At 44.8% G+C, this 122,775-nt stretch overlaps 1 protein-coding gene across 1 annotated transcript; it reads left to right on the top strand.

The window, feature by feature from the left end:
- Positions 1–1,965: 1,965 nt before the first annotated feature.
- Positions 1,966–58,891, top strand: MREG (melanoregulin). The gene is given in 6 exon segments (XM_066345771.1): positions 1,966–2,335; positions 17,273–17,432; positions 54,567–54,657; positions 55,963–56,126; positions 57,009–57,111; positions 57,114–58,891. Coding segments are annotated over 6 exon segments (729 nt in total). The 5' UTR covers positions 1,966–2,240; the 3' UTR covers positions 57,230–58,891.
- Positions 58,892–122,775: the final 63,884 nt, after the last annotated feature.

Below are 122,775 nucleotides of genomic sequence, written 5' to 3'. Positions count from 1 at the left end.
AAACCTGCTTCTCCCATACTCTTTCCCAAAAACTTAGAGTCCCTTCTTTCTTTTTTTTTTTTTACACCCTACTTCCAACTGTTCATTTAAAAAAAGAAAATTTTTAAGAGGGGAAAATTGGTTTTGTATTAGAGAGAGAAGGGAGAGAGAGAGACAGAAACATTAACCTGTTCCTGTATGTGCCCTGACTGGGGGTTGAACCCACAACCTTTGTGTATTGGGATGATGCTCTAGTCCAGGAGTAGTCAACCTTTTTATACCTACCGCCCACTTTTGTATCTGTTAGTAGTAAAATTTTCTAACCGCCCACCGGTTCCATAGTAATGGTGATTTATAAAGTAGGGAAGTAACTTTACTTTATAAAAATTATGAAGCAGAGTTACAGCAAGTTAAAGCATATAATAATAATTACTTACCAAGTACTTTATGTCGGATTTTTGCTAAGTTTGGCAGAATAAATCTTTATAAAGCAACTTACTATAATTAAATCTATCTTTTTATTTATATTTTGGTTGCTCTGCTACCACCCACCGTGAAAGCTGGAATGCCCACTAGTGGGCGGTAGGGACCAGGTTGACTACCACTGCTCTAGTCTAACTAATCAAGCTATTTAGCCAGAGCCCTGTTTCTGACCATTTAGCAAAACTTGTTAGCTCTACCTTCAAATTCCATCCAGAGTCCGACCATTTGTTCTTACCCTTACCATCTCTACCACTACCTCCCTGGTCCAAACCATTGTCATTTATCACCTGATTCATTACAATGACTTCCATTTGCATCTCCCTAAAACAGCCATGGGCACCCCGATTCTTCTCAAGACAGCAGCCAATGGATCCTATGCTATCTAGGTCGGCGGGATCACTGTCTCCGCGCAAACCCTCCAAAGTGTTACTCAGCTCACATGGAGCAAAATCCAGAGTCCTTACAAAGTCCCACAAGGTCCCACATTCCACAGTCCCTATTACTCTTCCTTCCGGAATCATGCTGTTTCTCAGGCGTCCTATGGTTTATTCTCTCCCCTCTGGGGTTTTGCACATGGTCTTCGGTCTCCCTGAAATGCACTTCACCCTGATATTGGGGTTATTTTTCTCATCTCCTTCAAGTCTTTGCTTAAGTGTGGCGGGAACAGGAGGCCTTTCCTGGCTACGTCATTTAAAATTGCAGGCGCCACCTCTCCCCTCAGTACACACACACACACACACACACACACACACACACGTTTCCCTGGCACTTTTAATCCCTTTCCTGACATATCTTGCTCTATAGCATGCATTGCGTTCTAACACACTTAAGTATGTGCTTGTTTTAACTCAAGAAAGTGGAAGCAAACGTTTTTTCTGTTCACGGCTGTCAACCCCAGAGCCTCGAACGTGCCTGGCGGATAACAGATGCGCAATAATTATTTGCTTGAGTAAAAAAGGAGGGGGGTTTGTGTATGCACACTTACCAGTTTATACAAGCATGAATAAATATGTATTTTATATATACATGAATACATACATAAATACATATATAAATGGCTTTGGAACATCGCAAAAAAACTGATAGCAGTTGTCTTCCTTGAGGGGGTTATTCAAAAACTGGGAAGCTTGAAAACAATTTTTTAAAAATACCAAGTTAAATATAGTACTAAAGAAAAAAGACACCTCGATAATGCGCCAATTCGTACTCTTCTGCTAACTTTTACTCTATGTGGGGCTGACATGTTAAAAATGCTCTCCACTCTGCTTTCAAGGCTTGGGGTTGGGAAGCAGGACCTTGCATTTCCTCAGGGAGCGACGTCAATGAAACGTGTGACCAGGTTCAGGCCAGCCTCGCGCTCTGACCCGAGGGCTCTCCCCCTCCCGAGCGGGTCAGCGCGGCCGTCCTCGGATCCTACGGTCCGGCTGGAGTCCCGGCTTCCCCCTTAGAGGGCAGCAGCGGCGCGTCTCGGGGACGCATGCGCCCCAATGAGCGCCCGGGGAATTACAAGAGAAAAAAAAGCCCCAGCAAAACACGCGCCCCAAACAAAACCCAAGTGGAAGAAAGCGCACGGCCCTACACACCCTGGGCCGTGGAGGCGCCTCCGGCCTCGCCCGCGTCCCGGGCTGCGGCGTGATGCGCACTGACCGGCCCGCGACGCCGGGGCCACAACTGTCCCCGCACCTGGATGCCGACCCCGTGGCCGCGCCCCTGCCGCGCCCGCTCGCCCCCGCGGCTTTCTCGGAGTCTCCCGGCGCCCGCGGGGCAGCTCGCTCTCCATGGGGCTGAGGGACTGGCTGAGGACCGTGTGCTGCTGCTGCCCGTGCAAGTGCCTAGGGGAGCTGGCCGTGCCCGAGAAGGAGCCCCTGGTCAGGTGGGTGCGCGCCCTGGCCGCGATCTGGGGGTCACCTGGCCGGAGCCCCGCGTCGCGGAGGGGGCATGCGTGCGTGCTTGTCTGGGTTGGGGCGGTGGGCTCGCTCTAAGGTCACACTGGGGCACGACCCAAGTACCTTGATCCCTCCCCTTTCTGTTCCTTGGATAAGATTTTCGCCCTAAAGCACAAATCCTCAGAGGCACCTGACACTCAGGTGGTGCCTGTGGAAAGTGCCAAGAATTCGGGTGCAGTTGCCGGGCAGGGAAGCGTGGAAAGAAGTTCTCATAGGGGTCCGATGAAATATTTTATACAGCTGCCCCTGACTTTGTATTTGATGGGTCTATTTCAGTGCAGTGGGCAACTGCGAGTTTCTGTTTCACCCAGGAAGAAAGCTGAATATTTTGTCATTCAATTTTATTATCAAAAGAAGACAATTTCAGTGACACAAGGAAATATTATTTTATATTTAAAAATGTGTATTTTCTCATAGGATGTTGTTGATTCAGTATAGGCTAAGTGTGAGAAAATGTAATGCACATTAGCAATGTGCTAAATGGCTTTGGGAAGGGAGCTTACAGCACAGTTTCCTTCAGAGCTGCAATGTTAAGCAATCATGTTTTCACTCTGCTGAAATGAAGGTTCCAGGAGGCCATGTCTTGGGGTAGATGTGAGAGAAACAATGTTTAAAGTGAAATTAGGAAAAAGTATACAGGGTGGAATTCCGGGATTAGGTAAACAGATATTGAAGCTGGTGTTTTTTAGGATAAAGGGTTCACAGTTGTTTTTTTTTAAAGCACGATTTATCTTTTCTTACTCCATCAAGTCCAAACACTCCTTGACTTTCGATACTTTACATAACCCTTTCTTGCTTGTCCACTCTTCTTTTCCAGTACGTCGAACATTGTACACTCCCTGATTTAATCGGGCAGGCATCCTTGAGGCTCGAGGAACAATCCAACTTTTTTGTTCTCTCCGAACTTGCCTCAAGAAGTGACCTTTATCCTTCCTGCCCCTTCGTAAATGCCAGTCCTCAAGGCCCCCTCAAGCAGTCTTCTTTGATTCCTTTGCCCTTATTAATCTCTCTCCTCTCTCTCTCCTGTGAGTTAGGATTTAGAATTCACCATCTGCCCCTCGCGGTTTAGTGAGCACCCATGTATAATGTGTAAACATGTATGTCCCCTGGCGGTTTAGTGAGCACCCATGTATGTAAACATAAATGTTATGTTGTTTCATATATGTAAACAGTAATACATAATATTTTTGTTTGCGCTTGTGATGGGGCATTCACTTAGATTATTAGATTATTGTGGACAGGGAGAAACCCAGGAATCTACCCCATTCTTAAATGTAGTGGGTGAAACCTAGAAGTGCATGCTTGCGTTGCATGCTCAACTTGTGAATGTTCACAGTAACATGAAATGCAGCCCTCAGCTTGGTCTCACTCTCGGAGCCTTGGGCCTTTCTACTTTTTGTCCGGGCTTGCTATTTGATTCAATAGTTTTGGTTGTTTTAAGATCTCTGCTCTCTCCTGCCTTAACTTACATGGAAGTCAGTGAATTTTGCAAGTGATTTAAAAAAGACAAAGTCAGTTGGGGTAGAATAGCATAGTGCTCATGAATCATATTACCTGAGGTTAAATCTGATTAGGTGACCTGACACGAATTATGAACTTTATTTGTGCCTTGATTTCCTCATCTGTAAAATGGGGATGATATTAGCATGTATCATCAAAGGGCTGTAGTGAAAAATGAAATGAGCTCATCCATGTAAAGAGCTTATAGAGTGTTTGACACCTAGTGAACACTCAGAAAATTTTAGGTATTCATTATTTTTGTTATTCTGATCATGAGGATATGAATGGACTGGTCTTTTTGTGGTTTCGTGTCATTCTGGCATCATTTCAGTGTAACAATATTCGGGGAAAGTAGCTTATTGATGTACTTGTGGAGCAGTGGTACTTGTATTTCTGGATACCTTCATATTCTTTACTACCCAAGTCATCAGAAGGTCTAGTTTCAAATATTTTATGTTTACTTTATTTTTTAAGTGTGAAATTCGGTGCTGTTAGTATTAACAAAGCTTGCCTGTCGTTACTACTATCTCATGCAGAACATTTGGGTCACTTCAGAAAGAAACCGTCCCCCTGAGCGGTCACCTGCTGACCTCCTCTGCCTGCCCCTCTGCTCCCCAGACAGCCACTGCCCTTTCTGTCTGCATAGATTGGCCTGTTCTGGACATTTTACATAAATGGAATTATTCAAAATGTGGACTTTTTTGCATCTAGCTTCTTTCACTGCGCATGTTTTGAGATTTTGCCATGTTGTGGTGTGTGTCACTCCCTTTTTATATTTGAATAATATTTTATTGTCTGGATATATTGCATTTTATTTATCCATTCAGCAATTATTGGGGGCATTTGGATGGTTTCTACTTTTTGGTCCTTATAAATAATGCTGCTTTGAATGTTTGTGTCCATGTTTTTTTTGTGGACAGATGTTTTTGATCTTTTGATTGTATACCTAGAAGTGAAATTGCTGGGTCATAGAGTAATTCCACATTTAAGTTTTTGAGGCACTGCCAGAATGTTTTTCAAAGCAGCTGGTTTGAAATATTTTTTTAATTGAATTTGTTGGGGTGTCATTAGTTAATAAAATTATGCAGGTTCAGGTGGGCAGTGAGCACAGCACAGAACATCAATGCTCTATTTTTTCTCAGCTCCTGGAATTTTCACTAGGGAAAGAAGAAAACCTTAGTTTGCTCTTGATGATGATTTCATGTCCACAGAGAGGAGCCGTTCTGAGAAGGAACTGATCGGGCCTATGAGTGTGGGCACCAGAATTGAATTTCCCTGACCATAAAGAAGTGGTTCCGTGCGAGTTGTACTGCGTCCAGCATGCAGAAGAGGGTGGGAGACCGATGTAGGGACATGCGCCTTCCCTGCCCTCTCTCTCCTGAGCCTTCATTGTACTGAGTGCTTCTGTATACTGGGCACTGTCATGAGTGCATTATATCTATTAATTAAATCCTTGCCGTAACCCTACGAGGTATAATCGATTCTTGTTATTCAGAGTAGTTATGTTCTATTAGTTACCGCAAATTCTGAATTAAGGAATATTGAACTGTTGCTCCAAGGGGAAAATCCAGGGTTATGTTCCTGGCAGCCAATTCGTCAACTGAACAATACACACCTTGTTTTAAGTGTGTTTCTGCTTAAAGACACTTAATATATATTGTTGGTTCATTGACGTTGAACTTGCTGCCAGCAGTACTATAACTCAGGCCTGATGAAGTTTATCTAACCACGTATGGTACCACTTCAGCACTATGTTCGGCCTGATTTTAAACATCAAACTCACCAACAAACAGCACAGAAACGCAAAATAATGTGGCACTAACTAGACCACCCGAAGGACGCTTGTTTCCCCGCATGAAGGCTGAAACAAGGAAGCAGAGCGGAGCCTTGTGAACCTCCAGGGAACGCGGGAAAAACAGCGGGAGCGCTGCTTTGGGGATTCCAGAGACATTTCAGTGAGTGGGCTAGTCTGCAAAGATAGAATCTGGGAGTAACGAGGCCAGACAGTAATTATGTCTCTGTCTCCTCTTGAGACAGAGGGCGGAACTGGGATTCGAACCCTGTTCTAGTTCAGAGCCATAGAAAGAGCAGCAGCAGCCTCTGTCCGAGTATGAAGGGAGGCGTTGACTCGCTGCTTATGGGGCTTTGCTAGACATTGGGTTTGAAGTCCGAGACTTGTTCTGGATCGTGACCGCTGGGGGTTCAGAAACACGGGCCCCACTTTTCTGGATTATGCTGGTAAAACCAGGTGCCAGGGGGAAAGAAGGGCGATGGATTTAAGGCACTTAAAGGAGAACCAGCACCACCAACTGCAGAATAGACAATAATCTCTTACATGTGTGGAGTTTTCTATTTCACGGTGTCTGAGCGGATCAGATTGTCTTCTGCCCTTGGAAGGGCTTTGAAAAAAAAGTTGGCTAATGTGTTAGTGTTGGTGCAATAGCTCAGGCCAGAGCCCAGATGGCCTGACTCTTTTCCCTGTAATATACTGCTGGGTTCCCCGAGCTGACATGAGTCACCACGGCCGCCTGCAGAAGCTGCAGTTTACCAAGCCTGCAGCCCTGGGCCGGGCGGGGATTCACAGGAAGGGGCTGCGGAGGCAGGCACAGACGACTCCTGCTGCAGGAAGGAGCTCCTGGCTCTTCGAGGAATCCATTCCACTGTATTTTTACCTTCTTGAAGGACAGAGGAGAGAGAGGAGAGGGTTATGGGTGCTGTTCCCAGAACAGGGCCTCAGGTCCAATGAGTTCGAGATAAGTGCTTTATTTAGCAAGACATCAGCCACTCAGAATTCATAAAAGGATGACTTTCAAAGGTTTCTTCCTAGGCAACCTACTGTATCCTTTTTCCCCTTCTGCAACTTGCATTAGTCAGTCTTAGTAACCTTGGAAGTTCCTGAGAACGTGAAATTTTGCTCTCTCGCACATCACGTGACTCCGGTTTCTGGCAACCTTTTATTCTCTGGATATCTTGAGGTGATCTTACCACTACACTTTTGTTTAAAAAGTAAATTCTGCAAAAATGTTGGGTAAAACAGTTTATTCCAGGGGTAGTCAACCTTTTTATACCTACCGCCCACTTTTGTATCTCTGTTAGTAGTAAAGTTTTCTAACCGCCCACCAGTTCCACAGTAATGGTGATTTATAAAGTAGGGAAGTAACTTTACTTTATAAAATTTATAAAGCAGAGTTACAGCGAGTTAAAGCATATAATAATAATTACTTACCAAATACTTTATGTTGGATTTTTGCTAAGTTTGGCAGAATAAATCTTTATAAAACAACTTACTATAGTTAAATCTACCTTTTTATTTATACTTTGGTTGCTCTGCTACCGCCCACCATGAAAGCTGGAACGCTCACTAGTGGGCAGTAGGGACCAGGTTGACTACTACCGGTTTATTCTGTTAGCAAGCTGAAGTCCTTTTTAATATGGTAAAGAAATATTTGTTTTGTGCCAATTCCATACTTTGCACTCTATTCTTTTGTGGGTTTTTTTTTTTTTTTTGTATTTTTCTGAAGCTGGAAACGGGGAGGCAGTCAGACAGACTCCCGCATGTGCCCGACTGGGATCCACCCGGCATGCCCACCAGGGGGCGATGCTCTGCCCATCCGGGGCATCGCTCTGTAGCGACCAGAGCCGCTCTAGCGCCTGGGGCAGAGGCCAAGGAGCCATCCCCAGCGCCCGGGCCATCTTTTGCTCCAATGGAGCCTTGGCTGCGGGAGGGGAAGAGAGAGACAGAGAGGAAGGAGAGGGGGAGGGGTGGAGAAGCAGATGGGCGCCTCTCCTGTGTGCCCTGGCCGGGAATCTAACCCGGGACTCCCGCACGCCAGGCCGACGCTCTACCACTGAGCCAACCAGCCAGGGCCTTGTGTTTTGTTTTTTTTTAAGAAAGTGGTTGGTGAGACAGTGTGTAGCTAATGAGCCCCTGTACTGCCCGACCTTTGATAAGAGTTTACTGAATTGCTTCTCACTTTTATTCCCCTTAGTTTAAAAAAATTTGTGTTGGTACATGTGATATTAGAGACTAAAAACATACGAAAGTATGTGCAGTGTAAAGAACAACTATAATGTGAGTAGTCCCGGACCGCCACCCAGGGCAAGACGTAGCCGTTACCAGCATCACGTTCCCACCTCCGACTGGATCTAGACCAGTGTGGAAGTCCTTCTCTTGCTTTTCTTTATAGCTTCACCACCCATGCGTGCACCTTAAATAGGTACTTCAGTTTTGCCTGCTTTTAAAACTGACGTAAGTGGGATCAAACTGCGTGTGTTCTTTGTGGGATCCATCCAAGTTGCCGTGGGGAGCTGAGTGTGTGGCTCTCGTTGCTTCACAGTATATTTCGTTTTGTTTACTCTTCTACTGTTGGTGGACATCTGGATGGTTTTCAGTTTGTGGCTATTCCGCATGGTTTAGATTTTAAAGTCAGCACATAAGGGGAAGGTGTTCATTTTTCAGCCATCTTGGCCTCCTGGGTCCTCAGATATACGCAGCATATACCTGTCTCAGGGCCTTTGCACTTCCTGCCCTCCCTGCCTGGAATGTTCTTTTTCTACTTACCTGTATGGGTAACTCCCTCATTTTATTTATTCAGGTCTCTGTTCGAAGTCATTTTGTGAGAAAGTTCTTCCCCCGACCACACTCTTTAAAACAGCCCCACCCCTTTTCTCGGTCCCTTATTCACCACGTGTTCCTTCAGAGCCCTGATTACCACCTGACATAAACTATGTGCTGGTTGTCTGCTTCCTCCTACAAGACTGAGAGCCAGCCCCGCCTTCATAAATTTGAACAGCTCAAATGTTGAGAGTTTGTCTATGAGTCTGGAGACAGGGATTCCAGCCTCATTTCTACCCTTCAGAGCCATGTGACCTGGGGAAGCAGCAGTTTGTTCATTCAGCAGATACTTATGCAGCATCTACGCAAGCGCCAGGGCCTGCTCCAGGCACTCGAGATACATCACTGAGCAAAAACGGATACAGATCCTGTCCGCGTGGGGCTTTTATTCTAATGAGGAGATCCGCCCCCCAAGAATGTGCATAATAAGTAAATCAGAAGATACACAAATGTGTAGGCAAAGACAGAACAGAGGCAGGGGATCATGCTTGTAATTATATTTTATTTATTTATTTTAAATATATTGATTAGGGTAGGCATCATCGAAGAGGTGATGTTTCAACAGAGATGTGACAGCGGGGGAGGGAGTGAGGCGTGTGGATGTCCGCGGGAAAATGTTACAGGTAGAGGGACCAGTCAGTGTGAGGGCCTGAGATGGCCGTCTGTTATTTGTTAAATTTTTTATTTATTCATTTTAGAGAGGAAAGGGAGAGACAGAGAAGGGGGGGAGGAGCTAGAAGCATCAACTCCCATATGTGCCTTGACCAGGCAAGCCCAGGGTTTTGAACCGGTGACCTCAGCATTTCCAGGTCGACGCTTTATCCACTGCGCCACCACAGGTCAGGCCTGAGATGGCCGTCTGGCTGTGGTGCGGGGAGCAGCAGAGAGGCCAGAACGGCTGAGGTGTCCTGTGGGGCCTTAGAGACCCAGTAGGACCTTGGTTTATGCTCTTAAATCAGATGGGAGCCCCTGGAGGGTTTATTTAGTTTAGAGGGAGGGGTGATGTAATCTGATTTGCATACTAAAAGAATCACTTGGGCTATTGTGTTGAGAATAGAATGGGCGGAGGCAATGGTGGAAGGAGGTAGATCAGTGCGAAAAACTATGGCAGGAGTTCTTATGCAGGACGCAGACGCCCTGGCTCCGGTGCTAGTGGTAGAGGTGGGGATTTAAAATGTATCGTCAGGGCCTGACCTGTGGTGGCGCAGTGGAGAAAGCGTTGACCTGGAACTCTGGTGGTGGCGCAGTGGATAAAGCGTTGACCTGGAACTCTGAGGTCGCCAGTTCAAAACCCTGGGCTTGCCTGGTCAAGGCACGTATGGGAGTTGAAGCTTCCTGCTCCCCCCCCCTTCAATAAAATAATAATAATAAAATGTATCATCAGTGGGGTTTGATGTAGGGGATGAGAGAGCCAGGGATGACTTGAAGGGTTTTTGTACGAGCAGTCTGAAGGATGGGGTCCCATCCTCTGAGTGGGAGAGGGGAGACTGGCGGTGGGAGGTTTGGTGGGAAGATCAGGTGCTTGGCTTTGACTGTGGTTGAACTTGAGCTGTCAGACATTCACGTGGATGTGGGGAGGAGGCAGGCAGATACAGGACTCTGGGATTGGACCGAGAGATCTGCGGTGGAGATACAGGCACTGATTCAGGAGTCTTCCTCATGAAGGTGGTAGTTAAAGCCATGAGACCGGATGAAATGACAGGAGTGCGTAGAGGCAGAGAAAGGACCTCGCACCGAGTCTGACGTTTCTGAGCCCCAGCGGAAGAAATAAAAACGAACGCTTCCTCTGCCTGCTTCATGGGTTCTTGTCAGGACCATCCCAGCCTTTTAAAGCACTTAAAGCGATGCATGAAACAGGATCGCACAGGGCTCCGTTTCAGCGTGGGGTGGAGGCACGCAGGGCATGGGCACTTCGAAGGGCGGGGCCAGAGGTTCCGGGGCCTTCCTTCCTGGCCGGACGGAGGTCAGACCTCTGAGCTGCAGGAGGTCAGGAGCCAGGCGGCTGGATGCTCAGAAAGCTCCACGAATCCATGGGACAGGAGTTGAATTTGGGGTTAAATCATGTTTAAACAGTGTACTGACTAGGTAACTGCAGGGATCCAAGGTGCCTGTTTTGGAAGCAAGGAAGGAAGAAAGAAAGGGAGGGAGGGAGGAAGAATGGGAGGAAGGAAAGAAGGAAAGAAAGGAGTGAGGGAGGAAAAGGAGGAGAGAGCAAGGATCTTAGGTTCACCTGCTCCTCCACCAGCAGGTTTCCATAGGGAGGAAGGGAAACATCTGGAAGCCAGGGGCCCAGAAGGCAGGTCAGTTCCCAGTGGGGACTCAGACCAAGAGGCCTTAGGTGGTGGTGGTAGGGGGCACCCAGCAGCCTTGAGGTAGGTCGGTTTCTCGGTTTCTCGCTGTGGTCTTTGTTAACTGGAAGTTTTCTCTCTGCACTGTTTAGAGGGCTTCAGTCTTGCACCCGTGGCCGCTGACCCACGGCCTCAGCCTCCTGTCTCCCTCTTAGCTCTAGGGCATATTGAAAGCCAAGACTCCTCAGCGATGTAATGGTCTTGTGCCCCCAGGTGGGATTAGGATTGGGCGTGCAATCTGAGACTTGTCTCATCCTACCCTTTGGAGAGTAAAAGCAGCTTCTGCTTCTAATGTAACATCAGGGCCACCTCTTAAATGCCTGAGGTTAATAAAATATTTATCGTCAGCAGATGGTGGCCAGGGGCAAAACAGCTGCTCTCACTTTCTTCAGCACCTTTTGGTGATCATTATGCAGGGGAGGGCGAGAAAGAAAGCTCCTGATTCTTGTCCCCTTCCTTCCCTCCTTTTCTCCTGCCCTGGCTTCTACGCCCAGACCTCAGGACCTTTGCACTGAATCTCTTTATACAGGTTCTGGCATCTTCCACAGACTCCAGAGGTTCCCAAGCTGCTTCTCCAGTGGATTGCTTATTTTAGGCTTCTCTTTGTTCCTCTCTCACCGCGCGAGGGGTTTAAAGTTTTAAAGCAGAGGGACGCTGCCTTGACTGGGTGGTGGTGCAGGGGGGAGGATCAGGGACGTGGGTGCCAGTGTGCACAACCCAGGAGCCCGTGAGCCTGGCCCGCTTTGCCAGGCCCTGCTGAATGGGCTCATGCCTCATTCACTTTCATCTTGACCGGGGCTTTGATCAAATGATTGCTTTAATGATTTATTTAGCGATAGGAGCGACCTTTTCTATGCCCCAAAGACACCTGCCTTGTACCTCTAAGGAGTAAGAACGTGGAGGGAATGAGGTGGAGGTGAAGGGAGACTGCAGAGGGGAGCAGGCTGGGCCCCGGCAGCCAGCAGTGGGGAGAGTTCTTGCTCACCCAGAGACAGAGGCCGTGGTTCTCCTTCCTACTTAGACTTGTCTCCTGGGTGTCAGGGACTCGGCAGAGTCTCAGGCTCATGGGACGCCGGGGAGCGCGGCTCCTAATTAGGACAGAGCTAGATGTCTGCAGACGTGAGCACCTCTAAACAGACCCGTGGTGACCTTCTACGAGCTTTATTCGAGTTTGCAGATTAAAGAAGTGGCTGGTGTTTTCCCACCGGCTGGAGTCATGCCTGTTTGTGTGTGTGTGTGTGTGTGTGTGTGTGTGTGTGTGTGTGTGTGTTAGAGACACGGGTGGGGAGAGAGAGAGAGAGAGATTGGGTGGGGAAACTGGTCAGGGAGACAGTTCTCATAGTCTTCCAACACAAAGAAATTGTGGGTTAGTAAACAAAAAGTAGCTAGATTATGCGTGGTCAAATGTTACTGGCTAATTGTGACACCTCCTGCTTTAGGACAAACCTTTAAAAAGGGGTAGCAGCATGTTAAACCTGGGATTCTGTTTAGCTGATCGGGGTCCCGGCTCAGTTTGCTCTGTTCTAAGCAGCCTTTGCCCGATGCTCTGGGCGATGTGGGGTGTAAAGGAAATAATGGACACAGCCCTGCCCTCAAAGAGCGTATCAGCGTGTTGAAAAGACAAGCCTTTCTACAAATAAAGTGAATTTAGGGAAAAATAAGAACTGCTTTCAGGAAAGAACTAGGATTTCACGGCCTGAGGGGTACATGGCGTTAGCAGCCGTGGTCACAGCCCCTGGTGAGAGCTGGTCACCGGGGTCTGGATGCCTGGAGGAGAAGCCCCAGACGACTTTGCCAGTTCGGGCAGGGTGGCGCTTCACGGCGTGGCTGTCATGTGGGTGCCTCCCCGTCACAGCATTGGGCTATCGAGTCTTATGACGTGGCTGCTCGGAGTTGCCCCCTCAGGGACTCATGCTGGGAGGACGTCAGCCGGCTGCCTGGCCCGGGAGAAGTCAGCAGCTCCACCGGCTCCTCCCAGTCTGCAGAGTGGTCAGTGCCACCCACCTTGTGACACCAGAGGGTTGTGTAACGGGAGGGGGGGGAAGCAGAAGCCCTGCTGTAAAGCCCCCCCCCCGCCCCAATCTGTACAGCGCCCTGGGAGGCTGTCATCGCTGCGAAATCTGGTTAAACCAAAAGAAACTGGAGTCGGTGCCTTTCGTTCTATGGACACCTCTCCAGTGCCTATTCCTCATTTTCCCTGCGGTCTCTTTCCATGGCTCTCACCTGCTCTCTCCAGCTCCCTCCCACCCTGGCTCCTTAGGGCTCACTAATCCCCTGAGGGTTTTCCTCACCCCTCCCCTCCCATCCCATGGCTTCCATGGCCATGGAAATGCATGTGCATTTCCCCCCAGTCCAGAGCTCCAGCCCTGCCCTTGCTCTTCACCCCGGATCGTGACCTCTCTCTGAATGTCCGGCAGGCATCGCAGGTCAGCCGAGGCTTCCTCCCCTGCACCTCTGCTGCCACCGCCAGTCACCGGGCGCCACTTCCCCTTCTTGGATGCTGCTGGAATCCACCCTCCATGCCCACCACTGTCTCCCGAGCCCACACCGTGTTCTCTCTCACCCCAACCAGCATTTCAAAAATGGTTAGCACGGCATAAGTATTCATTTAGCAATAGAACATCATCTTAACTGTGTCCCAGAGAAATTTTTGTTATCCCTAACCAGTGAGATTTTAAATGGAGTAGCTCTTCAGGTTGTGGTGGTTTGTGGGCTTCTCCCTCTGCTTGGGGGGGGAGGCTGCTCGTCTTCTGCTCCTCTTCTTCCCCAGGGGTCCCCAGGCCCAGACGCCAAGACCTCAAGAAGCATGACATGAAAACCACACGTAGCCTTTTGTGACAGTCTCCTAAGCCATCCCCTTGTTCCTTCTTCTCTAAACCGCAGACCTGACAAGGCTCAAAATCCCCTGGCTAACTTGTCACGGTTTCTAGACTCAGACCTGACCTCCAGCAGTACCCTCAGTCCGACCCACGTCACCGATTCTCCTTCACGTCCCTGACTTTCCCTCAGTCCGACCCCACCTCACCAATTCTCCTTCACGTCCCTGACTTTCCCTCCGACAGCTCTGCAGGAACTCTGGGAATCCCCCAACCCTGCGGGAACAAAGCCTCCGTACGCTGTGCTGCGACTGTGCTGTTCCCTCTCCCAGGAATGCCTTTCCCCTTGCTTCTCTTCCCGGTGAAAAGCTCTGCATTCCTCGGGTCTGGGTTCGGTGGCGTCACCTCCATGACACCTTTCTTGCACTTCCGTCTCGTATCAACACACGTTGAGGTGTCAGAAGTCAGCAGAGGTTTTCAAGCTAAGAATTAACCATTTAAAAAATATATTTATTTTTATTGATTCTTTTTTTTTTTTAGATAGACAGAGGAAGGGAGAGAGAGAGAAAGAAAGAGGGAAGCATTTGTTTGTTGTTCCGCTTAGCTGTCCATTCATCGGCTGCTTCCCATATTTGCCCGGACTAGAGATCGAACCCGCAACCTTGGTGTTTTGGAATGACGCTCTGACTGAACTAACTGGCCATTTCTGAACACAAAATGTGTCACTGCTCTGTTCCTACAACAGTCTGTTTCATGCTCTTGAAAAAAATTTCACTTATCTCATTGCATTATAGTCACACTAAGGGTAGGGACAATGTCCTATTTATTTTCAAGTCCCCAAAGCGCCCAGCCCTGCACCCAGTCTACAACAAGCACCTGTGTTCATGTGTGTTAGATAAACAAACAACTGAATGAACGAATGAATAAAGTTGACATGCTCCTTAAAGCCTGAGTGGACAAGACACTAAGGCTTCAGTCGCCTCATCTGTCATTGGCTCATCATTCTTTTTTTTTTTTTTTTTTTGACAGAGACAGAGAGAGAGTCAGAGAGAGGGACAGATAGGGACAGACAAACTGGAAGGTAGAGAGTTGAAAAGCATCAGTTCTTCATTGTAGCACCTTCGTTGTTCATCGATTGCTTTCTCATATGTGCCTTGACGACGGTGGGGGGGGGGGCACAGCAGAGCAAGTGACCTCTTGCTCAAGCCAGTGACCTTGGGCTCAAGACAGCGCCCATGGGGTCATATCTATGATCCCACGCTCAAGCCAGCAACCCCGCGCTCAAGCTGGTGTGGCTTATCATTCTTAAGAGCTAGGCCGTGGGAAGGTTCCTGCTGTTAAACCCCAGCTTGGAGACTTTGCTTCCTGTTGCAAGGTTTCCTTAGCGCCGTGGACTGAGTGTCTCAGGTTTGTTTAGATACTCACACTCAGCTTTAGCGCACCTGTCAGTTATGCATATCCCTCCTTCCCAGATGCTGTCTGCTTGTCTAGCTGTCTTCCGCTTGTCCTCGTTCGCCATTCCCTCATGTCACACTGCAGTGTGTTTGCACCCCTTGGTCGTGGGGCAGTCTTCCTGTCTTAGGATGGCATCACTCACCATCCAGGTGAAAAGCCAGAGCGCTTCTACCTGCTGCACAGATTTGAAAAGTGTACTTGTCTGCAGCCCCACTCCATTATTCTAATCCCGATGCCTGTCGTGTCTCGCCAGAGATACCCCAGTTGCATCTTAATGAATCTTCAGATCCACTCTTGACCCTTCTCAAGCATTTGCCACACTTTAGCCAGAAAGATCTTTAAAATTGTAAATACGGTTCATGTCATGTCACAGTCCTTCTCAAAACCCTTCCATAGCTTACCTTGCTGTCGGGAATAAAGACCACACTTCTAAGGAATGTTAGAAAATGTGGTTCAAGAAACCACGTGGCTCTGGCCTCTGCTTCCTCTTTTATTCTCTGGCTAGTGTCCCCTGTCTTCTAACGCAGACACACATTCTGCTTCCTCTTACCCCAGGGCCTTTGCACGTGTTGTTTCCATTGCCTGGAACTCTGTTCTTATCTTTCAAAGTAAAGTCAGACATCCCTTTTTCACAGTACTCACCTGAGCCTACTCCCATTAGTTCTCAAGGCTTCCTTAGCTCCCCCCTTTATAGAACTTATCACAGTTTTTAATTATATAGTCATGTGATCATTCATTATTATGTTTTCTTACCATAACTCCAGTGAGGTCTAAGGACAAGGACCATGTCTATGTTGCTCACAATTTTATTGAGCCCTATCATTAACATGGAGTCGATGCTTCATACATATCATTAGATAAAAGGAACAGCTTCAGCATGACCCTACCTGTCTGGTCCCACAGATGTTCGCTGGTGCTATGTGCAAACATGTCTCAGGTGTGACGTGCTGCCACCCATCTCCGGAAGCCCAAGCCTGGATATTGCCTTATAAAGGCTAAATCATAAAACCAGCGTGCGGAGTTGCGCTGCTGAAATTCTTACTCAGCACCCTGCATTGTTTGTTGAAACTATTTGGCTATACATATTTATTACTTAATTTTCTTGTTGTAAGGAAATTGATAGCTATTGGATACTATTGTACTTTAAATTAATTGTGGCCTGACCTCTGGTGGCACAGTGGATAAAGCATCGACCTGGAAATGCTGAGGTCGCCGGTTCAAAACCCTGGGCTTGCCTGGTCAAGGCACATATGGGAGTTGATGCTTCCAGCTCCTCCCCCCTGCCTCTCTCTCCTCTCTCTCTCTCTCTATGTCTCTCTCTGTTCCTCTCTCTCCCCTCTGTAAAATGAATAAATAAATAAATAAATAAATAAATAATTGTGCTTCCTTGAATTCAGAGCCCATAATATAAATTCATCTGTTCATGTTAATTGTTTTCTTCTTTTAATCAGGCGAGTTCTAGGCCCCACTGACCTTCCTTTTCTTGTTTTCGCTGCTAGGGTACTCAGTGCCAAAGTTCATGTTTAATATAGTAACATTACCTCTGCCCAGGCATCTGATTATATCCCTTCTCTGCTGTTCTTAAAGTAACTTTTTTAAATTGTTCCTTTGCGTTATGCTTAATATTAGAGAATATTTAGGCCTTTTTGTTAGAAGTACATATTTATATATTACTTTATACAGTATATAATATACCGTATTTCCCCATGTACAAGACGATTCCATGTGTAAGATGCCCCTTAACTTTGGAGCCTGAAATTTGAAAAAAGTGAAATACATAAAGTTATTGAACTCAAGTTTTATTCATCATAAAATTCATACAACTCCTCATCACTGTTAAAACTCCCATCCATTAGCTTGTCCTCATTTGTGTCTGATGACATATCACTGTCTTCAACAATGAGTGCAAAAACAAGCACAAAAAAGTGGGAAATGCAAGTAAAAAAAAATCTACAACTACTGTATAAGATGCACCCAGTTTTTAGACCCCAAATTTTTCGAAAAAAGATGCGTCTTATATATGGGGAAATATGGCATACTACTTATTTTATTAATATTTCATTGCATGCATATGATGTTTATGTTATAGACATTACAAAACGCCCTTACACTGTTTCTTTTATACCGTAGTGGTCACAATTCATATTCTTCATTCGGAGCGACTCTGGCGAGGGAAGATGAAAAGAATCTGTGGAGCGTGCCCCACGATGTGTCCCACACCGAGGCGGACGATGACAGGGTCCTGTACAATTTGATAGTCGTGCGTAACCAGCAGGACAAAGATTCAGAGGTAAGTGCCTCTTGAGATCTTGCCGTGTGCCGGGGACAATGTCCCGTGAAGACGGCAACGACCGAGAAAGCCAGCCTGGAATCAAAGAGTGACGAAATGTTTAATGTGGAGGTATTTTAACAGCATGTCCTTGCTAATTATTGATGGTCTTGGTAACCTTGCTCGATGAACAGATAAGACTGATTTCTAATCGTTACCTTCGTGATACAAATGACCCTCGTCCAGAAACAACAAGGCAGGAAGATTGTGAAGATAGCCTGTCATCTTAAGTGGCTTTAACAGTCCACCCCTCTTGCAGGTGTTTCACAGCCCCAGTTAGAGGAATCAGACTGAAGGCTTCGCATTGTCACCAGTTCTGAATATTAGCAGGTGTGAAGTAGTTTCTATTTCCTTTTCTATTTCACAGCTCCTTACATTGATCAAACGGCAGCACATCTGCCATATTTGAGATGATTCTTGTGATAAGGCTTGAAACCACTCGTAATGGACTCTTAATCCAAAGTTACTGATATGGGGACAGGGGGCTTTTAAAAAGGAGGGACCCGAAGAGAAAACAACAGAGGGGATCACTGTTTTAGTTCTCTTTCATTTCCAAAGTGGTGTCATATATGATATATATATAAATACAATGTAATATAATACTAAGGGTATTATCTTCCAAGTAATGCCACCTAGGTTTTCTAACTTCTGTGTACATCAGTTAGCCTTAAGTAGATAACTATATGCAACATAGATACCTACATTAAATATAGACGGCATGTTTCTTTGTGTCTTATAGTAATTGAGAAAAATAGGGATAGTTAAATCCTAGGATCTGGTTCTTAAGGAAAGCACCCGAATGTGTGTGTGTGTGTGTGTGTGTGTGTGTGTGTGTGTGTGTGTGTGTGTAGGTGAAGGGGCAGGTTATAGAGAGTTGTCTGTCCCTTATTAGTTTTCTTTATTTTTGCTAACTGGTATTTTTCTTTTCCCAAACCATGCTTTTAGCAGGAGGTGAAAACTTTTAGAAGTGCTGTATGCACCCTGGTTCTTTTACTCTGGTGTGACTTGGATGTCCTTGGGGGGATAGAGGTGGGTATGGAGGTGGGATCAGGGGTGGGGGAAGGGCCAACAGTTGCCTCTGGTTCTACAGGCCTGAGGAGAGGCCCACAGTGGCTGCTGATGAGTGTCCCTCCTTGGGAATAGAGCACTGATGGGGACAGCTTCTGCTAGACGGCCATCACAGGGTGTAACTCAGGGGCACAACCTCCCACCCGTGGCCTGCTCTGCACTATTCCTGGCGTGCCCTGTCCCCAGCCCGACCCCCTCCTTGACTGCTAACACCTACCGCATGTCCTGAGTCTGCTCCAGCCAAGGACAGCTGCCCTGGCTGCCCTTCCTGAGCACAGGAAGTGTGGCCTTGCTTTTCCTTTCATTAATGGGAAGAGCCAGCCCTTTACTATGTTGGGCTGACCAGGTAGGGTTTCTGCTGGTGAGACTAGAACTGATTCTTTTCTTTTCTTTTCTTCCTCCTCTTCTCCCATTCTGCCCAAAGCAGCACCAGCAGTAGGGTCATAATATATAGTATACCTCTTTCGCCCCCATGCCCCAGGGCCTGTGCACATGGGAAAGGGGCTGGAAGGGGGCTTGAGCCCAGCCTGGCAGCTCTCTCTGGAGGAGCCCAGCCTGGCAGCTCTCTCTGGAGGAGCCCAGCCTGGCAGCTCTCTCCGGAGGAGCTCCTGCTTCTCCGCCCTGTTTGCCTCCCTTCCGAGAGAGTGGAGGAGGCAGCGCGAGCTACAGAGCTCTGAACAGACACAGCTCCACCGCAGCCCCTGGGGCCTCTGTGCTTTTCTCAAGCCCCGTGTGAAGGCTTTGCTTTTCCTTGCTGAGGACATGAAGTCAAGCTTACCTCTAGGGAACTCTGTAACCAAGACACAAAGAAATAATATGAAGATGTGATGATAATTATACATAAAATGATCTGAAATATCTCTGTTCATGATGCTACCTTTTATAAAGTGTAATATATATATATACACACATATAAAGTATATATATATACATGTATAGGTATTTTATAGGCAATTATATGTATACATAATATAATTTGTATAATAAACATTCATGGTTTCAAGTTTTACTTACATTTTCTTTTCCAAATTTGTAGTGCATATAAAAGCATATATTATCAGTTTTGTTCATTTTGCCCACAGATGGGATTGTACATTACAGACTGTTCTGAACCGTGCCTTTTTTTCCCTCTTAATAATACATTTTGAACATTTTTTCATTTCAGTATGTTTATATTTACCTCATTGCTTTTCAGGGCCTCCGATAATCTCTCGGGTGGATTTACCGTCATTTAATCAACCAGTCCTTATTGATGGTTGGGTTGAATCATGTTTTATGTTTTTAGAAGCAATGCCACAGTGGATATCCGTGCATACTTGCATGACCTTTCATAGTTTTTTTCTGGACCAAAGAGTATGTGCATTTAAATTGGAATTGTCCCAGTGCTGCCTTCTAGGAGGAACCCATGGAAAGCACCTCAGAGGGCAGAACTGAGTAACACCGGGAGCTCATGACGTGTTTAAGGGGAGGCTGCTAAGCTCCAGGTAGCTGTTTGCCATGTTGAGAATGCGGATCCAGAACTTTCAGAACTTTTACTTTTAGAAGAAGCTGAAAATCCAGATTTACATATAAAATGTCCAGATTTTTTTTTTTTTTTTTTTTTTTTCATTTTTTTGAAGCTGGAAATGGGGAGAGACAGTCAGACAGACTCCCGCATGCGCCCGACCGGGATCCACCCGGCACGCCCACCATGGGGCGACGCTCTGCCCACCAGGGGGCGATGCTCTGCCCATCCTGGGCGTCGCCATATTGCGACCAGAGCCACTCTAGCGCCTGAGGCAGAGGCCACAGAGCCATCCCCAGCGCCCGGGCCATCTTTGCTCCAATGGAGCCTTGGCTGCGGGAGGGGAAGAGAGAGACAGAGAGGAAAGTGCGGCGGAGGGGTGGAGAAGCAAATGGGCGCTTCTCCTGTGTGCCCTGGCCGGGAATCGAACCCGGGTCCCCCGCACGCCAGGCCGACGCTCTACCGCTGAGCCAACCGGCCAGGGCCTAAAATGTCCAGATTTTAAAGTGATAACTAATATTAAAAAAATATGTCAGGGCCCTGGCCAGTTGGCTCAGCGGTAGAGCGTCGGCCTGGCGTGCGGGGGACCCGGGTTCGATTCCCGGCCAGGGCACACAGGAGAAGCGCCCATTTGCTTCTCCACCCCCCCCTCCTTCCTCTCTGTCTCTCTCTTCCCCTCCCGCAGCCAAGGCTCCATTGGAGCAAAGATGGCCCGGGCGCTGGGAATGGCTCCTTGGCCTCTGCCCCAGGCGCTACAGTGGCTCTGGTCATGGCAGAGCAACGCCCGGGAGGGGCAGAGCATCGCCCCCTGGTGGGCAGAGCATCGCCTCCTGGTGGGCGTGCCGGGTGGATCCCGGTCGGGCGCATGCGGGAGTCTGTCTGTCTCTCCCTGTTTCCAGCTTCAGAAAAATACAAAAAAAAAAAAAAAAAATGTCAGTTAGTGTGACCGGTAGTGGTACAGTGGATAGAGAGTTGACCTGCGATGCTGAGGTCCCCGGTTCAAACCCTCGAGGTCGCTGGCTTGAGCACGGGATCATCGGCATGATCCCCATGGTCGCTGGCTTAAGTCCAGGGTCGCCGGCCCGAGCAAGGGGTCCCTGGCTCGCTTGAGGCTCCCCCACCCTCTGTGTCACGGCATGTATGAGAAGCAATCAATGAACAACTAAAGTGATGCAACTGTGAGAAGGTGATGCAACCGCGAGTTGATGCTTCTCATCTCTTTCCCTTCTTGTCTGTCTGTCTGTCTCTCTCGCTATATAAATGAAGTGTCAGTTAAACAAAATATGTTTATGGTCTACTGATCTATAAGGAACATTTACAACAAGGACTACCAGTATTTGTTATTATTGTTATTATATTCAGGGTGATTGAGAAGTGAACTCACCAGTAATTTAGAAGGTGGAAGTGGGAAGCTGGGGGTGGTTGGGGCGTGTTTTAAACTCGAACAAATTCTGTATCTATTAATATTGCTGACTTTCTTTTTCAGACAGGATGAAATCGATACAAATTTTAATAAAACAGAGGGTTTTAGCTTTGAAAGGAAAACAGGTTCTACCTGGGAACAAGGAGCCTGAGGTATTTTACACAGTTTAGAAGCTCAAGCAAGGCATTGAGAAAACTGAACATTGTTTTTTGCCTTGAGTAGCAGTAGCACGAAAGGCCCGAGGTACATCCATATTTAGTGTTCCTTGAAAAAATGAAAAACAATTTCAAAACAGTATGTGTACTACTTACCTTCCCCTATTGAATCTGAAGCCGGCAGCGGAACGGCTACACATCGTTAAGGCTAAATTTGCTGTGTTTTCCTAAATTGAAAAAAAAAATCAGAAAAGAAGACACAATAGGAGAGCGAATAACGAAGCCAAGGCGTGAACTTGAAAGTTACTTGCAGTGTCAGAGGATGTAAAGAGGAACGTTATTTAGTTCTAATAGAATCCACTTTTCATTTACACAAGCCTTCGGAAGCTAATGGAAAACTGACTTTGAGCAGAAGAGATGACGCGTTTGCCGACCTCCAAGCAGTGGAAAATTACTGCTCTTGTCTTTGAATGATGTCATAAAATACTTTAATTTGACTAAGCAATAGTAAACAACCTCAAAATCATGGCATCGAATCGTTATTCTTATGTTCATTCTCATTAAACTAGTTGTGCTTCACCTAACACACTCTGTTCTAGGGAAGCTTAATAATGGTTAGTGAAATACCATGCACCTTATTTGTTTGTATAAATAATTTAACCATATGGAAAGATCTTTCCCTCCAAGATATTAATAATATTGAAAACAGTGCCAGCCACTGTTCAACTACTTTACACATATTAACTATGTCCTCTTCACAACTCGGTGAGGTAGGTAGATACCATTATTTCTATTTGAAGCAACTTGTCCAACACTACGCAGCTGAAAGTGTGGAGTTAGCATCTAAATCTAGGCTTTGCGAATCCAGAAACATAATACAGAATGAGCATCATGAATAAAATTGTTATGAGAGGAATAGATATTGTTTGAGATTTATTGTTAATTTCACAATCATGAGCAAAGTCTGTCCAAAGCCCATTTCTGTGACTTGTTGATGCCAATGATAGGAAATACATTCTCATCTTAGGACAATGAGGCTGTGTTTGCTTACCTTTCTCTGGAAGTGTTCCCGAGGATCATGGAACACTCTTCCCAAGTTATGCTTTTCCACTCTGATTGTAGCCTGTTATAACCCCCAGCCCCCTGCCCCCAACTTCTGTTTTATTAGCTCTGAGATGGTTCATCTTTCTCCCTTCCATCCCTTCTTCCCTTTGTTTAGTGTTTGGCCTCCGACCGATGTTAACTGGTTTCTCTTCCGGTGATACAGTAGTGGTTCCTGTAGGACTTTATGCACGGCGTCAACATTTTTACTCTGCTAGAAAAGACGTTGACAGTTTTGATTAAGAAAGTAAATGCCAAGAATTGAATTGTTTTCATAGGTTCTGTTAACATTTGATTCAAAATAGGCAATCTTCATTTGGCATAATCAGTGATAGAAATTCTATGTTTATTTTTAAAATTATTAAATCATTACATGCCCAGAAACGTATATAGCGCCCATGATGCGTGCCTGCAGGGGTCCACGTGAACACCAAAATGCTTGGGTGCCCGGAGTGAACCTGGGGAAACTAGATTCTGCTGAACCCTGGGGAACAGCCAAGTGTTGTTATTTTTTCAAACTACTGGGGCAAAAACATAGAAGGTGCCTGGTTTACGATGTACAGCTTGCTTTTCCTGCGAGTCAGGACTCCCTGCTGGTGGACTGTTGCCAAACATTGTAAACAGTTCCTATAAAGTGTTTAAAGTAGCAACAGGCCCTCCCAGGGGTTGTTGGCGGTGTCTGGGTTATACACTTAGCCTGTCGCATCCCTAGTACTGAAAGAAGGAACAAGACAGAGTTGCTTGAACTGTTTGGTGAGAGGCTGTGAGGAAGTGGGAGAGGGTGGGATTGATCACGTCCCAGCCACATAAGCAAAGCACGTGGAGATGCGACAATCCACTTGGATTCTGTATTACTGTTGGTCTCCGCGCGCTGCACAAAACCTGCTCTGCTAGGGCCATCCAATTTCCCTACAATTGTGTGGACATTCGCCACTGTAGGGGATAGGAAGACAGGTTTGACACCAAGCATGGAGGAGCAAAGTGACAGTGGAAAAATGAAGCAATTCTCTAGGTACTTCTGGGTCCCTCCAAAGGCCTTTCCCTCTGGGGCCCAGATAATGTGCATTGTTGGATGCAACCATTCTTTATTTTACTTTGACAGAGATAGTTTGGTTTAGAGGGAGAGAAAATAAAAATACTTATTAGGGTCAGAGAATCAAATGATCTTACCTTTGTTTCCTAAGTGACAATATTTATTGAATATTATGCTATGTGATAGGCAGTGTCCTGCATGCTCTCTGGACAGATACTGAATCCTCCCAGTAAGCCTATGAAGGAGGCATTTGGACACATAAGGGTAGAGGCTTTCCGTTGTCTGTATAAGGTGTTGGAGGAAATGAATGGGAGGACTGGGGTTGGAACTGGGGCTGTCTGACTCGGAAGCCTATATGACTGGAAACACTGTCCCGGTCTCTCTAGTGAGCTTAGAAAAAGCCTCAGTGGAATTCTTTTTGGTCAAAGAGAAAGTTACCAAATAGATGTTGACTTTCTGCCTTGGATGGACACTGGTCTGTGCATTGGTTGACCATTAATCAACCTGTGCAAACTGAATCACAGAGTGGCTTTGATGTTTGTTTAGTGTCAACCTGTGTTGGGCACTGCATGTAATGTGCTTCACATGCTGTTGCTTCAGGAATTTTTAATACCTCAGGCACCACTCTGAGTACGGAAGGCCATTGTACCACATCAGAAGACACTCTGTTTGTCTGTGATGTTTCTTCCTACTCTTTGCCCACCCCACCCTTTAAGTGTTTGTGTGTGTGTCTAGGTTTATTTACGTACACTGCTCACAAAAATTAGGGGATCAGAGAATATGCAGACACTCCAGTACTTTCAGCCTTTTGTATAGTACGTTTTCACCAAAGAAATAAAAGTTGGTTTTGCATCTCATTTGCATAATCAACTTTCTTTGACTTGTCATTTGCTTTTTTGATGTTCTTGTATAACAAAAAAAAAACACCCCAAAACAAATGCTTCTTTTTTAAATCGCTTCATATTCATTTTAAATATCCCCTAATTTTTGTGAGCACTATATTTATATATATTTATGCATCTTTGGATATTGATATGAAAATAATCAATGTTTCTTACTAAGTAGGTAGCATGTGAGAGATCTGTGTAGGAAAAATTGATATAGTAAATATTGGAAAAGTTGATGTAAAAAGCTATTCAGTAGGATGAGAGGGGGTGAAAAACATGGGCTTTGGGATTGGACAGATTTGGGGACAAAGTCAGACCTCTGCCATGTCCTAGCTAAATGGCACCGAATAGTTACATAACCTCTGGAAGATCATCCTATTTATTTTTCAGTTTGGGACACAGTCACAAGGTCTTATCTAAGGAAAGGGAGGGCTAATATAAAGTACGCCAGGCCACTGATATGAACTGGGACGGCCCTGCACAAGCTGGGATATACAGTCACCTTTTTTCTTTTCAATTGTGGTAAAATACATATAACATAAAATTTACCATTGGCCTCCTTTTTAAGGGTCAGTTCGGTGGCGTTAAGTACATTCACACTGTTGGCAGGCCGGGACCACTGTTCATCTTTGGGACTTTTTCATTTTTCCAAACTAAACGCCTTACCCATTAGAAAACGACTTCCCACCACCTCCTACCTCCAGCCCCCGGCACCGCCGTTTCTCCTCTCTCTGACTCTAACGACTGTAGGTACTTCATATTAGTCCATCATACAACTTGATCTTTTTGTGACTGGCTCACTTCACTTAGCATGATGTCCTCAGGTTCATTGATGTTGTGACGTGCCTCAGAATCACCTCCTGTTTAAATCTGAGTAATATGCCATTGCATATATAAACAACATATTTTTATCCATTGATGGATTGGGTTGCTTCCCACTTTTAGCTAGCGTGAGCAATGTTGCAATGAACGTGGATATACAAATATTTGAGTCCCTGCTTTCAACTCTTTGGGGTGAGATTGCTGGATCATAGGGTAATTCTGTGGTTAATATTTGAGGGACCACCGTACTGTTTTCCACAGCGGCTGCACCGTTTTACATTCCCATCAGCAATGGGCAGGGTTATAATTTCTCCACATTCTCCCTTTCTTAACCTCCAAATTGATCAATAAAACAGCTGATAGCTTCAAATGGACCGGTTTCCGTATCTCCGTCGAGACAGTTGAAGCGGTGGCCCGGTCACCACCACTGCGTATCAGTGTCAGGGCCGTAGCCCGGGAAGAGCTGCTGTCTGGCCCGGCGGAACCCGCTCCGAGCTGCTTGGCTGTGGGAGGGAAGTGGAGAGAACAGGAAACCAGGGGGACTTCTACCCTGTTCTTCTGGCTGTTCATATATGAAAGTGTAATGGCCAGGCTCCTTTCTTTTCCTGTTCTCTCTCTCTCTCTCTCTCTTTCTTTTTATTATTTATTTAATTTTATTATTTTATATTTTTTTAGTGAGAGAGACAGAAAGGGAGAGAGATAAGAAGCATCAACTCATAGTTGTGGCACTTTAGTTGTTCACTGATTGTTTCTAATGTGTGCCTTAACCAGGGGGCTCTGGCTGAGCCAGTGACCCCCTGGCTCAAGCCAGCAACCTTGGACTCAAACCAGCAACCATGAGGATTATGTCTGTGATCCCAGGCTCAAGCCAGCGACCCCATGCTCAAGCTGGTGAGCCTGCGCTCAAACCGGATGAGCCCAGGCTCAAGCCAGCGACCTCAGGGTTTTAAACCTGGGACCTCCGCATCCCAGGTGGATGCTCTATCTACTGCGCCACCACCGGGCAGGCTCTTTTCCTGTGCTTTAGACTCTGTCCTCATTGGCCTCCTTCCTCTGGGCCCCAGAAAGGTGGGTGAAAGCCAGTAGACAGTGTACCCGGAGAGCACTGATGGGTCAGTGAAGCAGGAGGATGGACAACCAATTCACCTGAGGAGAATGCAGTGAGTGTCTGGGGGAGAAGGGCAGGAAGCTGGCCAGCTTTCTCTGTAGCCAGCACGTCGCTGTCACAGCAGCAGATTGCTGCATCTCTGAGTTTTTGTGATTGTGATGGTGGAAATTTCCAGAAGGAAGGCCACGTATTTATGGACAAGCATGTGACAGAAATCATATCTTTCGGTTAAGTTTTTTTTTTTTTTCTTTACAGCTTGAATAAACCAATTGGGGGTGAGAAGAAACTGGAACCATAAAACTGCTTCAGACTTTTTAAAAATTACAGTTGTCTACTTATAAATTTGAAACAGCAGGGATTAATATCAAGTGAAGCCTCTAGAACAAACGAGATCATCAGAGATGCATGCCTATCATATAGTCACGTTGCCTCCCTTATGCATCACCTGGCTTCTCACAGTAGTCTTGTGATGTAGATGAGTTATGTATGAAAGAGAAAGACATACACACAGAGGTGAGGTGACTTGTTTTCATAATGTTCAAACAGAAATGGGCTTCTGAGCGTTCAATGCCCTTGGCTGTGGAGGGGAGATGGAAAGTGTCAGGTTCTGAGGTTTTAAGACAGATAGCCAAATGGATGGTTCTTATTTTCTTTTCTTTGTTCTTTATTTTAAATGTGAATAGGAACAACCAGGTAGTAAAATAAGCTTATAGGCATAGAACTCCATAGAAAAGATATAAGATACTGTCCAACTCTTTTCTCTCTGTGAAAACTCCAGTGTCTAATTATTTTTCCAAAGGTGTCTAGGCTATTCAAACATATTTGTCAGATGCATTCTTATATACTTGATTTTTTATATAACAAAAGCTCAAATTCTGCTTGATGTATGTATTAATTGGTTTGTTCTATTAGTTATTGATGTCTTATGTTATATCAAGCAGGTTTGGTTTGGAATTAAAGTGTTGTCAGTTCTTCAAACACCCAGAAGGTTAATATTTTTTTTAATCTTGATGTTAATTTAGTGTCAACGATATAGGAGATTCTTTTCTGTCCTTTTTAGATGCCCCACCTCTCAACTCAGTATGAGAACTAAGTGGTTGCTGTTGCCCTTAATTAGAATTTCTGCTTTTGTCATAGTAAGGAGCCACTTCTAGTTTCATAGCTATTCTTAGGTGGATGGATATGTCCCTGAGGTGGGCTACTTGGTCGGTCATGCAAAACTCACAGACTTGCAATACCATAGGCGATGTCACTACTGCTCAAAATCTCATGACCAGCCATGCAGGTCCCTGAAGTTGATTTTCTCAGGGAACCTAGAGCTGTTTGAACATAGGGGGGTATATTAGAGTTCTCAGAGAAACAGAATGAACAAGATATATCTGTCTACCTACCTACCTACCTACCTACCTACCTACTTGCCTACCTACCATCTTTGGAGAGAGAATTATTTTCAGGAATTGGCTCACATAGTTGTGGGGTTTGGTGAATATAAAATCTGATGGTGGAGTCTGGTGGGCTGGAGCGTCAGGGACAAGTTTCAGTTCAGGTCCGAAGGTCGTCACCTAACAGAATCCTTTCCTGCTCAGAGGAGCTCAGTCTTTGCTCCACTGTAGCCTTCCAGTGTTTGGTGGAGGTTCAGCCACATCATGGAGGGTTATCTGCTTTACTTGGATTGTACCAATTTAAATATTGACGTCATTCACAAAAAATATTTAGAATAATGTTTGACTAAATATCTGGCCACTGTGACCCAGCCAAGTGGACACATAAAATTAACCATCATAGGGGATTTTACTAACATCAACCAAATTCACAAGAGACTGTCATATAAACCCAAATGCATGAAACCATCTGGTGGGCCACAGACTTGATAGGTCAGTGCCGTCTCTAATAAACAATAAATTCCACAAGGGAAGCCAGTGACTATATTTAGTAGATGGTGGCTTGGTGAAAAGGAACCAGACAACAAGAACAATGACAACCGACATTTGTTTATAAAGCACTTACTGTCTACCCGGTGGTCCTCTAAGTACGTTTCATATATGTATACTATACTAACTACCATTGTCCTCCAGATGTGATAACTTGGTGCCTCCATCTCCAATATGAAGTTATTCTGGTCATTTGATTATGACGTCCTGACCCTGGACGGTGGTCAATAGGGATTTCTGAACATCACTCCCAGGTGAACAGCACTCTCAGGCACAGACACAAGCAGATATTTGGGAGGGCAGGCAGCAGAATGTGGAATCCAAGGAAATCCAGAATAATCTAGCAGTGAATGAATCTGGGGCTGAGATCCAGGGTGGTATTTCAAACACAGACTCTACTTTATAAAGGCCAGGCGGCTACCCAATCAGAGCCAGCAGATTAGGAGTGGGAGGAAGGGATCTCTAGACATTGCAGTCTGAGTGAAACCCACAGATTTTTTCCAAATAGAGCTTCGTGCACTGCCAAGACTCAGCAAGTCCTACGATTTCATTTTCTCCCAATGACTATGGGAGGGAGGCCTCCCGACACTATTTTCACAGTCAAATAACGGTGTCCTCTCTGTGCCCACAGAGAGCTGCACTTCTCCAACCAAAGGCTCATTTATTGTCCTGAGTTTTTGTTTAAGATATAGAGCTGGACTGAAGACACAGAAACTGATGAAGCTTTTTGAGTTTTGAGGAATCTCTGCCCAAAGCGACAGTGCCAGCATTCAATAAAGAGCTTCGTTTTCCTCTTGGCTGAGACCCAGTGAGCCCATGGGAAGTGGTTGCCCCAGAATGGCATCCCTTGTGATCAAAATAGCTCCTCTGCTTCCTCATCAGTCATTTCGGCTCCATTCACCAGTTTGAAATGCTTTTTAAGGTGGCGTAGTCTAAACATGGAATCTAAATGAGATCAATTCACCCAGAAGTTTCACTGTTGGCACTTCATGGAGAGTCTTACACGGACAAAGATATATGTTATGTGTGGTATTACTTTGAGAAGTTAAAAGTCTGGAAATAATTCGGTGGAAGTACTGGTTAAGTATATCGTAAATAGCTGTACTAATGGATGCTATACAGCTTATAATATAATGCGGTAGGATTTATAGGTACCAACTTGGAATGATAGTCATGATCTCTTACTGAGTGGATACATATAGTATTATTGCATTTGTGTAAAAGATAGCCTGTTTGTATCAAAGCATAATAACCTTTCTAGAAGGTTACTTATGAATTTGTTAGCCGTGGTGACTGCTGGGGAGTTAGCGGTGGAGGGAGGGAACTTTTACTCTTCTGGTCTCCTGTTTAAAACCAAGTTTAGTTCAGGTGCGAGTGTCATTACTTCATACACGGTCGACCTCTCACCCTTCTATTTCACTGCACGCTCTGGTGCTGTTTCCCTGCATCTTTCCAAATCGTCAGGCTTTGCTTTGCTGTGGGTGTGCTGGAGAAAGGGGAAGGGAGGGCCGGGCGGGGCAGGGGTGGGAGGAGAGTGAAAGTTAGTTTAGGAGGAGCTGGGACAGGCTTCGGAGGAATCCTGCCAAGGCAGACCGAGGCCCGGCTCGAAGAGCAGGCAGTGGGCGTGTATCTTTTCAAGGCTGGCAGAGGCTCCTGATAAATCAGGCTCCTTCTCTGGAGCTGGCGTCCCCTCCCACGGCCTCGAATCCCTATGGCAACAAGCAGAGCTGCATTTGTGGGCTCCTCGCCACGCCCTCCCTCTCGACCACCCCGCCCCACCCCTTCCTTTGATCGGTTTTGCTCCTCTCAGTTTAACCGAAGATGGCTCTTAATTGCACCGGAGCCTTGAGGCACGAGAGCCCTAGATGCAGGCGCCCTGGGACTTCCTGAGGCGGGGTTCAGCGGGGCCATCTCGGAAGGCTGACGAGGCGTGGACTGTAAGAGCAACTTGGCTTGTTCTCTGGTTTGGACGGAACACATGGGGAAGATGGTAGCACCCACCCAGTTCTGATGAGGGCCCAGAGCTGCTGCTTCTCAGACTGAAAATCCCCAAACTATTCCGGGAGGACACTGTAGTTCTCTTGATATGAAACCTTACGCCTCCGATTGGTGCCGGCCCCCAGCTGTCTGTGGTCACATCATTGTTATGCATGATCCTTCTATTTACAGTGCAAGGGTGAGCTGTGCCCTTTGACGGTTTTGCAATCTCAGCGGCAGGCCAAGTGGCTCATGAATACAGGCTGGGTCCGCCCTCTAGAAATACTTGTCAGGTGGAACTACAAGTCGTGTGAGGTCGACTCACACCCGGCCCTTTTATCCCATCGCTGTTGTCATAGTTATTAAAGCACTTGACTTGGAGTGAATTTCAGTGGATCTGAGTCAAAATCAAACTCATTCCTTCTTCTGTAAAAAAAAAATGTGTTTTACAGTAGAGGGCCACAAGCTTGCGGGAAATGTGAGTTTGGGCTATAGGTGGCCAGTCCTGGCTGTGGAATCCTGTTTTTCAACCAAGAACCAGAAGATCCAGGTGCTTTTGCCCATTAACTGGGCCCAGGTGTTGGGCAAGTCATGAGGGCGCAGCATAGCAGAGTGAGCCTTTCGGAGCCAACCAAAATACTATTTTGTTCCGTTGTATGACTGACTGAGCTTACATTTTATTTTCACTTTTTTGTTTTGTTTTGTTTTGGCCATTTGTGGTGAGTTTACCAGAAAGTCTAGAAACCAGGTACCAGTGGTGACAATAAGAATCCACTGCGGTTGAGCTTTTGAGTTTGTTGTGAAAAACAGGCCATGCTTTGGGGATGGGACCTCTTGGCCATTTGCACCATCTCTTTCCCAGCCACCACGTACCATCTGGGGGACTCCGAGGAAAGCTGGAACCTCATGGAAATGGCAACGCTGTAAGAAGAGTGAGACCTCAGACCAAGGACTCGCTGGTCGGGGTGTCTGCTTTCTCAGCTCCACCTTGACGATATGCAAAAACACCTTTAAAGATGCCCTCTGTCTTCTACCACAGATACTGTCGTATGTCCAAAGTCAGTGAGGTGTCTTGTCTGTGTTTTGGCTCTAGGACATACTCTGAAGCCGTTATCCCTTTGTCTGTCCAGACAGAAGTCTGGAGGGAGTGGGTGACGGGTCTGGACGAGGTAGCCTGCTTGGTGTAGGGCTGAGCCACCCAAGGGGGTATTTGTGACCAGCAAGGTGGGCAGCCTTCACAGACGGAACCCTTCTCCTGGCCTTTCTGGGCGCCCCCTCTTAGCTTGTGGGAGCCCCTCCAGGGTTCTTCTCCTGTGACCCTCTGCCTGTACCCCCTTCGGCTGGCTCCTCACCAGGCCTGGCTCCCTTCCCTAAGCATCGCATCCCTAACTTTTTCCCTCCCTCTTTTCACCCACCCGGTAGATGTCAATTTACTCTGAGTAGGCTCAGCTCAACTGGAAGTTAAAAAAGAAGCAGGTATTAGGGCAAAACCAGAGGAATTCATTGGCTAATTTGAAAGAGGACCCAATGAACCCAAATTCATTGTGCTGGGTGAAATATGAGGAAGAGGAGAGGTTTTCTGAGCAGAGAGGCCAACTCAGCGCTTTCTGGCTGGGCCTCCAGAGACGTCCCTGTCTGTTGTCACTGCGGTTTCGGTCTTGCCTGAAGTGAGGTCGGAGCAGGCTCAGCACCTGGGAAACGCTGCTGGAAGCTCGAGATCCAGTCTTCCTGGGATGGGGCAGAGTCCCACACGAGGACCCTGAAGGTGGAGGCCAAAGCACTGGGTAAGCCAGGCTGTTGCTTGCCCCCAGGGATTTTGTGGGGCCCCAGAGCAGAATTGTTTAAAGGGGTGAACCCGGCTTGAGCTGGCAGTCTGCGCGGAGCACATCTCTGAGTGGCCCAGGAATGTGGGGGTGCCCAGTGTCTTTCCCATCAGACGGGGGTTCAGTGGGGTCAGGCAGTGGCTTTTGAGAAGTGACCTGCCTTCTGGCTGGTGGAGCCTCTGCGGATGGGGAAACAATGACTGTCCTTCCTACCACTCGCCGCACCTGTTCCCCTGCCCTACTTTTGAAAGGTCTTCTCTTCCTCTCCTGTTTCTCCCACTTTCCGTCCCCTTGGACTCTTCTTCCAGCCGCAGAAAGCCGAGAGCAGGGCGGTGTGATGCGCCCGGGGAGGGGATCCAGCCGCCCTCCGCTGCTCTCGTCCCTCCCTCCCTCCCTCCTTCCCTCCCTCCCTCCCTCCCTCCCTCCCTCCCTCCCTCCCTCCGCTGCTCTCGTCCCTCCCTCCCTCCCTCCCTCCCTCCCTCCCTCCACCGGCTCAGGATACTCCACCTGTCCGTGCTTGTCTCTGTGTGCACGGCGCTGCTGACACGGGTTGGGAGCTGGCCACGAAGGGCACTGGCTGAGGCTCACACGTACCACTGGCTTCTGGCTGCTGAGTGTTCAGAAACAGAGCATGCCTCCGTCTTCACCTTACCATCCTGATCCATGACCGAGCATGTACCTGTTGCCTGCATTAAAGTGGTCATTGAGAGCCTGGCCTGCAGTGGCGCAGTGGATAAAGCGTAGACCTGGAACTCTGAGGTTGCCGGTTGGAAGCCCTGGGCTTGCCTGGTCAAGGCACATATGCGAGTTGATGCTTTCTGCTCCCCCCCTTCTCTCTCTCTCTCTCTCTCTCTCTCTCTCCTTTCTATGAGGACACCAGTCATATTCGATGGGGGCCCACCCTAATAACCTCATTTTAACCTCATTACCCTAGTAAAGAGCTTATTTCCCTTAGGAAAATCACATTCTGCAGTCCTGGGAGTTAGGACTTCAGTATATGAATTTTGGAAGATACAATTCAATTAATAACGGTAGACATGGAATTGATAAGATTAGAAATAGTTGTCACGCTTGGTGATCAGATGTGGACCTGTGGACACAGCAGTAAACAAAGGCCTGCCCTCAAGGAGGTCACGTTCTACTGCGGGGAGACCAACAGCAAGTCACTCTCAGGTGGGTTCTGATTAGCACTTGGAAGGAAAGTAAGACAGTCTGAGGGAACAGAAGGTGGCTGTGGGCTGGAAGCAGAGATCTGAACGAGGTGAGGGAGCGAACCTTGTGAAGGACCTTCCAGGCAGAGGGAACAGCGGCTGCGAAGGCTCTGAGGCAGGAATGCATGTGGTATACGCCATGCAACAATGAGGAGGCCGGCGTGGCTGCAGCCGAGGGAGTGGGGGAGGGCTGTGTGTGTGCCCCTGGGAAGACCAGCAAGGGCTAGAGGCTGTGGTGAGGATTCTAGAATATATTTTGTCCTAAGGAGGACAGGGTGCGCTTTCAAACTAAACAAGTGGAAAATGCCTGTTTGTCGCTTTACAAGATTTGTTCTTTCCCTCTGGCCCCTGTCACTCCCAATTTGGGGAGCTCATATTCCTTGGGAGTCCCGAGCAGGCCTGGCCCTCTCTCCGCACTGAGAGATCATTCACCATGGGTCTCTTGGTTTCTGGGCATGTCATGGGCAGGGCACTGGCTGCCCTTTATTCTGGGGAGTCTTTTTCGAGGATATTTGCAGAGCGAACACCCTCAGAAGGTGTAGCCCTCTCTCCCGAGTGAGCGAGGGCAGGCAAGCCGACTGCCCACGTAAAGATCCAGGTTCCCGCCTGACCGGGCGGTGGCGCAGTGAATAGAGCATCAGACTGGGATGCAGAAGACCCAGGTTCGAGATCCCGAGGTCGCCAGCTTGAGAGAGGGCTCATCTGGTTTGAGCAAGGCTCACCAGCTTGGACCCAAGGGTTTACTTGGTCTGCTGAAGGCCCACGGTCAAGGCACGTATGAGAAAGCAATCAATGAACAACTAAGGTGTTGCAACGTGCAACAAAAAACTAATGATTGATGCATCTCACCTCTCCGTTCCTCTGTCCCTGTCTATCCCTCTCTCTGACTCTCTGTAAAAAAAAAGACTCAGGTTCCCTGAGTGCAGGGTTCCTCTCCTGGAACGCAGCCTCCTGCACACGCAGGTGTCATGTGGTCCTCTTCCTATTACTGTGTTGGAATCGGGGCTTAGAGAGCTCACGTAAAACCTGCCGATCTGCTATTGCTGGATCCTTTGTCTCGGACCCAGGAGTCTCGTGGCTTTTGCCAGCAGCCGTGAAATTGTGGCCGGAACACTTGTTAGCTTGTAAAAGAGCCAAATCTCAGATGCTTCACAGTTCCTGACACACCCTTAAAATAGCTTCTGCGTTGGCATTGTGACTGAGCTCTTGACCAACCATGGTCAGTGCTTTGGCATTTGTCTGTGGTTTTGAAACTTCTCTTTGTTATCTTTGGAACTCCCCCTCCCCCCCAAGAAACCATTCAGGAAACAAAAGAGTGCTGGTTGGGGTAAAACTCTGAATTTCCCCGTCTCAGGCAGCTCTACAGGCGTCTTTGGAAGAACCACCCAATGCAATCTAAAAAATCACTGTATTGAGCTTCTCAAAGGCCCCTTTAAAACTCAAATTTGATATCTGAGAGCAATAATACATCAGTTCTTATCAGAGACTGATTGGTTCTATCTTAGCGAAAATTACCCATCATTAATAGACCAGCACAAATTAGTTTTCAAAGGGGTAGGATCCAGGGCTGAGGAGTTTGATGGGGGAGGGGGAGGGGAGGCTGGAGAGAGGGGCATCGCAGTGCTGGCCCTGGGCGCGTGGGCAGGGCTCAAAGGAAGAAGAGGAGAGTACTGGAAACGAGGCACCGAGAGGATAGTAGATGATAAGTTAAATCACATTTGACCATCTTGGTTTCCTCAATCCTGACAATTTTTCCAGGTGCCCCACAATCTCTGAGTGGCACCAGGAAGAGGGAGAGAGGCACCCTGACTCTCACAGATATTTTATGTTGGTTCCATGTGGGTCATCACTTGCAAAAATGAGTCTCTGACTCTGAAGGCTCGTCTCCTTCCCTCTGTTACCAGGTGCTCTGGCAGCGAGTGTTGAAAAGTAAAGCAGATGTTTATTTCATGGAGCACTAGGAGGAGTGTGGAACAGTAGATAGGATTCCTGGGGGTTGGGCCCAACTCGACTACTGTCTCCTGATGCTGCTGATACTTTGCTGTGTGACCCTGGGCAGGCTGCTCAGGCCCTCTCGGCAGACGTTTTCTCGTCTGTCAGAGGGAGGTATGGAGGACATATCTCAGAAGTCTCTATGCTGAAGGGCCTGTGGACAATGGAGAAGTCATGCAGCTTTTAACCCATGAAACACGACATTGTTGAAACATGACATTGTTGAACACCTGCATCTTAAGGACTTAACTAGACCTCATTCATGCTCTTTGTTTGTTTGTTTGTTTGTTTGTTTTTCACAGAGACAGAGAGAGAAGGATAGATAGGGACAAACAGGAACAGAGAGAGATGAGAAGCATCAATCATCAGTTTTTTGTTGCAACACCTTAGTTGTTCATTGATTGCTTTCTCATACGTGCCTTGACTGTGGGCCTTCAGCAGACCGAGTAACCCCTTGCTCGAGCCAGCGACCTTGGGCTCAAGCTGGTGAGTTTTTTTGTTTTTGCTCAAACCAGATGAGCTCGCGCTCAAGCTGGCGACCTTGGGGTCTCGAACCTGGGTCCTCCACATCCCAGCCCGACGCTCTACCCACTGCGCCACCGCCTGGCCAGGCCATTCATGCTCTTTGAATGAAATGTGTGCACTGTGCTTGGAGTAAGGGTTGGGATATTTCTGAAAGTAGATTGGATCCTCCATGCCACCGTCTCTCCACGTTCCAGGCAAACTATGACCCGCAAGTCAAATCCAGTTTTACCGGAACATGGACATGCTCATTTGTTTACATATCATCTCTGGTTGCTTCAGTGCTACAGTGACAAAGACTTTCTGCCTTGTAAACCCTAAAATGTTTGCTCTTTGACTGAAGCCATCATCTGAGCTTTGCCTTTGGTGTGGAGCTTAGCAGACCGGGCTTAATTGATAGTGTAGATATAATTTTTTATACAACCGGGACAGGTCACCAGCCCCTTGGAGGGGGGCTTCCTGTGCCCACCGTTGAGGATTCTTTGGAAGAAGAGATCCTCCTTAGAAACCGAGAGACTCTTCTAGCCTTTTCAGTTATGGCTGCAAAATAATGATTTTTCTTTCTGAAAATGACAATATAACAATCTGTTATGTGAGATTAGCTAAAACTAAACAAAAGACACTGTAATTCCCAAACATGTTAAATGTACCACATACCAGTGCTACACTACTGTTTTCCTTTTACATTCTGGGTTTTCAGTGCACAGACATTGTGTAAGGGGCTTTATTTGAGTTAGTGAAAGCTTGCCGCGGCGGTAAGGAGCCAGGCAGAGGACCAATGAGGCAAAGGTCTTGACAGCTGGAAATGGCAGCCGAATTCAGGATTTACCAGGCAGCTGGCTTCCTTGTTGGCTCTGCACAGGGTCATCCATGTGTCCCTAATAGTCAGGAAAGACTGGAGTCATTATGCACAAATGTGTCACCTGGTGATTGTCCAGGCAATTACAGGACTGCTTCCTTTTAAGTGACTATTTTTCCTTGAGGCTGTGGCATTGCAACATGCTTGAAGCTTTGTTAGAGTCACTCCTAAATATTTGCATTGGGGAGGCAGTATCTTGAGGCTCAGTTGAAGATTGTGAGGGATTAAAATGGACAGGCCTTGGCTGGTTGGCTCAGTGGTAAAGTGTCTGTCGGCCTGGCATGTGGAAGTCTCGGGTTTGATTTCCAGACAGGGCACACAAGAGAATCGCCCATCTGCTTCTCCACCCTTTCCCCTTCCCTTTCTCTCTATCTCTCTCTTCCCCTCCCTTAGCCAAGGCTCCATTGGAGCAAAGTTGGCCCGGGCACTGAGGATGGCTCCATGGCCTCTGCCTCAGGTGCTAGAATGGTTCCAGTTGCAACAGAGCAATGTCCCAGCTGAGCAGAGCATTGCCCCCTGGTGGGCATGCCGGGTGGATCCTGGTCAGATGTATGTGGGAGTCTGTCTCTCTGCCTCCCCACTTCTCACTTCATAGAAAAAAAAAAAGGACAGTGAATGAAATACTGGATTTGTAAGGAAACAAGTTTTACATGGCTTGAACTTAATATCGCCCAGCTGCTAAAGGAACCCTATTGTCCTGGACAAGTGACATAGACAAGCATCTTGTACCTCTCGTGGAAGGTTTAGTATAAATTTGGGTTGTGTTCAAAGGATGTAATATGCTGGAGATGTGCTTGGTGTGGTTAGGGAAGTGGTTCAGTTTGCAGCTCTGTGTCTTTATTTTACTTTATATATATATATATATATATTACTTTATATATATATTACTTTATAGATATATTTATTATATATATTTTACTTATATATATATTTTAGAGAGAGAGAAAGAGAGGTCAGAAGTGGGAAGCATCAACTAGTAGTAGTTGCTTTCTGTATGTGCATTGACCAGCCATGCCCAGAGTTTCGAACCAGTGACCTTGGAGTTTCAGGTTGACACTTTATCCACTGTGCCGTCACAGGTCAGGCCGTAGCTCTGTGTCTTTAAAAGGATATATATAATGCAGAGGGGTAGACAATGAAAATATAGAAAAATTATAAAGCTGGAGTCAAGTAGTGGGGGAGAGAAGTAGGGTGTGCAAAACATGTCAGGGCGGATTCACATGGATCATAGATCTGATCCAGTCTCAAGCTTTACTGAGACCTTCAAAGGCACAGGCAACAGGGAGGCTCTGATGAAGCGGACAGAGGTCTGGGACATTGAGAATGTGTCCCTAAGGCCCCCATCCCCTCTCAAGGACAGGCACCTGGAAAGAAAGCATTTAGATTATGAGGAGCTCCACTGTGTACCTCCTTTTTATTTTTAATGTAGTGACGTTCTCCTGGGAGCCATACCCTGAAGATGTTGGGTGCCTGCGTCTAGGTAATCCTTTGACCAGAGACATCCTGCTAAGGGCATTCTGTAGATAAAGTTTCCTTCTTCTAGCAAATAGCCATCCTCAAGTTACCACACGTTCAGTTGATAAGGAAATTAGATAGGGTCGTCTGCCTGCCTTCCTTTTTGCTCAGGGTTTATCTCTGCACCTCCAACACACACACACACACACACTCTCTCTCTCTCTCTCTCTCTCTCTCTCTCTCTCTCTCTGAATGGATCAGAGCCAGCTGCTTTTAAGCTCCTCCCAGGGGACGAAGATGAAAAGCACTGGGGTTACTTGGTGTCAGGCAGAAATAAACAACTTGACAGCTTTCAAATAAAGGAAGAGCAGTTGTAGGCAGGGTCCCTAGTGATAAGGCGTGCCGGAAGAGTAATTACAAAAATATACTGCTCACAAAAATTAGGGGATATTTCAAAATGAACACGAAGCGATAAAAACAAGAAGCATTTGATTTTTTTCTATTAAACAAGAACATCAGAAAAGCAAACGACAAGGCAAAGAAAGTTGATTATGCAAATGAGATGCAAAACCCAACTTTTACTTCATTGGTGAAAATGCACTATACAAAAAGCTGAAAGAACTGGAGTATCTGCATGTTCCCTGATCCCCTAATTTTTGTGAGCAGTGTAATTAATCACCACTATGATAAGAAGTATTTGGGTTAAAAAAAATGGAAGACTTTCAGATCTTGGAGACTTTTAGTTTATAAAAGCAAATTGTAAACTTCCTAATTTCTCTCTGTCCTTTTTCTCCCTGTTTGTGTCTCTGACTGGCGCTGCTGAATGTCCTCCCTCGCCCCCCCCAGAACGATCTCCACTCTACTGGGTCTCCTTCCTGGTCATTCCCGTGTCCTTGCTCTGTCTCCTTGCCCCTCCTCCTCTTGGAAGCTGGCAGAGATCCTGGAATTCAGACAGCAAATGCCCCACAGAAGCAACAGTGTTTGCACCTAAATTCTGGGACACACACAAGAACTTGCAAATTTATCAGGATTTTTCAGTTTAACAGAACTCATTGAAGTCAAGTCAGCTAAGGTCTGTGAGTTGCCTGCCATTCAGAAAATAGTAGGACTGTTCTAAATAAATTCAAATTACAAGGGGACCCATAAGTAGAGGCTTCCATTTTGTAGGTAATTGAACACTAGGTTGCGTTAACACGGGAAGCGGTAAAAGTAGTACTTCTTAGGGATTTTCAGGTTTCTGTTCTGATTGTAGAAGTACATCACCATTGGGGACAATTCGGATAGCACTGAAGCACAGTCCTAACCTGAGATAAACACGGTCACACTGTCACCTGGAAAGCACCTGCAACCCTGAAGGACCCACACAGAGTGTTTTCTGGTGGGGTTTGGTGAAGGAGGCGGCCCTTTGCTGATGTTACCACTCTTCGAAATTAAACCGTTAAGTATTGTATTCTCTAGATTAGCACAATCCAGTAAAAAATATAACACAGGCCACATAAGTCATTTAAATTTTCTGGTAGCCACATTGAAAAGTAAAAATAAATAGGTGAAATTAAAGTTCATCCTATGTTTTAACCAAATATGTCCAAAATATTATCCTTTCAACATGCAATCAATATAAATGCTGTTAATGAGATGTTTTTACTTTTTCTTTTCTTTTTTTGGGGCTCGTCTTCAGAGTCCCAGGTGTATGTTAATTTACAGTGCTTCTCGATTTGGAGTAGCCCCACTCCAAGTGCTCACCAGCTGTGCGTGGCCGGTGGCTGCCTGCGCATTGCCCAGCGCAGGGCCAGATGCGGAGGGGTGGCCAGATTTTGGAGACGTCATACTTGCTCGTACGACCCGTTGTTAAATCTCACCTTGCCTCTGTATTTGAAGGAAGCGGCCTTCCTCCACGGTACATACATAAAGTAACCAGGTGAACTGGCTATTTCTACCTTGCCAGAAAGTCCAGCCCCCCTTTCTTCTCCGTGCATAGGAACTTAGTCTCGGGATCCTTCGCCTTCAGTGACAGCAACCAATTGTCCTTCTTCCCTGCAGTGGCTGGAGCCGCAGAACTCCGAGATGGTTCTCACGAGTGGATTTGGAATAACAATGTCACATTCTTCCTACTGGAAGCATTCGCCAAATCGCCTCTGAGTTTGGCCCTTCTCCTAACGCTAAAGCTGTTCCTGGGCCGGGAACCCCCCAAATTAGACGGAACTGATATGAAATCTCACTGTGCGGCAGCCCCATTCCGTGGCTTTGTTGTCACACCTCCCCAGCAGGAGCTGCAAGCTGTCCCTTGGCTTAATCTGGTTAAAACCAGATAGAGAATTAGGTCACGGGCCTGTGGCTGCCGAGCAGTCTGTTTGCAGAACTCCAGCGGAGCTGTGGAACAAAAATAAACAGGGAGAGTTGGGAAAGCATTACTTGGCATTTGCATTTGACTAAGTGAAAACTCTTGCTCTAGTTCTAGGTCAGAGAAAACACATGATGATTGCGGGGGGGGGGGCGGGGGGGGGGTTAGGGGGGGGCGTAGGGGGAGTAAGAGGGACTGTCTTCACCACCAGGGGGTGGATGTGTTCCCCCAGGTGCTCCAGGAAGGGACTCCAGGATGGTATCTGGGCTTTGAGGCTCTGCATGGTGTGCAGAGTCAAACTGCCCAAGCTGCCGGACCTTAGAGAAGTTTCACTTTATTATCTGTTGAGAATCGGAGGACACAGGGTGGGACGTAGGGGTCTCATGGTCAGCGCAGCAGGCCAACACCACGAAGGCTTAGCTTCACCTGGGATTCAGAGAAAGGGCAAGTAGATAGTTCTGAAAGGTCAGTAGGGAGGAGACTCAGGTGTAAATCTTTAACCTTGTTTTTATCTCGCTGAATTGGTGGGTCCAGTGAGGCCAGGAGAGAGACAGCACATCAGAGTTTGACCTACCTAAATAGGGCCCATTGCCACAGCCGCTAGTTACCAACAGAGAGACCTTTTTCAGGATGGGTGCTTCAGAGTGATGAGATGTCTGGGCAGAAGCGATCAAGACAACCCTTACTGGGAGGTGTTGGAGGGCTCGCCCGGTCCTGGAGTCCCCAAGGACCTAAGAGCCAGGTCCCTAGGCACAGGCCCTTTCTTGGCCTCCACTCCCTGTCAGCCCTCCTCCACGGTTCATCTAGTCTGTCGTTTATCCTCTGATGCACTGAGTTTCTCCGCTCTGTCGTTTGACCCTGTGCCATTGGGGCCGAGGTGGAAGCAGAGGGGTGAAGAGCGGACCGGCTGTCTAGGAACGGCGAAACACAAGCCTATCTTTCCCACTTACACGCCGTGTCTGGTGGACGGAGAGAATAGGCTTTTATAGCCCTGAAAGGGGAAGCTTCTCCTGGGTAGGTGGCCTCGGTGCTGGGTGCTGTCCAAACCAGCAGTGTGTAAAGGAAGCGCTGTGCTTCCTCTGCATAATGGACTCTCGCCTCCCTTTCCCGCGAGTCTCACCAGCTGCCGGCACCGCGAGCTGGTTGCATTGTCCTGCCTCCCACCACTGGGCAGTGGGGACGGTGCCAGCCGGGGGCAGCGGGGCAACACAGAAGGGGGCCTGTTTGTTTTCTGGCCCCGAGTGGCCGTGCCAGAAGCCATTTTTAGAATGAAAGTCCCTGCACGTTATGCCCCATTTCTTGGTGCCCCAGTTTCCACCTTGGTGACAGGGAAGGACAGCGCAGTGGGCTAAATTTGGGCCTCATCGAATGCAGCTCAGGGGACTGGGAGGCGCATGGGTTACGGAGTCGCACAGACTTGAGGTTAAATTCTGGGTTCCTCACTGAATAGCTCTGAGATCTCAGCTGAGTTATTTAACCTCCTAGAGCCACACTAACGCCTCTCTAGAAACAAATCCATAAACCCAACTCATCTGATCTTCTGGTGACTGGAACGACACAGAGTGCCTGGCACGGCGCAGCCTCCAGAGCTACTGTTATTTAAAACGACGTGTAAAAAAGTACTTTTCAAATATCAAGTCATGGAGTAGAACTGGAGAGTGAACTAGTTCGTTTTACCGTATTCCATCTTTCTTGAATTTATCCTGTTTTCCCCAAATATGGGAATTAAAAATATCTTGATTACATAAACCTGCCTTGTTCCAAATACACACGGATTAGCGCCCAAGTGGCTTTTTCTATTAAAGTGTTGTGCTGCTTCCTAGACTGAAAGTAGGCACTTAATCACTGGCGGAATGTGGCCTGTGTGTGGATGGTCACCTTCATTTGGGCCCTGAAAACCCACTGGAGCCTCCCGCTGTCGCAGAAGACTGTGTAGCACCTGGACGAATCAGGTTCTTGTATTCACAGAGCCTGCGACCCAGGAGTGAGGGAGACGCCACAAAGGCCTGTGTAGCAATAGCTGTGCAGTCAGCGGCTCTACAAGTCTTCCTCAAGGCAGTGGTGGGACTCAGCCGGTTCGCACCGGGTCGGCCGAACCGATACCTAATTTTTTGTTGAATTTGGCGAACCGGTTGCTAAATGGCACTTGTCATCAGGGTTCTCTCTCAGGTGGGTGCCTGGGCAGTCGCCCCACGTGGAAACCACACACTTACCTCCCTTCCTCTTTTCCAACGTTCATCTGCGCAGCTGCGTATTCTAAGCGTCCGCAGTCATGTTCATTCCGTCCACAGGTGAACAAAACTGCAGGTGAGGACGCCAACCAAGAAGCAGTCTGGAAATATCTGAAATAACAGTTTTACTGGTTTTTGGTCAGGTATTATTTAATACATTTTCATTAATATTTTAAAACTCTTATAACAATCTAGTTTTTTGTACCTCTTTTATTGTCGTTATTTAAGTATTTAAGGCATGAAATAATAAACTACCTTTCAGTATATATATTTTTTTATACTGAAAATGGTCATTGGGGCGGAGAACCGGTTGTTAAATGATCTGAATGCCACCACTGCATAACGGGGCTGAGAGGTTTGAAAGAAGCAGCAGTTACTTCCGGCTGGTAAGAGAGGCGAAGTCTTCTTGGGACGGTGTCATTGAAGCTGAGCCTGGAAGGGTGAATCGGATTTAGGTGGCGGCGAGGACGTGTGAGAACGAGGTCGAAGGCACACAGACAGGTTCAAGGCACGCTGGAGCGTGGACCCGCGGTCCCAGGCGGCAGGGGTCCCCTGTGAGTGCGGGGGGGGGGGGGGCATGGCCAGAGTCAGGCCGTGGAGAGTGTGTCTGTGACTGCAGCTCCGTTCAGGATTCAGTAAGCGCTGTGGAACCACCGACAATTTCAGGGAGGGAAATGACCCAGTTTCACCTTTAGGAAGACAGCTGGTTGGGAGGAGCTTGGAGACATTGGTTTCTGGAAGCAGAGGGACCAGTATTGCAGCCACTCAGGCCAGTTAAGGCTGGGGCAGTGGCGAGGGCGGAGGGCAGAGTGAGGGGCACAGGGAGACACAGCAGGGTCAGGCCCGAGAGAAGGGGGGATTGCCGGGCAGGGGCGTGGGCAGCAGGTAACCACGTTGGGAGCATAGGAGAGAAGACGTTGGCCTGGTGGACGCCGGTGGGACGGTCAGACTCTGTTGAGCGGCCCCGTTAGCAGCCGGCCCGTGGGGAGACACCCCGCAGAAAGGGAGAAACTGACACCTGAACTGAGGCTTGGGGTCAAGGCAAAAGCTAGATGCTTGGGAGTGACCGCAGAAGTTGAAGCACGAGGGGATATTGTCCAGGGAGATGGAGATGAGAAGACCCCAGTCAAAGCCTTGGGGAAAAGGACGGCATGAGGGGTGAAAGGAAGAAGAGGGACCTGCAGAAGGAGGGACAGGGAGTGAGGGAGACCCGGAGGGGGATGCACTGTGGAGGCTGCAGAATCCGAAAATCAAACCTGCTGCTGAACGACCCTAAGGCAGGATACGGGACCTTGTCTCCATGTATGGGGATTGTACTACCCCTCACGGGGCGGTGCTGTCCTGAGCGGGTCTGTAACAGATGTTCATTCCTCATTCCATTTCCCTTGTTAAGAAGGGGATGACCATCGGGAGGTATGTCATTCTTTAGAAAAGGTGAGGGCCTCCGGAAAGGGCTCTGAGACACACCCACTCGACCGCTAGCGCCACGAGGAAGGTGGGAAAGCACCTGGGTCCTTCCCGTGGCTAGCAGGTCTGAAGAGGGCTGGGCGCCGGGGGCTGGTGAGGAAGGGGACAGGAGGAAGTGACACCAGCAGTGGGAGCTCCCTGGTGCCGGGGGCTGGTGAGGAAGGGGACAGGAGGAAGTGACACCAGCAGTGGGAGCTCCCTGGTGCCGGGGGCTGGTGAGGAAGGGGACAGGAGGAAGTGAGGCCAGCAGTGGGAGCTCCCCCGGTGCCGGGGGCTGGTGAGGAAGGGGACAGGAGGAAGTGAGGCCAGCAGTGGGAGCTCCCCCGGTGCCGGGGGCTGGTGAGGAAGGGGACCAGGAGGAAGTGAGGCCAGCAGTGGGAGCTCCCCCGGTGCCGGGGGCTGGTGAGGAAGGGGACAGGAGGAAGTGACACCAGCAGTGGGAGCTCCCTGGTGCCGGGGGCTGGTGAGGAAGGGGACAGGAGGAAGTGACACCAGCAGTGGGAGCTCCCTGGTGCCGGGGGCTGGTGAGGAAGGGGACAGGAGGAAGTGACACCAGCAGTGGGAGCTCCCTGGTGCCGGGGGCTGGTGAGGAAGGGGACAGGAGGAAGTGACACCAGCAGTGGGAGCTCCCTGGTGCCGGGGGCTGGTGAGGAAGGGGACAGGAGGAAGTGACACCAGCAGTGGGAGCTCCCTGGTGCCGGGGGCTGGTGAGGAAGGGGACAGGAGGAAGTGACACCAGCAGTGGGAGCTCCCGGTGCCGGGGGCTGGTGAGGAAGGGGACCAGGAGGAAGTGAGGCCAGCAGTGGGAGCTCCCCGGTGCCGGGGGCTGGTGAGGAAGGGGACCAGGAGGAAGCGAGGCCAGCAGTGGGAGCTCCCTGGTGCCGGGGGCTGGTGAGGAAGGGGACAGGAGGAAGTGAGGCCAGCAGTGGGAGCTCCCTGGTGCCGGGGGCTGGTGAGGAAGGGGACCAGGAGGAAGTGAGGCCAGCAGTGGGAGCTCCCCGGTGCCGGGGGCTGGTGAGGAAGGGGACAGGAGGAAGTGAGGCCAGCAGTGGGAGCTCCCCCGGGAAGCCATGTGGCAGTGAAGGGAGAGGTGGAGAACAGGGTGGAGCTCGAGGAAGTGGCATGGTTCAGGGAAGGATGTCACAGCTGGTGGCGTCAATGAAACCGGCTGTCCTTTTCAGAAGAGTGAGCTAGTTCTTGGAAAACCCATTTTCTCTTGGATTTGACATGAGTTTCAAGCTCTTTGGTGTTTGCTCGAGGTGCTGGCTGATTAGCCGTGGGAGGAGGAGGAGGAGGAGGAGGAGGAGGCCGCCATGAGAGCCTGTGAAACTGAGGATGTCATGTGAGCTCCACGCGGGACTCGGCTGGCCAGGTCCTGCCTCAGGCCTTCCTGTAGCCCTGCAGTCTCGCAGGCGCGGGACAAGGGGGCTGCAGCCTCTCCAGGGACTTTCCAAGGGAGGAAGATAATGGGGCTGGTTTCTTTCTGAGGGAGAGGTGGGGCAGCCCTGGGGAGGAGCAGAGGCAGTGTCTTAGGTAAGTCTGAGAAAGCCGGCGTTGCCTCAGCCCTGACCCCTAAAGCACGGTTTCAGAAAACGGATGGGGAGCGTCCCAGCGCTCCACGTCCCAGCGCTCCGCTGCAGACAAGCGCAGCCCAGTCCAGCGTACGGATCTTCCCTCCTGGGTCCCCAGCACCTCAGACCTTTGTAGCATCTGCCGCTGCTCACCAGCCGCCGTGCCCGTGTGCTGACCGGAGTGGCCGTGTCTGCGTCTCGCTCTTCAGAGACGAAGCGGCCACGGGCTAGGTGGAATGCGGTGTGGGGGGAGACAGGGCCGGGAAACCTCGGAGGGGGTTGAGGTCCTTTTACCTGCTCTGAGGCCGGGAGAATGGAAGTCCCCAGAGGAAGGATGGGACACAGTGTCCCAGAGAGTCAGTCCTTGAGGACACTCTTGGGTTCAGCAGTATTCTTAGCTAGAGCCTGGGAGTACTTTGCCTCTACAAAATTTTCTTTTCTCCTAAGATTTCAAATAGCGCCTGACCTGTGGTGGCGCAGTGGATAAAGCGTCGACCTGGAAATGCTGAGGTCGCCGGTTCGAAACCCTGGGCTTGCCTGGTCAAGGCGCATATGGGAGTTGATGCTTCCAGCTCCCCCCCCCCCTTCTCTCTCTCTGTCTCTCCTCTCTCTCTCTCTCTCTCTCTGTCTCTCCCTCTCCTCTCTAAAAATATGAATAAATAAATAAATAAAAATTAAAAAAAAAATTGTGATGTCTTAGTTCCTTCTCTGGCCCGGCTGCTGTGGCTGCCTGTTGGCCTCTTCTCTAAGCAGCTGCTTTTTCGTCCTCTTCATCTACTTCCGTTCCTCCCTTCCCATCTAGCCCAGCCCCCACCCTTCCTCTTTTAAGACGCAGTTGTGGACAGTGGCCGAGTCCATTGACTGTGCTCCTTGTTTATTGGTATGCACACTTGAGCACATCACTTCACCTCTCAGAACCTCATTTTATTTTTTAAATTCCAAAGATGTTATAATAATTTCCATCTGGTAGAGTAACACAGCCTATTATGAAAATTAACTAAGTACATGTGAAGAGCTTTGAGTAGTACCTGGGAAGTAGTCCGTGCTCTGAAAATATTCTATCTTCTATCAATCATCCATCTATCTGTATATCTGTCTGTCTCTCATCTTTCTATTTATCGACCTTCTTTTTTTGTAAATGCCTTTCAACCTTTTTTAGATTTTGTCAGGTGATGCAAGAAAAATATATTGAAAGAAGTTTACAGAAATTGTATCTCTAGCAATTATAAATTATATGTTTCCACATAAAGTATATATATTATAACTGAGAGTTCCAGGAGCTGAGGACTCATTACCTTACAAAGGTTTCGTTCCAAATAGAGAGTTCCTTCTAGCCTCAATCACCTTTCTCCTGGCTCCTACTCAGACTAGCCTGTCTTTCACGTGAACTACTGCATGGGCAGGTCCCTGCATTTGGTAGTTGGACTGTGTTGGTTTTTGTTTTTTCAACCTAAGTGTAGGTAGGATGTCTTTTTATTTATTTCTAATGAATTTTGACCTGCAGATTTCATACATCTGTGTTTCAAATCTTGATTCTCTCATTCCATATATTAGCTCTCTCCTACTTTTGTGACTTTTGGCTTCCTGAAGTCACTGATAAGAATGGTGAAACAGCCCTGTTGTGCATGACTAAAAAGACCTTTTTCTAGACTAGCCACCGTTTTGAGTACCCTTCAGTGGCTGCAAAACTACCCTACTTTGCATTACCAATCTCACATTTTTCCGTGAAAAGCAAATATAGGAGAATGTTACATGTTTGTTACCCCCCTCCCATGTGTTACGTGTCTTTCTCTTACTTAGCTGATATTTTCTGCTGCATACTCAATGAAAGAAAACTAACTTGGAGAAGGAGTCAATAGGATTTTTCTATCTTTTAGAGAATCTCTGTTTTATGTAGAACGTGGCATAAGATTGTGTGAATTGCTGAAAATGGAAAGGAAAGCGGTAACGGTTACAATACTCAAAAGAATTTATTTTACCAAGATGCTGCCGCTTTTAAGTAAAAGTATTTGGCCCACTATCCCTGTGTAGTTCCCCGGTTTAAATGTTAATTTTTGTAATGCAGTGTTGTCGTGGCCACAGTTGTATTCTGTCTTCTTTCAAGGTTGGCGTTGAGTTGAGGTGGAAATTTCTAAAAGGATGTATATTAATTAGCACGTGACACATGTGGGTACTTAATACTTTCTGATGGTGATGTTAGAAAGGATGCCTGGGAAGCAAACTGTCTGAAGGCCTTTCCTAGTTTTAAGGCACTTTTAGAGAAATATGTAATTTTTTTAGGGCGCCATTTTCTATAGAACAGATAAATATGTTTATGATAACTGTTTCCGTCTATACCAGATAGTCAAAAAGTCCAGTAAAAGAAGAGTGTAGAGCTTTATATTCTGATACAGAATGACAGCTAAAATATATTAAGTGAAAAGTACAAGATATAGTATACCACTGTTATGGGGGGGAATGGAAGGGTACAGGGGAAACTGGTATCATTTATTACTTGTAGAGAGGACACGTGCCTGGAGGAAAGAGCCTTTAGTACTTTCTGAATTGTGAATTATCTAAATGCATTGCCTAACTTAAATAAGCAAACATAAAATGCATAAGAAAAGAGAACTTGGGTTGAGGAAGAAACACTAAGTAGTCATTCTTTTCTGCTTTCTTTCTTCTTTCCCTTCCCTTCCCTTCCCTTCCCTTCCCTTCCCTTCCCTTTTCTTTCTTCTTTCCTTCCTTCCTTCTTGCTTATTTAAGGGTAAATGGCTTTGGAATTGGATGCACTTAGTTTTGAATTCTAATTGACTGCTACTGGGAGAAAGTTACACAACTTCTTGTAAATTTTGGAAAGATCTGTTTACTGGGTGTTTTTTTTTGTTTGTTTTTTTTTGTTTTGTTTTTTTTTACAGAGAGAGAGTCAGAGAGAGGGATAGATAGGGACAGACAGACAGGAATGGAGAGAGATGAGAAGCATCAATCATCAATTTTTCATTGTGACACTCTAGTTGTTCATTGATTGCTTTCTCATATGTGCCTTGACTGTGGGCCTTCAGCAGACCAAGTTACCCCTTGCTTGAGCCAGTGACCTTGGGTCCAAGCTGGTGAGCTTTGCTCAAACCAGATGAGCCCGCGCTTAAGCTGGCGACCTTGGGGTCTCGAACCTGGGTCCTCCACATCCCAGTCCGATGCTCCATCCACTGTGCCACTGCCTGGTCAGGCTGTTTACTGGGTTTTTATACAAATCAGATATACTAAGGATCATTTCTTAAACTTCAGTTTGTGATTATCAGATCTTGGAATATGGAGTGAAGAAGATAAAGTAAATTTCAGCTTACATATGAATATTTTTCTTTGAAGATGGGTTTTTACCATCTAAGAAAGATATAAGATAAGGAAGGTCATCCTAATGCATAGGTTTCAGATGGTGAATAGATTCTGGCTCATAGTTATTGAGTCAAAGTGAACTTTAAACTGGTCATTAGATCCAGCCAGATCGATTCAACATATTTTTATAAGTAAGGGAGTTAAGTAATCAAGCCAATGATAGACCTTTCCCTCTGAATCTTTAAAAGAAATTAGCCAATTAGATATAAACCACTTTTTCTCCCTTTTTATAACAACAGTTGCATGAGAGTCAGAAGCTCTGTTCTGATGGAAAGAACTCAAGGGAGGCACCGTTGTGCAATTCCTGGTTATGGAAAATGATTGCTGTTATATCTGTAGCATTGCCTAGGCATTCTTGGGTCTGAAAAATTGGGACCCAGGCAGAGCATTTTTAATACTGCGTTTTCTCCCTCCCTCCTCCCCTTCCTTTCTTCCTTTCTCTCTCTCTTTCCCTCCCTCCCCTCTTCCTTCCTTCCTTCTTTCTTTATAGCAAAGGAGAGAGACAGAGAGACAGGGAAAGACAGACAGGAGGGAAATGAGAAGCATCAACTCACGGTTGTGGCACCTTAGTTGTTCATTGATTGCTTTCTCATACATGCCTAGACCAGGAGGCTCCAGCTGAGCCAGTGACCATGGGGTCATGTCTATGATCACACACTCAAGCTGGCAACCCCGTGCTCAAGCTGGTGACCTCAGGGTTTCAAACCTCGGTTCTCAGCATCCCTGGTCAATGTACTGCGTTTTCTGTAAACCATATTCATCCTCAGCTAAATAGGTTTATAATGCCATCTAACCCTAGGGGCTAGTAGTAGGAAAATATAAGATTAATATGTTGTGCAGTATTTATAGTTTCTTTTGTTTATATACTTAATGAATGGACTTTGTAACACGAGTCTTTCAGATGCAAGGACTAGAAAGAGAACTCTAGTTCTCTAAAACTACATGGAAGTGGCTTAGATAACAGAGTCTAGAAGTAGGGCTGGCTTCAGAAGTGACTGGGTCCCGAGGCCCAATATGTCCTTAGTCTCTGTTTCTCTGGGATTCTTTCATTATGTCCTCCTCTGAGTGTTGACTTCTTCCTTAGTGTGGCTCTTCTCTGGGTAGTAAAGGTGGTGGGGGCAGTTCTAGATTTTTGTATCTCACACCAGGAAGAGAGACCACCACTCCTGACTGCTCCGAGATCCCCATAAGTTTTGCCATACCTCCAAGAGTTTAAGGTGGTTATGTGACCTATTGTTAGAGTACATTTCTTTAATTGTAAAAATCACCTCTTTTTAGCAAGAAGGAAGTAGTACTTTTTAACTGTCCTATGTGTCCACAAGTATAGATAAGCATAAAATGTTTTAATTTTGTGCGTGAGAAGATGATCCCAGGAACTGAAATGGGAACTCAAGGTGAAAGCCAGCTCATGGATCTAAAACTAGAGGACAACTAGCGATGGGTCGCAGGAGACTGAGTTTTGTTCTACCTTTCGTGTTGTTGCCTCAGCCTTCTTATCTAGCCTCCATAATCTGATTGGGTCAGCAACAGGGAGGAGAGAAACCTCAGGAATGCAGCCATAAGCATCTTCAGTTTCTCATTTTCAGTCACAGGTCTGTTTCCGTTTGTCCTGGTTCCCAGGGATCTTGTGAAATGAAGTCTGCGCTGGTTCTTTGATTACACCTTTGGTAATTTATTCATTGTTTTTAAACTGTTGGGCCACAGCATCACATTGGCACAATATATTATTTCAGAAATTGTGAGAAAAACAAAGCTTTAGTATAGAAAATAAGATGTAGATTGGTGTTTCAGCTCATGGGTGAAGAATATGTAACTGATCTTTGATTGTTATTTTCAAATTATTTGTCTAAAAGCAGGTTGATACAATTTATTTTTATTATTTTTTTATTTTTTTCAGGGACAGAGAGAGAGAGTCAGAGAGAGGGATGGATAGATAGACAGGAACAGAGAGAGATGAGAAGCATCAATCATATCATCAGTTTCTCGTTGCGACACCTTAGTTCATTGATTGCTTTCTCATATGTGCCTTGACCATGGGCATTCAGCAGACCGAGTGACCCCTTGCTTGAGCCAGTAACCTTGGGTCCAAGCTGGTGAGCTATTTGCTTAAGCCAGATGAGCCTGCACTCAAGCTGGCGACCTCAGGGTCTCGAACCTGGGTCCTCTGCATCCCAGTCCGACGCTCTATCCACTGCGCCACCGCCTGGTCAGGCAGGTTGATACAATTTAAAAATTGTAGAAGAGCATTACAAGACTTTTTTTTTCTCTAGTACCAGGGGACAGGTAAGTTAATTTCTTAAGTTATTGGCAGGTTTCGTACATCACCATTTCTCATTTGTCACTTGAGGTTCTGTTCTTTGGGGTCAGGTGTTAAAGAAGAATTAAAATTTCCCTTCTACTATGTATTTTACCAACACCCAATTGTTAGGCAAAAGGCTACCCAAGCTCTACTGGTATTAGAGCTTTAAATTTTGCACAAAACTTCCAGCTATTTTCATGTGATCATCTGACGATTCTGTTGAAAGAAGACAATAATGGTATGGCTATAAGAAAGGCATAGTTTCATTCCACCACTCTGAACAAGCACCTATCATGTGCAAGCCAGTAGATACATCATGTGTGAATCCATTCTTAGCAGATTTGTAAATGTCATATTGCTGCTTCTCCATCAAACATTTTATCAGAGTCACAGAGGCTGCAACTGAATGATGTGTAACATTTAGTGTTGGGGTCTAGGAACAGCTAGATAACTGGTAGATGGACAGCAGGAAGAGAAAGGTTAAAAAAAAAAAGTCTGGAGCTTGGATCACCCAAAGATGACTGTATTTCTGAACAACAGAGATCTGGCTACACTTAGTGGAGGGAACAGGTCTAAGCCAGCAGCCGAAGAAACAGAAAGAAAAATTAGCAGAGACTTTTAATCGCAAGTTAATGAAGCCACCTAGTGGTTTGTTACAAAACTTAAGGTTGAGCGACTGTATCTCCAGATGGATTGTGTGGGGCTCTAATCACCATGATGAAGTCTGACCACTTTTCATTCCATCCAGCAAGGGGGAGGGTCGGTGTCATTGAGAAATGACCACAGTGCTGCTGTGTAAAAAATTTTTTTCTTATTTACACTCTTCCTTTTGTCAAAAAGAACTCAGCACAACTTACATGAAAACACAGCAAGATAGCACACACTAGAAGATAAGAGAACAAATGTGAATAAAGACATAAAAATAGTAAAAAATTTGGTAATTCAAAAATTTCTGTAAGTTTCTCATGCAATAACTCTTCAGTGTGGAAACTGATCACTTAAAAATTTTTACAATGTCCGGAAAGTAATGTCAGGAAAAGTAAAATTGTACCTGATGCCAAGCGCAGACAAATTTTTCTTCTGGGCATCCTCACAAATGAGCTACTGCATATTGCAATGTGAAATGTCCTCAGTCCTCATGATAGAAACCATTCTGAGCCTTAGAGCATATTTCTTTATTGTGTCCACACTATTTGGAGGAGAATGTGTACCAGACTCCATTTGCCAAGTTTTGCATTAACTTTTTTGATCCTCACAATAAGCTTAAAAGGTAGGTAGTCTTACTATCCCTGTATTGCAGATGAGGCTGTGAGACAAGTGAGGTTATGAACTTGCCCAGTGTCAGCTGTTAATAAATATTGGAGCTGGGACTCAAACCTGGGCAGTCTGGCTTTCAGCACCTGTGCTGTTTTCCAAAATGCTGTATGTTTGAATGGTCAAGTTAGTACAATAGGGCCCATCCCATGGAAACGGCAGTACTTGAGTTTCTCTCCCTATGATTTATACAGTCTCCAGGGTATTATCAGGTGTCCTTTCACATGATGACAAAGATAAGGTCAGGGTTGCATATTTCCGAGATGACTCTTCTTGTGCCACAGACTTTACCCTTGGCCCCGGTCACACACTGTAGCTCATGCATGTGTGCACGCCTTTGTCAAAAAACAAACAAACAAACAAACCAGGAAAGGTACTCAAATTCTCCACTTCGTGACTTCTGGGAAATAGCTGAAATCCATGACCTTATGAGGACATAGCCTCAGACACAGATCTAGAATGCAGTCACAGCAGAACACACTCTATTATGCTAGTTTTCTTTTTCCAACTGTTATCTTTAAATGTTTTGAATGACAACTAAATTGATTTCTTTTGACCAGTCATGATAGTTGATTAGCCATGAACAAAGCAGATCTTGAAAGGAACTCGGTAGGGAAATAATAGCATCATTGGAACACTAAAACATTTTCAGTGAGAGGAGTCAAGATATCATAAAACTGGATTTTAAATTGAGCATTTTAGAATGTTCTTTTAAGCTGTGCTTTAAGATAGTTGTGTGGTTTTGCTAAGAGATAAAAGTATATTTTATAAAAGTGACTATTCCATATCGATAAAGTTCCTTAAAAACAAATTTCAATGACATTTAAAAGAAATGCTTAACTCAATAATCTTAACGTTCCTGAAAGATGCAAGTTCTGTATTAGGGTCAACGTGATGGCTTCTGACCCATAAGACCGAAGTTTTCAGAATGATGACCTTATAATACTTTTCCTGCTTAATGTTTGAAAGATTCATTCCCTCCTGGGAATATAAATGAGAGAAAACAATGCTGAGATATGGTGAAGGAAACATTGACTGGGAATCAAAATATTTGGGATTGCCAGGTCTACTTTATCCTTTATATTATAGGATGACAGACCTGCTTTGTATGTCATTTTTCTCATGAACTTTGGGGTCACATCTGGATTCCAATACCAATGCTAATACTTACTAGCTGGATGATATTGGATTAACTTGTTTGGGTCTCAGTTTCTTCATCTGTAAAATGGCTTTAATAATACGTGGATTTTATTGGTGCTCACTGTGCAGGTATTGTGCTTTTATATATAATACTTTTAATGTTCTCAACAGTCGTAGATGGGATATTTGAATTTGTGATCCCCACTTTACAGGTGCGATCATTGAATTTGAAAGACTAGGTAATTTGAAGAGATTGATTAGGATAATTCATGTAACATGTCACATCTCCTGCTCCATAGCAGAGTCTCCAGACGTGGTAGCCATGTTTTCCTGTTGACTCTCATCTCCCGCATCTCCTTCTCTCCTTTTAGATACACTTTGAAGATCAGTGAAGAGGAGAAACACATGTTTGAATGTCTTAAGTTTGGGGGTTAGATAGAGGTTTAGGACAAACAGTAAAAATAAAACTGAATCTCCATTCTCCCACAGAAGTGGCAGAAACTCAACTATGATATCTATACCCTGCGACAGATTCGAAGGGAAGTGAGAAACAGGTGGAAACGCATTTTGGAAGATTTAGGTGAGTCTGAAAGTGATTATAAGACGGTAAAACTAAGCAGTTGTCATCATTCCTCTGCGCTTTCGTCACCATGGTTTTGTCGGTAATTGACTACTTAAGGCTGCTGTGTACGAATTGTTTTCCCAAGGCTGTCCTCCTGTCTCCTCTGGCACAAACATCTGACGTTTCTGCTGTCACCAGCCCATATCTTGAGGACACACTTTGCCATGTGTTGCTCCATCTGTCCTCAGTCTCAGGGAGCACAGGGCAGTGGAATCACATGGACACTACTGCTGAATTTTTTTGGTGTTGATTGAATTAGATGGGAGTGATTGGCCAGTTAGCAATAGTTTTATGAGATGGGGCAGGTTGGGAGAAATACTGTTTGTCAGAAACTTTTTTTCTTTGTAAGAGTACAACAAAATTGAGTGTAAATTTTGAGAAAGACTAAGAGGCAGAAAAGCTTCTGCATTGGGGGAAATCCCTGTGGCATTAGAGTAGATATTGGGTCTTGGTTTTTCTTAATTCTGTTAGGGTTGCAATACAATATGCATGGCCTTCACTTGATAAAAATAAGTTCATTTTAATGTTTACAAATGAATTTATCAATTTTGGAGTCCTCAGTCCTTTCATTCTGAAAGAGAACGGGACACCTTGGCATCATAGCTTTACAAAAGTGGGGTACCAAGGGGCTGGCGTCTGTTGCTTTACTTGGGGGTGTTGGTTTGCTTTACTTGGGATACAGTGGGAGGAGGTGGACTTCTGTCCCCTTTGCCCACCCAGTTTTGGTGGGACTTGATAGATAGTCTTCTTTAAAATGTAATTTACGCCAGACAGGTCTAAATCTATGAGTCTTTTACATCTTTGAGTACGTCATTTTAACCAGCCAACCATATTGCGCCGGGGAAGGGAATCTGGGCTTGGAGACGTCGGGACCTGGAAATGACCACTTTTTGGCTCCCACGCTGCAAAGGCAGGTGGGAATTTTAGGGCCCAGGGAGAAGGTGAAGAGGAGGGAGTGGGTGGGAGGAGGGTTTTGAACCATAACAAGGGCGGCAAGCGGTCACTGGGTGGTATCCGAGGCTGAGGGAAAAGTTAACCAGGAAAATGAAACAAAACGAGATACCAAGCAAATCTGAGTCAAATTCACCGCCAGTCGCCCTGAGCCGGAAAGCAGCACGTGGAGTAGTGCCTTTGGCTTCAGTTTTCTGATGCTTGTCCTGAATCCATGCTCGAGTCCCTTCGTCTTCTGCAGCGACCGCACTGCAGGACAGTCACTTCCTGTGGCTACATGACAGGTACATTTTTTTTTTTTTTTGGCCTTAGGTTTTCAAAAGGAAGCAGACTCTTTGCTGTCGGTGACGAAACTCAGCACCATCAGTGATTCTAAAAACACAAGGAAAGCCCGAGAGATACTATTAAAACTAGCCGAAGAGACCTCTATTTTCCCAACAAGCTGGGAGCTCTCGGAGAGATATCTGTTTGTTGTGGTAAGTGGACCCATTGTTTTCATCCGCCCTGATTTTACTCTCTGTCTTTGCTTCTCTGTTATTCCATACACTCCCCATTCCAGCCGCGCCACAGAATGGAGGTAGCAGGTGTGCTGGCATCTTACGCACTGGTGTCCAAGGGTCTGAGGCACCACAGTCACCTGGAGGGCTTTAGAAATTCCGCTTCCTGGCCCTGGCCAGTTGGCTTAGTGGTAGAGCATCAGCCTGGTGTGTGGATGTCCCAGGTTTGATTCCTGATCACGGCACACAGGGGAAGTGACCATCTGCTTTTCCACCTCTCCCCCTCCTCTTTTTCTCTTCTCCTCCCATAGCTATGGCTCAATTGGTTCAAGCAAGTTGGCCCCAGGTGCTGATGATGGCTCTGTGGAGCCTCCACTTTGGTGCTAAAAATAGCTCAGTGGTGAGCATCATCCCTAGATGGACAGAGCCTCAGCCCCAGGCTGGGTTGCTGGATGGATCTGGTGGGGGGTGCTTGCGGAAGTCTGTCTTACTATCTCCCCTCCTCTCACTTAAAAAAAAAAAAGAAAAGAAAAGAAAAAGAAATTCTGCTTTCTGGATTGCATGCAGGCATCTGTATTTTTCAGCCAATTCTGCTGGGTAGTTAGCCTTTTAGGTCAGAGATGTGACAAATATTGTGTATATAACCTAAGATTAAGCAAGATTTGAAAGGACTCTAAGAGTGGTGGAATGTGTCTTGGGTCATGTAAATGAAGGACTAAGGTGTGTCTCTAAATTTGTTGAGAAAAATTTAGTAACTGTTTCCTCGCTATAACTTCTGGGATGGGTTTTGCTGTTGTTAGAATGGTTTCCCCTCTACAGGGCTTGGCTCCCCTCTTGACACCGTTTTGTGTTTTGTGGCAGGACCGTCTCATTGCTCTCGATGCTGCAGAAGAGTTCTATAAAACTGCCCGTCGAACTTACCCCAAGAAGCCTGGAGTCCCAGGCCTGGCAGAGGGCCAGAAAGACGGCACCACCTTCTATTTCCAAGTCCCGAGAGGAGAGGCTGGGAGGCAGAATTGGAATTCTTCCACTGGAACTCAATAGCCGACCAAAGCTGGCCAAATGAATGTAGAAAACAGTGAGCATACAGAGGGTTAACTAAGTGAAAAATGACCCTGGATCCCACAAAAAAAAAAAAAAAAAAATCTAAGGATTTGGATATCTGGTCTTCATGAGTTCTTTATTCGGTGAGATGTTCAGGTTGTATTGAAACACGCTGGTGATCTTGCCTCCAAGAGTTCTTCAGTGGGATATTCCGTCACGGGTAATTAGATTCCAAGAACCCGTTGCTCTCATTCTGGTTTTGGTTTTACAGTAAGCCTCAATCATTAATCCTATTGAGAGAAGGATATTCTAGTAAATAAGACAATAAGATTAATTGGGAGAGCTCTCATTGAGCCCAATATGGGTTACCAGTTTTTAAATAATCATTATATATGTAGGCTAACACCAAAATAATACCAGGCACTATGTGACCTTTCTTTAACTTGGAAGAACATACTGAACGCTGGAGGGTGTCAGAGGCATCATAATAAGTATCAGTTATAATTATTTAGAAATACAGATGACCAGGTTGTAGACATGTCTAAGAATGCTGCGCAGACGTGAGTTCCAAACAGAACGATCCCAAGCAGAACATCCAGCAGCTCCGTGTAAAAATCGCCGTCTTCAATTGTAGTACAAGCATCTTAAATTCTCAGCATTGCTGGTATCTAGTTACCTCCTTTTTTGCATATTGTCTACTTCTAATCCAAAAGCCCTGGATCTAGCATGATACTATAGGATAGCATCTATAAACAGAAACGTTTAGCCTCTACTTCCTTCTCTTCTCTTGAATCTGTTCCGGTTTTTTGGCTGAGAGTCGCACCTGCCCAGGGACCTCTCGTGCAGTCTTGCATCTCTGCAGCCAGTGTAGCATGGTAGAAGGTCATTGCTGGATTTTCTTGCCGAAGATGATTTTCAAAATGGAGCAATGCTGGCAGTATAGCCTGCTTCTATCCACAGATTGAGAAGTCCAGCTTCAAAGTTACCTGCCCCTTAAGCAAGGAGCTTGCCAAGAAATCAGGGTTCCTTTTATTGAAAAGACTTTCAGAATTTGCAGGATCCATCAGGAGATTGCTGAGAACAACGGCAATATTGTTACTTTTACAGGTTTTTCTCTTCTGACTTTAGGTGAAAAGAAACTTGACTTTGATCTGTCCCAGGGAGTTGTGACTTGAAGATACCCATATCCTGATTAGTTTCTTTGGTAGTGTACACAGTGTGTAAGTTATTGTTATAGGAGATACCTGTTCTCCACTTACTAATGCACTGCAGACCTATTTGACTGACATGTTTTGGGCAATTATTTTCCTAGTTTAATAAGTAAGCTAATAAAAGTTTTATTTTTTATATATAGTATCTAATCCCTCTCATATTGTTTAAAGTTAGCTTGCAGATATTTCCCCTCATCTCCATGGGCTCTTGTAAGATAAACATACAAACGGTGAAATGGACAAACAAAATAAAAGAACCAACAATAAATTTTAAAAAACAGAAAATCATGTTGTTTTCATCTCTGGCCTTGGCATTTGTCTTTTCTGCTTTTTTGATAACGAAATAGATAAGATAGTTTGCATCTACAGAGTCTTTATTTTTGGTAATGAATGAATAAGGATAAGATTGCCTCTATGGTTATAAAAACATATAGAATTACCCAGGACATTTTCTTTTCAAGAAATTAAAAGATTTCTGTATTTACTTTTCAGTTGGATGTGTGTTCTATTTCTTTTTTTATTTTTATTAATTTTAATGGGGTGACATAGATAAATCAGGGTACATAGGTTCAGAGAAAACATCTCCAGGTTATTTTGACATTTGATTATGTTGCATACCCATCACCCAAAGTCCAATTGTCTTTCGTCACCTTCTATCTGGTTTTCTTTGTGCTCCCCCCACCACCCCCTCCTCTCTTCCCCCCCCTGCATAACCACCACACTCTTGTCCATGTCCCTGAGTCTCATTTTTATGTCCCACCTATGCATGGAATCATATAGTTCTTAGTTTTTTTCTGATTTACTTATTTCACTCCATATAATGTTATCAAGGTCCATCCATGTTGTTGTAAGAGCTATCTTTCCATATGCCCTTTAATGAAAGGTAAAGAAACTTAGAGACATATGGGTTGAAGCACCAGCCCTCATTCTAAAGCCAGTCAAGGGCAGATCTGTACTCAAGTTCAGTACATGAGAGAGGCCTGAACGTGACCTAAGTGACCAACACCTGATTTCCTATTAATGGATATTATTATAACAAATAATAAAGTATCTGTTTTTTAAAAGAGGGCATTCAGGAAATCCCAGTGGGCACACTGACCAATGTGAGGATTGGAGAGGGGGCCAGCCTCATCGAGAAGCTCAGGGCAGCCCTGTAGTTCAGACGCTATTCCGGAAGTGGGCTCACTGATAACAATGGGGATGGAAGACTAGGGGCTCACTGGCTGTGTGTCACTGTCACAAATACAGTGGACACAATTATCATAATGAGCGGTTAGGTCTGAGGGATATGTACAGGAAGATTTTGATATGGTTAATAGAACATGGCATCCCTAGGGACAAAATAGACAGGTAGCCAATAAGAGTATTGCTCAAGCTATACCATCAAAAGATCTCAAGAACGGATAGACGATCAAGAGACAGATAGGATGTGTGCAGCACCATCTTTAACAAAGTGAGCATAATATATTTTATCTGCCCAACACCTGGAAATGGAGCAACTGCTGGAGAAGGAATCACAGATTCGTGAGTTGCAGCTTGCCCTGGACGTTGTGGAGAGCCAGCAGCGGCAGGAGGCCGGGGCTGAGGCTGAGGCTGAAGCTGAGGCCGGGTCCGGAGCTGCAAGGTCTGTGGAGCAGAAGGCGGCAGCGGCCCGGGACTCGAGCCCGGCAGTGGGAGCTGGTGTTTTCAGTTCTTCTTTGGAGGATGAGGAGAATTGGGCTGGAGTTGCAATCCGCAGTCTCCATAAGATCAGAGCCCAGCTGGAAGGAGCACCTACTACGGCCCTGGTAGGTCTACGCCCCATGTGTGTGGACTGATTTCCTGGACTACGACCGGAGTGGGCACTGGCTCGTTTGTTGGATGGACTTACGAATTCTGTACAATGTGAAATACCCTGATGGGGGTGGGGGGTGACTTTGCTGGAGGCCTTTCCTCTGTCCCGGGAAGCCTTTCAAACGGCTAGAAAGAAGGCCGAGGACATTTTGCGCTTTGGGCAAAGTGCTCAGATATTGGTGAAATGTACCTTGTAATTGTTGAAATTGTATGATTTGCCATGTTGTTGTAATTTGTGTAATGTGCCTAATTTCCTTGCACAGGAATGCCGGTGGTGTAGATTATGGGTAGTAAAGTGAGCATAGGGGTGGATTGTTGGGCAGATAAAATATATTATGCTCACTTTGTTAAAGATGGTGCTGCCCACATGGAAGCCTGTTGCCCAGGTGATATTAATGTATGTTGGGGGCGGGCTGTGGGCAGGCAGGATCCTTGTAGCCTGGGGCTTGGTTTTAGGACTAAGCCTTTCCCACCCTTTTTGATGTGGGGTGGTACAACCCAATTATGCCTCAGATAAGTGACTTTGTATCAGAGACTTCCTTATTTTGTATATTGGATTAAAGGTTTTGATTTCTACACTATAAAAAAAAAGAGAGAGACAGATAGGACACAGTCACCCCAATACAGAGGTATGGTCTCTTGCTGAGTTTTCAGATTCAGAAATACTGACTGAAAGAAAGGCTGGATCACCAAGTGGGGGTTTTGCAACCCCACTGCCTGTGTGCATGCCAGCGATCCCCCTTCCTCCAAAGGACGTATGGTTATTGACCTGGACATGTGGGGAAAGGAGAGGCAAAACACTCTGAGGACATGGGACACGTGGGCCAAGCTGAAGTTGATACACAAGGACGAGAGTATCACTATAGTGTGCCTTTTAGAATGGGGGCACCCAGGATTTAAATAATAAATGGAGTCGTTTCTCAGGACTAACAGTCTTGGACCTCCCCAATCGACGATCCTCTCCCTACTTCCAGGATTAATTATTGAACTGAACGTATTTGGAAATTGTCAGAACCACCATTTGTTTCTTGGCCAGTGTGTTAACAACTGTCTTAATGGGAAAGCTAAGTGGAAGCTTCTGGAACTGCTCCACCCCTTGGTCAAGGCAGTAGACCCAAATAGGTATTGCATTTTAGGGAGACAGCATAAATTTGTGCTGCCCTTAACTACCTAAAGGATGCAGGCGTCTTGTTGCCAACCATAATTCCACTTAATTTACCGCTCTGGCTGCTAGGAAAGCCAGAGGGCACCAACCTGGCTTCTTTTCCATTGGATCAATGCATTTATTCATTTCCTCCAGTCTATTATTCACATCACAAGAAATGTGTATAAATTTAAGTTGCATTGAAAGGAGTTATTCAATTTCCAAATCCCTACCATGTAGAGTGAAAATGGCCAACCACTTTGAACTTTCTGTTAACAGTGTTTCAAGAAGTGTTATTATTTACTTCCAGAGTATTATTTTTATATTCTGTTTTAGCACACGACAAAGGATGGTTGGCATCTCTCTTTTCAATTTTCAAGTCCCTTAACATCGGTTTTGAAGACTGGGTTTTAGAGGACTAAGTCAGGGAAATGGGTCTTAGCTTGAGCCTCATCCTTTGATAACTTAGTAATTAAAGGCAGTTTATTTCATTTTGCTACTCATCTATATAGTCTTAAGTATTTAGTGAGATTAAATTTACAAAGTACAGCATTATAAAAAGAAAAATTAAGTTATGACACACAATAGTTCAATAAAGCATTGACATATAGATCATTATTTTCAAAAACCAACACAAGCAGTTTTTAAATTTTTTTTAAATTTATTTATTGATTTTATAGAGAGAGAGGAAGGGAGAGATAGAGAGAAACATAGATTTTGTTATTCCACTTATCTATACATTCATTAGTTGATTCTTGTATATGCCCTGACTAGGAATTGAACCAGCAACTTTGGCATAGTGATACGATGCTCCAACCAACTGAACGATCCAGCCAAGGCCAAAAGCTGTAGTTTTTAATAGCAATTTACTTTAAAATTCTTTCAGCATTAGTAGTATGAAACAGATAAGTGAACTTTTTCATATATCTTAGAAATACGCAGGATTTGAACCATCCTAATTAGCAATCCACTTTACAAAGATGGTTGTTTAATCATTTTAATTATCTTTATCAAAATTGACACCAGAAGGTTCATTAAGCTGCATAAAGGGTGTAAAGAATGATTTTTTACTTATGAAATGAGTAGTAAAAATAAGGGGTTAGAATGTTTGTCCTCCATCATCTGTATAGGAAGAAGGTGTTAAGAACCTATTAAAGGCCCTGGACAGTTGGCTCAGTGGTAGAGTGTTGGCCTGGCATGTGGATGTCTTGGGTTTGATTCCTGGTCAGGGTACACAGGAGCCCCATCTGCTCCCCCCTATCCCTTTTCCCTTCTCCCCCCACAACCATGGCTCAATTGGTTTGAGCACATTGGCCTCGGGCACTGAGAATGGCTCTGTGGAGCCTCTGCCTCACATGCTAAAAATAGCTTGGTTGCAAGCATGGCCCCAGATGGGCAGAGCATTGGCCCCAGACAGGGGTTGCTGGGTGGATCCTGGTGGGGGCACATACATGAATCTGTCTATCTCCCTTCCTCTTGTTTGGGAAAGAAGAAAAAAAATTTAGAGAACCTGTTAAACCCAGCAGTGCTCAAGGCCTTGAGCCCCATCTGTCTTCTGCCTACTTCACAGGCCTGACACCATGTTGTCTGATTTTGTTACGGAATATAGTTGTGTCTGCCTAAGGATGAAACTGTCACTCAAGTTTCCTTCAAATTTTTATTTCAATGTCATGGGTTCTGAGAAAAGAAAGGGGGACTTTTCTGGGATTACAAGAAGCAAATGTGCCATTTCTGGCTAGTAAGTGTATTGCTTAGAAGAATTTGGGCGAAGACTCACTTTCATTTTAAGAGCACCTCCCTGCAAGATTATGGGGGAGGAGATGTATGGCCTTCGCCCTTTAAATGGCTGGAAATCACTGAGAGTTACTAAAAGACTGGGCATTTGCTGAAAGGCCAGGTATCTTATATTTTAAAAATATAAATATGCAGAAAATTTTAAAATAGGAAAAAGAAAACTGACCAAAATACTAGAACTCTAATATAGCCAGTCATAACATTTTGGGAGGTTACATTCTTTTCCCTGTGTATGTTTGAAATTATATAAATATGTACTATTTTATATCCTGATTATTTATTAGGTCAGGGATCATGACCTCGGATGTCTCCAAGGGTCTCTGAGTAGGGATGGAGGGTCAAAGGGCATTATGTGTTCTTTATCCTAAAGGGAACGATTACTACTCAGCTCCAAAGGATTGTTGTCATGCAAAAGACCTCACAGCTTCACTGATCATTCTGATCTTTTTGCCAAGAGCCAAACAAACATGATTTTAATATAAGTTTTATCAATTGAAAAATGTTGGTTACAAAACGTAAAAACATTGTGTAAGCCAAAGATATATATAAATACGTGAACTGACAGTTGACCACATTTCACAGGTCATAAACATTTCATGTTAGTGAGTAGCCTCTAGAGCAGTGGTCCCCAACCTTTTTTGGGCCACGGATTGGTTTAATGTCAGAAAATATTTTCACCGATCGGCCTTTAGGGTGGGATGGATAAATGTATCACGTAACCCAGACAAGCTTCAAGAGTGAGTCTTAGACGGATGTAATAGAGGGAATCTGGTCATTTTTAAAAAATAAAACATCGTTCAGACTTAAATATAAATAAAACGGAAATAATGTAAGTTATTTATTCTTTCTCTGAGGACCAGTACCAAATGGCCCATGGACCGGTACCTGTCTATGGCCCGGGGGTTGGGGACCACTATTCTAGAGCATCTATTTTACAAAGCTGCATAATATAAATTTGAGTAGATGTAACACATCTCACAATCTGGTATCTATTTTTGGACGTTTATAGGTTGTTTTCCATTTTTCTCTGCAATGGGCATTTCCATGCATATTGCTTTGTCTTGTGTTGTTCTAAATGCCATTATAGAATCAAATCAAATATTTTCGAAATGGTTTGTGCCAGTTTCTTCTCTCTAGCAGCAATACATGAAAGTATAGTTTTCTCCATATCTCTGTTATCATTGGGATATATGCCAGGAAGAAAAATTTGGCAAAGAATAAAAAGACAACTCGTCTGTTTATTAGTTTAGGAGAACAGTTTCTCATATGTGTTTTCCCATTTTTATTTCCTTCTGTGATTTGCCTATTTGTTTCTTTTGTTCTTTATCCATGGGGAGAAGTTCTACTTTGAAATTTTAACAGTGTCAATCTAGGCAGCAGCCAGGTAGAAATAAACATCAACACCTGCTTCATGTTTACAACATCTGTTTTATGGGGCTTTTCTTTTTCTTTCCTAGTTGTCAGCTCTCCTCCTCGGGTCTCTCACCGTCTCACCTGGCAGCATCCATAAACGGAGGCAAAATGGATCGGAAGGCACCTTTAAATAGCCTTTGCTGCTGTCTCTTTCATTCATTTTGGGGGATACGCTTCTCAAACAATAAGACTGCTGACATTTTACACCTGCATTTTATGATTCGTGGTTGAGTTATTAATTATGAAGTATCTCAAGTTTACGAACACAGGTCTCATTCCTATGGTGGCCTCCTCTTCGCGGTACACACAGACAGACTTGGCTCCCTCTTCCCACCCCGCAGCCTCTGCACGTGCTGCTCTTTATTCGCAACATTCCCCAGCTCCCTGCACGCCATCTCCCTCCTATCTGCTTACTGCTCCTACCTCCTATTCGTTCTTCAGACCTTTCTGTTTCAGTTCCATGTTAAGTTCATCAACAAAACCTGCCCCAGCTCCACAGACTGGCTTGGGTCCCACTAGAATACCCGTGATCTTTTGTACCACGTACGTTTTCTGCATGATTGTTAACACAGCCATCATCTTGAATGCATTTATGTGATTATTAGATTAACGGTTGTCTCCTCCATAAACGGTTGTCTCCTGCAAGCTTCATGAAGCAGGCAGGCTGCACATCTGTCTGTGCTCATTATTCTATTCCCAGTGCCCAGCGGAGTGGCTGGTGTACGGAAGATAGGAAGTAGGTACTGGCTGAGAGAATGAGTGGGGAAAGCCTGTGTCCGGAGGGAAGAGAGAGTCAAAGGCAGGGTGTGATTGTAGAGCAAGGGATCAGTGATGGAGGGGAGGCATTCTGAGTCTAGCTCTGTTTGTTGCTGATATCTTCCCTTTCCTTTGCCACTCGGGGCTCACACCTGACTTTTACAGTGAGGAGACACAAAACGGAGAAGAGAGGACTAAGCCAGCTGCGTGCTGTGCCCCTCCTGGGACACCAGGAGGTGCTGATGCTCACTGTCTAGGATCAGTGGAGTGAGAATGAGTCGTCTGTGCAACCTGGGTGCCTTCCACAGCAGTGGCCATGGTCTCAGCATGGCAGGTGGTGCTGCAGGCACGGGGAGCTGAAATTTCACCACAAAGACTGGTGACACCACAGGTGACCAAGGGGACAGTGTATCTTAGAGGGTAAAAGCCCAGCCTTTGACATTCAGATCTCAGCTTTGTATGAACTAGGTGACTTTGGGCAACAGCTTCATATACAAGGGCAAACCTGAAAAGGATATAATTTACCTTGTCCCCTCCCCCCTCCACACACACACTGCACAGGCCTCTGGAAGAGGAAGGAAGTCCTCCCAAGATGGCGGCAGGGTCAGGAAGAGGACCAGCTCTGAGAATTCGGTTGATCCCGGGCAGTAGTGGGGAAGGAATTCAGAGGAGGACGTAGAACAGTTATTGAGAACACGCCCGCTGGAGACGGATTACTGGGCTCTAAACTGAGTCCAGTTGTGTCAAATTGGGGAATTTAGCCTTACCTGTAAAACAGGAGAAGAAAGATTATTTTATTCCTAGGAGTTTTTGTAAGAATTACATAATCAATCTAAGGCAGGGTTTTCAATGGGGAGGCGGGCATTTTGTCCCCCAGGAAACACTTGACCATGTCTGAAGGCATTTTTTGGTTCTCTTAACTAGGGGGATATGTCTCATAGCAATTGCTCAATGTGAATGCTCATTAATCAATTTCAAGTAGGAATGACAGTCACATAAAGCTTACTAACTGCTCCTGCCTGTTTTGACCAAGGGTACCAAGAGTTTTTCTCATTTTGTTTTCTGATGACACCATGCCCATGATGTCTCTGCTGTGAGAGACGGCTGTCAGTTTATTGTTTAGAAGATGCTTCTTGTATACTATTCAGCCATAAGAAATGATGACATCGGATCACTTACAACAAAATGTGGGATCTTGATAATATTATATGGAGTGAAATAAGTAAATCAGAAAAAAACAAGAACTGCAGGATTCCATACATTGGTGAGACATAAAAACGAGACTAAGAGACATGGACAAGAGTATGGTGGTTACGGGGGTGGGGGGGAGGAAAGGAGGGAGAGGGGGAGGGGATGGGGGAGGGGCACAAAGAAAACTAGATAGAAGGTGACGGAGGACGATCTGACTTTGGGTGATGGGTATGCAACAGAATTGAATGACAAGATAACCTGGACATGTTTTCTTTGAATATATGTACCCTAATTTATTGATGTCACCCAATTAAAATAAAAATTTATTTATAAAAAAAAAAGAAGATGCTTCTTAATTTTATAATCAAGAAAAACAAGTGACTTTCAATCATACACATGCCTCGTTTTTGGTTTGGATAGTTTGGGAGATGCTCATTTAAGTTCTCTTAGTGAACAAGGAAGGGAATAAATTTATAATTATAGAGAAATTTGCAAGGTGCAAAGTTTTAAGAACATGTCACAGGCAGGCCTGAAGCATGGGACTGTGCGGAATTGGTGTCCTGGGAAACTGACCTTGGAGACACTGACCTTTGACCCCCCTTCCAGTAAATCTTCAGAATCTTGCTGGCATCATCACTAGTTACTTCCATCTGTGAGAAGGCCATGGATGGCCCTGGGCAGGGGACAGGAAGGTGTAAAGTTTCCTCGAAGAACAGCAAAGAGAATTTCTCATGGATCCGCTGGCACGCTCACCCAAAGATGTGGTGCCATCAGCAAAGGGGGTGGGGCACCTTCGTGGATGCAGAAAGGAAGGGAAGCCTTGTCTTTCCAACTGGAAAAATAAATGCTGCTCAGCCTCCTGCTCTTTGTGGCGTTCTGTGTTAAGTGCGTTACGTCTTGGCTTGTCTGAAAGTACCTCCCTCCTTTGCTTAGGTGGGCGGGTGCCTTTCTGTCAATGGTCACCTAGAGAAAACGGATTCAAGTTTAAAGGGCTTGTGTTGAGAGGACGAGGGCACTGCAGAAAGCCTCGGAGGGGAGGGGAGGGGAGGGTGGGGCTGGGATAATAGTCAGTGGGGGGAGGGGTACAGGTGGGGACTGAGGTGAGGAGGGGTGAGAGAAAGGTGGGGCTCAGGAAGTCCGAGAGACTGGGTCTCCAGCCCTTCTAACTACCTGTGCTCTATATGGAGCGGCCATGCCTAATTTTCTTTTTATCTGAATTTATCTGTGCTTTGTAACATTGTCGTTCCAACTAATATTTCATATTTTTCCCCTGAAGAATTCCACTGCTAGTAAAAAAAAAATGTTGAAAGGTACTCGCACATATAGATAAAAAATAGCCCTTATTTATAGGATGAAATGGGTTAAGTTTCCCCTGGAATTCACTATTTATTATGTCAGTAAAAAGTTCATGCAAAACCAGTATTATTTTCCAAAGTTAACAAGATCTATTCAATTTAACCCAAGAGAAGGGTCTTAGACAATCACCAGGGCTCTTGTCCTCAGGGCTTATCACCCTGTCTTGACCTTGGGAGACGGGGGAGGCTGAGGCAGGGCGGGTGGAACTTCTTAACTCGAGGTGTGTTCCGAGGCTGGGCGATGCTGGGTCTCTCTAGAGTGAAGACAACCTGCATCTTTTTCTGGTGAGTATATCTGTGGAGGCAACACCACAAATGCTCAGGTGAGTGGGGCCTCAACCATCTCAGCTGGTTGGTTCCGTGTAACAGAGTTGCGCTTCCTATGAACACCAGGATCTTCCTATCGTCATCCAAGGGCTTTGCAAAAAGAATCAACTTGAACACTAGATGTCACTGTTGACTCACTCTATTGTCTTTAGCGTCAAGATTTTCCCCTGGTTTTCTTCAGGAGACACAATTAAAAAAAAAAAAAAAAAAGCCTGAATATATACACAAAAGCTATTAATTTTTCTCCTATTCAGTGATTGATTGTATGTGTGGGTTTTGACAAATTTCAGAGATTGTCTTTTTCTAGAGGACATTTAACAACTGGCAGAAGCTGGAACCAGGAAGAGGCGTGAATGATTCTTAAAGGAGTAAGTTCGGACTAACACTAGAGATTTGTAAATAAGATCATTTTTCTATCTCTGAGTTTCTGCCTGAGAAAAGACTCAAGTGACTCTCCAGTCTCCTTGTTCCCCTAGTTCTGTGGCTGAGCAGAATGGATGAACACCAGGCTATTTTCATCTTTGGCGTTTATTTGAATATTATAGCAAATGTATGCCTGATGGTTACCTTTATTTATCAGTAGGGCAGGTTGTTGGTGTAAGTTTTATTTATTCTTTTCTTTTTGCGGACTTTACTTTTTGGAGCAGTTTTACGTTCACTGAAAAAGTGAGCAGAAGGTACAGAGATGTGTCATATGTCCCCTGCCCCCACACATATGCAGCCTCCCCTTTTATCGACGGCCTCCAGCAGAGTAGTACCGTTTGCTACAATCACGAAACTTCCATGGACACGTCATTATCATCCAAAGCCCGTACTTTACCATACAGTGCACTCTTGATATTTTCTCTGGGTTTGGGCAAATGTAAAATGACACATAGTCACTAGTGTCGTACAGAATAGTTTCACTCTTCAGGAACCCCTGGCAACCACTGATGTTTCTGCTGTCTTTATACCTGGTCTCTATTACTGTTTATTTTACTTGAAAATGTAAATTTTTTTTTAATTTGAAAAAGTTTTAACAACAGTATAAAGACTAGTATAGTGAACCTCATAAATCTACCTTACTACTTTAAAAATGACCAAATTTTAGCCCTGGCCGGTTGGCTCAGCAGTAGAGCGTCGGCCTAGCGTGTGGAGGACCCGGGTTCGATTCCTGGCCAGGGCACACAGGAGAAGGACCCATTTGCTTCTCCACCCCTCCACCGCGCTTTCCTCTCTGTCTCTCTCTTCCCCTCCCGCAGCCGAGGCTCCATTGGAGCAAAGATGGCCCGGGCGCTGGGGATGGCTCTGTGGCCTCTGCCCCAGGCGCTAGAGTGGCTCTGGTCGCAATATGGCGACGCCCAGGATGGGCAGAGCATCGCTCCCTGGTGGGCAGAGCGTCGCCCCCTGGTGGGCGTGCCGGGTGGATCCCGGTCGGGCGCATGCGGGAGTCTGTCTGACTGTCTCTCCCTGTTTCCAGCTTCAGAAAAATGAAAAAAAAAAAAAAAAATGACCAAATTTTACATAATTATCTATTTAATTTTTCTCTTAGGCAGGTTTTACCATCTTCATTTTAAAGGTAGTGAAACTGAGGATCAGAGAGAATAAGCACCTACCCAGATGAGTGCAGCTAATTGAGGGTTCAGTCTGAGTCAAACCCAATTCTCTTTATTTCCAAAGTGTTTCTATGACACTACTTTTTAACTTGATTTCTACCAAATCTGTGTGCATATCTGAGTAGCTATTGTATATTCTCTTCTGAAGACCAGCTCTATGTATACATTTCCAAAAGCTTTTCAAATACATTTGCAGGAATTTTCTAAAGAGAACAATTTATTGTTAGATTTAATTATAGCTAGATTTATAATAGCTGTGTATATTGTATATGTGTGTACATTTAGACATTTTATTCTTACAAAGGAATTCAAAACTACCAGAATATCTTTACAATCCCTTGTAAGCTATAAACAGGCACATATTTGTACAGGTCAAAGGCAATACAGGTCCTCTCCAGCTCGAATTTTCAAATGGGAATTACCCCTGTAAGAATTTCCCTAGACATCTTACTACATCCACAGAACCCAAATATTTTTATTTATGTTTATTTCTTATTTTATTTTATTTTAAAGTAAGAGGAGGGGAGGTAGTGAGACAGACTTCCACATGTGCCCTGACCAGGATCCACCCAGCAATCCCCCTGTGGGGCCAATGCTAGAATCAACCAAGCTATTTTTAGTGCTTGAGGCTGACACTCAAACTTATTGAGCTATCCCCAGTATCTGGGGCCCATGCTCAAAACAATCAAGCCACTGATTATGGGAAAAGAAGAGGAAGAAAAGAGGGAGAAGGATGGAGAGAGAATCAGATGGTCACCTCTCTTGTGTGCTTTGGCTGGGAATCAAACTTGGGATGTCCATATACCAGACTGATACTCTATTAACTGAGCAAACCGGCCAGGGCCTCCCAAATATTTTTAAACAGAAGCTGTGCTAACTCTTATGCTCTATAGTCAGTCATTGTCCATTTTCAAAGTACCCACCACTCCTTACTGTTATTTTTTTTAAAAAATTTTTATTTATTCACTTTAGAGAGAGGAGAGAGACAGAGAGAGAAAGAGAGAGAGAGAGAGAAGGGGGAGGAGCAGGAAGCATCAACTCCTATATGTGCCTTGACCAGGCAAGCCAGGGGTTTTGAACCGGCACCTTCAGCACTCCAGGTTGACAGCTTATCCACTGCGCCACCACAGGTCAGGCTTCCTTACTGTTATTAAAGTCTCTGATCCCTGCTGTAGCCATGCCAGGCAACCCCACAGGCCAAGCACAGCAAGTTCATTTCCCTTCACCCAGATGCTGCTTTACAAAACTTGTCAGGCCCTTTCAGCTTTTATTTTATTGCTATTATTATTACTAGTGGTAGTACTGGTAGTAGTAGAAGTAGTACTAGTACTTAGTGGTAGTACTAGTAGTAGTGGAAGTAGCAGTTCTACTAGTAGTAAGAGTAGTAGTAAGTAGTATTTTATTGCTATTATTGTTATTAGTGGTAGTACTAGTAGTAGTAGTAGTAGAAGTTCTACTAGTAGTAAGAGTAGTAGTAAGTAGTATTTTAGCAAACTGAGCACTAAAGAAACGTGGGCCAGATAAGACCAGTTTTAGATTCTCTATAATCTGTTGACGGGTGGTTAAGGAGATCCCTTTCTCTAAAGGCAGATCGCTAAACGTTGTTTGGAAACAGAACATTGCAAATAGCATCAGAGAGCCCTTGTTCCATTTCAGCCTTCAAAATTCCTTCATCCTTTCAGAGCAAATATAATTCCGACTTGGAGACAGCTCTCTCTCTCTCTCTCTGTACTTTCATAGCAATGCGCTGAGAGCATTTATCATATTGCATTGAAATACATGTTTACATAACCGTTACTCCCAGACAAGACTTCTTGAGGGTAACTCCCAATTCTGGTTATGTTTGTACCATTCTGTCCTAGTCTTTTCACAGGGCCTGGCCTACAACAGTATTTTCCAACCTGGATTTCATGTGGGAATGCCCTTGGAGTTACAAATGTACCAACCTCTAGACCAACCTGAAGACCTCCTGAGTCAGAATTTAGAGACAAAGTAGTTGGCATGGTTCAGCACGGTGGAGGGACGAAAAACAGAGACTCGGCAGCCTCTGAGCTGAAACTCCCAGGACACCTGGCCAGCTGCTCCATTCCCCCATTGTTTATTCCTTGCCCCACATGTAATTGAAGTATAGGCAGACTTTTTTTTTTTTTTTTTTTTTTTACTGATGTCTCCAAACAATTGGTTTTATGATACTCCGTATTCCTTTAATGAAACAGTGAGAATTTTGGAAGAATTACCAACCTTTTTGAGTTGTTACTTGGGAAAAGTGACTCAATGATTTTGTACATTCAATTTCAGAAAACCATCCAACTTTTGGATGGAGAACCACACCCAGAGGAAAATTACCTCTCTAATTCATGTTATCTCCCTAGAAAGCAGGACAAACTTATAAGTATCTCTTTAGAATTATGAGCGAGGGAAGTCTCAAAATATTAAGTTCAGACTAGGATAGTAAGTGGGGAAACTAATTATACCACACTCACTATTATGCATTTAAGTTCTAAGACATGCTACTGATAATCTCTTTGTTTTATATGCGATTGTTTTAGTTCAGTAAGTATAAAAATCATTGTGTTGGCAGTGTAACAGCCCCAGAATATTACAAGTGGTTGGACCTTGGGTCAGCAACCTCGGTACTTGAGTTCTGGCTAAGAAAGAATTCAGAGTCAAGACTCAAATACAAGCAAAAAAGTTTATTTAGAAAGTCACCGAGGTGGAGGAAGTGAGTGGTGGAAAAAGTGAGTCCACTGAGCTGCGTGGGCTCAGGGAAGGGGTTACAGAGGCAGAAGACGGGCCTTGGAACCAAGGAGAAAGGGAGAGGCAAGGACAACGGCTTGGGGAAAGTGGGTGGGGAAAGGTGCCAGTGAGAGAGAGAGAGAGATAGACAGAGAGAGAGAGAGAGAGAGAGAGAGAGGGAGAGAGCCACACTGGATCCTCCATCTTGAAGGTATTTATCTGGAAGTCTCAGGGGAGAATTCCAATAGAATATTCATCAGCTTTCAAGGTGTGTCTCCTCAAGGTTGTGGTCTCCACTGAGTGGTCAGCACTAGGGTAGGGGGTCATTAGCCTTCACAGTTGAACCTGATGTCAGCCCTGGCATTACTTCTGGTTTGGCAGTGTTTCTGGGCCTGGAGCTGAAACAGCCGAGGCCTAGCTGTTATCCCTAGGGGTTAATGCCTGGCGGAGTGGTCTTGCATGGACCCGCATGGGAATTGCATTAGGCCACTCTTTAGCCCCTTGTAACTCCTCCAAGGCAGTCTACTGCATGACTAACCACGCCAGGGGAGAAAAGCTCAGGGGAAGGTCTGAGCCGCCTGACCAGAGATAAGAGAGATCAGGGGGTCTAAACCCCACGGCCAGTGATAAACTAGGGGAGGAGAGGTCACCCTTCGGCCAGGTATTTGTTTTTCCCAGCTTTGCCTGTTGCTAGGTACCCAGGGGTTTCCCACCCCGTGACCCATCATCCTTGTCCTGCCCATGTCTGTCTAACGGCCTTCCATGATTGTGAAGTCTTCCATAGTTTCACTGGCATTCTATAATCCTGCTTTTTCCATGATCATTAATTTTTTTTTTTAAACTGAGGAAGGTTTCAGGAACATAGCTTCTTTCCAGTCTCAAAATGTAGGATTTCTATGGGCTTTCATTCACTATTTTATTAAAAACAAACGTTTATATTAATTATTAATATAAAGAAAACATTAAACCTAGTTTCTAACGGGGAAGAAAATAATAGACAAATAAGCCCAGGAACTACAGATTATAATAAGAACTATAAAAATGAACCCTGGGGCCTGACCTGTGGTGGCGTAGTGGATAGTGTGTTCACCTGGAACGCTGAGGTCACTGGTTCAAAATCCTGGGCTTGCTCGGTCAAGGCATGTACAAGAAACAGCTACCGTAAGTTGATGCTTCCCGCTTCCCCCCTGTCTTTCTCTCTACATATCTTCTTTCTAAAATCAATAAATAAAATCTTAAAAAAAAATAAAATAAAATGAACCCGGGGGGTGAGATTGAGTGAAACTGGGCTAGATCACTCTAGGTAGAGCCATCAGGGACATCTCTGAGAAGGAACATTTGAGTCGAGACCTACAGAATGAGTGACAGCCAGTTATGCAAAGAGTTGAAGGAAGACTGGTGCAGTCAGAGGGAACAGTGAGTGCAAAGGCCTGGAGGTGGCATCATTGAGGGAGAGAGGGAGAACTGTGCACCTCGAGCATCGTAAGGGGTGGGATGCTGAGGTCATAGGGATGGTGGATGTTGTGTCCCTACAACGGGCAAACCACAGAAGGAGTCTGTCTGCACCAGAGAAAGCCACGATCTGATTTTCATTTTAAAACAATAACTCTTGCAATTAATACAGTTGATAGGGAATGAAATAGACGAGAATGAAAGGAAGATCAATTAAGAATGAGAATGATAGTTCGGACTAGAGTGGAAGTATGGTGATGATGAAAATAAATGGAAAAAGTTTGAGATGATATATTATGGAGATGTAATGGACAGTTCAAATCACTGATTTGGAGTCTCTAATTCAATGGATTTTAATGTATCCACAGAGTTATGCAACTCTCACCACAATCCGTTCCAGAATATTTTCATTCCTCCGAAATAAACTCTGCAGCCTTCAGCAGTCACCCATTCTTCACAGCTGCCCCGCCGCCCTGCCCAAACGCCAGACAATTACTAACGTAGTTTCTGTCTCTGCAGATTCACATAGTCTGGACATTTAGTGTAAGCGGAATCACACACTATGTAGCAATTGGGTTGTTTCCCCTTTTTAGCTAGTAATACATATATTAATGCTGCTATAAACATTTGTGTATGAATTTTTATGCAGATATCCAAGATTTTTGTATAAATTCGTGAGATGTCCTGTGTTTACAAGTCAGCCACGCAGAGGAGCCAGGTGGCTGCCCTCGTTTCGGGCTGTCTTCTTCCAGCTGACCTTTTGACCTTTGTCATTGTATTGAGGAGACTCCATTCCATTGAGAACCGACCATTGCTATTTCAGAACTCCCCCCCTGTATCCATGCTGCTGAATACTTCGGGAGGAAATGTCTTACAGTTAGTCAGCTGTAGGTGTTCCATGGAGGAGTTGGCTCACACGGCTGTTACCATTACGGGGAATTCCCTGGAGGAAGGAGTGTGTAGCCTGACAGTATCCGGAGAGGCAGCGGGCGTGGGGAGAAGTCACGGTCAACGAGGCAGGCCTGAATTGAAATCCCAGCGAACTGCTTCACCTTGCTGGCCCGCATCTGTAAAATGACACTATCCAGTAACATTTAACATTTATCTCACTGAGTTGTTGTTAGGAGTAAATAAGGCCATGCTGGGCACCTGCTGGCACACAGTCCTTTCCCAAGGACTGATTTTATTACTATTACTATTACTATTACTATTATTATTATTATTATTATTATTAGCTCACCTCTCCACGAGCTACCAGTCACATACCATGAATTTTCTAGTCAGCCCGACCATTCATTACCACATCTGCTTAATATCACTTTCTCCACGAATTATCTATGGGAAATAATACATACCTCAGAGGTTATTATAAAGATGAAATGGTATAAGAACTTGAAAGGACTTGTACAATATATCATCGGTAAATGACAGCTGTGACTGTTTCTTTGGTAAGCGTATATCTTTTGAATACTTGCTATGAACTACTCTTTTGAGTCCTGGGAAGACATCAGCATATAGAACTGAGTCCCTGCCCTAGTGAGTCTGCATAGTTACCATCATCATTGTTATTGCAGATTTGGTCCGGTTGCTATGCAGGAGAAGATACAGGCATGCCTTGGGTGATGCCTAAGAAGGTACACTGATCATATTTCTGTTTTACCCAGAAAAGCAGGCTCACAGCCTTTGATCTTTTCTCCCTCCCAGGAACAGACAAGCAAAAACTTCTATCTTTGGAATTCTAGCTGTTCCTATCACAGCTAGTTGACTCTCTTCCTTAAGCCACTGTCTGTGGCACGGGTCCCCGAACAGTCCCTCTGCACCATCCGGGCTGCCTCATCACAGCCCACGGCGCTGAATTCTGCTCTCTGCGTATGGTTTTTAAGTCAAATCGCCTGCAAACTTGGAAATTATTATTGATGGTCTCAACTGTTTACTAATGTGGCAGCGACTGTGATTTGTGCCTTAATATGTATTTTCTAAAGGCCATTTACTTTGTCAGCGCAGTTCCAAAGTGCTCGGAGGGGTTCCCCAGGGGCAGATGCTGATGCCTGGTGTGCAGGACGCTTTCTCAGAAGATGGCAGCAGAGACACGTTGGGTAGGTCTCCGGCGGAGTGGCCTGGGCTTCTGAGGCAGGCTTTCTCACACTGGTCTGCTATTCAGAAACTGAATTTGTTGTTGCTCTTGTGGGTTTTTTCCCCCCTCATGTAAGTATTGCAGATTATCCCACAAACAGGGCATTTTGAGAGATCCATTTGGAAAAGTGAACAAGATTGTTTGTGGTTAGGGACTTCCACCCCTTCACAACTGCTCAGTAAATTGTTGCTGACGGACCCCTAGATTAAAAGTGATTAATGAGAAGCAGAGTGTTGGGTCTTCCGTCAAGGATGTTTTAAATAGGACATTTTAAGCATTTTCGTAAGTTTGTTAACAATGGAACACACAACATGAACGAAGTCTTCCACGAAGAGGAGAGATGTGAAGGTTGATTTTGGTTACAGGTATTCAGATGCTTGTCTTGGATTGTTTTTGTTATCTCTGCAAGGGTTATTGGAGCAGAGTCCTACTGCCCCTGTAGAGAAAAAACACCCTCTACAGTCCCTGCAGCTTGTCCCAAAGTCCTTGAGAAAATATCTTTTATGTCACACAATCCACTGCCTGGTCCTTGGTGCCTTGTGTGAATTTCCTAGACACTTTCACGGGAAACAAGAGAATCCACAGACACTTTAAAGTCCATGACATGAGGAGATCTTCCAGCTTCAGCTTTGCTGTAACCCAAAAAGGGTTTTAAAAACAGAACAAGAGCATGCACTACTATGATCAAGTGGAATATTGGGGGCTAAAGGGTTTCCGGAGGAGACATGTGGGTCTGCTCCAGTAAACGCTGAGTCTCTTTCATGCATGTGTGCATAGTACTAGCTCTAGAATATGCAAGCCCGGGTCAAGTGAAAATGGCAGCTTTCTTGTTCAAAATTATCAAGAATTTCAAGATGGCAACAGCAAGGGAGCATATCAAGTGCAGGGCCTCTTCGGAGTGTGAGTCCCAGTGCAGCTGCACGTGGTTCACACTCACGCAGCCAACAACGCCTATGAGAGAGTGTGAGGCCAGTAGGCACGGCCACCATCACAGCCGCCCGGCCCATGCAAGTTTGCATTAGATTCGGACAGACGGTAATGAAACAATGGAGCCAAGAACTGGTGGGCCATCATCTTTAATCCTAGCTTGCACCCGGCGGGCAAGTAAAAACACACACTGGGCTCCAAAACCCACTCATTCAGTGTTCACAAAACTACTGACTTATCCAAGTTTCCTAGAATCAAAGGTTTCTAGCCTTATTCACCTCTGTTCCTCATCTCCTCCTCTCTGCACAAACTCTGCACAAACTGGCTTCTTCAGCATTCCTCCATCTTGGCTGTCTCTCCTCTCCTTCTCTACATGGCCTTATTCTGCTCTCCTCTCTAAGGCTAATCTCAGGAACTGAGAACGAGCAAGCACCCGGTCTGCCCCACTTTATAGTGTAGAAATCAAACCTTTAATCTAATATACAAATAAGGAAGTCTCTGATACAAAGTCACTTATCTGAGGCATAATGGGATACCTCATGAGAGTGCACCACCCTACATCAAAAAGGGTGGGACAGGCTTAGTCCTAAAACCAAGTCCCAGGATACAAGGATCCTGCCTGCCCACAGCCTGCCCCCAACACACATTAATACAATCATGCCCATCCCAAGCAAGAAGGGCAATTAATATTATCACCTGGGCGACAGGCTTCCATGTGGGCAGTGCCATCTTTAACAAAGTGAGCATATTTTATCTGCCCAACAGAGAGAGAGAGGGACAGAGAGGAAGAGAAAGAGAGAGGGGAAAATCTACTTTCTCTGCTCAGTCTCCATAAGGCAGGGTTCTCAACCTCAGTTCTACTGACATGTGGACCAGCTCATTCTTTGTTGTGGTGCTGACATGGATATTACAGGGCATTTAATGGCATCTGTTTGTTGTCTACTCACTAGATGACAGTGTGTTGGTCAAATAAATTTATAAATATGATATATATGTTTGCTCGTTTATAGTTTGCATTGGGTGTGGGGGACAGGCTGTAAGCAGGCAGGATTGTTATACCCTAAGGCTTAGTTTTAAGACTAAGCCTTTCCCACTTTAAGTGACTTTGTATCAGAGACTTCCTTGTTTGTATATTGGATTAAAGATTTTGATTTCTACACTATAAAATGGGGCAGACCAGAAGCTTGCTCTCTCTCAGTTCCTGAGATTAGCATTATAGAGGAGAGCAGATAAAGGCCACATGGAGGAAAGGAGAAGCAGCCAAGATGGCAGAACACCGAAGGAGAAGCCAGTTTATGCAGAGAGAAGGAGATGGGGAACAGAAGTGAATAAGGCTAGTGAGCTATAAACCTTTGATTCTAGGAAACTCGGATGAGTCAGTGGCTTTGGGAGCCCTGAATGGAAAGGGAAGTGTTTTCCCACTGTGTGTATTTCTTGCCCGCTGGGTGTAAGCTAAGATTAAAGGTTCTTAGCCACTAGTTCTTGGCTCCATTGTTTCATTACTGTCGGTCTGAATCTAATGCGAACCTGCATGGGCCAGGCGGCTGTGATGGTGGCCACGGCTACTGGCTTTACACAGTGGCATCTCCCATTCCCAGTTGTAACAATCAAAAATATCTTTAGACATTACCAAAGGTTTCCTTGTGGGGCAAAATCACCCCAGTTGAGAAAAACTGCTTTAAAGTAAGCTTTTTACAATACTTCCCAAGACAGTTTAAGGGCTTATCTTTCTTCTTTCTTGTTCTGTTCTCCCCCCACCGCACACCTAAGCATGAAGGAAACTATGAAGTGCATTCTTAGGCCTGTGCCTGGTGGGTGCAGAATTCCTACCATTCAGCCAGGCTCCTCTGGCTTTGGAGACTCCTGCAGAGTTGAAGGCTCACCCTGATTCTGCATATGCGTAATTTGTTCTGGTTGCCTTGGGTGGATATACGGTTCACAGTGTGTTTGTTCTCAGAGCCCTGAAATGTATCCTTTAATCTTTGACTCAGAAAACCCCTTGACTTTGGGAGGAGACACCAAAGGCCTTCTCCTGACAGGCAGGGAGATGGCTGTTTGGATTGCTAATTTGTTTTCACTCCATCCTGTTTTTCTTTCATGCTGATGTTCCTCTTTAGACTTTGAGCATGAATAATTCTGCATAGCCTGAGGGGAGAAGCAGGAGGCTTGCCTGTTGAGTTGTTTGTACTGTAATGAAATAGAAAGTTTAAAAGCCTAGTGAAGCCTGAGCAGTTGGAAAGGAAGGGAGGCCTAGGATGTACTTTAAAAATTACTCAGGATGATGACCAATTCTGGAAGCCTCTTGGAGGCCAAGGAAATAAATTGCCCACTCACTTTAGAAAGGCACCCTGTTGGTCAAATAAGTTTGTAAATATGATGTATATGTTGCTCGTTTATAGTTTGCATTGGGTGTGGAAGACAGGCTGTAAACAGGCAGGTTTGTTATAGCCTAAGGCTTAGTTTTAAGACTAAGCCTTTATCACCCTTTTAATACTAAGATCTTTTCAAAACTAAGCTTTCTCCCACACCCTTGACTGTTGCATGCTGTAGGGTGGTGTACTATCATGAGGAATCCCATTATGCCTCAGATAAGTGACTTTGTATCAGAGACTTCTTTGTTTGTATATTGGAGTAAAGGTTTTGATTTCTACACTATAAAATGGGGCAGAGAAGCCCGTGCTGAGGGAGAGCAGAGAGAGGCCACATGGAGGCCAGGAGAAGCAGCCAAGATGGTGGAGTGCTGAAGGAGAAGCCAGTTTGTGCAGAGTTTGTGCAGAGAGAAGGAGATGGGGAACAGAGGTGAATAAGGCTGGTGAGGTAGAAACTTTTGATTCTAGGAAACTCGGATAAGTCAGTGGCTTTGGGAGCCCTGAATGGAAAGGTGTTGAGCAGATAAAATATATTATGCTCACTTTGTTAAAGATGGCGCTGCCCACACAGAAGCAGTCGCCCAGGTGATATTAATGTGTGTTGGGAGTGGGCTGTGGGCAGGCAGGATCCTTGGAGCCTGCGGGTTGGTTTTGGGATTAAGCCTTTCCTACCCTTTTTGATGTGGGGTGGTACAATCCCATCATGCCTCAGAAAGTGACTTTGTATTAGAGACTTCCCTATTTTGTATATTGGATTAAAGGTTTTGATTTCTACACTATAAAATGGGGGCAGAACAGGAGCTTGCTCTCTTAGTTCCTGAGATTAGCATTAGAGGAGACAGCAGAGAGGCCACGTGGAGGAGACCAGGAGAAGCAGCCAAGATGGCAGAGTGCTGAAGGAGAAGCCAGTTTGTGTAGGGAGAAGGAAGGAGATGAGGAACAGAGGTGAATAAGTCTGGTGAGCTAGAAACCTTTGATTCTAGGAAACTCGAATAAAGTCAGTAGCTTTGTGAGCACTGAATGTGAGTGGGTTTTGGAGCCCAGTGTGTGTTTTTACTTGCCCGCCGGGTGCAAGCTAGGATTAAAGATGATGGCCCATCAGTTTTTGGCTCCGTTGTTTCTTTACCGACTGTCTGAATCCAATGCAAACCTGCATGGGCCAGGCAGCTGTGATAGTGGCCCTGGCTACTGGCTTTACAAAGGGAAGTGTTTTTCCCATGGTATGTATTTTTTGCCCACCAGGTGCAAGCTAGGATTAAAGGTAATGGCCCACCAGTTCTTGGCTCCATTGTTTCATTACCATCTGTCCGAATCAAATCAGAACCTGGATGGCCCAGCCAGCTGTGATGGTGGCCGTGGCTACTGGCCATACACACCCCATACAGAACTGCACCCCCTTCCCAATTTTGAGTCTCAAAGCAGAATGTCACAATCACTTTAATGCCTATATGGTCAGTAATCGCGGCCCTCACGGCCAGGCATGTGTAGGTTCTCATTGAATTCGGGCAGACAGAAAGAAACAACAGAGCCGAAAAATGGCGGGCCATTCCTTTATTCTAGCTGGCAGGCGAGTAAAAACACACAGGGCTCCAAAACACACTCATTAGCACTTACAAAGCTACTGACACATCCAGGTTTTCCTAGAAACAAAGGTCCTCACCAGCTCAGTCACCTCTGGTTCCCTATCTGCCAACAAGACTTCTTACACTCGGCACAAACTAAACTTCTCTCCCCTTCCCCTCTGTGAAGCCAGTGGCTGCGGCCACCATCACAGCAGCCCGGCCCATGCAGGTTCGCATTGGATTCGGACAGACAGTAAAGAAACAATGGAGCCAAGAACTGGTGGGCCATCATCTTTAATCCTAGCTTGCACCTGGCAGGCAAGTAAAAACACACACTGGTTTCCAAAACCCACTCATTCAGTGCCCACATAGCTACTGACTTTATTCGAGCTTCCTAGAATCAAAGGTTTCTAGCTCACCAGACTTATTCACCTCTGTTCCTCATCTCCTTCCTTCTCCCTGCACAAACTGGCTTCTCCTTCAGCACTCTGCCATCTTGGCTGCTTCTCCTGGTCTCCTCCACGTGGCCTCTCTGCTGTCTCCTCTAATGCTAATCTCAGGAACCAAGAGCACAAGCTCCCGTTCTGGCCCCATTTTATAGTGTAGAAATCAAAACCTTTAATCCAATATACAAAATAGGGAAGTCTCTAATACAAAGTCACTTATCTGAGGCATGATGGGATTGTACCACCCCACATCAAAAAGGGTGGAAAAGGCTTAGTCCTAAAACCAAGCCCCAGGCTCCAAGGATCCTGCCTGCCCACAGCCCGCACCCAACACACATTAATATCACCTGGACAACAGGCTTCCATATGGGCAGTGCCATCTTTAACAAAGTGAGCATAATATATTTTATCTGCCCAACACCCTCCATCTTGGCTTCTTCCTTCTTCTCCTTCCTCCTCACAAACTTTTCTTGGTGCGAAAACCCCTCTGTTAGACAAATAAGTTTGTAAAATTTGTGTTATTTGGTTTTGCTCACTTTTATTGTTAAAAATGGTGCTGCCCACGTGGGGCGGCTGATTACCTTCATGCTTGGGACGGGGCTTGGTTATGCTAATGTGTGCTGGAGGAGGGACTTTCGCGCTGAAAAGTTTTAAAAGGAGGAGCTAGGAGGCCATTTTGAGAGAGGAGACCACGTTGTTGCAGGGAGAGAGGCCATGTGTTGGCAGAGGGGAAGCAAGGAAGATGGCAGGGAGCGAAGGGGAACAGAGCTGAAGGACTTTGTAAGCTCCTCTGAACTGGTGAGGTGGGAGCCTTTGATTCCATGAAAACTTGGATGTGTCAGTAGCTTTGTGAGCACTGAATGAACGGGTTTTAGAGCCCAGTGTGTTTGTGTTTATTTGCTTGCCAAGTGCGAGCTAGGAATAAAGGTAACGGCCCAACCGTTCTTGGCTCTGTTGTTTCATTATGATCTATCCGAATTAAATGGGAACCTGCACGGGTCACACACTTGTAATGGTGGCCCTGGATACTGGACTTACACCCTCCTCCAGCAACATTAGCATAACAAAGCCCATTCCCAAGCAGGAAGGTAATTAGCAGTTTCACCTGGGCAGTGCCATTCACGTGCTCGGCGGCATTCATGAAGTTAGCGCCATTTTTAACAGTAAAAGTGAGCAAATTCAAATAACACAAATTTCACAAACTCATTTGCCCAACAATCCCCTTCAAGATAGCTTTCTTAACCCTGTATTTTATGAATTATAATCTTGAAAGCCAACTAGGCATTGACATTTTCTGGATTGTGAATGGTAATTTGATATCTAACCATTTGAAATATCTCATTGAAACCAGAAGCATATCTCTGTTAGTACTGCCTGTCACCATTCAGCCAAGAAGTAGAGACAAAGGTTGAATCTTTATGGGCACTTGACTCATATGGCCGGCGATCTGAGAAGATGGGGGTCCTGTACCCCCAAATCATCTTAGCACCTTGTCCCAGCCAACTTTTTTAATAAGGGGAACACATGGGTAGGTAAGAGGTTTGGAATTTAAGGAAAAGTTAATTAGATAAAAGCTACAGTCCAGGGGTTCATTTTTCATCTGCTGACCAGTAATTTATCTGCATCCTTGTCAGTGGGTGTTCTGACCTTGGAGCATCAGGGCTTTGATATCATCTTGCTTGTGGAGCTCCTGGGCCTGGGGACAAAGGTGGATTGCTTGTAGCCTCTTGAAGTCACATAGGCTCATTCATGTATCCAGCTCCTGGAACAAAGCTTTTTACTTGCACTAATCATTAAGCCTATACATTATAACTAAAAGCTACTAGTATTAAAGCTAAATTTCTAACTCTTATGTTCCCCCCTATCATTGTCTCTGCTATTTTGTGTTCAGACAAGGTTCTTCTGGTCTAGAGATGGTTCGGTTTGTTCAAATTTAAGGCCAAAGAAGTCAAGGACCCTGGATCTGAGTGCTATATTGAGATTTAATTAGCCACAGGCTAAACATCTTTTTTATGACAGTCATTCTGAAAATGTACACATTTATTAAGTGCTGCATGGCTACATTGTATTATAACTATCCATTGATTTCGAGCTGATTCTGTCAAAACTGTGAGCTCTTTCAGGTCTATGAATCTCCAGCAGAAAGAACAATGCCGCCTGACCAGGCGGTGGCGCAGTGGATAGAGCATCGGACTCGTATGCAGAGGACCCGGGTTCAAGACCTCGAGGTCACCAGCTTGAGCGCGGGCTCATCTGGTTTGAGGAAAAGCCCACCAGCTTGAACCCAAGGCCGCTGGCTTCAGCAAGGGGTTACTCGGTCTGCTGAAGGCCCATGGTCAAGGCACATATGAGAAAGCAATCAATGAACAACTAAGGTGTTGCAATGCGCAATGAAAAACTAATGATTGATGCTTCTCATCTCTCTCCGTTCCTGCCTATCTGTCCCTGTCTATCCCTCTCTCTGACTCACTCTCTGTCTCTGTAAAAAAAAAATAAATAAATAAAAATTAAAAAGAACAATGCCTAGTTGTAAAGCCAGTAGCCACAGCCACCAACACAGCCGCCTGGCCCATGCAGGTTTGCATTTGATTCCGACTGTGGGTAATGAATCAATGGAGCCAAGAACTGGTGGGCCATTACCTTTAATCCTAAAAGGGTGGGAAAGGCTTAATCCCAAAACCAAGCCCCAGGCTACAAGGATTCTGCCTGCCCACAGCCTGCCCCCAACACACATTAATATCACCTGGGCAACGGCCTCCACATGGGCAGCGCCATTTTTAACAAAGTGAGCATAATATATTTTATCTGCCCAACAGACAGTGTAAGACCTGCCAGGATGGCAGGAATGAGGGGGGGTGGCTGACGTCCCATGTGCGTGGACTGATTTCCTGGACTACTACCGGAGTGGGCATTGGCTCCTTTGTTGGATGGACTTACGGATTATGGATTTTGGACAATGTGAAATACCCTGATGGGGGTGGGGGTGGCTTTGCTGGAAGCACTCCCCTGCCCCAGGAAGCTTTTCCCATGGCTAGAAAGAAGGCCGAGGACATTTTGCGCTTTGGGCATAGTGCTCAGAGACTGGTGAAGTGTACCTTTGTGATTGTTGAAACTGTATGATTTGTCATGTTGTATGTTGGGCAGATAAAATGTATTATGCTCACTTTGTTAAAGTGGCGCTGCCCACGTGGAGGCCGTTGCCCAGGTGATATTAATGTGTGTCTCTGTGGGCAGGCAGAATCCCTGTATCCTGGGGCTTGGTTTTGGGATTAAGCCTTTCCCACCCGTTTTGATGTGGGGTGGTACAATCCCATCATGCCTCAGAGAAGTGACTTTGTATTAGAGACTTCCCTATTTTGTATATTGGATTAAGGGTTTGGATTTCTACACTATAAAATGGGGACGGAGTGGGAGCTTGCTCTCTTGGTTCCTGGGATGATTAGCATGAGAGAGCAGAGGGAGCAGAGCAGAGAGCAGCAGAAAGAGGCCATGTGGCCAGGAGAAGCAGCCAAGATGGCGGAGTGCTGAGTGAGATGCCAGTTTGTATAGTTTGTGTAGAGAGAAGGAAGGAGATGGGGAACTGAGGAGAATAAGGCTGGTGAGCTGGAAACCTTTGATTCTAGGAAACTCGGATAAGTCAGTGGCTTTGTGAGCACTGAATGTGAGTGGGTTTTGGAGCCCAGTGTGTGTTTTTACTTGCCCGCCGGTGCAAGCTAGAATTAAAGACTATGGCCCACCAGTTTGTGGCTCCGTTGTTTCTTTACCGACTGTCCGAATCCAATGCGAACCTGCATGGGCCAGGCTGCTGTAGTGGTGGTCCTGGTTACTGGCTTTACATTGTAATTTGTGTAATGTGCCTAATTTCCTTGCATGGGGATGCTGGTGATATAAATTGGTGGGTAGTAAAGTGAGCATAGGGGTGGATTTTTGGGCAGATAAAATATATTATGCTCACTTTGTTAAAGATGGTGCTGCCCATGTGGAGGCCGTTGCCCAGGTGATATTAATGTGTGTTGGGGGCAGGCTGTGGGCAGGGAGAATCCTTGTAGCCTGGGGCTTGGTTTTGGGATTAAGCCTTTCCCACCCTTTTTAATGTGGGGTGGTACAATCCCATCATGCCTCAGATAAGTGACTTTGTATAAGAGACTTCCCTATTTTGTATATTGGATTAAAGGTTTTCATTTCTACACTATAAAATGGGGGCAGAACGGGAGCTTGTGCTCTTGGTTCCTGGGATTAGCATTAGAGAACAGAGCAAAGAGAGGCCACATGGAGGAGGCCAAGGGAAGCAGCCAGGATGGCGGAGTGTTGATTGAGAGGCCAGTTTGTGCAGTTTGATGCTGGAGAAGGAAGGAGATGGGGAACAGAGGTGAATAAATCTGGTGAGCTAGAAACCTTTGATTCTAGGAAACTCGAATAAGTCAGTAGCTTTGTGAGCACTGAATATGAGTGGGTTTTGGAGCCCAGTGTGCGTTTTTTGCTTGCCCGCTGGGTGCAAGCTAGGATTAAAGATGACGGCCCACCAGTTTTTGGCTCCATTGTTTCTTTACTGACTGTCCGAATCCAGTGCGAACCTGCATGGGCCGGGCGGCTGTAGTGGTGGCCCTGGCTACTGGCTTTACAACTGTCTCCTGAAGTCCTTGTGTTAGAAGATAATATTCAAAATAAAGTATAATCATGAATCTCAGATATCAAATTACTGCATGTTAGAGATGTTATTAAAGTTATAAGTTAATGAGGAAACCAGTAAGATGTTACAATTGGTTAAAAGAATTCAAAGAACCGCAATAATATAGCAATAAATTTGCAAATAGGCAAAGCAGGGTTTATTCTACAGCAGGGCATGAAAATCAATTGTATTTTCAGGGAAAAACTTATTTGCATATCTATCAGCAAGAATCATTTGCATTACTGCCTGTTGTCTACAATTTACAGAGCTGTAAATAAAATAGCTTAAGGTCAATAAGAGACACGTAGGCCTTATGGAGTCTAATACCCTGGAATATGACACTTAGGCAATGGCTCGTTTTCTACTGAAGACAACTTCTAATCTTTTTGGTTCATTTCAAGGGCTTTTACAATTTTTTTCTACACTTAAACATACGTTTGATCGTCCAATGGTAACATTTTCTTTGGGGAAAAAGACTGTACTTTCAGAAAAATAAAAGGACCCACAGACTCCTCTTCAAACAGCTTCAACAAGCAGGGTGAAATGTTTGTGGGTTGCATTTCAGAAGTGTGGGGAAGGGTGAGAAGGAGGCAGTTGCTTGACCAAAGCATGGGTGTAGGCATACCTTGTCAGAGATGACAGTTACAGCTTTGCTGTAGACCACGTATTATTAACTTGGTCTTATTTATTTTTATCTTATTTAGTTAGACCTTGCTATAAGGCCAGTAGTAGTGGCCACCATCACAGCTGCCTGGCCAATGCAGGTTTGCATTTAATCTGGACAGATTGTAAAGAAACAATTAAGCCAAGAACTGGTGGGCCATTTTTCTTTATTCTAGAGTGGTATTGGCCAACAAGTAAAAAGCAAACACATGGGGTGCCAAAACCTACTCACATGTTCCTCTGGTTCCACAACCAGGAGAATCTTTCCGGTGTTCCTAGAATCAAAGGCCCCACCAGCCTTATTCACCTCTGTTCCCCATCTCCTTCTCCTGCACAAACTGGCTTTTTCTTCAGCATTCCGCCATTTGCGCTGCCTCCTCCACGTGGCCTCCCTGCCCTGCTACAACACGGGCTTCTCCTCTCTACAAGAACGTGGTCACTCTCTCCAAAATGGCCTCCTAGCTCCTCCTTTTAAAACTTTTCCCTGGGACAAGCCCTTTCCTCCAGCACACATCAGCATAACCAAGCCCCTTCCCAAGCATGAAAGCAATCAGCCGCCCCACATGGGCAGTGGCCATCTTTAATAGAGTGAGCTTAAAATAACTTATCTGCCGACACTTGTCCTCCCTTGAGCTATATCCTGTGGGAACACGAAAGCCTTGAAAGGTTACAATTTAGAGATCCTTCAAGAGCAGAAACCAACTGCATTGGTCTTCCACAGTTCTTGGAGTGTTCATATGGGGTTGGCTCTTTGCTAAGCACTAGAGGAAGAAGTGTCATTAGAACGGTCTTTAATGTGATTTGGAGGGTGAGAAGGACTTGGATGTGGGGAGGAGAGAGAGGAGGACCTTTTAAGTGAACAGAACACTATGAGAGGAGGGTGCTAAAAAGTCTACACAGTAATGGTGTTTGGAGAGCCTGCTTTTCTCCCCCTTTCATCAGAGCATTCTCACAAAGACGGGCAAAAAAACACAGCATCGGAAAAGTCAGCGTAGCTCAGGCCAAAAAAGAATATTTGAAGTGGAATGGTAAAAAAAAAAAAGGAAAAAAAAATTCATGTTTTTAAAAAATGGAGACAAAGATATTGGCTGGTAAAAGCAATGTGCCTGAGATGGCCTGGTATTTCTGAGTCATGGGATCATGGATCACATTAATAGTCATGCACAAAATCAACCTCCAGACTTGTGGTTGAAAGGTGACCCTTGAGAATTTACCTTTTAATGAAGAATTTAGCACAAGCCATCACTTTGAATCATAACGCTCTCTGTCTGCTTACTCATATTTTCCCCCTCTTCCTCCAATAAGCAAACATTGGTCAAGATTTTTTATTTTCTCCCTGCCCTTTGAATTTTTGGAAACCTATTTTGAATAATTGTTGTTAACTCCAGGCCTTAGCACTATAGAACTTGAACAAGTTAGTCTTAAGAAAAAGAAGGAAGAAGACACAAATCTTTTAAAACCATTGAATCTCTTTTAACACAAAATGTGGCTAAATGACATCTGTGCATTCAAGATAGTTTAAAAGCCAAACATAATTTGTGCTTATAACTGATTCTCATAACTTTAGCTCAGAATAGCTTGGGTTTTCAGATTGGCTTAGGATTGCTCTCTTGATGTTAATGTAAAATATGAAAATGAAACTATAGACTTGATCTCTTCTTTGAGTAAACATATAGACGAAAATATGTCTGTGAAACTTGAGAGCATTCGAGGTTTTTAAAAATTATTTTGTGAATACTTAGGATGCTACCAAGGTTAATCCAGAATGGAGAATTCCTTCTTATTGCATTGTATTTATAGCAAGTCCAATATTTCAAGAAGTTGGCTGTGCCTCATTATAAAAATAGATTGTCTGTGAATTAATAGAACCCAACACCCCAAATTCTCAGCTGAATTAAACAAATAAGCCAGTCAGGGCCCAAGGTAGATGCCAATGTCTAGTTCAGATCTCCCAAGTTACTCAGGGTAATAACTGAATCAGGAAAAAAGGGCAGAGTTTGACACGTAGAGTGATTTACAAGTCCCTGTTTCATGGGAAAACCAGGTTAAAATCAATTCAGATTTTACTTGTGTTACGTTCCCTTTCAAACTGCAGGAGGACTCAGGAATAATCAGGGTATCAGATGTGTGAGGTTAGAAATCGACATCGTGTGCTTGGAAGCCTTGGTACTCCCATAGGTCTTGATAGCCCACCAGCGAGATCGAGGAGGGCAAACGAGGCCGACTCCTATTCTGGATCAATGTCAGAAGCTGAAGTGTGAAGAGAGAACGGATTATTGAAAGCGTCTTCACGTTCCCAGACTGTTTGGCACCGAGAGAAAGTGTGAGTTACGGTTTCTGAGAACCATGCATTTGGATATACCACACCTCCAGGAAAGTGGGAAAGGGAGACTAGTGAGAAAAACAGAGACACAGAGAAGGGCCTCAGTGATTTGGTGCTTGCTCCTTCACAGGCTACCTGGCAATGGCCAGGTTCTGGGCTGTCAGCACCTCTCAAATCCTCTGCTGCTTGTAAAAGAGATTAAGAGCTGAACTGCTCCCCTGTGGGGGTGGAAACATTAGCTTTTGCTTGAACTGATAGACCTTTAAAGCTGGAATATCCCTGGATGGCTGTTCCGGAAGGGCCAAAGTATCAATCCACTGCTGTTATTCTTATTATTAAAAATTTATTTCCACTTGACAACAGTGGCTGCCGTAAAATCGTCTCTCCAATAACAGCTGTTATGGGGACTGGAATTGCCTGAAGTCCCTTGATGTCTTCTAATGGCTGTCTTGTGGGTGCTTCCTGCATGGCTGGGGGATCACAGTCTCTGGAATCAACCCTTCTCTCCTGGGAAGGAGGCTGACTGTTGAGAAGACGCCAGGTTAGGGGACTCCATAGGGAAGATAGCAACATGAGCCAGAAATGGAAGGTCTGAACTTGCTGTGGTGTCATAAACTTGCCATTGAGTATAGGGAACAGAGAGCTTGAGGGGAGAGCTGAAATGATGGAGTAATAATGATTTATGTTATCCACCAAAGGTGCCATAGAAGGAACAGACAGGACTGTGGCGGGTGAATGTTATTGCTCACATTTCAAGCAAGACCCAGAACCCCGTGGGACAGAAATCTATTCCAGGAGCAGTGAGATGGTCCCTGGGAACCTCTCCCAGGTAGAGCCGATGACCACTGTTTGACCTAAGAGGTGTAAATGTGAACTAATGAGTCAAGCTCTTGGGCACGAATTAAATAATTTGTGCCTTCTTTATAGTAACGCTTCATTTAAAATTCTGAAAACACTGAAACTCAAAACCAGTGAGAGGCACCATAAAAACCCCTTTCATCCCAGATCCGTTGCTGAAACATCTCAATTCAGAGTTGGCTTATCCCTGCCTCTTAAATCTTACAGCAACTCTTCACACTTAATTGGGGGGAAAATGTTTACATTACAGCAATTATTTACACTTAATTGGGGAAAAAATATTCAAGTTAACACAAGCTTTAAATTTTTTAAAAAAATTTCGTACTTGCACAGGTCAGGATTTTAAGTCAGTACATAAAAATGTGGAGGAGAAAGTAAGTTTTCTTCCCAGCTCCAGCCGCTGGGCTCCAATTCCTCTCCCCGAAGACACTAGCGGAGAGCATTTTCTGGTAGGAAATGTCAGAGACAATCTTTTCAAGTCCAAATGTGTTCGTATGTGTTTGTGGGTCTGCAGTCTTTGCAAATGCAAGTGTGTGTGCGTGTGTGTCCCACCTGCATACATATTAGCATTACATATATTGTTCTGCATTTTGCTTTCTTTATATCTCACCTTAGAGGCCATTTTATATGATACTGAGCTGCCTCATTTTTTAAATTCTGCAATGAATATTGCAACACACATATCTTTGTGCATAGATATGAGTGAACCTGTGGGATTAGTTCTAAAAGAGTAGCATTGCTGGGTAAGAGTATATGTATTTTTTTAGTTTGAGAAGCATTGATAGATCTTTCTCCTCCCAAAAAGTATTACCAAAATACATTCACAACAGCAATGCAGCAAAGTGGGTTTTTCCTTACCTTGCTGTGAGCACAGTTAGCTCAGGTTTTTGACAGCGCTAACAATTTCTTCTTTCCATCCCTCCTCCATCTACGGAAAGTGGGGCTTCTTTGTCATGTTAGCCAACTTTCAAAAGTGCAGGGGTTGTTTCCTAAATAACTTGGGTCTTCTGTTCTCTGAGGTTGTGGGAACGTTGGTACTTGGGGAACGAGTGCAGCTGATGTCGTGTGGCAGAAGGGGTCTGAGCTCTATTTCTTATTTGATTCTAATTTGATTGCATGCATGGCCTAACACCCTGCTGAAAACAAGAGGACACTGTTCTTCCCTTCAGGTAGCATGAATTATTCAACAGAGGGAAAACAAAAGACGTGGACAAATACGTAGTAAGGTACTTTGAAGTGTTCCCGGAGCAAAATGTGTATCTGTACGTATACAACTCCCTTTGGCACACAAATCAGCATGTGTTTATTTGCACGAGGTCCAGGTGGACTCAGAAGGTATTAAAAATTCGGAAAAGCCCCTCAGTGCATTGAAGCTGCCCCTTTGGTGGGCATCCGAGGGAGTGAGCAGCAGATAGGAACTAAGCAATTGGAAGAGTGTAGTCAGCTTTTAGAAGTTTGACTGAGAGAGCAAAAAAGAAGGAGGTTGTCAGTGGAAAGGAGAAAACACAAGATGCAGGGAAGACAGGTCCTGGAGGGGCCCAGAGAGGCTGTGCTTCAAAGCATGGATGAAAAGGAGAGAGGATGCTTTCGGCAGAGAGTAACAGTGACTCTTGAACAATGCAGGGTAACGGGCTCTGATGCCCGTGTATTTGAACTTACTTGTACAACTTTTGACCCTACAGTCGGCCCTTCATATCCCTGGATTCAACCAAAGACAGATGGATAATAGTATTTTTAATCTATGGTTTGGAATCTGAAGTTGAGAATGTGAAAATACTGTCTTTGTTCCACGCTTGGTTGAGTCTGCGGATGCTAAACTGCAGAAATGAAGGGATGACTATTTACTGGAAAAAAAATCTATGTATAAGTGAATCTCAGTTCAGACTTGGGTCAGCTGTAATTAATGATGGCAACTGAGATAGCTCAGAACAGCGGGAAGAGAGTCGAAGGAGTTCAGTTAATATGGAGCATACAGGACTTGGAGACGATTCAGGTGTGAATCCCGAACAACCAACCACTGCAAGGTTGATGACCTCTCTCTGTCTGTGTTTTCCTGCTTGTAAAATGGGGGCATCCTGCTTATCTTAAAGTTTGGGGGGTCAAATGAGCATAGTGCATGTGAAGTGTCTAACACTTGAATGCATTCCTGCAATAAAGGAACAATTGAAGGAAAAATCCCAAGCAGTGAAATGAACATAGTAACTTACAGTCAACTAGGACAATAAAGAAAAGTGATCTTTTCTCATCAGATAGGCAATGGAGGTGGTTTAGGAAAACTGACAGGTCCCGACCACAGGCACGGAGGTGCGTCAGGCAGACTGCAAACGGTGTGCAAGTCCCCCTTCAGGAAAGAATATAGTTTGTTACCTTGGTTCATTTTCCATTTACACCACCATCCATTGCCTGTTTTCAAGACCATAAAAGGCCCACAGGTTATCTTGTTCTAAGTCAACAACTTATATTATCCTTCACATATTTCACAGAAAAGAGAATATGGCAATGGGTCAGGGTGGAACAGGAGAATGCGGGTTTGAACATGTTGCTCTTTAGAGTGATTTTCGAACAGTGTGTTGCAAGAGTTTTCAAACATGCAGTCCCTTGTTGAAGAGTGGGTATGTAAACCCCAGCAGTCACATCAGTCCTTTCCAGAATTTGCACTGGGTCTGAAAAAAAAAAAAAATAGATTGGCATGTCTCTGATTGGCCGAATATGTAATAGATAAATTCTGGAGCTGTAGGCTGCCACCTACACTAAAAACCCAAACCAAAAAACAACAACCAAAAAACAGCAGAGAGAACTGGTTAGAATGAGGGTGACATTGAATTTATCGCAGAGAAAATGAGCCGTGGGAAAGGGAGAGGGCGGGGGCCTGGGTTCCCTATGGGTAGTGTTCCGAGGAGCGAGAGTCACCTGGTACAAACGCAGCCGCTCCCCCTGGCCCACACAGGTGGCGAGAGCAATGACCTCCCCCCCACAGGAAGCAGCCCTCAATAAGGGGACTGAGAAGACCAGGAACAGGCATTCATTCTGACTATATATATTTAAAATATTAATATTGTCTAATTTCTAAACATCAGCTCAATAAAGAATTGCCGAGGAAGGCATAGTATACTGCAAAGGCCACTACTGTGACAGGGAAAAGACCTGGTTTTCAGTTTCCAGTTAACCCGCTGGAGAAATTCAGAGAAGTCACTGTGGACTAAAGGGGTAAAATCAAAAAGTATTATTTTCTGTTGCTTAAAAATTTTATAACTGAATCATTTTAATGATGGGTTCAATTCCATGAGATGTCAATGGATATAAATAAAATGTTTCTTTCTTGCCCACTTAAAACAAACAAACACCATGTACTACCTGACTGTTTAGTCAGGGGCACTGACCTCTTTTCCTTTAGGCTGTCAAATAAAAAAATGACAACAGCCAACTCAACAATAGCCATTTGGCTATTTTTTATATAAATCAAAATTATACCTATTTTATTTATTTTTTGTCAGATTGGCAAAAATATATACTTTTTTGGTGTGCCAGAGAATTTTAGTAATTCATTCATGTGTGCCATGAAAGGAAAAAGATTGAAAATAGCTGCTTCATTACATCGGGGAGCAGGGTTGTCCGGTACTCCTTTGCAGAAGAGAGTCCTGGGCACACTGGGCACAGCCCACGGGGTAGCAGCTCTTCTTGCAGAAGGTGCATTTGCAGTCTTGGCATTTGGAGGAGCCGGCACAGGTGCAGGATCCACCAGGGGAGCAGGCACAGGGTGGGTCCATTTGGAGCAGACTTGAAGCAGGAGGACAAGAGGCACTTAACGCAGGTGCAACACGAGGTCAGAGGTCCACCGGTTATTAAATACAAAAGGTGTAATGGGCAGCACCTGGGTATCAGTGCATTGGTGCAGTCGCAACATGTTTTGCAACATGTTTTTCAGTCGCAAACAGAAAAAACATTTGAGTAATTTCTCCAATAAGCTCTGGTCTTCAAAATATGACCCACGTTGTTTCGGGAAGAGAGTTGCTTTCTTTGCATGTTAGGAGGCTCTGACTTGGCTGACAGAGTCACAGACACAAGCCGTGAAGGGTTTAGGAGATGTTCCCTCTGTACTCATCTGGCCTCTCCTTTCACAATGATCAGTGGTCTGGTGAAGATCTCTGTCATACTGAGATGTATTGTCCAAGGTGAGAAGGGGCATAGGACTCAAAGAAATCTCTTGATAATGAAGACATGTTAGAATCAGGAATGAGATCTCCCCCACCCCGACCCCACCCCCCTGCCGACCCAAGGCCTCTGTGATATCAGGAGCTCACCGATTTATTACAGATTACTGTTCATGCAAGGATATCAAAACACTCCACCAGTATTACATGACTTATTCTCAGTTCATATTGGTAATGGGGAGGAGTAAAAACGAACAGAGATCACAGATCCTTGTCCACACTCACAGGCTCAGTCCAGGGAGCACGTTACTCCCAGGGGGAGAACACAAGGAATTTTTAAGTTGTAGGAGCACCTGAAGAAGAAAAGCCAAAGTTGCCTCATCGAGGTTTATATCAGGGGTCCCCAAACTTTTTACACTGGGGGCCAGTTCACTGTCCCTCAGACCGTTGGAGGGCCAGACTATAAAAAAAATTATGAACAAATCCCTATGCACACTGCACATACTTTATTTTAAAGTTAAAAATACCAGGAACAAATACAATATTTAAAATAAAGAACAAGTAAATTTAAATCAACAAACTGACCAGTATTTTAATTGGAACTATGCTCCTCTCACTGACCACCAATGAAAGAGGTGCCCCTTCCAGAAGTACAGTGGGGGCCGGATAAATGGCCTCAGGGGGCCACATGTGGCCTGCGGGCCATAGTTTGGGGATCCCTGGTTTATATTATATTCACATCCATCTTCCAGACAGCCATAGCTCCAACCTGGCTGAAAACGCAAGAAGGCAACCTTCAGCCCTGTCTGCTATCTTAAAAAAAAAAAAAGTCATGGCCATTGATTGAGGGTAATGAAGCCCAGCTGCAGTGCCTTCCTCGCCACCGACTCTTGTGTGGGAAAACGGGGCCATAAACCCAGACCCGTCTTGAGGCAATCAGGGCAGAAAATGTCTGGGTCCTTGCTTGACACCTGGACCTCACCGTGGCGCAAAGCAAAACTCATCAACTCAGGTGGCCAAGAAAAGCAGATGTTTAGCACAGCTGAGTGTGAAGTGTGGGGGAAATGGCTTTATGGGCCTTTGGCTGAGATGCTCACATGTGAATGTTAATACACAGGAAGTCATCAGGTAGTGGAATAACATAAACAGACCTTACTTCGTGAAGTAATTTATTTTGAATTGGCAGCAGCGGCAGCGGCAACCACCTCGACAGCACAAAGGAACAAAAGGATCTACTTTTTATTTGAAAGATTTTTCAACCAGCGAGGCCTGCTTGTAATGAAAAAGGAGGGGCCTGTTCCTTTCACTTTAAACATATATTCATCATCAGAGGAGATGGTGTTGACTTGCGGCAGGACTAGCTCCCAAAGCACTTGTGATGGTAGGAATTCCTTAGTCTCTGCCACCACCTGTGACAGAAGTAAGGGTCATTATCCACCGTCAACATATGGCGAAACTGAGGCTGACCCTGGCCAGAAAACCTGGCCATACAGCAAGTCCACAGTGGAAAAGGAATTGAAATGAAGTCTCTTTCTCTCAGTCCAGTGTTCTTCCTACTCAGCTGGTGTTTCTCAAAGTGTGCTATGTCCCGCGGGTGGTACCTGAGATGGGTTTAGAGGGTATAGGAATGAAAATGAAACCATTTTAATAGTTAGGTTATTGAAATTTCTATTTCAAAAGGTGAAATAGCCTAGTGATTCACTTAGGTTAAACTCAAGTTCAGGAACCATCCTACCTGAAGTCAATGCCCAGTTCTGCTACTCGCTGCGTGACTCCTTCATCCTCAGTCTGAAGCTCACTTTCCTAACCTGTAGAATGGGGCCAATAGCAGCCCCTACCTCATAGGGTTTGTTGTAGGGATTCAATGAGCTAATATTTGTAAAAGTTCTTAAGAGTAGGGCCTGACCTAACCTCAGTTCTGTGTTTGTCAAGGAAATAATAAAAACAGCACATTAAATTTATGACTGCAGGGATATTTTGAATTTGGAGAGGGTAATTAAAAATTTATGTTTGAAAGCGGGGGGGGGGGGGAGAATAATTTTGAATGAAATAGGTGAGTAATAGTATAGGTAGGCGTCATATACGAAGAACATGACTAGTACTTGGAAAGCCCTAGTCTATACAAGGAAGGACAGGAGCACAGATTTTGAGCTCCCTGGGCAGAGCAGGTGGGTGGGCTGCAGCCCATTGACTTTCTTCTGAAGGAGAAAAGACGGAGGTGGATTCTTGATCTGTGTTCAGACACTTGCTGGTTTTTTGTGTGATAATTATAGCCTCACCTTTACTAAAGCAGTCCTTCAGGCAAATTTCCTTAGACCCAGAGAACAGGCATGGAAAGTTGAGCAATAAACACAGTGGAGAGCTGCCTTGGTTTCTCGCTCGGTTTGTTTTATGGTTGGAGTGTCAGAGGCAGGAGGTGGAAGCCAGACCTATGCAGGGTGTTGCGGGGAAGAGACTTGGGGAAGCCAGGACAAGGGGTGGAACTATCAGTTCAAAAAGCCAGAGACCATGACCATAAAAAGGAGACAGGAGGAGGAATGCCTTCAAGTGAGACATCTGCTTCTACGCCAGATAGTTCCCTCCAGGAAGCGATGGTATCTGCAGATACCATCATTCCTATGTACCGAATGGCCGGAGAAAAAAAAAATAAATGCGCCCTCTGTGCTGTGTCTCCTTTAGGGACAGATTTACGAGAACCTGCTCTGGCAGAAGCATTCTGGTCTCGCTCGTTTACCTAAGTTATCGCTCCCCCTTCCCTAATGAGCTGCTGTAACAACCCACCTTCTCAAAGACAGCTCTCTACTGAGACCTGTGTTCCCTGTCCTCAAGTCACTAACAAACACAGCGACTTAAAACCTCAGAGCAAGGTAAACAGAGAACCACTCCGTGGCTCCTTCTTTTTTTGTGCTTGAGGACAAAGTCACCTTAGGCTCTGGGCTGGAAGACACGTCAGCGTGTTTCCATGTCACTGTGGGGCTAAGGAGACACTGGGAGTTTCAGGCTCTCAGGCGGTAATTCTGGAAATCTGGCAGCAAGGAGAGGGCGCGAGAGTCAGGTTAGGTTAGACTTCCTGGATTAGGCAGGCTCCCTCCTCTCTGGCTACTCCTGCATAATCAGAAAGAAAATTACTCTGGCCAATTTAATCCAAAGTCCCATTTCCTAGAAGGATCAATGGTAGCTAAGAGAATGGAAGAAAAACCTGAAATAATTGAAACTTGGATCCTGTTAAAACATCTGGCTGAGGAAGAACTGTAATAAATGAAAGCTGGCAAAAAGAATGATGCATATTGCTTTGGGAAATCATGAACCCCTTGTCACTTAGTGTGTACGGGCAGAATGATCACCAGCTAGAATTTTCTCAGAGATTCCATTTAGAATGGACTGGACCAGTAGCATCCATTTAAACATTATTATCATTTTGTGTGTGTGTGTGTGTGTGGGACCTTAATGCAACAAGGAAGAAAAATACCATTGTATTGGAATTCATCGTCTTTTTCCATGTTCCCTACCTTGTAAAGGAGGAGGATTCTTCCCTGTATGGAGCAAGGGGAAGAAATAACCAGACCCACCGATGAAGCCAGAATCCAATCCGAGCTCCATAATGGAGACCTGAGGCGGAGAAGGGAGGGGGTGGGGGGGCTAGACGGGCTGGATGCTGTGGAAAGGTTTTGGTCTGGCTTTGAGAGTGATATGGAGAGGAAGATTTCAGGACGAAGCTGCCGTCTATGTGGAAGATACTGAGAATGGCAGAGACTGGGAGCGGTACATTTGAAAGATACCTTGGTGGTACATTAAGAATGCGTTCCACCCTTTGGCTTCTTCTTTAAACGCTGAGTATAGATTTGAATTGTCGGATGGACATGACTTCATGTTGAGACTGGACCACAAGGCTGTCTGAGAGTCACAGGGAAGAAGCCAGATGTAAGAGAGATAAATAATAAAATAGATACGTGACAAATAAATGGTAAACCATTTTTGATGATGCTAGAATGGATGGGACAGCTGAGCCCCCCAGTCCCCCTCCCCGGCCCCCCACAGTCTCACCCTCGCTCCCAAGATGCCTGTTCTGACTCCTGGGGCTCTGGGAAGCCCAGACTGAAATCACTCTCTGAATACACCTATACAGTCCCTTCCAATTCTGAAAGTCACTGTGCAAAGCCAGCCTTGCCTCATGCATTCTCAGTTACAGACACTGACCACAGGCAAATGTAGACTTTCTGGTTACATGTCTGCAATGCCACGTTTTGGAAAAGTTGCTCTCAGCGTGGAGCCTGTCTGGCGCTGGGCCGTCGGGTGGTATGGTTTTGTGAATGGGGCCCACTGTGGTTCTGTGGGTCCAGGTAGCACGACCCAGCTCCCTGCTTGGCTGTGGGGCGGATGTCTAGTTATACACCACAGGCAGCCTCTGGACCAGGCTGCTCACATTACCCAATATTTTCCTCCTGCCTCCAGACACGGCTTCTCATAAATCCCGTGGCTGTGTCCCTTTGGAACAGGGCTCAAGGGTTGAAACCAGTTCGTTCAGCAGGACTCTGAGTGTCCAGCAAACAAGGAATCATTTGAGATAGATGGAGAGAGTTCTGGTCCTGGGTAAAGTCACCTTAGGCTGGCTTGCCGAAGACACAACCCACCGCCTTCCAAAGGGAACTGTCCAAGGAGAGGACACCTGCACGTGGCTGCTAGAAGCTAAAGATGCGCTGAAGAATCCCAGGTGTGGAGCCCCATTTAAGAGGCCAAACCCTGGATCCTGGGACAACATAACATGGGTGTCCACCAGCACATGAAATACGTCTTTGTCCATGCTTTCTACCGGAGCAAGTTGGAATTACCTCGCACTGAGAATTTCCATAGTTACGGCACATCCGCTGGGAGCCCTACTGTTATCCTCCAGCATAGAGCTCTTAAAAAGCAACAACAAAGGCTCATGATTGATATTTTTAAATTACAAAAGTAATAATACATGCTTGTTTTGATAAAATACAGAAGTGCATGAATTTAAAAGCACCCCTTCCTTTCCTATGAGTTCTGCTCCCAGCGGAAACTGTGGTTAACGATTTAGGGGATGCCCTTCCAGGCTTTTGTCCACGAGAGGCTTGCCTTCCAGCTCAGAGAGAGGAGGATACAAAGTGCCGATGCCACTGCTTTAGACTTCAGGAGACAAGAAGGATTTGCACGATTGGGACTGATTCAGGCCTAGGGGGACGCGGTAGCCAAAGGCAGCCAAGTCCCTTGTTCTGAGACAATGACTTTTCCAGCAACCCTGCTCCTGTCTCATGGGCTCCGTTTGCTCATATACACAGTTTTTAATGCAGGTTTAATAGGCCAGGCCCCCATTTGATTTCTGTACTTTGTAACAGGCAGTGACTGTGAGCCGCGTCCGGGCCTGCTGCAAGGTCCCAGGTGAGCGGTCAGCAGCTCCTCGGGGCTTCCTGATCTAGCGCTCCTCTTAATTTATGCAGATCTTTAAGGTTTTCTGGTGGGGCTGGAGTGGTGGAGAGAGCACTTAGGGTTTAAGTATGTGACCCGACAATGTTCCTTCTTCCCTGTAGGGACTTCCAGGCGTCTTAGGGAGAAGGTATGTTCTAGCTCTCTCATTGGCTGGTCTTAGGGAGAAGGTATGTTCTAGCTCTCTCATTGGCTGTGACCCAGGCCTCAGGACTGACTGTTAGGTTGGAACTTGTCAGTTAGAGGTCCTTCTTCCAGAAACTCAGCGGATAACAGGGAGCACCACATTAATAACCAGAAATGCCTGTGCAGCGCCCAGCACAGAGCCGGTTCCCCCTTCCCCTTCCCTTCTCTTCTTCAGTGAACAGCCAGGCTGTTTCAATATCTTTACTGGTCATCAATAGCATACAGCCCTTATTATCAACAACTATGATCGCATAAGTTAAATTAATTATTATTCAATTTATTATATTACTTGTATTATATTATTAGAAATAGCAACTGTTTATAAAGTGCCTATTATGTGTCAGGCATGCTTCTAGGGTGTATATGGATGAACAAAATAAATATCTCTGCCCTGATGAAGCTTATAACAAGTGGGTGAAGACGTGAACAACAGACAGAATAAACAAACTAGTCGATTTCATAGTGTCTTGAATGTTGATAAGTGTTATGGCAGAAAGAAAGGGGAAATCAGGAGTGCAGGCTTGGGGTGGGGAGCAGGCGCCGTTTTCAATGGGGTTGCTCAGGTAGACCCCGTGACAAGGTGAGATTGGAGCAAAGCTTTGAAATAAGTGAGGGAACCAGGGAAGTCCCCAGGAGGAAAGACTCTGGCCATCGTCCCCTAACAAGGACTTCTATTCTCAGGGCTTCCCTCAGACATGCCAGGCCCGATCCACTGTGGCATTGTAAATAATTTAAAGATACCCAAAGTGGTTCTTTATCAGGAGATGACTGGGGGGGGGGGGGGCGGTGGGAGGACTCCAGGGAAATGGTGGGCTTTGGCTCCCTCTGGAGAAGGAAATGACCATTTGTCAACACAGAGCCATGCATAGCTGCTTAGCACGGAGGAATCCAAGTGCCAGGCACGGCCAGGGAGTGTGACTGGAACAGCTTGGCCCTCAAGTCCGGGGTGGCAAGCATAGTCACTCACCAATATGATTAGGGGACCCAAAACATCTCTGTCCTCTCCTCACCCCCAGAAATCCCCTCCTGAAATTCCGTCATTAGGAAAACATTCTTTTGGTTTCTTCTACTAAATTGCACACAGCACGATGAGGAGTAACACGTTAAACTAAATCAAGATCACCTTAGTGATTTATTAGTTTTCTCTGTTGGGGAAGACTCAGGATATAGGGCTCCTGCGGAGGGGAGAGGGGGACAGGAAAGGAAATGAGAGATCTGGGCACTGGAGCAAATGAAGCCAAAGTCTCTGTGTCCCCCCAGTTCAGTAACATCCACTGACCCATAGAGAGCCAAGGGGAAGTCTCATCACCGACACTAACTGGTTCCTGATAATAGAAATATAGAGCAGTTAGGTTTCGAAAAGTTAAGAAAAGTCTGGCAGTTGAGAACTGAGGAGGAGAGAGTGGTGTTTTCTTTTAAATCCCCAAATCAGGGAGGGAACTAGACTCTTGTCTAGTCCCTTGCTGGGTTAGAAGCTGGATCCCTACACATCTCTGCAAGTTGACATCTTTACCCAGGTTTTCTATAGAATTTTCTGTGTCCCGAGGCTAAGTGATTCAGGGGATTGGTTATTCTGTATTGACTGTCCTCTCCAGGACATGTATAGAACAAATAAAACATTCAGTTTATTCTCCTCCTGACTCGAGAATTCTATTCACATTCCTTTTCAAAGACTCCCTTTGGAAGGAGGACCCCTCTGCGGCTACCATAGTCATGTATTACATTTGATCTATTTGAATGGCGACAGCCCCGTGCCTACCAGCAAAGTAACTCTGACTGAATGTTGTTGGAGGAATAAAAATGATAATAATTTGTGCTCAGTTGGTATTCAGCAGATATGAAGGATTTTACATACAGTCCACTATCTAAAATCCTGTTAGATATTTCCATTATGTTCTTAATTTAAACATAAAAAATATGCTCAGAAAGGCCAGGTGAACCATCTATAGTCACATAACTGATGAGTGGAACTTTAGCCCAATTCTAAGCTTTTGTTAGTCCCCACTAATCTGAGTGAGGTTTAGTCTTTCCATAATAGGCAACATGAATGCATCCCCGTCCTAGATGTTTGAATATACTCTATACCCACAAATAGGCATAAAAATGTTGGGTTCATATCTGTCCTCACGACCTATTTTTTTTTTAACATGAACGCTTAAACTGGATGACTCAAAGATTAAAAATATAAGAAGTCTAGCCAGAGGGCAAGAAATTGGAGAGGCTCTGTTCTTGAATAACCTCCAACTCTTAACTCCACCCTCCCACCACGTTTTGTAGATAGTAGACATGTGATTGCAAAATGATTTCATACACACTTTACGTAACAGAAAAACCAATGAGCATTTGCTTCTGCTATTGGGCATTTTGTGATGTGTGATAACATTCACTGAGCAGGCTTGGCCTAGGCCAATGGTTCTCAAATTTTAGAGGGCATGGCAATTTTAGTGGGCTGAAAGTTTTAGTGGGCTTCTTAAAAATACACATTTGCCAGTCACACTGGCCATTCTGTTTAGGAGTTCTGTATGTAGCGGCATCTCAAGGTGGTTCTGATACAGGTGGCCCAATAGACACACATGCAGGGACATGGGCTCAGAGCCACTCAGAAAGCTGTGCTCCTTTGGCCACTTGAGGCTCTGAGGACACTGACGAGGAGCTCCAAAGTCAACACGTCATTGATTTTCACCTGAAGTCTGGCTGCAGGACACTTTCAGGGTTGACTTGAGTTACTTACCTTGGCTGATGGCAGAGGTTTCTCACCACTGACTTGCCCTGGTGCGTGGGCTTTTTAACTGGTGGGAACTCGGAGGCCAGGGGCCAGGGATAGATCTCTTCCTAAAATGCCTCCTACTTTTCCTAATGATCAAAAGCACTATCTGTGTCTGAAGGTCACTGACCTAAATGTCTCTCCGATGACTCCAAATGGTGCGAAGAGTCACTACCGATTGCCCAAATTCTGCACCTGCTCCTCTTCTTTCCTTGTTAAATATTTGCTGTCTGTCTGAATTGGGAAAGGGTATTTCACACCAAAAGCAAATGGGGGTGGTTTTGGCTGATGCACCTTTGTCCTTTTTTGAGGTTTCATTTTCCTGAGAAATGCACTTTGGGTAGAAGGGCTGTCTCTGCCTCCTTCTAATGGGCTATTCACACCAGTTGTCCCCGGGTCAGTCAGCCTGTTTTGTCTGTTCTGTGGTTTATGGAGGCTCTGTTTGCTCACCTGTAGCAGATGTACTAGGTTCCAGATGTTTTAAGGACTCTTCTTATGTGGGCCTTTATAATGTTATATAGCAGCCGTAACTCTTAAAGGCATGTGACCTTGTAAGAAGTTCCGATTGCTTATTGTTTGGAGAGGGTTTTGTGGCTCCTAATTAAGCATTTCATTAATCGCTGCCAAGGTCTTTTGGTCTATAAATTGACTCTAAATGAGTTGATTTTTTTAAACTAATTTAATATGGCTCTGTGTCTACACTTGGTGATTTGTGAAATTTGTTAAATTGAGGCCCACACAGGAGGGCACTTCGTAAATGATTTTTAGAGGATGAGAGTAAAAACACATTCACAGAAAGTTCTCTCAAAAACACGCTTATAAATTTTTATTGAGGTATAATGGGAAAACATGCTAATTTCAGGTATATAAGATAATGATTCGATATTTGTTTATATTGCAAAATGATCATCCCAATAAACCCAGTTAATCGCCACCATAAAAATATGCTTATATTTTAAAAGAAACTTAGAGAAAGCAAAATCTAGCAGGCATATAGGTGTAGAAAACTTAGTTTTTAAAAACATTTTAAGAAAAATTTCCATCAAATAAAGAAATAAACAAATAGTATATTAACCTCCTATGTATCCAATACTGAGCTTCAGCAAATTATACTGGGGAACAAAATTTTTGTTGCATCCACAAAAACACTTGTTCTTACCTAATTCAAGTGTGCTGATCTCAAATCTGACATTAGTTTTTCTCTGTAAGCTACAGTTTTTTTGCAATTCAAGATTTTAGGCTTTCATCTTATTGTAAAATTTTCAACATTTAGTTTAACATAATGAAGTAGAATGTCTTCTTGGGCATCATCTTTGTGAAAATATAATAATTTATATAATGCAGTAAACACACTGAATTTGTCTACAATTTTGAAATAGAACATATTAAAACACTTATTTTAATCATAAAATTTGTGCAAAACTTATTTAAATTCTATTCAGGCAAAAATTTGCATTTGTAGCTCTTGCGTTTGTGTACTTATTGAGAACAATCCCGTTTGATGCTTCAGCAGTAGTCTGCTCATCACTAATAGCTCCAAGATTTTCAGGAAACTTATCAAGGTGACTGTTCAGGAAGTGAATCCTAACGCTCATGTTATATCCAATGTCACGGAAAGCCAACAGCATCCTTTGAATCAGAAGTTTGTAGTTTTCTGCTATTTTGTTGCCAAGGAAGTTCTTTGTAACTGCCACAAAAGACTGCCATACTGCTTTCTCCTCCTTATACATCTTCCTGGCAAATTCTTCATCATGTATGAGGGTTCGAATTTGAGGTCCATTGAATACACCTGCGTTTATCTTCTCGAAAGTCAAGGCAGGAAAAGCAGAAATAATATGTTGAAAGCATTCACTCTCTCTATTCAAAGCCTGAACAAACTGCTTCATTAAGCCAAGTTTGATGTGAAATGAGGGAAAAATGATCCTGTCTCGATTAACTACAGGTTCATTCACAGTATTTTGCATCCCTACTTCCAGAGCTTCACATTTCGGCCACTCCTTCTGTGTCAAGTGTTTCTCCCGAGCTCAGCTGTCCCACAAACACAGAAAGCAAGGATACTTCGTGAAACCTCTCTGTTGTCCTAGCAAGAAACTTACCATTTTAAGATCCACACAAATGATCCAGTTATGCTCCTCATACTTCAGAAAGTTGAGGGCAATTTTTATGTCATTATAATCTTCTCGCAGATGAGTTGAATAACCAATTGGAACTGCTGCATAAACATTACCGTTGTGTAGGAGAACACATTTCTGACTCCATTTAGAGCTGTCAAGAAATAGCTGCAATTCTGTTGGACTGTAAGTGGTAACACCTAGCTGGCTGAGAAGACTACTGATTATCATGACATTAAACAAAGTATTTGTCTTTGGAAAAAAGTCCACAAAAATTTGTTCACGCTTCCTGAAATGAGATACTTTAGCTGACCAGTGAAGTACATTGTTTTCTTGAAGCTTGGAAGCTAATAACTCAGCTGCTTTCTTTGATAGGCCCAAATCTCTTACTAAGTCATTCAATTCGGGTTGGCTAAACTGCTGAGGGGTTAATGACTGCTTGGCATCAGAAGAAGACCCTTCAGATTCTACAACCATTTCCTCATGCATCTTATCAAAATACACTTGATCACCATGTTCGCTTTCTTCATCCTTAGAAGAAATAAAACCATTGAAAACTGGAACCAGAGTGTCTCAGAGTGTGGGATAGGTTGTGTTGCTGAAGGAATATTAGGATATGCGATCATATGCCGTTTTTTCTTGCTGATGCCCTTTGTATGGATCAGACAGAAATAACAGTCACTGCTGTGGTCCTTAGGTTCACACCAAACCATTGGAATACCAAAAGGCATTCCTTTGCATTTTCCTTTTGTCCAGTCATGAAGCATTTCCTCACAATTATGACACACAATATAAAGAGCCCTATTCTTGTCTTGATTGCCAAAAGGAACTTGAAAATAGGCAATATATGCACATGTCACAAATGATGACATATTGTGCCTTTGACGTTGAAGTGTGTAACAGCCACATACATAACAGAAGGTGTCAGGACTATTCTTACATTTACGCCTACTCGAAGAAGCCATGATTCAATCTGAAAACAAAATAAGAGGGTGTTTTTTATCAGGTAATAATTTTTTACATTTAAAAACAACTACAATTATGTAAAAGTGATGTTTGTAAAACATTAATTACCTTGTGGTTATGTTCAATCCAAGAGTCGTTGCCCTTTAACTCTAATTTAAAAACCAATGCATGCCATTTTTTGTAACCAAAAAATGCAATAAAACTAGAGTATGCATCAAAAAACAGATTTCAGATTTGGAATCAGCGATGCAGAAATATATAGAAACAGTTCTAAAACCTCGTGCAACAGAAAATGAAAACAAATTGTTCCCCAGTGTTATCAGTTTATGATCAATTATATTTTCCTATATCTCCTCTCAATACTCCTTACACTGATTATTTTGAAGCAAATCCAAGGCATATCAGGTATATAATTTTATATGTAAATATTTCAGATGTACTTTTAAAAGTCAGTGACTATGCTATGAAAACATAATCACAATACATAGAATAGGCTTAACCTGTGATGGCGCAGTGTCGACCTGGACTGCTGAGGTTGCCGGTTCAAATCCCTGGGCTAGCCCAGTCAAGACACATATGGGAAGCAATTACTACGAGTTGATGCTTCCCATTTCTCCTCTCTCTTTCTTTTTTTTCTTTCTCTCTCTCTCTCACTCACTCTTCCTCTATCTAAAAATAAATAAACAAATAAAAATTTAAAAAATACATAGTATAATACACAGTATTCACACAAGATCAATAGAAAATCCTTAATAACATCACATATTCAGTGATTATCCATGTCTTCTTAATTGTCTTAGGAATGCTGTCTTTCTCACACACTCTCTTCCTTTTTTCTTTTTTGTATGAGACAAGATTAAAAAAGTCCATGCAATGAGGTTAAATATCTTTTCCATCTCTTTTATTAAATAGATACCCTCCTCTCCTTTTTATTTTTCTTAATTTTTTTTCTTTTTTTATTTCTTTCTGAAGCTGGAAACGGGGAGAGACAGTCAGACAGACTCCCACATGCGCCCGACTGGGATCCACCCGGCACGCCCACCAGGGGCGACGCTCTGCCCACCAGGGGGCGATGCTCTGCCCCTCCGGGGAGTCGCTCTGCTGCGACCAGAGCCACTCTAGCGCCTGGGGCAGAGGCCAAGGAGCCATCCCCAGCGCCCGGGCCATCCTTGCTCCAATGGAGCCTTGGCTGAGGGAGGGGAAGAGAGAGACAGAGAGGAAGGGGGGGATGGAGAAGCAAATGGGCGCTTCTCCTATGTGCCCTGGCCGAGAATCGAACCCGGGTCCCCGCACGCCAGGCCGACGCTCTACCGCTGAGCCAACTGGCCAGGGCCATTTTCTTATAATTTTTATTGAAGAAATTGCATGGCTTGTCCTAGAATTCCCATAGTTGTATTTTTCTTTGTTTGTATTTTTCTGAAGTGAGAAGCAGAGGGCAGAGAGACAGACTCCCACATGCACCCGACCGGGATCCACGGGACAAGCCCACTAGGGGGCAGTGCCCTGCCCATCTAGGGCATTGCTCCATTGCAACCGTAGCCATTTTTTTTTAGTGCCTGAGGCTGAGACCATGGAGCCATCCTCAGCACCTGGGCCAAGTTGGCTCCAATGGAGCCTTGGCTGGGAGGAGAAGAGTGAGATAGAGAGTAAGGAGAGGGGCAAGGGTGGAGAAGCAGATGGGCACTTCTCTTGTGTGCCCTGGCCGGGAATCGAACCCAGGGCTTCCACATGCCAGGCTGCTGCTCTACTGCTGAGACAAATAGCCAGGGCCCTCATAGTTGTATTTTGCTGATTTCATCCTTATGATTATATTATTTAATATATATGTTACATTAAATAAAATAAAATAAAATAAAATTCATCATGTATTTAAACTGCTACTTCCAACTGAAGTTCCAAACTAAGGGTTTTTACTTATTCTATTACTTTGGTGTCTTCTTTTCCCTACTCTGCAAAATCCCAGATTTTAACAATAGAAACAGAATTACTCGTTTGTTTATTCTGTACTACTCACAAGACAATTTCAGAATAACAATACTAACACTACTACCAACATCATAATTATTGAAGCTAATTCGTGGTAATTTTATTTTGTAATTATTTTTGTCTCTAGGCATGTACAGCTAGTCAATGTTGTGCTGGTAAATGCTTAACAATCAGTATTCCATAAACAAAGAACAAGAACAAAATCAAAATAGGCAGAGGCCTGATATATAGCATTTGCTGATTTCCATGGTTTATATAACTTCATGTGGCTGCTTTCAGAACTGAGTGTGGTCTCCTCTCAAACTAAGTCAGGGTTGACTCCATGTGGGAATGGTGAAGTACGACTTCCAAGGTTGCGTCACAAAAAGTGCTGCAAATTTGGCCTTGGTCTCTTAGGTTCCCTGCCCTGGGATAAGCCAGCCACCAGCCTGTGAGGACACTCAAATAGCTCTGTGGAAAGAACTACTATAGGTAGAGCGGAGATTTCCAACCAGTCGCCAGAATTAACTTGCCAGCCATGTCACTGAGTCCTTAGAAGTGGACCCTCCAGCCCCAGTTGAACAATTGCAGCTCTGGCTATATCTGAATGTAAACTTATAAGAATTATAAGCCAGAACTGTTCAGATGCATCAATCCTGAGTCCCAGCACCACGGAGATATAATCGATACTGTTGTTGTTTCCCGTTACCTGGGTTTCACTCAGCCCTAGATAATTAATTCACTATCTGAATTGCAAGTTACTAGGTAATTTTCACAATAACTTTGGGAGATGGGGATTTCCTAAAACAATACTTACTGCTCTTTTCTGATTATAATAGTAGAAAAATTGGAAAGCACAATAAAGTTATAAGAAAAAATAGAAAGCACCTTAAACCTATGACGAGATAGGTCATATTATCTCCATTACACAGTTTGAAAACCCAAGATGCAGAGAGGAAAGAAACTTCTCATGTTAAAGAGTTACTAGTGGTATAAGCAGTATTTGAACACAAGTCAGTTTAACTCAACTATATTTTCTTTGTATCATATTTTGCTAGTCTTACACAAAAAAAGTGAAATTATATACTAATGCCTTTTAAATGAGAACCCAGTGGGTAGTGAAATTATCCCTAAGCCTTGGTTTTGGCTCATCTATTCATCCACATGTTCAACAAATACAGTTGAGTGTTTACTGTGTACAAAGTTCTGCTCGGTGCTGGGAAAAAAGAGGTGAACCGGAGACACACATCTGGTTGCTGTCTCATGGAGATGACAGTAAAGTGGAAGACAGTGGCATTAAAAAGATAAACACACAAAAAATATAGTAGATTCAAATTGCTGTAGTGAAGAGAAGAAGTACATGCTGGAGAAAGCGTGCCTTAATTTAGAATAAAATTTAGATCGACGGGCCAGAAAAAGCTGACTCTTTTAGTTGAGAGCTAGCGGTTAGGGAAAGACCAGAAACCAGTGTTCCAGGCAAAGGGAACAGCATATGCTAAGACCTGGAAGTGAGAAGTTGATTGGTGTGTTTGTGGAACCAAAGATATTGTCTGTGGAGAGTGACATGTGCAGAAAAAAAGGTATGAGGTCAAGCTGGCGAAGGGGCGGGGGACAGACCTCAAGTTCGACTTAGCGTAGGACATGCTATACGCTGTGGGTTTCCTCTTAGGAGCAAAAGGAAACCTTCCAGGGACTTTTAACTTCTGATTAGCACTGAGGATCATTCTAGCTGGAGAAACGTAGAGACGGTAAGAGCAGAAGTGAGGGTTGCTCTTGCAGCTGTCCAGTTGGTATGAAGATGACATGGTACATGGTATTGGGAACTAGGGTAGTAAGAGTGGTTTGAGATTAATAGAAGAAGTTGAGACTTGGTAATAGATCCAGTGTGAGGATGAAGTTATGCTTACAGAAATGAACAGGGTTACTTCAAGTGATGTTTATGAAGGTAGGCAAGGCTATAGCAAGAACAGATTTGGCTGGGGCATTAAGAATTTGGTTTTATATATTGTGATTGTCAATTCTATAGTGTTTGGGCAAGATAAAAGCATGTGGCCAGCCCTTGAGAAAGGATTTGTCTTCTATCCTGGTTCTAGTTTTGACAGCAACCAGCTGCTTAAGGGAGCCCGTGTAACAACTGTTATCTAGAAACCTTCTCCTGCTTTTCTTCCACTAAAGATCTTATGTTTGAGGATCTCAAACTGCAGATAAGAAAATGCGTTAACAGTTAGCACAGCTCTGGCTGGACAGCCCTTGAGGATTAAATGAGTCTCTGCTAACCACATCAGAGCAGTCACCTAGAGGTCTCCTTTGAAGAATACACTCCTGTACTTTTCTTTTTTGGTCATTGCCAAGGGAGTAGGGGATTTTGTTCTTCAAAGATCATGTGTTTATGATGAAAACCTTTACTGTTTACTCTTCTTCGGCATGCTCTCTTTACCTGTTTTCCGAGTAAAACGTACTTGGTTAACTGGCAGAACACAGAGCTGTTTCATTTCAGTGCATGCACATTGTACGTTGATAAATGACTTACCAATTTGTTCAGCTGTTTTGATATTGCTTGTTCCAAAGGGATATAGGTCTGTAGATTCCCCATTTCAAAATTTAAGAGACTGATTCACGGTGTATGTATCTACCAGATGTTCTTGGGGGCAGTAAAAATATAAAAGTAATTCTTTAAAATCACATCTTTGGATATAAAATATAGAAAAGAAAATATAAAATAATATGATATTTTGAAAAGTAAAAACCAATTCTTATAGATCTCACATGTAATTCTTTGAATATTGAACGGCTCAAAAAATGGCTTTCGGAGTGGTATTATTTTCTGCACAACAGAAAGAATAATTTTTTCCTTGAGAATTTTTCTTTCTTACTTGGTCTCTTTGCCAGTGGGGTTTCTCTCAGATTGCATGCATTTTCACTGGGTCCAGATAGCAGCTCCAAAAATTAAGTTCATTATTTGCAGGCGTTGTAGCGTAGAAGAAAGAGCACCAAGTCTTCTTCCTCAAAGGAACTTCCTACCCAGGAGTCTACCATCCAGAGCTCATTTCTTTCTTACTTTCTTTCTTTTTATTTTTTATTTTATTTACTTATTTTTATAACTTTATTTTTCAATTACAGTTTACATGTAATATTATTTTGTATTGATGTTTCAGGTGCGCAACACCGTGGTTAGATAATCATACTTTACAAACTGTTCCCCCCCAATATTTCCAGTGCCCACCTGACCCCATACATAATTATTACAATATTATTGACTATATTTCCTATGCTGTACTTTACATCCCCACGACTATTCTGTAACAATCCATTCATACTTGTTAATCCCTTGACCTTTCTCACCCAGTTCCCCAACCACACTCCCCTCTGGTAACTGTCATTCTGTTCTCTGTACCTGGACCTTTCTCACCCAGTTCCCCAACCACCCTCCCCTCTGGTAACTGTCATTCTGTTCTCTGTACCTGGACCTTTCTCACCCAGTTCCCCAACCACCCTCCCCTCTGGTAACTGTCATTCTGTTCTCTGTACCTGGACCTTTCTCACCCAGTTCCCCAACCACCCTCCCCTCTGGTAACTGTCATTCTGTTCTCTGTACCTGGACCTTTCTCACCCAGTTCCCCAACCACCCTCCCCTCTGGTAACTGTCATTCTGTTCTCTGTGCCTGGACCTTTCTCACCCAGTTCCCCAACCACCCTCCCCTCAGATAACTGTCATTCTGTTCTCTGTGCCTGTGAGTCTGTTTCAATTTTGTTTGTTCATTTACTTTTTCTTTAGATTTCACATGTATGTGGAATCATATGTTATTTGTCTTTCTCTGACAGACTTATTTCACTGAGCGTAATACCCTCTAGGTCTTTCCATGCTGTTGCAAACGATAAGATTTCATTCTCTTTAATGGCGGCATAATACATATATATATATATATACACACACATATATATATAATATATATATACACACATATATATATAATATATATATATATATATGTATATGACCACATTTTAGTCACTTGTCTATTGGTCTATTGATGGGCACTTGGGTTGCTTCTATAGCTTGGTTACTGTAAATAATGCGGCAGTGAACATAAGGGGGTTGTTTTTATTGTTTTGAATTAGTATTTTGGGTTTCTTAAGATATATACTCAGAAACGGAATTGCTGGGTCATAAGGCAGTTCCATTTTTAATTTTTTGAGGTAACTCCACACTGCTTTTCACAGTGACTGCACCAATCTGTATTCCCACCAACAGTGCATAAGGATTCTCTTTTCTCCACATCCCCATCAACATTTGTTTGTTGATTACTGATGAAAGCCATTCTAAAAGGTTTGAGGTGATCTCTCATTGCGGTTTTAATTTGTGTTTCTCTGATGATCAGTGATATTGAGTATCTTTTCAATATATCTGTTGGCTATGTGTATATCTTCTTTGGAGAAAAGTCTATTTAGTTTCTCTGTCCAGTTTTTTAATTGGATTGTTTGATTTCTTGGTATTGAGTTGTATAAGTTCTTTATAAATTTTGGATATTAACCCCTTATCAGATGTATCATTGGAGAATATCTTTGTCCATTCAGCAGGTTACTGATAGTTTCCTTTGCTGTGCAAAACTTTTTAGTTTGATATAGTCCTGTTTGTTTATTTTTTCTTTTGTTTCCCTTGCTTGAAGAGATTTAACAGAAAAAAATATGGCTAAAAGAAATTAGTAGTCAGAAATTTTACTGCCTATGTTTTTTTCTAGGAGTTTTATGGATTTGTGTCTTACATTTAAGTCTTTAATCCATTTTGAGTTTATTCTTGTATATGGTGGAAGAAGGCTGTCTTATTTTATTATTTTGCATGTATCTGTCCAATTTTTAAACACCACTTTTGAATAGCTTGTCTTTCTCCCATTGTATGTTCTTGCTTTCTTTGTCTCACATATTAATCGACTGTATAGGTGTGGGTTTATTTCTGGGTGGATCCCGTTTCTCTAGGGAGAAGTAAATATTGTCGGTCCCTTCCTTGGTGGGTCTGTGTGAGGACTGAGGCCCTGGGTATGCATTCAGAAACCGGTGAGGAAAGGCATTGCTCTGATCCCTCCTGCTCAGGGGACGCTTTCCTTCACTCGCCCCACATCTCATCCCCACTGTCTCTGCCTTGGCAAAGACTACCTTCATCTCTCCGAAGCCTGATGGTGGCACTGCCTTTCTGACTGCAGCCTTGTCCCCCTCCAATCTCTCCTCCACCATGTTGCTGTTGCAATCTTTCCCCAGTGCAAATCTTGTGAGGTTGTGGCGCTGCACAGTAGTGCCTCCCTGTGTCTTCCAGAGCAGTCCAGGGTGTGTGAAATGGCTTTCAGGGCTCCCCCAGGTGCCCCTTCCTCCATTCTACTGTCACTGTTCCTGCGACACTGGCCCCCCCTCCCATTCTCCAAACCCGCGCTGTGCTGTGTCCCTCTGTGTAAACTACTTTTCTTCCTGGAATCCCCTTCCTCCCAGCCAGCCTGGTGGCTTTGTTCTACTTGCCTTTTCTGCCTTAACATTTCTGAGGCTTTCCCTGACACCCATGCCCCTTGTTTTCCTTGCTTCATTTATCTCTTCTTTTTCCCAGTCGTTTGGGTCCTATTCCAATTATAGCTACTTTTACACCATTCCATAATTATTTGTGAAACCCAAGTGTTCCAGGCTTTGGTAGTCTGAAGAAAAATGAACAATCTTCAGCACATTATCCCATCCAAAAGGTTTTTCTCCCTCCTTTTGTTTATTTTAAACATCTTCTTAATGACTTTATTTATTCATTTTTAGAGAGGAGAGAGAGAGGGAAGGGGGGAGGAGCAGGAAGCATCAACTCCCATATGTGCTTTGACCGAGCAAGCCCAAGGTTTCAAACTGGCGACCTCAGTGTTCCAGGTCAATGCCTTATCCACTGCGCCACCACAGGTCAGGCCTTTCCCTCCTCCTTGCAAAGCATTTCTTTTTGAAGAATTTATGGAAGTTCCAAGGGAGTGGTATGGGGGGGGGGGTCATCACTGGGTCCATAAGACCTTGCTCCCTTTTGCTCTTGTGGCCTGCGAGGCAGCTGGTGACAGACTGATTCCTTCTTCCTCTGGAGCTTGAGTTTGAACCATCGTGGAGGCTGGCTGTCATCATGCCCGTCAGGGAGGGATGTGGGAGACCTGAAGTGAGCCGTGCTGCTTCCGCTGCACCCTCTAGCTGAGGTGCACATCCCTCCCTGGTCTCTCTTGGTGCCTTTTTGAGTCAGAAGGCTGTTCCTTCCTTTGTGAAACGTTTGCTGAGGGGCTAGAGAGCCTCTGACAGTCACAGTGGCAGGGATGACTGCTGTCACTTCACGCCATGCTCTATCTGCTTATCTCCTCAGACTCATGATGTTTTGGGTCTGGATTGGGGGATGATCTACCGAAAGCTGTATTGATGGTCCCAACATGTGGACTGATATGCAATGGTTAATATGACTATAGAAATCTTGGCTTGTCTGAAATATATTTTACCAGGAGGTATGGAACCTGCTGAGTGTCATTTTTACATTTATGCTTGTTTTTAAATCCCTGGGACTGTGAGAAAGGGCTTCCTAGAGTTTCCAGAAGCCCCAGTCTAGACTAGAGATAAGACACGCTCGTCCTTTGGTCAGTCTTCTTCCTTCCGTCCTCACCAGGGGAGGAACTTGTTTTCTGTTCTGAAGTCTCTGGAGGCATTATTCTGCCTGATGGAAAAGAAGAATGCCTTAGATGAAGGAAAAAAAAGAAAGGATGAATATTTAAGATGAAGAATTAGGGATGTGCCTGAAAATTTCTGGTGTAGATGGGAAAGAAGTCCCAATATGTTTCTGTGGTTATGCAGCCAAAAATTATGTTAACTACATGAATGATGTGGCTTGACTGGGAAAAGGCAACCTGAGAGTATTTTAAGATTGCTTGGCTATGTAATTATATATCCAGAAGGTACCATATCCAGCAGAGCGATAGATTAAAAATTATAATCAGTGTTCTTAAGCATATAATTAGCATATTGAACATTGACAGTTCAGACCCTAATTAATTACGTACCCTGCTAGCAGAAGGAGTTCTGATTTTTGTAGTTACCTCGGAGTCTCACTCCCCAGTGAAGGAAAATACTAACTAATCATGTAACATTTCTCTTCCATATCTCTGGGAGCAAGAAACCAATACTACCGGTTGTTGCTCTTAGATCTGGGAAGAAAGTGAGCTTAGGGAGTTGGAGGAGTTAATTTGGTTGCTCTGTCAAAATGGTAAATCGAGGATGTTCATCTCACAGTTTTCTTTTGTATCTGAAATAATTTCACTTGTGACTTTTTGGAGTATTATGGGTAACCTCTAAAATACTCAGGCTCTTTCTTATTAGCACCGAAACCAGAAATCCTTTTCCCCCCAATGCCGTGATCTATTATTTAGAAGTAATTTTGCCTTATAGCCAAGGGTAATCTCATCACTGAGCAATGCTTCTATTTATATATGTCTGTCTCCCAGAGCCTGTCTGTATCTTGAAGAAATCCCCAATGCAGAAGGCAGGATATAAAATTGAATACCATCCTGTAATATCCTCAAAGGGATTTGTTTAGTATCTAGTTACCCATGGCTACACGGAAGGGTTTTTCAAAATCCAATACAAATTGTGTTAGCTTGTTTTTCTTCTTGACACCCTTAAGTCTTCTTTGATCACAGTAGATTTTAGAGGAAAAGAAAAAAATTCCTTTAGATCTCTCAATGTCAGGGAGCACCCAAATAGTTACTCTACTGCCCTTGCATGGAGCTGTTAATTGTGCGGAAGGACAAAGATATCTCAGAGTAAGCATTCTTGGACCTCAGTAAAAGCTGTCTGCTCTACTTGATGTCAGAAGGGCCTTGGGCATTAGCCAAAGGGAATTAATTATTGAAGGACTTTATTTGGAGATAGCTTTCTCTAAAAGACAATTCCATTTGTCATACCACCTATCAAACATCAGTTAATCAACAAGTCCTTAATAATTCAGAAACGTAGGTTTTGTGTACTTTCAGCCCTTCCATAAAACAGCATTAGTCAAAAGCTTGGCCTTCTTTGGGTTCATAAACTACAGTGCTCCATGAGGAGCCAAAGACTTCAGCATTTGAAGGAAAGTGTAGAAAATGGCACCCTCATGGTTCATCGGGTTATGGAACTCCCCAAATCTCACTGAGGACGTTAAAATGCAGTTACTGTAAGAGATGGGCTCTAATTCATTTTAACTTCCCTGAAGTAATTTTATAAGAGAAGCAGTTAGTCTCCATGCAGTGTAGAAAGAGAAGACCCAAAAAAGTGAGGTGTGCTTGTGTCCATCCTTCTGAGGAAAGAGCAGCACTATCTCCAGCACACCTGCTTAGGAAAGCTACTAAAGCAAGCAGCCACGCTCACCCCACTGCCGCAATCCGAAGGAGTTTTGTCACGGCACCAGTCACGTCCTCCGGCTTTGTGTCTCTGCTCACCACACAGCCTTGTGAATGCATCATTTGTCTTTTCAAAGGGTAGGAGGACCATGGTGTGTCAGGATCTGCCTAAATTAGGGACCCCTCTCCTCCCTGCCTTAGAGTGTACTTTGAGTGTTTCCCCACCAGGGGACGATTGTAAGACACAAGGAGACAGAAATCGATTGAAGGAAGGCATAAGCTTGTCAAGACCTTTCAAATTCAGTGAGAGAACTATAATACCCATGGTGTTTCCAACCTTTTATCCAGAGGGTGTCCCAGTGTCCTAAGTGTCTGAAACCCTGAACTGTCATGGCTGCACCTGTGTTTGCAGGTAGACAACAGAGAGAATGCCCAGGACCAACAGCCAAACCTTTGTGGGGAGTTTGTGACCTAGAGCTCTGGAACATGGAGGAGGCATCCTAACTCTTCAGTCCTTTCTCTGCAGAAGTGACCACAGCCTGTCCATTCCCCACTCACACTGGGCCCCACTTACTGCAAGACTGCAGTCAAACTCATCCCGACAGAGTCCATTAGTACTTGAACCAAATGGTAAATCTTCTAGGGATTAGCATTTTTAAACAGAGGCAGTTCAGGCAGGAATGTGTATGTTATTCATCTTCCTTCTTGTCAAACATGTATACATAGATATCGAGTACGAAAGGACAGCGTAACTGTAGATCTACTTACGAGTGATAGTTATAATATTAATATTCCTTGGTCCTAGAAGAATGCACAGTCTTTATTGGCTGGTGTGAAGGAACAACCCTTATATTCACTTGGAAGACCTTTCAAATATTTAAAGACACAAGGATCTTACATAGGTACTAAATAAGAATATACTCCTCTTTGATGTTGAATATGTTGTCAATAGGGTTTGTAAAAATATCTCCGGTGCTTTAGTTAGTGGGACTCAGCTCCCCTAGGATCTGCTCCACCATGAGTGACCTAGTGACCTGGTCAAAACCCACATCTTCACACAGTCAAATTGGAGACCAGGTACACTATGGACCTAGTGGAAATGTCAATTTCAAGGCATAGGCATCTCATAGAGCCCGGCCTGGGCGGCTGGTCTGCAGCACACACGCTGTCTTCATGTGTTTCCTGTCATCGTCTCTGTCTGCATCCTCTTTCCATGTCCCGAATGACAGCACAGTATGGTGAGAAATATAAAATTAAAACACATGAACTCTGAACAATGCAAACCTAAATGTTGTCGCTGATTGTCTTACTCTGCTGCTTGAAACCTTTTATCATTTATATGAGTTGTTTCATCAAGGTTTCTCACAGCAGAGGGTGGAAATTGTGGCAAGAATAGCCAGAATCGTTCAAAAACTTTATCTGAAACCTAATTTTTTATGTTAAAAATTATGCAAATTTTGTATTTTACTGCAAAATAGTACCATGTTTGTTTTAATCTAAATAGCATGTGCTTCCCCTGATATTTTCATGTAAAATCTGTGTTTCAGACAAATGTGTTCTGTTTATTTGTGTTTCTCTGTAAGTCCTAGCCAACCACATGAGGCCCAGTGGGAGGACATACATTCACTTGAGAGGCAGGAGCTTCCACAACGAAACCCACGCTCTGTAGCTGGCACAGGAAGCCCCGAGCCATCTCCTGACCTGCTGCTCCAATCTCTACCTGGTTTTTTTTGTTTGTTTGTTTTACAGAGACAGAGAGAGTCAGAGAGAGGGATAGACAAGGACAGACAGACAGGAATGGAGAGATGAGAAGCATCAATTATTAGTTTTTCGTTGCGCGTTGCAACACCTTAGTTGTTCGTTGACTGCTTTCTCATATGTGCCTTGACCGCGGGCCTTCAGCAGATCGAGTAACTTCCTCACTTGAACCAGGGACCTTCTCGCTTGAGCCAGGGAACTTGGGTCCAAGCTGGTGAGCTTTTTGCTCAAACCAGATGAGCCCAAGCTCGAGCTGGCGACCTCGGGGTCTTGAACCTGGGTCCTCGGCATCCCAGTCCGACGCTCTATCCACTGCGCCACCGCCTGGTCAGGCTCTCTACCTGTTTTTGATGCTCTATCCTCCTGACTCACTGGAGTTTTTGGCGTAGTTTCTAATATACCTTCAGCTTTTACACACAGTTGTTCCTTTTCAGTCATTTATGCTAATGAGCTGACTTGCTGGGCCCCTAGATTGCTTCCCGAGAGAAGCTGGTTGCCAGAGAAACCAACCATGTGATTAGATGCAGAGGATGGGAACTTTTCAGCCTAACCATCGTCTGACCTTCAGAGAGGAGAGGGAGGCTGGAGACTGAGTGAACCACCAGTGGCAAATGATTTTGTCAACCATGCCCATATGATGGAACCTTCCTAAAATCCTGAAACAGTAACTGCCTGGAATGTATTTTATCCCACCTGTTTTACCTCTGTCTGTCTACCTAAGAAGCTCTAATGACTTTTTCCAACATTTCGAAGGGTTCTGAAGGTTTACAACTTTCTGCTTTTTTACTTTTTTAGTTATCTTACTTCCCTGCTTTTCCCTAGGCATGGACCAGCTCCTTCTAAATCTCCCCAAAGCAGCACTAACAACGAAAACATATGGAAAAGAGATTTACTGAAGTTTTCAGTATAAGAGAGGGAAGTCACCAAACAGTAGATAACAGTAAACAACCTGAACTTAACTATTTGGTGTTTTAGATTCTTGGCTAACCCAGTTGTGAGTAGCCTCTCCCGGGCACTCCCTGTCCCCAGGTGTCACCTGCTGCTGTGTGGTGTGGGACTGTTCTCTTTTCTCCTTGCCCTTTTCTCTGAGTCTCAGGGTCCTTACAACCACCTTCCTCCCATGCTGCGCAGGGACAGTCCCGGATCCTGTCACTGTCTACCTTGGGACAATTTAGTGCCTTCTTTGTCTTGCTTCTTTTCCGTGTACATTGGTTCAGAGGGGCCTCCCCTTTCACAATCCAAGAGGCTATTCTAATCGGAGGAGAACAATTTTCTTCTGAAGAGTGAGCTTGAACATCTTGGGGGGACACGCCCCAGCCCACACCGTAGTCAGCTCTGTGGACAGATGCTGTGATGAGTTGCCCAGGTCGTGCTGTGGGAACGGAGAGCTTATTCCCTCAGCTGCTTCAAGGGGCAGAGAGCTCTCATCTGTCAGTTCTCTTCAGGGACTGCCTCAGCCAAAGTGACCCACCTTGCTCAAGGTCACGTCCTCTTCCTGGAGTAACCTACATCCAATGACCAGTTGAAGCACCCCCAGCCCCCAAATCAAACAATTCTGAGGAGCCATCCAACTTTAGAGCTCCCTATGGGATTGGCTGGGCTTTTGCTGAGGTTGCATCCCAACTCAGCTTTTGCCCCATTGCCTTCTTTTTCTCCTTCCTTGGGGGTTGATCCCCAAACACTCTGCTTCCTAAAGACCTCCTGCACCCTAATCTCCATCTCAGGGTTTACTTCTTGGGGAACCAACCGGTCACACTTTGCTTCACAAGTTCTTTATTCTATCTAGGCTTGAGGTTTTATTTGTCTGTTGGTAAAACTGGAATCCTATTGGTACCCACCTGTTGGGCAGATAAAATGTATTATGCTCACTTTGTAAAAGATAACGTTGCCCAGGTGGAGGCCGGCACCCAGGTGATATTAATGTGTGTTGAGAATCCTTGTAGCCTGGGGCTTGGTTTTGGGATTAAGCCTTTCCCACCCTTTTTGATGTGGGGTGGTACAATCCAATCATGCCTCAGAGAAGTGACTTTGTATTAGAGATTTCCCTATTTTGTATATTGGATTAAGGGTTTGGATTTCTACACTATAAAATGGGGTCGGAGCGGGAGCTTGGGCTCTTGGTTCCTGAGATTATCATTAGAAGACAGAGCAGAGGAGAGCAGAGAAAGGCCACGTGGAGGAGGCCAGGAGAAGCAGCCAAGATGGTGGAGTGCTGAGTGACATGCCAGTTTGTGTAGAGTTTGTATTTGGGATAAGAAAGGAGATGGGGAACAGAGGTGAATAAGTCTGGTGAGCTAGAAACCTTTGATTCTAGGAAACTCGGATAAGTCAGTGGCTTTGTGAGCACTGAATGTGATTGGGTTTTGGAGCCCAGTGTGTATTTTTTACTTGCCCGCCGGGTGCAAGCTAGAATTAAAGACTATGGCCCATCAGTTTTTGGCTCCTTTGTTTCTTTACCGACTGTCCGAATCCAATGCGAACCTGCATAGGCCAGGCTGCTCTGATGGTGGCCCTGGCCTTGGCTTCTGGCTTTACACCACCATATAGAATTGGGATGTGTATTACAATAGCTGAAGTACTTAAAGTGTTCAGCAGAATGCCAGGCACACTATATATAGTAGGTCCTCACTAAGTCTTAACCATCATTATTATTGTAGTGTTGTGATTATTACTTCTGTACCTCGTGCCGAAACATACCACAGCACTATTGCATTGCATTATAATCGCTTATTTATAGTCTGGGGTGTTCAGTGAGGAAAAGCTTAAACTGCTACTACAAATGACTATGATTTCTCCTCCTGTTCTAGGGACTCACCATGTCACTTCATTAGTATAAACCCTGGTATGATTGAAAGGGCCTTGTTATGAATGACAAAAGATGTTTTTCTCACCCCTCTCACTGAGAAAATTCCAAGGATTTTTAGAATACCTTGAGCCAGGAACCGGGGGTAAGGGGTTAAATTATAATATTTTCATATAAGGGCTCAGTCATAGAATTTTCTGTAAGGAGTTAAAACACTGTAGATAACTATTGTAGGAGCTTAGTTCACAAACCTTAATCTTTATTTTGTTGCCTAAGAAATACAGGGAGTTCTCTTACGGAAAGTTTCCAGAGGCACAGATGGCTTCCCGAAGCGCCAGACCCCGGCTGTGCCAGAGCAACCTCAAGGACGCCAGCTAGACCGGTGCTAGCGTCAGAAGGACATTTCAGGGAGCGCTCCAGCAGACCTGTCTCCCACCTCCCCCTTTTCTATGGGACTAACTGAATGGACTTAGCCCCTTGCACCATTACTAACAGCCCCTGAATCCTATAAAAACAGCACCAGGGGAGTGTTGAGGCTGTTCTTTTATTTTTTATTTATTTATTTATTTATTAATTATTATTATTATTATTATTATTATTTTGTATTTTTCTGAAGCTGGAAACGGGGAGGCAGTCAGACAGACTCCCGCATGCGCCCGACCGGGATCCACCCGGCATGCCCACCAGGGAGCGATGCTCTGCCCATCAGGGGGCGATGCTCTGCCCCTCTGGGGTGTCGCTCTGTTGCGACCAGAGCCACTCTAGCGCCTGGGGCAGAGGCCAAGGAGCCATCCCCAGCGCCCAAGCCATCTTTGCTCCAATGAAGCCTCAGCTGCGGGAGGGGAAGAGAGAGACAGAGAGGAAGGAGAGGGGGAGGGGTGGAGAAGCAGATGGGTGCTTCTCCTGTGTGCCCTGGCCGGGAATGGAACCCGGAACTTCAGTACGCCAGGCTGACGCTCTACCACTGAGCCAACCGGCCAGGGCTGAGGCTGTTCTTTTAGACCCTGATTTGTTCCACTGACACTGGGATAAGACCAAACACATATTTTTTTATTATATCACACTATCACAGAGGCATAGTGTAAAGCCAGGAGGCACGGCTAGGGCCACTATCACAGCAGCCTTCTGGCCCATGCAGGTTCGCATTGGATTCGGACAGTCGGTAAAGAAACAGTGGAGCCAAAAGCTGGTGGGCCATAGTCTTTAATCCTAGTTTGCACCCGGCGGGCAAGTAAAAATACACACTGAGCTCCAAAACCCAATCACATTCAGTGCTCACAAAGCTACTGATTTATCCGAGTTTCCTAGAATCAAAGGTTTCTAGCTCACCCGACTTATTCTCCTCAGTTCCCCATCTCCTTCCTTCTCCCAGATACAAACTCTACACAAACTGGCATCTCACTCAGCACTCCGCCATCTTGGCTGCTTTTCCTGGCCTCCTCCACGTGGCCTCCTCCTGCTGCTGGCTCTACTCTCTCTGCTCTCTCATGCTAATCTCAGGAACCAAAAAGCCCAAGCTCCCACTTCGTCCCCATTTTATAGTGTAGCAATCCAAACTCTTAATCCAATATACAAAACAGGGTAGTCTCTAATACAAAGTCACTTCTCTGAGGCATGATTGGATTGTACCGCCCTACAGCAAAAAGGGTAGGAAAGGCTTAATCCCAAAACCAAGCCCCAGGCTACAATAATTCTCAACACACATTAATATCACCTGGGCAATGGCCTCTTTAACAAAGTGAGCATAATACATTTTATCTGCCCAACACATAGTAAAAAGACATGACAAAGAGGTACAAAAAGGGGATCAATGGGCTTTTCAATCTCTCCTGAATACCAGTTTTCTTGGGGTTGAACCAGGAACAGCTAGCACTTGATAACATTTTTTGATTTTTTTAAATCTTGCAGCTTTTCTACTTCTTTGGGACCCTGTTCCCTTATCTCATAAAAATTTGCTTTCAGAGAAATCCACAACCCAACAACTATCTTAAATACTTAGATAAACGTGTAAATTGATAACATTGCACTTGAATTACCTCCCTGAGATGTTTTCATTTTAAATAGAGACAAGGCCCTAAAAATTTAAGCAAAAGAAGTTATAATTATACATTTCCAGACCTTTAAACAAGATGGTGGAGTATTTGATAGGCAAGATTGAGTAAGAGGTCTTCCCCAAAATAACTTAATTATTCCCAACGCTCTTCCAAACTACAAACACCTTTGTCTATCTGAAACAGCCTCTGATTCTTCTGTTTATTGTTAGTTCTACTGAGTCTTATTGTAGCTAAAACTAAAATTAAAAAAATAGCATGATCTCAAA

The sequence above is a fragment of the Saccopteryx leptura genome, chromosome 7, assembly GCF_036850995.1.
Source record: "Saccopteryx leptura isolate mSacLep1 chromosome 7, mSacLep1_pri_phased_curated, whole genome shotgun sequence".
Classification (NCBI taxonomy): domain Eukaryota; kingdom Metazoa; phylum Chordata; class Mammalia; order Chiroptera; family Emballonuridae; genus Saccopteryx; species Saccopteryx leptura.
The sequence above is the reverse complement of the archived record's forward strand: the minus strand, read 5'-3'. Positions and strand labels throughout refer to the sequence as shown.